The sequence below is a fragment of the Oncorhynchus mykiss genome, chromosome 18, assembly GCF_057628025.1.
Source record: "Oncorhynchus mykiss isolate SJ-2025 chromosome 18, ASM5762802v1, whole genome shotgun sequence".
In the NCBI taxonomy this organism is placed as follows: Eukaryota; Metazoa; Chordata; class Actinopteri; order Salmoniformes; family Salmonidae; genus Oncorhynchus; species Oncorhynchus mykiss.
The window spans coordinates 32,484,105-32,628,283 of record NC_143039.1 but is presented as its reverse complement, the minus strand read 5'-3'; the positions used below and the strand labels follow the sequence as shown (position 1 = coordinate 32,628,283).

The window sequence follows — 144,179 nt, the reverse complement described above, 5'->3', positions numbered from 1 at the left end:
AACACTGTTGTGTCGTCTGCAAACTTAATGATGGTGTTGGAGTCGTGCTTGGCCATGCAGTCAAGGGTGAACAGGGAGTACAGGAGGGGACTGAACACAGACCCCTGCGGGGCCCCCGTGTTGAGGGTCAGCGTGGCAGATGTGTTTTTACCTACCCTTACCACCTGAGGGTGGCCCATCAGGAAGTCCAGGATCCAGTTGCAGAGGGAGGTGTTTAGTCCCAGGGTCCTTAGCTTAGTGATGATCTTTGAGGACACTATGGTGTTTAACGCTGAGCTGTAGTCAATGAATAGCATTCTTACGTAGGTGTTCCTTTGGTCCAGGTGGGAAAGGGCAGTGTGGAGTGCAATAGAGATTGCATCTTTCTGTGGGGCGGTATGCAAATTGGAGTGGGTCTAGGGTTTCTGGGATAATGGTGTTGTGTGAGTCATGACCAGCCTTTCAAAGCACTTCATGGCTACAGACGTGAGTGCTATGGGTCGGTAGTCATTTAGGGAGGTTACCTTGGTGTTCTTTGGCACAGACACTTTGGTGGTCTGCTTGAAAGATGTTGGTATTACAGACTCTGGCAGGGACAGGTTGAAAATGTCAGTGAAGACACACAGTTGGTCAGAGCATGCTTGGAGTATACGTCCTGGTAATCCGTCTGGCCCTGCGGCCTTGTGAATGTTGACCTGTTTAAAGGTAAAGGAATGGGGAATTGGTCTTCCACGGAAAATGACAGTAGCGAAGGATAAATTGTTGTTGACCAATAGACTGTGGGAAATTACTGAACTGAGTAGGGAGAGGCTATACAGACACGCCTGGTGCCCAAATTGATGACGTGTGTCGCGCAGCTGAGAGTTGAGTCGAGACGAATGGATTTGGTTCAGTCAGTTCAATAAATCATCCTGATGATGAGCCCTTCCCAGCTAGATAGTTTATGCTGGCTAGCTGGCAACAACAGCATAATGGCGCTTGCAAAAGAAAGTTATGTTTATTTCGATGGGTGAGAGAGAAATAACTTGTAGTATCACTGTGACATGCCAATTAGCTAACGTAATGACAAGCTGGTGTGAATGACCAGTGCAACAATGTTGTATCGAGGTGCTTCCCAGTTCCCACTAGTGTTGCTTTCCACTGGGCAGCAGTTGTTCACCGGGCAGCTGTATCATGTGTCACTGGTGGTAGCAACGTGGGCAATTTTTTCCATCCCACTCAATTATATTTTGAGTAGGATAGCTGCCTACAAGAAAAACAACTTGTAATATTGGCATTTGGTAGTATAGTAACAATCTAGATGTCACCGTGATACAGTCGACTGCTCATTGGGGAGAGTTTGCGCTACAAGCCGGCAACACAACAACATCCAACAGCGTTGCAGTTTTTCACACTCAATCCGGTGCGCCTGGCACTTTCTACCATATCCTATATGCATATGATAAGTATGTGTGGATAGAAAACACTCTGAAGTCTCTAAAACTGGTTAAATCGGGTCTGTGGCTATAACAGAACGTGTTTAGGAGTAAAAATCCCTGGTAAAACTGTTTACCAAAAACACAAAAAAAATATTTGTCCGCCATTCAATGTATTGTTTAAGGCGACCTAAAATAAATGAGGACCCCCTGTAAACGCCTACAGCTTCCACACGACTTATTTATCCTTGGTTACAACACGAATAAGCCCCTCCTTTCTTGAGGCGCACCACAGTATGTTGTGAAACTGAAAAAATGGACGATGATTTCCAGACTTGCTGCTATCGAATACAGATCGCCCTGTGATCAATTTGATACATCATTAACGTTTATTAATACCTAAAGTTGGTTTAGAAAAGTCGTTTGAAGTGATTTGTAAAAGTTTATAGGCGACTTTTGTAATTTTAAAAAGTGACGTTGCGTCTTGTAAATGGGCTTTTTGCAGCATCAGACTGGCCTTCAGCAAATGACATTTTGGGTATACAATGACGAATTTAAATCGGGAAAAAGACCCAATTGTGATGTTTATGGGACATATAGGAGTGCCAACAAAGAAGCTCGTCCAAGGTAATGAATGTTTTATATTTTATTTCTGCGTTTTGGGTAGCGCCGGCTACCGCAAAATCTGTTGTTTACGTGTCGTGCTGGTATTTTGGGGGGGTGCATGCTATCAGATAATAGCTTCTCATGCTTTCGCCGAAAAGCATTTTACAAATCTGACTTGGTGGCTAGATTCACAACGAGTGTAGCTTTAATTCAGTACCTTGCATGTGTATTTTTATGAAAGTTTGAGATTTATCGAGTACTATACTCGAGTACTATAGGTGGCGCTCTGAAATTTCCGCTGAGCTGTCCCTGTGCAGGGACCACCTCCGTAACAAGTTTAAATATCTTGTCTTGCCTGTTCACCCTCTGAATGGCACACATACACAATCCATGTCTCAATTGTACAAGACTTTAAAATCCCTATTTAACCTGTCTCCTCCCCTTCATCTACACTGATTGAAGTGGATTTCACAGGTGACATCAATAAGGGATTCACCTGGTCAGTGTGTGTCATGTTTTGTACACTCAGAGGAGATCGTCACCAGACTTGTCCGTCTAGCCTCTCCCAACTGAGTAGGATGCATTTGAACATGTAAGGTTGGCAGTTTTCATTTCTGGAAACTCTGGAACAGTACTACGACTTCAATGTTCTCATTGTGATAAGACGTACAGTCTATATACTGAACAAAAATATAAACGCAACATGTAATTTCAAAGATTTTACTGAGTTACAGTTCATACAAGGAAATCAGTCAATTGAAATTCATTAATTGGGCCCTAATCTATGAATTTCACATGACTGGGAATGCAAATGTTAAGGTAGGGGTGTGGATCAGAAAACTAGTCAGTATCTGGTGTGACTACCATTAACCTCATGCAGTGCGAGGTAAATGCAGCACGAGGCATCTATTTCGCATAGAGTTGATCAGGCTGTTGATTGTGGCCTGTGGAATTTTGTTTCACTCCTTTCAATGGCTGTGCAAAGTTGCTGGATATTGGCGGGAACTGGAACAGGCTGTCGTACATGTCGATTTCAGAGCATCCCAAACATGCTCAATGTGTGACATGTCTGGTGAGTATGCAGGCCAGGGAAGAACTGGGAAATTTTCAACTTCCAGGAATTGTGTACAGATCCTTGCGACATGGGGCTATGCATTATCTTCTGAAACATGAGGTATGAATGGCACGACAACGGACCTCAAGATGTCGTCATGGTATTTCTGTGCATTCAGTTTGCCATTGACAAATGCAATTGTGTTTGTTGTCTGTAGCTTATGCTTACCCATACCATAACCCCACCGCCACCGTGGGGCACTCTGCAAACTGCTCACCCACACGACGCCATAGACGTGGTCTGCGTTTGTGAGGCTGGTTGGAAGTACTGCCAAATTCTTAAAAATGACATTGGAGGTGGCCTATGGTAGAGAAATTAACATAAAATTCTCTAGCAAACAGCTCTGGTGGACATTCCTGCAGTCAGCATGCCAATTGCACGCTGCCTCAAAACTTGAGACATCTGTGGCATTGTGTTGTGTGACAAAACAACACATTTTAGAGTGACCCTTTTGTTGTCCCCAGCACAAGGGGCACCTGTGCAATGATCATTCTGTTTGATCAGCTTCTTGATGCCACACCTGTCAGGTGGATGTATTATCTTGGGAAAGGATAAATACTCACTAACCTGGATGTAATCAAATTTGTACACAGAATTTGGAGGCAAGGTGTGTATGGATCATTACTGGGATATTTTTATTTTAGCTCATGAAACATGGGTCCTACACTTTACATGTTGCATTTGTATTTTTGCTCAGTATATATTAAAGTGATGATGAAATTAAGCAAGTCTTGGAGGTCAGTGGATGTTCATTAAAGTGCTTCTTTATTATTCAAAGTTTTATGAATAAATCTACTTTGCAAGCAATTTTGACATTTTCAAGTTTTGACCTAGGTGATCTCAAGGGATCTCAACAGCCATTCTCCAACAGATCATGTTAAGGAAGAAGCATTAAGTATGAGGAAATAATAATAACAATAATTTATTAAACATTTATAGTACTTTTTATTACAGACAGAATCTCAAAGCACTTGTTAAACAAAATAAACAAATAATTTAAAAAAATACATTTTAGTGGACACTCTTATCCAGAGTGACTTACTGTACAGGAGCAATTAGCTTGATCAAGTCTGTTTGAGGGCTTCTTGAAGCATCCAGCAGATGGGTAGCCATGGTCATGAGGGGATCTGGAAGCTCATAGCGCTGGTAGATGGTCAGCCGGAGGTGGTGGTCGGAGGTGGTGGTCATGTCAGCATGTCCAAGGGCAGGCAGGCAGCTTGATGGCATCAGGGTGTGTCCGCTGTCTGCAAGTTCTCTGTATTGAGACTCAGTGATGAAGTTGGAGCTCCCCACAGCCCACTCCTTACTTCAGAAGTATCATCTTGACCAGCAAAAGCTGGCCCATTGCCAACTCAGGGGTCACCATTGGTGGAAAACAACCCAAATTCATTAGGTATAATTCAAATTAAAACACACTCCTGCTAGCTAGCATTAGCTAGCTTGTTGACAATGCTGATTTTCATCACATTACGGCCAGGAATCCAGTTCATGATATCAAGACTTGAATTGCAGTAATTTCTTCAGCTATTTACATAAAACCTATTAAGTATGATTAAATATGTACAATCAGTGCATTCGGAAAGAATTCAGACCCCTTGACTTTTTCCACATTTTGTTGCATAACAGCCTTATTCTAAACTGGAAAATGGATTCTAAACTAGTTATTTTCCCTCATCAATCTACACACAACACCACATAATGGCAAAGCAAAAACAGGTTTTTAGAAATGTTTGCTAAAACGGAAGTTTACAAACACCTTGGCCAATTCCTGACATTTGATCCTAGCAATAATTCCCTGTTTAAATTGGGGGAATTTTGGCCCATTCCTGCTGACAGAGCTGGTATAACTGATCAGGTTTGTAGGCCTCCTGTCACGTTCTGACCTTAGTTCCTTTGTTTTTGTCTTTGTTTTAGTATGGTCAGGGCGTGAGTTGGGTGGGCAGTCTGTTTGTTTTTCTATGTTGGTTTTTGAGTTCGGCTTAGTATGGTTCTCAATCAGAGGCAGCTGTCAATTGTTGTCCCTGATTGAGAATCAATCTGAGGTAGCCTGGGTTTCACTTTTGGATTGTGTGTGCTTGTTTTCCGTGTGAGTGTTTGGTCCACACGGTACTGTTTCGGTTTTCGTTCGTTCACTTTATTGTTTTGTATCTCAGTGTTCAGTTCGTTTCATTAAATATTACATCATGGCAAATATATATGCAAATTGCCATCATACAAACTGAGGCAGCAGAATTTGTGAAAATTAATATTTGTGTCATTCTTAAAACTTTTGGCCACGACTGTAGACTAGCAAGAGGTCATTTATATTTTGAGATGTTTTGTGTTAGTCATTTGATTTCTCTATCTAGCTATCTTTATGCATGGGAGAGAGAATGGAAGATTTATCATGCAGTTTTTCATAGCCTCAACAGTGTATACAACAGATTTTTCTCCTTTTAAAACACATTATCCTACAACAATTTTTCTAGCTCCTGTACATTGAAAATATGTTATCGGTGTTGTACTTTTGAGTGCTTATTCCGCAACCTCCTTATTCCTACCATATCCATCTCTGCCACCAGTTATATTTAATTGAAAACCTGATAACATTTTAAAACCTCCATTTGGTACAATGTAATGTTGGCTTTTTTGAAAGCAACTACCCATGGGACTTTGAAGTTCACATAGCCGAGCTGTATCTGAAAGAGGTCACTAGGTTATCCTTAACTCTATCACCGTGGTCGTGTGAAAGAGGGATAGCTTCTATTAAAAAGAAGAGGATCCCATCAGCTTTCTATAGGATAGGCCTACTACGGTGCATTCAGAAAGTATTCAGACCCCTTGACCTTTTCTACATTTTGTCACGTTAAAGCCTTATTCTAAAATGTATTAAATTGGCTTTTTTTCCGCCTCAATCTTCATTCAATACCCCATAATGACAAAGCAAAAACAGGTTTTTAGAAATATTTGCAAATGTATTTAAAATACAAAACTTAAATATCCCATCTACATAAGTATTCAGACCCTTTACTCAGTACTTTGTTGAAGCACCTTTGGCAGCGATTACAGCCTCAAGTCTTTTTGGGTATCACACCCCAAGCTTGGCACACCTGTATTTGGGGAGTTTCTCCCTTTCTTCTCTGCAGCTCTTCTCATGTTCTGTCAGGTTGGATGGGGAGTGATGCTGCACAGCTATTTTCAGGTCTCTCCAGAGATGTTTGATCGGGTTCAAGTCCGGGATCTGGCTGGGCCACTCAAGGACATTCAGAGACTTCCCCCGAAGCCACTCCTGCGTTGTCTTGGCTGTGTGCTTAGGGTCGTTGTCGTGTTGGAAGGTGAACCTTCGACCCAGTCTGAGGTCATGTGCACTCTGGAGCAGGTTTTCATCAAGGATCTCTCTGTACTTTTCTCCATTCATCTTTCCCTCAATCCTGTCTAGTCTCCCAGTCTCTGCCGCTGAAAAACATCCCCACATTATGTTTCTGCCACTGCCATGCTTCACCGTAGGGATGGTGCCAGGTTTCCTCCAGATGTGAAACTTGGCATTCAGGTCAAATAGTTCAATCTTGGCTTCATCAAATCAACTAATCTTGTTTCTCATGGTCTGAGAGCCCTTTAGGTGCCTTTTGGCAAACTGCAAGCAAACTGAACATATTATTTAGTATAAATTAAGAATACTCTGATGGGTGACAATAGTAGCCTATCACTTATGAATTATATAGAATCACTTGTGAATAATGCCCAGGTTAAGGCAAGAAACAATGCATACCTTTTTTTTGTGACTTTTTCAAATCATAGTTCCGCACCTCATGTAGCCTAGCCCAACTAAAGTGGCCAAATAACTTCTTAAAATTAAGCATGTTAATCTGCTTTACAATGGGTGTAGAGCCTAACTGGCATACATAAGCAGCACGTGAGTTTGTGGAAGATAATTGTCACCATAAAAACGCACCTTTTATAATAAAAGCATTACATGCATATCGCATTTGCTGTCACTTTTGATGGTGTTTTCCGCGAATGGAACATTTGCATTTATAGCATTGTTGCTCATTGAGTAAAAAACTTTTTTTTTTATGCTAGTGGTTGTATTCATTTGGGATCTATCGCATTCCACAACTGTCCCAGACTATGTTTGGAGTATTTCTTTCTCGCAGAGAATAGGTCAACTTTTGTTCTATCGGAGATACTAGATTGACATAGCCTACTGTTTTTACTGTTCATTAGGCCTACTCATATTGTTGGTTGAGGAAAAGTAAATGTGGACAGTTCTTCCAATATCTTCAATATATGCCTCCGAATTAGATAAGGACGCGTGCAGTTGCGTCCCCGATGTGTTGTCTTCACTTGTAGCCTGTGAGAAAGACCTGATCACATGACGGAGAGCCATGTGAATGAGACGTGCTTCGGAGCAAGCAGCACGCAGGGAGAAGCAAGCAGCACACATGGCCTAAAAGGCATGGATGTTTTTAGGGGGCATTATGCCAGACAAAGGGATGCAGCTGGGAAATTTGAGGCATTATTAAGTGCCTGTCAAATTGTGAATGAGAGACTGATGAAGAGTGTATAGCCTGCGTAAAAAAACAAAGCAGAGCTCATGTCTTTCATGCAACTTTTTTGAAATCATCAATATAAAGAATGTATTAAAAATCTAAACATATAGCCCAACGTTTGCATCACAACTAAAGTTACATAAATACCTCTAAATAAAGCATATAGGAGTACCTGTTTATTTGTTAACTGCTCAACACAGAATAGTGCACACTACTTCAAATTGTTTGGTGAAAATATCCTTTCTATTTTATTCAGCTTTGTTCAATTGTACTCTTCGTACTATAAAATACTACAAAATAATGCCACGTTATTCCAAGAAAATCTTGTCTGCTAAATTAACTAGGGTAGCCCACAGCCAAATGGCATAGCCATTTTTTTATTATTTATTTAACCAGGAAAACCCATTGAGAACCAGAGTCTCTTTTTCAAGGGAGACCTGGCCAAGACAGCAACAATCAATACATTACATAATTAAAACATACAAAAATACAATACAACATGATCCAGTCTAAAAAAAAGCATTTACACTCTTCTGTGAGAGGGAGAGTCTCCTATCAATATTTGAAATTCATTCAGTGGCACTAACATATCTAGATGACACATGGAATGTAGATTATTCCATGCATCTGGTGCACAAGCAGAGAAGGCAGTCTTGCCTAATACTGTGAATATAGTGGGGACTTTAAGTAGCAACCACCTAGCAGACTGTGTATGGTAACTGCTGGTGGAGAAGGAGAACAGACTACAGAGGTAAAAAGGGAGTTTACCCAAAAGGGTTTTGTAGATGAACACATACAAGTGTATCTTTCTGCACATATAAAGTGAGGTCCAACCTACCATTTGGTACAATGTGCAATGGTGGGTGAGTGACTTGGCATTTGTAATAAAGTGCAAGGATGCATGATAAACAGAGTCCAGTCTCTGTAAGACGGAGGAGGTTTTATGCATATACAACAAGTCACCATAATCAATTACAGCGAGAAAAGTGGCCTGAACAAGCTTCTTTCTAGCCATAAGCGAGCCTTATTACGAAGCCTTATTATGAAAATAAAAACCCAATTTTAATTTAAGCTTTGTCACAAGATTATCCACATGAACTTTAAAGGACATCTTGTCATCCAACCAAATACCTAGGTATTTGTAGGATGACACTTTTTCAATGGATAAGCCACCTGATGTGACAATGCTAACGTTCTCTGGCAGAGTTCTAGCTCTGGTAAAGGTCATGAATTTCGTTTTTTGTACATTCAAGACCAGTTTGAGACCATAAAGGGAGGCCTGCAGTGACTGAAAAGCCGTCTGGAGCTCTTCAACAGAATGAACCAGACAAGGAGCACATTAATATATGACTGTATCATCTGCATACAGATGTCTTTGCTGGTTGCATCCCATTTCTCAAATCATTAATAAAAATTGAGAACAAGACAGGAGCTAAAATGGAACCCTGAGGCATACCTCTATTCATCTCAAGAAAGCTAGACTTGTGATTGTCTGTATATACACATTGTGTTCTGTCAGAAAGATAGTTCCTAAACCAATTTACTGCCCCTTCACTGAGTCTAGCTAGCAACAATTCATGGTCAACTGAATCAAAGGCCTTTGATAAATCCACATACAGAACAGCACAATGCTGCTTTTCATCAAGTGCATTAATGATGTCGTTTGCCACGGCTGTAGCTGCAGTTGTGGTGCTGTTCCCCGATCTAAAGCCAGACTGAACCCGCTCAGTATGTTCTTTCCAATTAAGACGTTTAGAAAAGAAAGAAAAAAACGTAAGGACAACTCAGAGTATGCTACTATGTTCTTCTGAAATAGACTACATTCTCTTCATATCATGTTTTCCATTTTTTATTTTTTTTAGACATGGCTAAAATAAATAATGGATTTATTGTGAAGGTCTACATGGATTTATTAGACCGTAGATGTTCCAAAGGTCTGCATCAGCGGCTTGCAGGCTATGTGTGGAAGCCAAGGAGAAGCTAAATGTGTTTAAGTTATTTAGCGGGCAATTATCGTGAGACTGGAAGTTATTTGCTTGACAACCGCCGTTTGGCGAAATGACATGACAGCCACAAGCCTACCTGCATATCTGTCATCCATCTAGAGTTTCTACTACTTTGTACAGAATGTGTTGAGAACTGTTCCTTACAGTTAACTTGGCTATTTGGGAACATCCGTATTTCTCTCTCTGCTGCCCACCCAAATGACTATGCTTGAGTCATGTTAAACTGTAAATTGCAGGATATTAGCTCAGAAACAGGCCAAACTGCCCTGTGCCCGCCCAGAAATATCATCCTAGAATCAGCCCGACCTATGACCATTCTGTATGGTCAGTAACAATGCAGAAGAAAAAGTAAGAATGAAATTAAGAGAAGATACTTGAGGGAAATTGTCCCATTTTTAAAACAGAATCACTGAGCGCAATAACACAAAATAGATCTCTGAATAAATAACCCTGCTGTGATGATGTGGAGTAAGGAGGTTAAATCTGGCTGTATATGACACTTTTATAAAGTGGACCATGATGTTCTGAAGTGGATTCTATTGTCCCTTAGTAACGACCACTGATCTCCACACATGTTCAAGGTAGTTACGGGAATCAATAATAAAAGGACAACCACTATTCTGTTTTGACACCAACAGAGAGCCACTGATATAGAGACTAGATACAATATTGGTTGACGTACAGAATAATCTGTGCTATAAAATGTGTGGCCTGGATGGATAGCCTTTGAGAACACTAACGCTGAAAGAGCCAAGGACTGTTGTACAAAACTTTAGTCTCTCTTCTCTCCTTCAAACTCCCGACTTCACGTCACTACTAGGGTTTATTTATTCCATTATTGGTGTGTTTTTTTTTTTTCAATACACAGAAGGAACCGTTGAGTGCGTTTCTGAGGAGACCTATTTTGTGTTTATCACAACCCAATGTTGTCTGCCTGAGCCAATGACTCACTTTCTTATTTCCATTGTTCAACACAAAAAGGACCGTGTCTAACAACTGCTGCTCAGGGCACGTCCATGACAACAGTGACTGTATGGGGCTGTAGCTATGGCTTAGTTTACTCTGCAGACAGTGAAACCCAATGAAAGAGAAAGGACCGCCACTCTTCAGGTTGTTCCAGCTAGCATAAATGCACAATGTGAAGAACATTAATATTTATTTTTTAAACAGACTTTACATTTATACACTTGAACGGAAACTTGACATGAGTGAGCCACTATATGTTCAAGCATATCTTTCCATATATTGAGTGACAAACTGCTGTAGATTGAAAAGCATAGTCCTAACAGAGCTGTAACTAACCTCAGCCAACATCACTAAATAATGTTCCCACGGATGCACAGTATGTTATGTTCTCTCTCTGTTGATATAATTGGTGACAAAAATAACAAAGTCTCCAACTGCACTGTGGTAGCTCTCTGTCTCTGTCCCTGTCCCTCTGGTTTTCTCTCTGCCTCTCTCTGTCTCGGTTTTCTCTCCGCCTCTCTCTGTCTCTCTGTTTTCTCTCCGCCTCTTTCTATCTGTTTTCTCTCCGCCTCTTTCTATCTGTTTTCTCTCCCCCTCTCTCTGTCTCTGTTTTCTCTCTGCCTCTTTCTGTCTCTTTTCTCTCCGCCTCTCTCTGTCTCTCTGTTTTCTGTCTCTCTCTGTCTCTGTTTTCTCTCTGCCTCTTTCTGTCTGTTTTCTCTCTGTCTCTCTCTGCCTCTCTCTTCTCTCTGCCTCTCTCTGTTTTCTCTCTGCCTCTCTCTTTGTTTTCTCTGTTCTCTCTCTGCCTCTCTGTTCTCTCTGCCTCTCTCTTCTCTCTGCCTCTCTCTGTTTTCTCTCTGCCTCTCTCTTTGTTTTCTCTGTTTTCTCTCTGACTCTCTCTGTCTCTCTGTTTTCCCTCTGCCTCTCTCTGTCTCTGTTTTCCCTCTGCCTCGCTCTGTCTCTCTGTTTTCCCTCTGCCTCTCTCTGTCTCTCTGTTTTCCCTCTGCCTCTCTGTCTCTCTGTTTTCCCTCTGCCTCTCTCTGTCTCTGTTTTCCCTCTGCCTCTCTGTCTCTCTGCCTCTCTCTGTCTCTCTGTTTTCCCTCTGTCTCTCTCTGTTTTCTCTCTGCCTCTCTGTCTCTCTCTGTCTCTCTGTTTTCTCTCTGTCTCTCTGTTTTCCCTCTGCCTCTCTCTGTCTCTCTGTTTTCTCTCTGCCTCTCTCTGTCTCTGTTTTCTCTCTGTCTCTGTTTTCTCTCTGCCTCTTTCTGTCTCTCTGTTTTCTCTCTGCCTCGCTCTGTTTTCTCTCGGCCTCGCTCTGTCTCTCTGTTTTCTCTCTGCCTCTCTGTTCTCTGCCTCTATCTCTCTGTCTCTGTTTTCTCTCGGCCTCTCTCTGTCTCTCTGTTTCTCTGTTTTCTCTCTGCCTCTCTCTGTTTTCTCTCTGTCTCTCTGTTTTCCCTCTGCCTCTGTCTCTCTGCCTCTCTCTGTCTCTCTGTTTTCCCTCTGTCTCTCTCTGTTTTCTCTCTGCCTCTCTGTCTCTCTGTTTTCTCTCTGCCTCTCTCTGTCTCTCTGTTTTCTCTCTGCCTCTCTCTGTCTCTCTGTTTTCCCTCTGCCTCTCTCTGTCTCTCTGTTTTCCCTCTGCCTCTCTCTGTCTCTCTGTTTTCTCTCTGCCTCTCTCTGTCTCTGTTTTCTCTCTGCCTCTGTCTTCTCTCTGCCTCTTTCTGTCTCTCTGTTTCTCTGTTTTCTCTCTGCCTCTCTCTGTTTTCTCTCTGTCTCTCTGTTTTCCCTCTGCCTCTCTCTGTCTCCGTTTTCTCTCTGCCTCTGTTCTCTCTGCCTCTCTCTGTCTCTCTGTTTTCTCTCTGCCTCTTTTCTCTCTGCCTCTCTCTGTCTCTCTGTTTTCTCTCTGTCTCTCTGTTTTCTCTCTGCCTCTCTCTGTCTCTCTGTTTTCTCTCTGTCTCTCTGTTTTCCCTCTGCCTCTCTGTTTTCTCTCTGCCTCTGTTCTCTCTGCCTCTCTCTGTCTCTCTGTTTTCTCTCTGCCTCTCTCTGTCTTCTCTCTGCCTCTCTCTGTCTCTGTTTTCTCTCTGCCTCTCTCTGTCTCTGTTTTCTCTCGGTCTCTCTCTGTCTCTCTCTCACACTCTCTCTCTCTCTCTCTCTAATTCAATTACATTTGCTTTATTGGCATGACGCAACAATGTACATATTGCCAAAGCTTACTTTGGAGATTTACAATATGAACAAAATTAAAATTAAAATAATCAATATTGTCATCGGGACAACAGTAACAACAATAATCAAGGGTCAAAATAACCATACAATGAACAATAACAATGGTGTAGAGGACATATGCAGGTTGGTTGGTCTGCCAACCCACAGCTCTCTGAGTCCTCCCCCAACAGGATGGGTAGTCTAAGGGTTTCAAATTTGTGGAAATGACACTCTAATTGTTTTATATTTTTTACATTTTGTCAGGAAATGCATCTCCGTCTCGGGTTCTGCTGTGGTGCAGTGGGTGAGCAGCCTTTCCTCTACAGGGGACCAGGTTTTCCTGTGTCTATTCTTCCCAATTGCAAGGCTGTGCGCACTGAGCCTGTACTTTGTCCAGGATTTTGTTGTTGTTTATTTACCCCCTTTTCATGGTATTCGTAGTATTCAATTGGTAGTTACAGTCTTGTCTCATTGCTACAGGCGAAGCTCGAGAGCCGTGCGTCCTCTGAAAAACAACCCAACCAAGCCACACTGCTTTTTGAAACAATGCCCACTTAACCCGGGAGCCAGGCGCACCAATGTGTCGGAAGAAACACAATACCCCTGGTGATCATGTCAGCGTGTGGGACAAGTACTTCCCTTCCCTCCCCTAACCGGGACAACGCTTGGCCAATTGTGCACCGCCCCATGGGTCTCCCGGTCGCGGCCGGCTGCGACAGATCCTGGAACCCAGAATCTCCAGTGGCACAGCTAGCACTGTGATGCAGTGCCTGAGACCACTGCGCCACTCGGGAGGCCCGTCAAGATCTTTCTAAGGTTTCGATCAGTAACCATGGTCAAATAGTTTGCCAAGGTGTACTGTTGATTTAAGGCCAGATAGCACTGCATTTTGCTTTGTGCTTCCCAATAAGTGATGTAGTTTTGTTTTGACTGTGTTGTAATTTGGTTTATTCTCTCTCTCTCTCTCTCTCTCTCTCATTGTTCAGGCAGCAGCAAGAGAGTAGGCAGTTGTTCTGTGCTAATGCTTAAACCATGTATTGTTAATTGAAGTCTTGAAAGGAGTTCTTTCCAATGGGTTGTGTTCCTTCACGTCACCCACTGCAAAAGTAGCACACTACATAGGGAATAGGTTGCCATTTGGGATGCAGAAGAAAGAAGCCAACCCAGGAACTTGGGTAGCAGAGAGAGTGCATTCATAAATAATGCAGAAATGATCTTTAATTAAAAGTTCTCCCCGTGTGATCCCAGCTCAAGTAGAGCTGGGATCTTCCTTCCTTCCTTCCTTCCTTCCTTCCTTCCTTCCTTCCTTCCTTCCTTCCTTCCTTCCTTCCATCCAATGGCGTGGGTGGGTAATCCAAGGAGAGAGGTTTCATGTTTTAGAAGTGGGGACCAACAAATACTTTTTGCCTTTATCAATGAACAGTTAGGACTGTTTCCCTGGACACAGATTAAGGCGAGTCCTGGACTAAAAAACACTTTCAGTGGAGATTCTCCATTGAGTTTGCAGGACTAGGCCTAATCTGTAACCAGGAAACTGCACCTTTGCTTGTCTTTCTATTAATACGTCTTTTCAAAAAGTGCTTGATATCATGGTGCTTGTTTTTTTTTATTGTTTGACATGGAGTTATCACTTGTTTCAATGAATCATGTCTACATCTACTTTTCCAAACTCAACCTGCGAGTCAGATCGCATATTTTTCCAATGGCACTTTTGGGTAGCAAATGTTTTCTTCCGTTTTGATAGAGACCTTGAGACTTTGTTGGTGTCTGCAGAAGCCATTGGCTTTCAATGTGCAAAACACACAATGCATGTTGTATTCATGACCAAGACCGGATATATTTGAAGCATGGTGGATGTACAAATTGTAAGCAAACTTGATCACTGCAGCCAACAAACACACACAGCCCATCCCCACCTCCTCTTCAAGTTTTAGTCACGTCAATTGCCTTTCACTGTACAGACCGTTCATCAAACGTTCAATTGAATCCAGGCTGTCTAAACCTCCGCCATATGGCATACACTCCGCCAAATCTTGATCTGCTATGAAAAAGCCAATGTTCCATCATGGCTTACAAATGAGTTTTGTGCCATCGGCCAGAGAGCGAGGCTACTGTTCAGATATAGGCTGTGTACCAAATGGCATCCGTAGTGTTGATAGACACTGTCTGCAGTCGCTGCTTCAGCCTCATGCTCTAACTCGGACTGAATTAGACAGGCTTAATGCCGGAGAGCGCTGGATTTGGGGAGGCTTTTCACACTGTTGCAGATCTAGAACAATGCAAAGCGAATGAACAAAACAATGAATAATCTTCTTTCTGAGAGTTTGGAATGGATATTTCAATGAGAATAAAATGGGCCGGCTTAATGAATTATTATTCAGAATCAGAAATACTTCCGTTGGGCTATTCTGTAACTTAGTAGTATAATGAAGCAAATTAATATCCTTGTTTTTTTTTCTCTCATTACAGGCAAAATAAAGTATTGTTGGCTTGTGAGTCATTTGTTGGTCTGAGACTAGGCTAGTTTAGAGACCAGCTGGTGGAACATGGTACCCGAGCCAAATTGAATTATTCTAAAATGTAGACAGCCATGAGATCAATAGCAATTAAATGCCTATTACAATTCACTTTATTCAGGTTGATTAATAATTAGAATACTGCAGGAACGTTTACAAGGTTGAGTCGAGTTTAATGTGATGATGGATGAACTTGATAGTTACTTCAAAATAAAGAATAGAACCCAAAGCACATTAGTCCACACATACTTTTTGTATTGGTGGAAAGAATAGAACCCAAAGCACATTAGTCCACACATACTTTTTGTATTGGTGGAAAGAATTGAACCCAAAGCACATTAGTCCACACATACTTTTTGTATTGGTGGAAAGAATTGAACCCAAAGCACATTAGTCCACACATACTTTTTGTATTGGTGGAAAGAATTGAACCCAAAGCACATTAGTCCACACATACTTTTTGTATTGGTGGAAAGAATTGAACCCAAAGCACATTAGTCCACACATACTTTTTGCATTGGTGGAAAGAATTGAACCCAAAGCACATTAGTCCACACATACTTTTTGCATTGGTGGAAAGAATTGAACCCAAAGCACATTAGTCCACACATACTTTTTGCATTGGTGGAAAGAATTGAACCCAAAGCACATTAGTCCACACATACTTTTTGCATTGGTGGAAAGAATTGAACCCATGATCCTGGCATTGCAAGTGCTATGCTCTACCAACGTAGCCACACAGGTGTAGGATCTGAAGTTGACTTACACTGAGTACAGTATGCCAACATTAGGAACACCTTCCCAATATTGAGTTGCATGCCCGCCATACCCTGTTTCAAGGCACTTCAATATTTTGTCTTGCCCATTTCACACTCTGAATGGCACACAAACACAATCTATGTCTCAAAGCTTAAAAATCCTTCTTTATCCTGTCTCCTGACCTTCATCTACACTGATTGAGGGGGATTTAACATGTGACATCAATAAGGGATAGCATAGCTTTCACCAGAGAGAGAGAGAGAGAAGCATTCCGACTGTGACAGTTAGACTGAGAGAGAGGCAGCTCAGCTCAACAGAGAGAGAGGGAGAGACCAGCTGCAACACTACTGTCAGCCAACAGTCCAGCTCGGAGATATTATTGTCAACCATTCACTACGACTTAATCATGAGGAAAAGCATGGGATCATTTTCAGCACAATTAAAATAAATATTTGATGATTATAACCTGAAGCATCATAATTTAATGGACGGTCTCTTGAATTGTGATGACTAATGTGTCTATTCACTGTAACATAATAACACAAAAAGCATTGAATCATTTTGAGAATAATTCAAAATAAATGATGTGTTGATTATTTAATTGTGTTGTCTGATGTGTCCTTGGCTGTGGGAGACATTTCAGGAAGACGGGGGGAGGCAGCATCTGCCTGTCTGTCTTTTGTAATAACCCTACTTCATGGCTGTCAAATCCAGGACATGTTCTATAATTGTTGACAAATCCGCCTAGCAACTACTATAGTCCAAGCGAGGATTAGTTTTCCACCTGTGATCCAATTACTTATTTGCCCATAGGGTTCTGAGTGAATCTCACTGGAACTCCTGAGCATGGGCAGTTCCAGGCACGGTTGAACCGAGTTCATGTAATATCAGACGTTTCACATAGTAAACTTACAATTGACACATTTTAGACACAGAACTATAAAGCTGATGGAACTTACTCAGTGGCACTCAGGCACGCACATGCGCACACACACACACACACACACACACACACCACACAGAGGTGACTGTTCTAATCTCCACACACAATTTCCACCTTCAAATGAAGACATCATGGGCAGCATCCCCATGGGTTGCACTGCAACCACAGTATTTCTAGATAGATCCAATGACTGACCATTACTGGATTGGAGAGTGTATCTGGGGACACTATGGTCAGCCTCTCCTTACGATCCTGTGGCTAGAGTTGGATAGAGTACTCAGTAATGCCTGTGACGGATTGGGACACACACACAGAGATTGTGATTTATGCAATCGCCAAATGTCTGAAAAGTCTGTTTAGGCCCAGTTAAATGGTTGCTATTAGCCGGAGGCTAGTTCAATACTTAACTGAACCTCCCAGCCCATGGAGTCTACTATGATTAATCAATCAGAACCCTGTTAAGATGTTTCTGATTCATATTGCATGACTTCCACACTCTCCTGTTAAAGTGATGCCTGTTTCCTGATAAAACATGTCAATGAGTGAAGATTTGTTAGTCTGAAGAGATAACAAGTGGCGCTAATTCAGAAGCTTCATTTGGCATGAATGGTTCAATGAAATGTGTCCTTTCGAGTCTAGAAGTCACCAGAACGCCTCCGTCTGAATGGAAGTAATGTGCTGTACTACTGCTTCCCTCAACATAGGCTCCTGTAGCCTATGAAGAGAGTCTGGTAGAGTTGATGGACGGGCCAAGCTAAGGCCCCCTTCCTAGCTCAGCAGAATGGAGACGTTGTATTGGCCAGGTTAGCTCAGAGGGCAAGGCCTCCCTCCCATCACATGGTTCACATATCGGACACCCATTCAAAAGTAGTTAAGTATCTTTGTCTATATGTCACATTTTAAAGAAGCTCATTTCAATAATGGGAGATAAATTATGAAGCATTTTTCTTACTTTATTTCTCCAAGATTGATTATGAACGCACAAGCCCAGAACAACAACAACTACAAAACAGGAACCAGCGTAACGAAGACGCAGGGAGTTAGGAAGCAAGTGCAGTTGGTGAGTTTAATAACAAGAACATGAAGATATAGAAAACAAGAGACGCGTACTGGACATAAAAACAAAACCAATACCGCCTGTAGACTGAGGCCACTGAGGGCCGGTGGTTAGTGGACCGGCGACGTTGAGAGCCGGAGCAGGCGTGACAACCACGTCCAGAGCCATGACTATATATTAAGGCTATATATGGCTCTGACCCCCCCATTGCCCTCTTAGCAGAGGAAGTTGTAACTGCTTGGACAGTGAGCTTTCTCCAGGAGAAGCTGCAGGGTTAGACAGGCGGCACACAGGTGTTAACGTGAGGGATGGAGCCAGCAACACATTACAGATGGGCAGCAGGTGGTGACTGCATCGACCCGAACCAAAACCCATCAAGTCATTCCAAGAAAATGTCCCATGGATCCAACACCCTGTTCATGGCTCGTTCTGGATGTATCCCAATTGGCAATACAATAATACACTACTTTTGACCAGGGGCCATAAGGGGATGAAGGGGCTCTGTTGAAACGTAGTGCCCTATGTAGGGAGTAGGGTGTCATTTGGGAAGCAGCCTCTGATCTGTTGTCCCTTACTGATGTGCACTCTGCTGTACATCATAAAAGGACATAAGCCAAGCTATTCTATCCTTCTTTGATGCGTTTGGTTGAATGATTTTTCTCCTACTTTGATCAGCTTCTGTGATCCTAGAGTAATATCCACAAACATACAGAAGACGACTCTCGTGTACAATATCTAACATCAATATGTCATATTACTGCAGACGCTACATACAATACACTACATAGAATGTACCCAACAGCAGAAATATTCGATACTCTCATTAAATATAGAAACAAATACATGCCAAGTCGTAAAAAAAAACTGTTTTTTTTACACTACAACTCCCAACATGTCCAGCAGCATATCCTTTCCTCTCTTGTTTTATAAGAGGTTTTCTGTGTCAGTGAATTTTCTGCGTCTGTGCCCTCGTCCACACACTAACCTCTGGGGCTCAGCTCAGTCTTGTTTTATGCATGTCCTCTCTCGGCGCGGGCGGGCGCCGAGAGAGGACATGCATAATGCTTTCACAACGGGAGGGAGAAGTGGGGCAGTGCTGCGAGCCAGTTACATGGGGTGTGGAGAGCCATTGGTTGTGGAGGGATGCTGCATGTCAGAGGGAGTGTTGCCCAAAGCAGAGCCTCTGAGTCTGAAGTGAGGGGTGGGCATTCTCTGCCTCTCTCTTTCACGGCCTGGATGGCTCGGAGTCAGTCATGGGCCAATCATGGGCCAGTCATGTCCTCATATCATGTTATGCACAGTATGAGAGCACAAGGTTAGAGACAACAACCAAAATAACAAGAGAAACACAATGAATTCCCAGAGCTAGACAACTACAGTTACATTGTCCCAGACACATGGAAGACCTAAGAGGTTTCAGAGAGTTGATGAATAAAAAAACAGAGAGAGAACCTCAGGGAAAGGTGTATAGGTTGGACCCTGTGCACCTTGGCTGGCCAAGTTCACATTACCAAGCCATGTGGAAGAGCAGTGTACATTGTGTGTGTGTGTCACGTGAGTTGAATCTGTACTCCATGTTAGCTGGTTGTTATGTTTAATTAAACTGACCGTCATCAATTCACTGGTACACTAGGCTACTATTATGCTTTAGCTTTGCTTTAAAGACCAGAACCCATGAGCCCACTAGGTTCTCTACCTTAAAGATCTTCACAGTTGAAGTCTTAAAGATGAATTGTGGGTGATATAACTGGTTTGGTGATGTCATACATGACCAACTATCTGCTCTTTTATAAAAATGCATTTTATAAATAAAAAGTTGGTTCCCTGTGTGTTCGACTGCAGCAAAGAGAGCAGGAATGGTTGAGGCTGTGCTACACAGTATTTGACCAGGTCAGAATGTTCTGCGAGATATGAGAAAGCACAGGTTGCGTCACAAAATGGCACCCTCTCATATGTTGTGCACTACTTTTGAACAGAGCTCTATGGGTTTCCCTAAAGGCTCTGGCCAAAAGTAGTGCACTAAATAGGGGAAATGGTGCCATTTGGGACACAGACACAGTCTATTACACAGGTCTCTGTGACAACATGTATAAAACATGGGAGTGAGATGGACTCCTACAGGAATAGTATACAGTATGGGAATGCCAAACCTTACCATTAACACATTCACTGTAATGACCGTTGGTGGAAGACGGTGAGGACCAAGATGCAGCGTGGTAAGTGTTCATCATTATTTTAATAAGCTGAACACTAAATACAACAAGGAACAAAATAAACAACCGAAACAGCTCCGTCAGATGCAAAACACAGTAAACAGAAAATAACTACCCACAAATCATAGTGGGAAAACAGGCTATCTAAGTATGGTTCTCAATCAGAGACAACGATTGACAGCTGCCTCTGATTGGGAACCATACCAGGACAAACATAGAAATACAAAACCTAGAACAAAAACATAGAATGCCCACCCCAACTCACGCCCTGACCAAACTAAAACAGAGACATAAAAAAGGAACTAAGGTCAGGACGTGCCATTGACAATGTGAAATACATGACAAGAAGGGGTTGAGGGGTGATGGTTCTTTGTCAGACTCTTAGTCCCAATGCAAAAAAACACATGCTGGTGAAGGATTTCATGCTTGGTGCCCATATCTAAATATACTGTAGCTTCAGTGCCATATTTCATGGTATTTCACTGTAAATTGATACAGTCATTGATATAGCAGTAATTGTTTTATGTAATATCTGTCTTTCATAATAAACCATGGGTTTCTTCTCAATGAGTGGAATAGTGTTGCCAAAACAGACAATTACGGCAGATGACAAATTGGAACCATGTATTTAACGGTGTTTGGTGATCATACTGTTTTTTGGTTTTGTCTGAAAAAATACAAGGCCTGCAGCTATGTGTTTAGGAACCCCTTCCCCTGATCCACTTTCAGTGGGAATCTCTTTTTATTCCATATATAAACAGTGGGGAGAACAAGTATTTGATACACTGCCGATTTTGCAGGTTTTCCTACTTACAAAGCATGTAGAGGTCTGTAATTTGTATCATAGGTACACTTCAACAGTAAGAGACAGAATCTAAAACAAAAATCCAGAAAATCACATTGAGTAATTAATTTGCATTTTATTGCATGACTTAAGTATTTGATACATCAGAAAAGCAGAACTTAATATTTGGTACAGAAACCTTTGTTTGCAATTACAGAGATCATACGTTTCCTGTAGTTCTTGACCAGGTTTGCACACACTGCAGCAGGGATTTTGGCCCACTCCTCCATACAGACCTTCTCCAGATCCTTCAGGTTTCGGGGCTGTCGCTGGGCAATACGGACTTTCAGCTCCCTCCAAAGATTTTCTATTGGGTTCAGGTCTGGAGACTGGCTAGGCCACTCCAGGACCTTGAGATGCTTCTTACGGAGCCACTCCCTAGTTGCCCTGGCTGTGTGTTTCGGGTTGTTGTCATGCTGGAAGACCCAGCCACGACCCATCTTCAATGCTCTTACTGAGGGAAGGAGGTTGTTGGCCAAGATCTCGCGATACATGGCCCCATCCATCCTCCCCTCAATACGGTGCAGTCATCCTGTCCCCTTTGCAGAAAAGCATCCCCAAAGAATGATGTTTCCACCTCCATGCTTCATGGTTGGGATGGTGTTCTTGGGGTTGTACTCATCCTTCTTCTTCCTCCAAACATGGTGAGTGTAGTTTAGACCAAAAAGCTCTATTTTTGTCTCATCAGACCACATGACCTTCTCCCATTCCTCCTCTGGATCATCCAGATGGTCATTGGCAAACTTCAGACGGGCCTGGACATGAGCTGGCTTGAGCAGGGGAACCTTGCGTGCGCTGCAGGATTTTAATCCATGACGGCGTAGTGTGTTACTAATGGTTTTCTTTGAGACTGTGGTCCCAGCTCTCTTCAGGTCATTGACCAGGTCCTGCCATGTAGTTCTGGGCTGATCCCTCACCTTCCTCATGATCATTGATGCCCCACGAGGTGAGATCTTACATGGAGCCCCAGACCGAGGATGATTGGGGTCATCTTGAACATTTTCCATTTTCTAATAATTGCGCCAACAGTTGTTGCCTTATCACCAAGCTGCTTGCCTATTGTCCTTTAGCCCATCCCAGCCTTGTGCAGGTCTACAATTTTATCCCTGATGTCCTTACACAGCACTCTGGTCTTGGCCATTGTGGAGAGGTTGGAGTCTGTTTGATTGAGTGTGTGGACAGGTGTCTTTTATACAGGTAACGAGTTCAAACAGGTGCAGTTAATACAGGTAATGAGTGGAGAACAGGAGGGCTTCTTAAAGAAAAACTAGCAGGTCTGTGAGAGCCGGAATTCTTACTGGTTGGTAGGTGATCAAATACTTATGTCAAGCAATAAAATGCAAATTAATTACTTAAAAGTCATTCAATGTGATTTTCTGGACTTTTGTTTTAGATTCCGTCTCTCACGGTTGAAGTGTACCTATGATAAAAAATTACAGACCTCTACATGCTTTGTAAATAGGAAAACCTGCAAAATTGGCAGTGTATCAAATACTTGTTCTCCTCACTGTATATATATGTCTCGCTAAACTTGCCCAGATCTTCTTCCCTGGTGTCCTCTCCCTCGTCTCTCTTTCTGTGACACTTCACGCTGTTTTGAGGAAGAGACATCAACGTGAAGACCATTAGAGTCATTAATAACGAACAAACCAGAAAATCACAGCAACAGTAAAAAACATGTACAAAAGGCAAATTTAACTGTTAAGTGCAATTAAAAGCTATATCGCATTTCTCTGACGTTTATCTGTCACACCCCGATCTGTTTCACCTGTCTTTCTGATTGTCTCCACCCCCTCCAGGTGTCACCCATCTTCCCCATAATCCCCTGTGTATTTATCCCTGTGTTCTCCGTTTGTCTTTGCCAGTTCGTCTTGTTTGTGAAGTCAACCAGCGTTTTTGTACTCAGCTCTTGCTTTTTCCCAGTCTCTCTTTTCTCATCCTCCTGGTTTTTGACCCTTGCCTATCCTGACACTGTACCTGCCTGCCATCCTATACCTTTGCCCCACCTCTGGATTATCGACCTCTGCCTGACCTGACCCTGAGCCTGCCTGCTGTCCTGTACCTTTGCCCCTGTTAATGTAATAAACATTGTTTCTTCGACACGGTCTGCATCTGGGTCTTACCTTGATCCCTTATATTATCGGTGTTCACAAATGTGAAATGAATGAATAAATGAATAGGTATAGCTGTTTTGCTATTTAATTCAGCACCTGCAGCATTTTGACATCCCTAGATAGACACCACCAATAGGCTTCAACAAATTAGCTATCAGATTGCTTAAGGCAAATAAATACATAAAATATAATTGTTTTTCATGGCAGTGGCAATCATAACATGTTTTGCATAGAGCCGAGGGTAAGTACATGAGCATTTCCATGAACAGTCTGTTTTCCCAGGCTACAGCTCGTCAGGAACCACTCCAAGTTGCCATGTTTGTCCCGCTGCCCCTCAATGATCTTGACATCGATGCTACTGATCCAAAATAACACCCTTAAACAAAAACTCTAGGGCCGGTTTGCCAGATACAGATTAAGCCTAATCGTAGACTAAAAAGCACTTTAAATGGCAGAAATCCATTAAATATGCTTCTTGCTAGGCTTACTCTGGGTCTGAGAAACCGTTTCCTAAAACAGTGAAAGACAGGAACTCTGAGGATAAATGTTGAACGAAGCTGTCATCCACTGAGGCCCACTATGTAAGACCTTCTCAGTTTAGCCTTTTAGATCTTAATGAATAAGACTATATTGACAGAGAAGACCTGATCCTAGTTTTATGTATACGGGCTCAGGTGTTCTGCAGACTCCTCATGCAGGCAACAGAACCTGAGGCCTCCTGTGCATTCCACACTCCATAGTCACCTAGGACAAGAGGTGACTTAGGGGCTTAGGTAAGAGCATTGCATGTTATATTAGGTAATCACCGACTGAAGTGGAAGGTACAAGGGTATAGCGCAAACATTACTTTTAGAGGCCGGTTTACACTTTACACTACAGTAATGTTCGAAAAACAAAGTATGAAACCATACAATTAAACAAATCATCACAAAAATATGGATATGGGGAAAGATTGACGGCTACCCCGGTGACAACAGAAGTCATTGCTACTAATGATTTTTCAATGTGTTCCCGAGTCCAGTCAATCATCATAAACCCCATTTAGGAGGGGATTTTGAATCCACATGGTCAACATTCCTCGTCATCTCATTCCCCTTGATTAACAGAGTCCTTTATTGGGCATCCCAGGCCTTTATTCACAGTCCAACCATTGAAGGGGCCTCTCGTTGACAAATTAGCTAGGCTAAAGACTTTCTAATCACCCTCATAATGGAGGAATTTCATACTCCTCCCCACTGTGTTATAGATCAGGGATCAACATAATCTGGCTGAAAGCCATTTTACTGTAGACCAGACATACAGAGAACTTCATTAATTCACCACACTGTGATCCAGTATGTTACTGTAGGATCCAGATTCAGTCATAGAAGAGGGTGTGACTGGAGATGATTTGTGGTGATCATAGCCAAGTTGATTGGGAAATGGTGAGTCAGTAGAAGTCATAGATGGCCAGGATCCAACATGTACACTATAGTCAAGACATCGTAGATGCGGCTAAAGGGGATCAGTGGCGCAATAAATGACGAGAGAGAATCCAGTAAGAAATACCTAACAGCGATAGTCAGAGGACTTTGACCTTTCTTCCTTATTGTGATCGTGGTCTTTTGTTATGTTGGATATCTACCAAACCTATTTCTATCTGAGTGTATAATAAACCATTTGCCTTTCGTGCTCACTTGCTGTGGCAGCTGCCATTTGTGATTTTGATCAAAAGGTCTGGACTTTCCATGGTCAGAGGTGGGGCTGGGGAAACCCTGATGGGCATAAAATCACTCCAAGTTCATGAGGCTCAGAGTCCTCTAGGCAACTCACTCTCCTCATTCAAATACAACGATCACAGTAAGATCAAGGAGGAGACAAGGCCAGAGTCAGGAGAAAAAGAACACAATTGAAAATCCAGAAATAGCTTTGTATTTTAGAGTAAACAGACCACTGACATGCAGGGGCAGATACCAGGCAGTTTACAAAGCCACTTAGCTCCTTACTGTATGTCTACCGGTGTGACCATTGACCTGTGTGTTCCTGTTCATTTTAAAAAGGAAAATGACATGAATATTACATCATTACAGTAGCTTTAGCAACTCTTACCTCCAGTAACTGTTTTATTTAATCATTTGCATAACATTAGAATCCGAAAGAAACCTATAACTGTTGAATAATTTCTTGCATTAAAGAATCCCCTTTAATTTATCTAGGCAGAGCAAGTAATTATGAATTCATTCATATTTAACAGACACATTAACATTCATATAGCAGCTCTGCATTTCTATATTTACTAAGCCAAGTAGATACCCAAACTCAAGGCTGTAAGTAATTCCTGTTTCAATATAACTTAGACTGATGTGCGGCCTGGTGTTCAATGCTCAACCCAAATGATACATCTGTTGCAAGTTTTTTCAAACATTATTGTGGAGATAGAATTGGAGTCTATGTTTTATGTAAATCACTCCTCCGAAATAGGAAAAAAAGGAAAAAGGAAAAAGTTGTTATAATTTACGCACAATGCCGTTGGCAATGCTGCATTTCTTGGAGAAACTCAAACATCCCAAATATTGTATGAGTGAATCTATGTATGGTGGTAGATGCAGTATACACCAGAGGCTGGTGGGTGAAGCTATAGGACGGGCTCATTGTAATGGCTGGAATGAACTCTAGGGAGTCAAACACACTGTTTCTATTTGTTTGATGTGTTTGGTACCATTCCATTCCAGCCATTACAATGAGCCCGTCCTCCTATAGCTCCTCCCATAGATTCTGCAAGAAGGGGAACATTTTTGTTGAGATAAGAACAGTGCATTCAAAGAGTGAAGAGAGAGAATGGTTGTCATCTACAGACTAGGCAAACTTTCAGTTTCCAGCAGGTAATTGGCTAAAAATGATTATCAGAACACATCAGATTTTGTATTAACATTTTTTTTTTTATTATGTCATTGTTAACAAAATGATGTCATTGTTAACAAAATGATGTCATTGTTAACATGTGATGAGAATGATCATGTTTATATTTCTGACTAGAATGTTGGATGGTTCTGCATGACACCTTACGTAGATTGTACAGGTGTGTGTGTGTGTGTGTGTGTGTGTGTGTGTGTGTGTGTGTGTGTGTGTGTGTGTGTGTGTGTGTGTGAGTGTGTAAAGGGATAGTTAGGGATTTTGGCAATAAAGCCAATTATCAACTTCTCCAGAGTCAGATGAACTTTGTGTCCAGTATGAAGGAAATTAGAGCGGTAGAACTATCCCTTTAAGGCTAGCTGTTTCCATAGACTTGGAGTAATTGTGCTAATGCTAGTTGGCAACTTCCTTCAAACTGCACGCAGTGACATTAAAGTGATATCCACAAGTTAATCTGACTCTGAGGAAGTAGATAAAGGACTTCATTGCCAAAATCCCTAACAAAAATAGTGCACTATGTAGAGAATAGTGTGCCATTTGGGACGTGATTCTGTCCACACTGACCTCTGACTGGGACACCCATGTTGTGGTGAGGTGTTGTAGTGATTATGAGGAATTTGGCAACCCAACCCTAGGGGGAAATGGTAAACATGACTTGAAGGCAATTCATTAGCCTACTATAGTGACGTTTCCTTGTTTAGAAAGTTCAGATGTGTAGGCCTGAACATACAAGCAAACAGTGGTGAGAGGTTATTTCAGCACCACGGACAGCGGCAAAATTTGGATCCCGCGATCTAATGTTCAGCTCCAAAGGACGTTGGGCAGTGACCGTAAAGTGCAGTCAGAGGATCCCTGAAGAGAAGCACAGGAAGTATTTACCTTTCATAAACTCATTCAGCACAGGCTACATGCCTTGGTGAATTAGAGACTGACTAACACAAAATTAATTGACATCTAGGCTACTTTGTAGGCTAATCTCTGCCTTAAATAGACAGAAATGTCAAATTATTAGACATAGGTTCGGTGCGCTAGCTAGCTCAGTGGGACTGAGGGAATTGAGGGTTTCCTTATTTCCTTATTGCCGTCTCAATAAAGCTGGGCGATGGGCACGGAATGGGCACGGAAGAGAGAACCGCGTGGGACCAAAGTTGGGGAAAGCTGAACTTTATACAAATACTCCGTGACATCGCGTTGCTTTTGACCAATCGAAGCTCACTATAGTTTCCTGCCCCTACTGGATTGGCTATTGATACCTAGCACTACTTAGCTTGCTTGCTAGCACCAACATGTTGGCAAAGCAAGCTTGGCTGTCCGTATTTACGTTAGTCTGCCCGAGGCGACCGCATTCATCTATGCTGGAAACAAAACTCAGAGGGAGATCTCCTGGTCCCTTTGATCATGTCTTATGTGGTCTGTCTTTCTGCATGTGTGTGATAATCCATACTGTACTTAACTGTGACATGTTTTCTCTGCAATGCAGGATAAAATATGTATAGCGTTGGGCCAGTAACTGAAAGGTTGCTGGTTCGAATCCCAGAGACAACTAGATAAAAAATCTGCCGATGCGCCCTTGAAAAGAGCACATAACCCCAATTGCTCTTCTAAATCGTTCTGTGTTTAGAGCGTCTGCTAAATAACTAAAATGTAAATGTGGGTTTCCGTATAATTGTTTCTTGCGTTTTGGCTCTGTTGGCTTCTCTCTGCTTGTTGAAAATCCCAAATTACTTTTCACTTTGTGTTATTATTCAGTTATTGATAGCTATAGGGCACGGTGTCTCAGCCAGTTTAAGGGCAGATTACCTCCATTTAACCTTAATGAAATATATAAGAAAACACTAACAGTTCAAATAAGAAATGTTAATGCTTGGCTACTGGATCGAAACTTTGCTTAAGCTGAATTCATGTTGCATATCAGGTGTAATGAATTGGCTCATTGTAAAGCTGAATAGTTGGTTAATAGATTTTTGATACACGTTTCATGACAGGTACCTACATGGGTATAACAGCCAGCCTGGGTGAATATGATCAGCAAAACAAAACTACAGTATGCCCTACTACACCTGCTACCCTCCTGTCCTTTTCCTCACGGATGCCAAAACTGGTCCATACTGGCAGCTGGTTAACAGTGATGGAGAGAATGCGGCAATCCATTGGCTGCAGGCTTTGTACATTTCATTTAGTGTAGTCCAATAGCAACTGGAGCTAGAGAGAGGGAGAAAGTGAGAGCGAGAGAGAGAGAGAGAGGGGGGCGCGACTGAACAACCCTGGTCTATCTATCCTTAATCTCTCGTCATTGCTGTCCGATCTCTCCGCGCTTTCTCTCTATTACGGCAATTAGATTCTGCACAATTGACCGTGCTACTACAATGACTCACTGAAATTACCGTATAGGCTATGTGTGTCATTAACAAACGGAAAGCTACATTTTTCTTTTCTGCATAGAACCTGAAGCGGAGTTTGACTGTTTTTATCTGGACCGCACTATCACGTTGGGATTTTCAGAGGAGCGCACACTGTTGAGATTTATTTTTTTCCTGTGTGGTGGTGTATATTTTATTATCACATCCCTTGAAGTCAGGACTACGAGCTAAATTCATACAGTGGGAATAACGCAAAGGTAAGTATTGTTATTAGCGTACAAATAGTCAGTAAACCCATTTTCTCTTTTACACAGTTTAGTTTAATTTAGACCACCTATAATGTGTTTGTTTTCTGGATGTTTTCTGGCGGCTTTCCAGTTATATGGCTTGTACGGACTCGCGCTGCAGACATTTTGAGAAGAGCTTGCTACCACCGGGAATTCATTCTGTCATTTGCTTAAAGTGCGTGGCGCGCAACCAGTTTTTCAGAAATGTGTATGATCATCATTCAATGTAATTATGAAAACAAGCCATGTGTTGAACAAAATCGCCTGGCATTGCAAAGACGATTGATCCATGTTCTACGCACTTTATAGACGTGTTGAGGTGTTTCTTTGCTCAAAGCCAGAATGATCAAATTGGGGTTTATTCGCTTGTTATGTAGAGCCACAGCAACATGCGTTGGATTCGATAATGACAAATTGGTTATGGAGACAAACGCGCAAAAACGCATTATAGCCTAAGGGACATGCCATTCATAAACCTAATCGCCTCTGGCCACATTATTTCACACAAGCCCTAGGAAAGGGCTATCTGTGTTTGAACAGAGAGCAGCACCCATGATGTCCAGTGCTATTTAATCCCTGCAGACGACAAAGCGACTCTTGCCAGCACTGCTATGGAGATGCCATAATTAATGCCATTTAAGAAAATAGGCTGCTATGAGTGCAACTGTAACCATACACTCACCATCAGTGTTGAGGGGCCAGGTCCACTGTCTGTCTGTCTGTCTGTCTGTCTGTCTGTCTGTCTGTCTGTCTGTCTGTCTGTCTGTCTGTCTGTCTGTCTGTCTGTCTGTCTGTCTGTCTGTCTGTCTGTCATCTAGATTCCATACAATAGCAGACTTTTAGAATGGAAGAGGAGCGTCTTGCAGTGAATGTGTGTTTGACCCACCATTCAGCATAATTGGAACTCCTCCGTATACCTATCAAAAGGTGTGAGGTGCATTGTAGACTGCAGATTCCCATCCAGTGAGTTCAGCGGAGAACCACAAGATGGTACTGTGGATATCTGGTGGATATTTGGGGATGAGACAAATTGGGTAAAATGCGCTTTTCCTACTGTTTTGAACATTCACCTTAAAGAATCCTGCTATGTTCTGCTACCTTGCACACTGGAAACCCTTTTATACAATTGTATCTCGGTTGCATTCTAGTGAGCCATTTAAAGATGTTTAATCTTTGGGAAAGCAAGATATCATATTCTCATGTCTATGTAGGCAGCAATCTACAGTATGTAGGTGGGAAAGCATGAGAGAAGGCTGTCACTCTCCTATCAATGATTCGTCAAGCTGTCTTCAAGTCTATTCCACAGTCTTCCGCCAGACTACAAATCGGCGTGCGCTATTCGAATTGACACTGAGAATAATATTATAGACATGGTTATAAATGTAACAGGGTTGAACAGTATTATTTGTAATGAATGAAATGTCAAAATTCTAATATTACGTCAATATAAAGGCAATCACAACCAATACATTCAATAGGTTACACCTGTTCCCTAGTACTACAGTATTGCATGCATGCATTTTGATTCGATGTGATGGTTGACTGAAAGCTTTGGAGAGGCATCCGGGTCTCAACCCAAATACTTATTGTAAATAATTGGTCTAAATTGTCATAACACATTATAAGTGTATTGATGCACAAAATACGTTACAAAGCATCATGGGTATGTTCTTTATGGAAAGTTTGACCAAATACTCCTACTTTTGACATTATTTGAACATTAGGCCTATTTCAAATACACTTGACATATTTGGAGTGACACACTGTTATCATAGCTCTCCCAGTTGGTGACATCATTATAGGCCTATTTGAGTCAGTCAGTCAGGCCTCCCCATCGGAAAATAAGAGATTTCATTCACAATTGGGAGACGTTTTACCTCACTAGTGCAATTCTCATCAGGAATAGGCCTATGGGTGACAGGCCTATGGGTGACATCCTGGTTATAATATGGCATAAGTGTCAAAATAGAGCGTAGGCCTGCCTATCCAAATATTCTGTGCAGCATTTCAATTTGGAATTCAATGTTAGGCATAGTCATTCACTGCAAGACTGCATAAAACAACTGTATTATTATAATATACAATTATACATCCTTTAGCTAACATTTTTCTCCAAAGTGACTATTGTGCCTGCATACATTTTTGTATGGGTGGCCACAGTGGGAATCAAACCGACAACTCTGGCAAGTGCCATGCTCTACCAACTGAGCCACACAGGACCTACACAGTGTTACCCTACCGAAGTAAAGTTCAATAGTTCAACAACTTTGTTCCATATATCCACGTATATTTGGACGTTACTGGAACACACATTTGACCCATGTCTGCTGGCATGGTTACACAGAGCAAGGTTATTACAGTATCACAACGTCATGATCTATCCTTATCAAATCGTTCCTGTTTAAAAAAAACAAGTGTCTGCTCTGACCAAGTTCAACATGAATTGTCAACAAAACTATCATTACAAATGGCGCACGCACGCACACGCACGCACATACACACACACACACACACTTTTTTCGAGTGTGGGCTCAGCGGTTGACAATACCTTTGTGCTCAGTACTGTCACCTTTGATAAATATCAATCCTTTATTGGTTGTCAAGGGGTCTCTGTTGGCCCTCTATCTCGTTTTAGTCAGGGAGGAAGTCTGGCTTCCTTTCTATTGTGCAGTGCTTATCACCATCTTTAAGAGGCCAGTGAAAGATGTCCTGTATGTGCGTCATGAGAAGGTCAAGTAAAGTTCATGTTGAGTTTTGTTTTATGGCTCATGTCCCAAATGGCACCCTATTCCCAATGTGCCCTGGTCAAAAGTAGTGCACTATATACGGAATAGGGTGCCATTTTGGACGTCGCTTATTGATGTTTTATTTTTTGGTCCGTTCAAGGACATTGGCACCTGAAGAGTGTTACAAGATTTTCTACCGGCTACCTACTTCAGTGAGGAGATACATCTCCCTGAACCACATGTTTTGGAATAATTAAAATGCAAATGATGGATTCAGCCTTTATTGAAATTCAAAAGACTTATCTCTTGTAATCTTACCGAGAGTGCGAATAGTATGCCCCATCTCTCCATCTCTTCATATTCCATCTCTCTCCTCTTCTCCTCACTCTCTCTTTCTTGTGTGTTACTGGCAAGGAGGCAGACTGGAATGTATTGCATTTATACAGGAACTGCTGAAATATATGAACATAGTCCATCCCATCTTATTATTTCCTCAATCAACATTAAACTGGACCATATTCTTGGATCACATTCTTTATCCTGTCTTTGTTAAGATTCTGGTTCTGTTTCTCACGTTAAACTTTTACTTATTTATTGAATTATTCCATTTTTGATGTCAAACAGAATATATGAAGTCATCAATGGCAGTTAGGCAACGGATGTAATCCCCCCTGGCAGTGTGAGTACCATTGTCATGCTGTGTTACGAGAGTGGGAAAGTAATTCATCGACGTCCCTGATTTGACTAGCAGACCACCATCGTCTCAGTCTCAACCCCATCCGAGGGCATGCAGGGGAATGAGGCGAGAGAGGAGAGTCTCTTCTTCCTCCTCCGAAATGAAATTACCTGCTGCATGCATAAGCCATCTGCTTCTGACACAAATGTCTGTGAGAGGCTTCTTAACCGGCCAGCTCTCCTATTCATGAGGCTTCACACATAAGCTCCTTGGTGGACTAAAGTACCCTAAGAGAAATAATCTACTCAGTAGACTGGAGTATATTCCCCCCTTGCTTGGCTATGATACTACTAACAGAATACTGATTGGTTGTATTGAAGTGAAGGAGGACCTAGGTTGGCTAGTTTTGTGAATGGGGTGCTCTAGATTTATATGGATAACCACGAGGAAATGTTTCCTACACTATGTAGTGATTAGGCACCTTCTCATATGAAAAAAAATAATACTATAGTGTAAGTACTATGGTAGGAATACAATAGTATTCACTGTAGTGTTTGAGGACTTTACTGTAGTATTCACTGTAGTGTTTTTGCGACTGAAGTCCTCAGTATATAGTATAAATACTGTAGTAAAAAAAGAGTAGTATGTACTATAGTAATTACTATAGTGTTTTTACGGACTATAGTGCGGTATACTGTAATATTTACTCAAGTGTGTTTGGGGACATTACTGTATTATTTAGTATAGTGTTTTTGTTTTATTATATTTTACATAGTAGCGGGGGGCTTTTTCCTAGAGGAAACCTACTGGAGAAATGCTAAACACTGTATGCAAATTTTCCATAACCTGCAGGTAGGTAGAATTGGGTTCTGAACAGAGATTTCAGAGCTTATTCTCCTTTCTATAATCATAGGTTACACAATATATGGTTTATACTTGGCATGTAGGTTTGTCACTTACAGATGGCACAATTTGGGATATGGGAGAGGGGAATGGGTAGGGTATATGCCAATTAAATACTGTCATATTTACTATAGTTTTTTTATAGTGTTTTTGTGGACTGTAGTGTTTTTGCAGACATTTCTGTACTATTTACTACAGTTTTTTTTGTGGATAATACTATTACTAGTATTACTAGTAAGTATTAGTATTATAATACTAAGTACTATAGTACACATGATCAAGGGATACTACAGTGTGTAGTAATGTATTCTACAGTATCCTACAGTTAACTACAGAATTCTATAGTAAGTACTGTAGTATTCTATAGTAAACTGTGTCCTTTTTCTCCCCCCTTTTCCAGAAGTGTGTACTTTCAGACTTCCTGTCATGAATTTGCAAGCATTGGATTGCTGTAATCATTGGCTAGAGAGTTTCCACCATTGTTAACTCCATAATGGCAAGTGTGCAAGTGCACACTTTGGGAAATGGGTTGAGAATCATCGGGATTGGAGTTTTCTTTTATTGAAACTGCTGCTATGTGCAACATTATCCTGACCATAACGATGACGTCACACAACAAAATAAAGCAGTTTGACAATATAGTATCTCTGTTGTTGATTCCACTCGAAACCACACTTTTATGTTGTTGTCTTTTCCAGGCTATTGATTTGTTAGAAAGATACAATTTCATGCCTTGCATCTCTTGCACATTTTGATTATACACAGAGGGGACTTGCAGTGATATATTTGCTATATGCTCAACAAGTGGAAATCTATTGGAAGGGATTTGGAAATCATACTGTATGTAGCCTTTGATGTGTCAAGGATTAATTTACATGTCCCATTCTGTCTTCCCTGCAGGGTAACCAACCAAGCTGGAATTGGGTCGACGAGCAAAGGCATCTGGAGACACATACAGGCACTGCTCCCGACCAACAATCTATAAGTAGACCCACTCTCTTAGGATGGGGGGCACCGAGTTGCACAAAGCTGCTCTGATTGGCTGGAGCTCTGTCTGTCAGTTGTCAATCACAGCCTGAGGAGCAGGTTATTGGTCTGGGAGCTGTGGGGGGGGTGGGAGAGGAGTTCCAGAATTTCCAGGACCACAATCTGCTTGGCTGACCGCAGCAGGAGCATGTTGAGAGGAAGCAGGCCAGTGGGAAGCAGTACCTCTCCATGGAGCTCTGGAGGAGCCAATATGGCCCATGGAATGGGGATGGTCTACCTATCTAAGGTCTATCTTCTCTTATGGATTGGCTTCCTGTTAGAGTCTGTGTGTATGCCGGTCGTGGCTCAGACCCCAGTCCACCCTGTTGTCACCACGAATTACGGGAAGCTGCGGGGGTTAAAGACGACGCTGCCCAATGAGATCCTAGGGCCTGTGGAGCAGTACTTGGGGATCCCGTACGCTTTGGCCCCTACAGGGGAGAGACGATTCCAGCCCCCCGAGCCTCCCATGTCCTGGCCTGGGATCAGGAATGCTACCCAGTTCGCCCCTGTGTGTCCACAGTACCTGGAGGAAAAGTTACTCAACGACATGCTGCCGGTGTGGTTCACAGCCAACTTGGATACAGTGGTAACCTATATGCAGGATCAGAACGAGGACTGCCTGTATTTAAACATATACGTGCCAACTGAGGATGGTATGTCACACCTTGATTAACACAAATATCTTGTTATCATCTGTTTGCCTCTGTGTTTGCTTTGGCATTTCACTTTGCAGGTCCATTTGTTCTGAAGCAGCTCAAAGTGGCTGGGATAACTTCTTGAACCAGAAACGTTGGTGCACTTTTGATTATAGTGCGATACTTTGACCAACGGGCAAAATGCTTTTTTTGACTGAAGGCTTGAAATGAATGTGGTCTAATAGAGAGAGAGAAAATAGATATTTAGACCTCCCTACTGTCTGAGGGCGTAGGATGTCCCACTCCTGTCTATTCTATTCTGTAGCAGTTAGCCTTCTCTCCTGTTGATAAGGTGCAGTGCAGAGTGAGCACTCCTGACTCGGAGTAGTCCTGACACTTACACCACTGATGTAATGCACTTACCCCCTTCAGGCCCCACTATCAGACACCTACAGCAAGATAAAATGAAACGAAGAGTTGGTTAACTTAGCGCAACTGGAACACAGATGTTGAAGGTCGAACATGAACTGTTGCTGGGCTGTCGCTGTCTCTTCTGAAGAGACAGACTCTTCCTGGTCTATGAAGGTCAATGTGAAGAGAATTCTCTAATGTATTCATACAGAACTCTAGACCCCTCTATGCTACATTTAGTCTGAGCTCTTGCTAGATTAAATACCACAGGAGGGGATAGATAATCTGACAATCCCAGTCCGGATGCACAGCCTGGGTCGTTACTCTGACATACTATTCCACAGTCTCCAGAGACTTTTGAAGAAAAGTTACTATAAATCACTGACATGAACTGAAATCCCTGTGTACTTTTTTTTTCATTTACATGTAGGCAATTGGACTCAAATACGTAGGATGTCCAAGTTTATCCATTATATCCAGTCAATTCTGTTGTAGTGTGGCATTAGCAATAATGTGATAGGAAAGCGACGTAGAAGTGGAGTGGATGGAGCAAGGGTTAGAATTCTTGTGGACAGACAGTGCTGCTGTCTATCCATTGGTTTAGCAGAGGCATCTGAACTCCTTGGTCTGTGTATTGGTAGTATTAGACCTTCAGGTGATATAACTAGCCTCAGGTATCTTTCATGTGGATACATTATGCCTTCTAACCTGAATTCATAGATGTCAATTACAGAATGAAGGCAGTTTCAGTATCAGTATATTACGATACGTTTTCTGGCATTAAAATGTATGAATGCAGAACATGAATGTTGATGTATTGAAAATGAACTGACCTAAAGCTACAGTTCTTAGCTTAATGTAATTGGCCTGAAGGAAAAACTCAACAGCTCTTCTTCAGGAGTCAAGACGACATCTCTCTCCATATTCTTTTTTTGTCCTGCATCCCAAATGGCACCCTATTCCCTACACAGTGCACTACTTTTGGCCAGGGCCCTATTCCCTACTACATGGCAAACGTAGTGCACCATTTGGGACACATACTCTGTCTCCTCTTGAGGAGTCAGTCAGTGCTTCATGGAAGACATCTCTCTCTCCCTGTTCTGTTCATCTTCTCCTCCTCCATACTGCCCGGCTGCCCGTCATCCTTACAGACAGTGTTGGCCTTTTCAAATCCCGTGTAACGTGGAGACATCCTGCCAGCCCAGGATCAGAAAAGAGGATTTATAGTTTTATAGTTGTCCTCTTGAAATGGACTGACGGATTAAGAAAAGGCATTCCATTGTGTCGTCTGATTTAAGTACAAAAGACTACGCCATATATGGTTAAGTCTTGTATCACGACACAAGGCGAGACCCAGATGCAGACACAGGAGGCAGATGGTTTGAGCTCTGGTATTTATTATAATCCAAGGGATAGACAAAAGGCAGGTCGGGGACAGGCAAGCGCTCATAGCCAGGGCAGAGTCCAAAACGGTACAGGGCGGCAGGCATGCTCGAGGTCAGGAGCAGGCAGAGTGGTCAGGCAGGCGGGATCAGAGTCAGGACAGGCAAGGGTCAAAACCAGGAGGATGAGAAAAAGAGAGACTGGGAAAACCAGGAGCTGAGAGAAAAATGCTGGTTGACTTGGCAAACAAGACAAACTGGCACAGACAGACAGAAAACACAGGTATAAATACCCAGGGATAAGTGGGGAAGATGGGTGACACCTGGAGGGGGGACAGGTGAAACAGATCAGGGTGTGACATATTGATAACCTGCACAAGTTCTGTTCTTTTGTATCCTTTTTGATTGTGCAGTGTGGGTGGTGAATGACATTTTGTCTAGCAGGGGTTGGCTTGTGAAAAGTGGCACATTTGGGATTGTATTTTAATGCCAGAGCTACTTAATTTTGGATGCTATGTTTGTCTGTGCAGACAAAAAGCTGCAGTGTCTCTGTGTGTGTTTGTGTGTGTGTGCGTGCGTGCTAGCTCCTGGAGCTGTTGCTGGAGCTGGCTCTATCTGCCTCTGCAGTGGCTGCAGACTGGGTACTACTGCGGAGACCCGTGAGGTGATCCTGTTTTATTGTGAATTAATCAGAGTGAATATGGAGCCTCTTGAGGGCTCTTCTGGGTGAGAAGACAATACCACAGCAGGGCCGCGTCCCAAATGGCACCCTTTTCCCCTATGTAATGCACTACTTTTGGCCAGGGCCCATAGGGCTCTGGTCAAAAGTAGTGTACTATGCAGAATGCATGCCAGGCCTCATCTCTTTCTCCCTCCATCTTTAATTATGAACACCGTCCTACATTAGTTCTGTTTTAGTATTCAACACTGGAACAGAAATAGAAAGCAGAAATTACAATAAATCTACTGCTTGTTACCTTCATGTGTGCTCCCAGAGATAATGGCCTCTCTACAATTCAATGGCGAGCTGTGATTTATCAGATCTTTGTTGATTATAGGGGTGTATGGCTGTGGCCCACACCTTTGCTACAGTACATCCAAAATGCCCCCCTGTTCCCTATATACGGTACCGGGCTCTGTTCATGAGGCTCTGGTCAAAGGTAATGCGTTCTATGGGGAATAGGGTGCCGTTTCAGACTCACATCCATCAATGGGATAGTGCAGCAGATAACTTGAATTATTGTATTTCATTATGAATCTAGTTCTCCTTTGCATAGAAACACAGGAGGGAGAAAAGCTACAGTGCATTGAAGAAAGAGAACAAATACATTGACAGGGCTTGAATGACAGCTCAATACAGTATTATAGTAGGTTTACCTTGCTCTAATGCTTTTTCTTGTGTGAGTGGCTTGTGTAAGAGAGAGTCGTGCTCTCTGGGTCCTTCCCAAATGCCACCCTATTCCCTATATAGTGCACTACTGTTACCAGGACCCATAGGGAATGTCCACTAAAAGGGAATGGGGAGCCATTTGGGACGCAGGCCCTTCACTGAGCATAAGTAGCCTGCCAATGCCAGTTGGGTTCACAGCACTGGAGCCTGAGCTATTAGCTTCCAGTCTGTCTGTTGTGAGTGTGTGATTCAGACAGCCAGTCATGTGCATGGAGAGGCAGGCAAGACCAGGCAGGCAGAGAGGGGACAATATCTCCAGGCTAGGTCATGTGGCAGCACAATTGTGCCACAGAGGGCTCTGGTCAAAAGTTAGTACACTATAAGGACTAGAGGTCGACCGATTAATCGGAATGGTCGATTAATTAGGGATTAGGGCTCAAGTTTTCATAACAATCGGTAATCGCATTTTTGGACACCGATCATGGCCAATTACATTGCACTCCACGAGGAGACTGCGTGGCAGGCTGACTACCTGTTATGTGAGTGCAGCAAGGAGCCAAGATAAGGTGCTAGCTAGCATTAAACGTATCTTATAAAAAACTATTAATCTTGACATAATCCCTAGTTAACTACACATGGTTGATGATATTACTAGTTAATCTAGCTTGTCCTGCGTTGCATTTAATCGATGCGGTGCCTGTTAATTTATCATTGAATCATAGCCTACTTCGCCAAACGGGTGATTTAACAAGCACATTCTTGAAAAAAGCACTGTCGTTGCACCAATGTGTACCTAACCACAAATATCTTAAAATCAATACACAAGTATAGATTTTTAAACCTGCATAATTAGTTAATATTGCCTGCTAACATTAATTTCTTAACTAGGGAAACTGTGTCACTTCTCTTGCGTTCTGTGCAACAGAGGCAGGGTATATGCAGCAGTTTGGGCCGGCTGGCTCGTTGCGAACTGTGTGAAGACTATTTTTGCCTAACAAAGACAGCCAACTTCGCCAAACGGGGGATGATTTAACAAAAACGCATTTGCGAAAAAAACACAATCGTTGCACGACTCTACCTAACCATAAGCATCAGTGTCTTTCTTAAATCAATACGCACAATACACAGAAGTATATTTTTTTAAACCTGCATATTTAGTTAAAAGAAATCCAGGTTAGCAGGCAATATTAAACTAGGGAAATTGTGTCACTTCTCTTGCGTTCATTGCACACAGAGTCAGGGTATATGCAACAGTTTGGGCCGCCTGACTCGTTGCGAACTATTTTGCCAGAATTTTTACGTAATTATGACATTGAACATTGAAGGTTGTGCAATGTAACAGGAATATTTAGACTTATGGAAGCCACCAGTTAGATAAAATACGGAACGGTTCCGTATTTCACTGAAAGAATAAACATTTTGTTTTCGAAATTATAGTTTCCGGATTTGACCATATTAACGACCTAAGACTCGTATTTCTGTGTGTTATTATGTTAGAATTAAGTCTAGGATTTGATATTTGATAGAACAGTCTGACTGAGCGGTGGTAGGCAGCAGCATGCTCGTAAGCATTCATTCAAACAGCACTTTTGTGCGTTTGCCAGCAGCTCTTCGCTGTGCTTCAAGCATTGAGCTGTTTATGACTTCAAGCCTATCATCTCCCAAGATTAGGCTGGTGTAACTGATGTGAAATGGCTAGCTAGTTAGCGAGGTGCGCGACAATATAATTTCAATCGGGGACGTCACTCGCTCTGAGACCTTGAAGTAGTTGTCCAACTTGCAGAGCGATGTCTAACAATGCTTCGAGGGTGGCTGTTGTCGATGTGTTCCTGGTTCGATCCCAGGTAGGGGTTAGGAGAGGGACGGAAGCTATACTGTTACACTGGCAATACTAAAGTGCCTATAAGAACATCCAATAGTCAAAGGTATATGAAATACAAATGGTATAGAGAGAAATAGTCCTATAATTCATATAATAACTACAACCTAAAACTTCTTACCTGGGAATATTGAAGACGCATGTTAAAAGAGACCACGAGCTTTCATATGCTCTCATATTCTGAGCAAGGAACTTAAACGTTAGCTTTTTTTACATAGCACATATTGCACTTTTACTTTATTCTCCAACCCTTTGTTTTTGCGTTATTTAAACCAAATTGAACATGTTTCATTATTTATTTGAGGCTAAATAGATTTTATTTATGTATTATATTAAGTTAAAAAATAAGTGTTCATTCAATATTGTTGTAATTGTCATTATTACAAATAAATAAAAAATATATAAAAAAATTGGCCGATTAATCGGTAACGGCTTCTTTTGGTCCTCCAATAATCGGTATCGGTATCGGCGTTGAAAAATCATAATCGGTCGAGCTCTAATAGGGATAGGTGCCTATTTAGGAAAGAGGAAGAGGGCTCTGGTCAAAAGTACTGCACTATATGGAATGCGGTGCCATTTGCGATTCAGCCTTCAAAGACGTGCATCACTACAAACCTTGGACAACTCTGCATGCTCTCAGTTTTCCCTTTGACTTTTACAAGGGAAACCAACAAACTAAGACTCAGTCAAACACAGACTCAATTCTTCTTTCATCTGTTCTGACAGATGTGCTGGGTGTCTGTCTGATGGTCATAAAGTGAGTGTGTGCACGAGTGCATGCATGTGTATGTGCACGTGTGTGGGTGTGTGTATGGACATTCTGTACAGGACAGATGTGGGAGTTTATGCTTTGCTGCGTTAAACTGACATGCCACTTGCCTTTGTTTGTACAGCTTGAGATACCGTTAACTGTGAGATTACAGGCCTGTTCAGTTGTGTGTGTGTGTGTGTGTGTTGTGTTAAGCCTTAGGCCTCATTATGTACCAACCAGCTAGCGATCTAGCGCCTCAGAGACACCAGACCAACATAGTGTCAAAACAAACAGTTATCATAGCAATATTTGCTGCTTTTTTAAAATGAGATAATATTTTAATTGGTACTAGGATGCAATCCAAATGGCATCCGATACCCTGTATAGTTAACTACTTGTCACCAGGGCCTATAGGGCTTTGGTCAAATGTAGTGCACTATATAGAGGATAGACCCTTCTGGAAAGACCACATGAATTTCACATGAACACGTGAAGTGTTCCAAAAACACATGTTTTAATGTGATCACGTGATCTTATGTGAAGTTATTGTTGATAACGTGACAACATGTAAAGCGACACTGTGAAACGACATGTAAAAACTACACGTGAAAACATGTGATCACATCCCAGATGTCAACTCAACGTCTATTCCACACGGGTTGAAATGACACGGAAACAACACTGATTCAACCAGTGTGTGCCCAGTGGGATACAAAGTGTTCCAAAAAAGACGTTTTCACATGACAAATCATGTGGTTTTTTTCTTGAAGGCGGGTGGGATGCAACCGCAGTCTGAGACGAGCAAAGTGGCTACTCAAAGTTACAGGATGCTACTCCTGTCTCAGCTGTCTTAATCTTAACGATCATCGTTATTACTCTGATGGGTCTGTCAGTGAGTCAATCTGTAGTGCTTATCTGAGAATTAAGTCTATTATCAACCAGGTATTCTCACACCACAGCAGGCTAACGGTCCAGTTGAAGATCTAGCAATGGCTAATCACGTCATCTAAATTTAACAACACGCCCACCTCAACACGCCCACCTGTAGATGAAGGGTCTAACACTACCTGCACATGACAGTACAGAAAATATTACAACCCATTCAATCCCTGTATTCATAAATCGCACAGTGTCTCTAAGGCCATGAGGTCATAACACTACTAAATCAAATCAAATATCATGTGTCACATGTGCAGAATACAACAGGTGTACAACAGGATGTACCAGTGACTAGAACCATTCAACGCTGGTCTGACCAATCAGAATCCATGCTTCAAGATTGTTTTGATCACACTGACTGGGATATGTTAAGGTCAGCAACAGAGTACAACATCAATATATATGCTGACTCAGTGAGTGAATTTATAAGGAAGCGCATTGGACATGTTGTACCCACTGTGACTATTAAAACCTACCCTAACCAAAAACTGTGGATGGATGGCATCATTCGCACAAAACTGAAAGTGTGAACCACCTCATTTAACCATGGAAAGAGGTCTGGGAAAATGGCTGAATATAAACAGTGTAGTTATTCCCTCCGCAAGGCATTCAAACAAGCGAAATGCCGGTAAAGGGACAAAGTGGAGACGCAATTCAACGGCTCAGACATGAGACGTATATGCCAAGGTCTACAGGAAATCACGGACTACAAAAAGAAAACCAGCCACGTCACGGACACCGACTTGACGCTTCCAGACAAACTAAACACCTTCCTTGCCCGCTTTAAGGATAATACAGTGCCACCGTCACGGCCCACTAATTAAGGATCGGTGTCCCGCTAGCAGGGCAACTTCCAGTGAAACTGGAGGGCGCGTAATTCAAATATATTCTAATAGTTAGTATGGATTTTAAACATTTAGGTACATTTAAGTGTCTTATATAGGCTGAAAGCTAAACTTTTTGTTAATCTAACTGCACTGTCTGATTTACAGTAGCTATTACAGCGAAAACATGCCATTTGATTGTTTGAGGACGGCGCCCCACATAAAAATATTTTTCCACCTCCACAGGTTTCATACATTCACATATAAAGATGATATATTCACTTACTTTTTGAAAATCTTCCTCTGATTTGTCATCCAAAGCATCCCAGCTATAACACGTAGCGTCGTTTTGTTAGATAAAATCCTTCTTTATATCCCAAAAAGTATGTTTAGTTGGCGCAATCGATTGATTCAACTTGCAGAGAAAGGAATCCAAAAATCTACCCCTAAACTGTGTTTCAGCAAGTCAAAATATGTTTCTATTTATTCCTCAGACACCCTAAAATGAAATCAAACTATAATATTTTTTTCGGAAAGAAGTATGTTCAATAGGAGCTCATCCTCAAGTTGGAGGCCATGGGTCTCAACCACGCCCTGTGCAATTGGGCCCTGGACTTTCTGACGGGCCACCCCCAGGTGGTGAAGGTAGGAAACAACATCTCCACTTTGCTGACCCTCAACACTGGGCCTGCACAAGGTTGCGTGCTTTGCCCCCTCCTGTACTCCCTGTTCACCCACGACTGCGTGACCATGCACACCTTCAACTCAATCATCAAGTTTGCAGACGACACAACAGTAGTGGGCTTGATTACCAACAATGACGAGACAGCCTGCAGGGAGGAGGTGAGGGCACTCTGAGTGTGGTGTCTGGAAAACAACCTCTCACTCAACGTCAACAAAACAAAGGAGATGGTTGTGGACTTCAGGAAACAGCAGAGGGAGCACCCCCCTATCCACATCGAAGGGACAGCAGTGGGAAGGTGGAACATTTTAAGTTCCATGGCGTACACATCACAGACAAACTGAAATGGTCCACCTACACAGACAGTGTGGTGAAGAAGACGCAACAATGCCTCTTCAACCTCAGGAGGCTGAAGAAATGTGTATTGTCACCCAAAACTCTGTCCAATCTTTAAAGATGCACAATCAAGAGCATCCTGTCGGGCTGGTAAGGCAACTGCACCGCCCTCAACTGCAAGGCTCTCCAGAGGGTGGTGAGGTCTGCACAACATATCACAGGGGGCAAACTACCTGCCCTCCATGACACCTACAGCATCCTAAGTTACAGCAAGGCCAAAAAGATAATCAAGAACAACAACCCCCCGAGCCACTAGCTGTTCACACAACTACCATTCAGAAGGCGAAGTCAGTACAGGTGCATCAAAGCTGGGACCAAGAGACTAGAAAACAGCTTTTATCTATCTCAAGGCCATCAGACTGCTAAACAACAACTCAGAGAGGCTGCTGCCCACATTGAGACCCAATCACTGGCCACTTTAATAAATTGATCACTAGTCACTTTCAAACAATGCCACTTTAAATAATGCAATTTGAATAATGTTTACATATTTTACATTACTCATATATTATGTATACAGTCGTGGCCAAAAGTTGTGAGAATGACACAAACATTAATTTCCACAAAGTTTGCTGCTTCAGTGTCTTTAGATATTTTTGTCAGATGTTACTATGGAATACTGAAGTATAATTACAAGCATTTCATAAGTGTCAAAGGCATTTATTGACAATTACATGAAGTTGATGCAAAGAGTTAATATTTGCAGTGTTGACCCTTCTTTTTCAAGACCTCTGCAATACGCCCTGGCATGCTATCAATTAACTTCTGGGCCACATCCTGACTGATGGCAGCCCATTCTTGCATAATCAATGAATGGTCTCAGGATGCTTTACTGTTGGCATGACAGAGGACTGATGGTAGTCCTCACCTTGTCTTCTCCGGACAAGCTTTTTTCTGGATGCCCCAGACAATCGGGAAGGGGATTCATCAGAGAAAAGTCCAATCCCTGTACCTTTTACAGAATATCAGTCTGTCCCTGATGTTTTCCTGGAGAGAAGTGGCTTCTTTGCTGCCCTTCTTGACACCTGGCCATCCTCCAAAAATCTTTGCCTCACTGTGCATGCAGATGCACTCACACCTGCCTGCTGCCATTCCTGATCAAGCTCTGTACTGGTGGTTCCCCGGTCCCGCAGCTGAATCAACTTTAGGAGATGGTCCTGGTGCTTGCTGTACTTTCTTGGGTGCCCTGAAGCCTTTTTCACAACAATTGAACAGCTTTCCTTGAAGTTCTTGATGATCTGACAAATGGTTGATTTAGGTGAAATCTTACTGGCAGCAATATCCTTGCCTGTGAAGCCCTTTTTGTGCAAAGCAATGATGACGTCACGCGTTTCCTTGCAGGTAACCATGGTTGACAGAGGAAGAATAATGATTCCAAGCACCACCCTCTTTTTGTACTTTCCAGTCTGTTATTCGAACTCAATCAGCATGACAGAGTGATCTCCAGCCTTGTCCTCGTCAACATTCACACCTGTGTTAACGAGAGAATCATGATGTCAGCTGGTCCTTTTGTGGCAGGGCTGAAATGCAGTGGAAAAGTTTTTGGGGGATTCAGTTCATTTGCATGGCAAAGAGGAACTTTGCAATTAATTGAAATTCATCTGATCACTCTTCATAACGTTCTGGAGTATATGGAAATTGCCATCATTCAAACTGAGGCAGCAGACTTTGTGAAAATTAATATTTGTGTCATTCTCAAAGGTTTTGGCCACAACTGTATACTGTGTTTTATACCATCTATTGCACCTTGTCTATGCTGCTCGGCCATCGCTCATCCATATATTTATATGTACATATTCTCAGTCACCCCGTTAGATTTGTGTGTATTAGGTAGTTGTTCTGGAATTGTTAGATTACTTGTTATACTTGTTGATATTACTGGACTGTCGGTACTAGAAGCACAAGCATTTCGCTACAATCACATTAACATCTGCTTAACCATGTGTATGTGACCAATAAAATATGATTTGATTTGGTGTGGACCTTACCAGTCTACCACGTCTTATATGAAGACAAGGGACAATACTCACATAGCATATGGTGATTTGGTGATTTTTTAAACATGGAATTTGACCTCTGGATATTTGATGAGTTAGTGATAGAATCTGATTATATTTGATCATTGATCCAATTTAGGAGGAAGATTGGAGTGGACTTGATTAGCCTTGATGCTGTTCTCTACTGTTCTCTATGCAACAATTAAACCATTAATATCCTGGGGCACCACAGAAGCATTCATTTATATAGAGCAGTTATCTCCCGAATCCACTCTCTTAATGATCTGGAGATCTTTAATATCAATAGCAGTCAATTATTAATCGTCGCCTTATTATTCAGTCTCATTCTGATGGTCGTAAAGTACTTGGTACTGCACAAACCCTGACTAACAAGTTGAATCAGCAATACACAAATTGACTTAATTATTTATTTACTAAATACCGAAATAATCACACAGAATTACATATACAATGCCTTGCGAAAGTATTCGGCCCCCTTGAACTTTGCGACCTTTTGCCACATTTCAGGCTTCAAACATAAAGGTATAAAACTGTATTTTTTTGTGAAGAATCAACAGCAAGTGGAACACAATCATGAAGTGGAACGACATTTATTGGATATTTCAAACCTTTTTAACAAATCAAAAACTGAAAAATTGGGCGTGCAAAATTATTCAGCCCCTTTACTTTCAGTGCAGCAAACTCTCTCCAGAAGTTCAGTGAGGATCTCTGAATGATCCAATGTTGACCTAAATGACTAATGATGATAAATACAATCCACCTGTGTGTAATCAAGTCTCCGTATAAATGCGCCTGCACTGTGATAGTCTCAGAGGTCCGTTAAAAGCGCAGAGAGCATCATGAAGAACAAGGAACACACCAGGCAGGTCCGAGATACTGTTGTGAAGAAGTTTAAAGCCGGATTTGGATATAAAAACATTTCCCAAGCTTTAAACATCCCAAGGAGCACTGTGCAAGCGATAATATTGAAATGGAAGGAGTATCAGACCACTGCAAATCTACCAAGACCTGGCCGTCCCTCTAAACTTTCAGCTCATACAAGGAGAAGACTGATCAGAGATGCAGCCAAGAGGCCCATGATCACTCTGGATGAACTGCAGAGATCTACAGCTGAGGTGGAAGACTCTGTCCATAGGACAACAATCAGTCGTATATTGCACAAATCTGGCCTTTATGGAAGAGTGGCAAGAAGAAAGCCATTTCTTAAAGATATCCATAAAAAGTGTCATTTAAAGTTTGCCACAAGCCACCTGGGAGACACACTAAACATGTGGAAGAAGGTGCTCTGGTCAGATGAAACCAAAATTGAACTTTTTGGCAACAATGCAAAACGTTATGTTTGGCGTAAAAGCAACACAGCTCATCACCCTGAACACACCATGCCCACTGTCAAACATGGTGGTGGCAGCATCATGGTTTGGGCCTGCTTTTCTTCAGCAGGGACAGGGAAGATGGTTAAAATTGATGGGAAGATGGATGGAGCCAAATACAGGACCATTCTGGAAGAAAACCTGATGGAGTCTGCAAAAGACCTGAGACTGGGACGGAGATTTGTCTTCCAACAAGACAATGATCCAAAACATAAAGCAAAATCTACATTGGAATGGTTCAAAAATAAACATATCCAGGTGTTAGAATGGCCAAGAATCTGTGGAAAGAACTGAAAACTGCTGTTCACAAATGCTCTCCATCCAACCTCACTGAGCTCGAGCTGTTTTGCAAGGAGGAATGGGAAAAAATGTCAGTCTCTCGATGTGCAAAACTGATAGAGACATACCCCAAGCGACTTACAGCTGTAATCGCAGCAAAAGGTGTCTCTACAAAGTATTAACTTAAGGGGGCTGAATAATTTTGCACGCCCAATTTTACAGTTTTTGATTTGTTAAAAAAGTTTGAAATATCCAATAAATGTCGTTCCACTTCATGATTGTGTCCCACTTGTTGTTGATTCTTCACAAAAAAATACAGTTTTATATCTTTATGTTTGAAGCCTGAAATGTGGCAAAAGGTCGCAAAGTTCAAGGGGGCCGAATACTTTCGCAAGGCATTGTATATTCACAGGATAGATCATACATCGATTGCTAATCATGTCATGAAAAGCCCCTAGTGTCATAACCCGATATGACGGCTGGTTACCCAAAGGAAGGGGGCTGGGTTTGAATGAAAGAGCGGGAAGACTGACGGACAAAGGGATTGGGTCTCTATTGGACCTTTAGAAGCTATAGTACCGTAAATACAGTATCTTATGCATTCAAATAACCGGCCCTTCGGAAAAGAAAAATGCAAGATATATATTTACTCTGAGCTGCGCTTCGATAGATGGGTCGAAGATGAAAGACTGGTTTACCCAGCAGAGATCACCATTGTCCTTTGAATAATCTTTTTGGTCGTAGTGTTGTAGAGCGGATACGTTGAAGTGCCCTGTCGTCCTTAGGAGATTGTCTGTCCTTTCTTAGGCCACATACGTTTACAGCTGAAGCTGATAACTTGACTTCTAGGATGTATCACTTCTTCTTTAGTGAATAATAGTTTAAAGTTCATACCAAGTTGCCATAATCTGCTCGTGCTGTATTCTGGCTGGTCTAGTCAAAGTTCACCATTCCAGCGTGTTGATCGTCACCTCCACGTGATCTGGTCTTATGTACATTTTGTTAGACAGAGTAGTCGTTCGACCATTTGCATCCACAGCTCACACCGGGGTTTGCTTCGTCCAATGTGAATTTAGGTCACGGGGGCTTTTGTACTGGGGAAGAGAAGGGTATGATTCATCCCTCTCCAACCAATGTCTGTTCACTTGGGCGTGACCACGGAATGAGCATAAGTTAACTTATGAAAACAATTCTCTCATTTAGGAGCTAAAATCACATTTAATCTTCTCACAAATAGAGTCATCTTTAAACATTTAAATTGCACAACAATTTCATGTGAATCTGATAACTAGAATGTGTAGACTTTCCAAGATTCAATTTGTCGTCCTATCATCAGATATAATGTCCCAGACAACAACTGATCTGACATCATATTCTTTAAGTACCGACGGACACTTTCAACTGTTTGAGAAAGGGAAATATTGTTCCACTCCCCAACCTTTTGATGTTACCATACTCTCTCTGTGGTAACACAGGGCTTTCCAAGAGTCCATTCTGTAGAGTGGAGAGAAAAGAGGGAAAGGTATTTATGGGGGGGTCATAAATCTCACCCAACAAGGAAACGTCATGACAACAGTGTCCCTAAGGGGCAATTCATTTTAAAAGCTCCTATGCCCTTTAGGGCCACCATATCTATTGTCTAATAGGAAGGAGAGTTGTTCATTAGATATACTTACCTGTACTAAACAGCTGTGTTTTGTGAACAGTTGTTATTAGAATACTGTGTTGGTGCTCCTAATTTTGTGTGTCATGCTATCCAATTGGTTGAACCACTTACTGTTAGAATGAATATGTTTCCACAAAAAAAAAAAATGTTTGGGTTTTTATAAGCCTGTCTCCCCTCATCCCCTCTACTTTTCTCCCTCCTGTTGTTGACAGTAGGAGCCAACTCAAACAGTCAAGGCGGTGATTTCACCAATAATGATGGTGACGAAGACAAAGGTATTTTTCTGTCTTTTTCTATTTTTGACCCCAAAAAAAGAAAAGCCTGATATTCGTGCATGCACAAAACTATTTATAGATACATTTTTTGTGACTTTTTTTGTTGATTTTTCTTCTTCTTTTTAACCCTTGAAGTGCGTATCAATGGGCACCTCTGGGATCTTCCTTTTTTTTTAACAACCTCTTTCCTCTTTGGAGATGCAGATCATAATTTACAGCGAATCAGAAGATCGTGTACCAAGGGTGAAAGAAAGGTCACCTCTAAATGGGGAATGAGGTGTACGCTCCAATAGTCACCACTTACAAGAATGTCCCGCCTCACTCCCCCTTTGCTGCAAAGTGAAAGATGTTAAATTGAAACTCTGCATGTATTTTCTCCGGCCTCCTCGGAGGTGAAGTTATTAAACAGTCTTGTTTTCCCTTTAGTTTATTTTCTTCTTTCTTTTTCTTCATTGCTCGGTGAAGCATGAGCACTACACTAACCCACCTTTGTTCCGTTTTGACATTTGGAAACCTTGTTCATTTGTAACTCTGTCAAAATCTCTGTCACATGTTTTCTGCTCGCTTTCTTGTGCATGATACTATTAACCCAAAATGGTGGTTCGATTGTGTTTCTCTAAAGATCTGGGGATGGCTAGGAGATGAGTGAAAGCACTGGGGAAATGTTTCAGGGATGTTAAGGCACAGGTTGTCTTCATGGTTTTAAAATCAAAGGGCAGAGCGCTGACATTTTTCGATCACTGTGCTACGACGGTTGGCATTCTCCTTCTCAAAAGCTGCAACACTAGAAAGTGTCCTTTTTATCTCCTCAGTACATATCAGACTTTTTTATAGGCATTTTCTACCTCTCAATGATGTACTGTAAAACAAATTAATCCAGATTGCCTTCTTATGTGAAATGGTAATAGGCTTAGATAGGTAGGAGTGAAAGCTGTGAATACGGTTCACCTTAAATCCTTATTAGGGGAGATTACTAAAAGGGCATGTTGTGTGCATTACCTTTTCTTCATAACCTTTTTCTCTTGGCATTATCAGCTACGTTTCTTTCTTCTTTTTGTTCCCCTCAGAAATAGTCAAAGGATTTTTCAGAAAGATATATTGTAACCTTTAGAATCTACTGATCATTACCACGAATGCATTTATAACTGTTTTCTCAATGTGTATTGTCTGATCAGCTGGGTGAGAATCTATCTCTCGGTGTGTACTTGTGTGTACAGCTACACCATTTTGACTAAACGTTCAGACTAACTAAACGTGCCTGGATTTTAAGAACTACTCCCGTGTCGTGTCAAACCCACGCCTGTGCTTTCAGGAGTGCTACGACCAGTGCAGGCGGAGGATCGATGCTCACTGACTGTTTGAACGTCTGCCCTGGTGATGAATTACACCCCCCCCCCTCCAGTTCCCCTGAGGTTATAACTCTGCTGCCATAGAGTACAGTGAGACACCTCGTGTACACATGCACACATTCCCATGCACGCGCGCAAACACACTGGCGCATGGAAAGGACGCACGCGGACAGGCACACTGGCGCACGGAAGGGACACACACATGCACGCATGCACACCTCGCTCACAGAACAGCAATGCAGCTCACTGAGTCCCTCCTTCCTCTAACTCCCATCTCCTCTGCTGCAGTTCCCTCACTAAAAAACCTCACCGCAGGCTTAAATGAGGTAGAGGCGTATTCCTATTCTCTTGGAAGTTTTAAATGGCTGCATTTGAAAAACGTTGTTTTGCTCTGCCCTCAAGGAAACTTTGAAATGAGCGATCAAATATATCCTTATTATTTCATGACTTAGTTTGGAGTAAGACAGAAAGGGTATTATTCGAAATGTCTCTGTAATTGAGACCATGTCTAAGTACATTAGAGGTGTGGAGTGTGTACGTATGTACTTCAATACTCTATAGTGTGGTAGCTAATATAACGCCTTAAAGACATCTGACACTAAGCTTTCTTTTTGGAATTCCTCTTCTGTTTTCCTTGACAGGTCTCGGTATGGCACATGGAGACGTGTGTAGATATTGTGTTAAAGCAAGATCGTATCCATTAGGCACCAAACTGGAAAAAAACGTACTGAAACAGAGAGGGATTACAAGAAACACTAGTTAACGGTTGCGAAACATTTTGCTCCAATGTCCTCTCATGATTACGAACCAGATCTATCAAACAGAAACAGGAAGAGTGACCAGCTACTTCCTGTCTGACTGTGGGGTTGGAGGAGTTCACTGTTCCCCCTGCATGGTCATTAACTGCCATCTTCCAAACCTCCATCCCTTCCTTCCATCTCTCCCTTTCATCCCTCCCTTTCATCCCTCTATCCCATTACTAACACATGGAAAATGCTGAAACCAATGGAAAATTCTGATGACCCCCCCCCCTACTCAATCCCTCCCTTCTCCCCCTTTCTCCCACCTCTCCCTCTCTCCCTACTCTCCCTCTCCCTCCTCTCCCCCACCTCTCCCTCCTTCCCACACCATGTAGAGATGAGTAATGTGTGCGGCGCCGCTGTGCCCGTGGAGGAATATATTATCCCCCCGGCCCGGTGTGGCAGTGATGAATATCTAGGGCATGCTCACTGCAGAGTCACCCAGCCAGGCAGCTCTTAGCTAGGCAGCTCCATGCAGCTCCTCTACAGAAAGAGCACAGAGAGAAGAGAGAGAGAGAGAGAGAGGTGTTCTCTTCTCTCTTCTCTCTCTCTTTCATGGCGCTCTCTCTCTCTCCCTCATCTCTGTCTCCACTCTCTTTTTCCTCTCCCTCTCTCTCTATTTATCTGTTTTAAGTGCTCTGCAGTGACCGGATGGGGACACGCTGGGACAAGGAGACCCTAAGACGACCCGAAAATATAAAAAATAAAAACCATGTTCCTAAAATCTGTCATGGTCTTTTGGAATGGATCAAAGTTGCTTATCTGTCTTAATCTCTTCCAGTTCAACCTCCCCAGAGCAAATCGACATTCGAGATGTAGAGTGACAGCCAATTTGCCTTCTATGTTCGATCGAAGGCCCGCCAAATTCCATCTCAGAACATAGAACTCAGAGCCTAGCTTTAAAGAAGTGCCTGCATCAGATCAGTATCTGTTTTAGACTGGGGCCACTGACCACTTTATGTACTGCCCCTCTTGTTTAATGTGTATCTGGAATTTTCCACTTGGTTTCAGCAGCTCCTATCCTACCAATGAATACAAGTAAGAACCTCAGCGTGGAATGGAGAAAGTGACCCATTAAATAAGTTAGAAGATATGAGTTAGTTACCCTTCCTCCAACTTGTCTCGTCGACCCAGTCTATCTGTAAAGTGCACTGTATTTGGCCGCCTGCCCAAGAGGAGCGTGGCGGAGGTGAAGCGGGGGGGTCCTTCTCAAGACGGCCTCGGCCACGACAGCAGACTGCAGGCTACACACTGCACAGGCTAGGCTGGTGCTAACATGTGAGGAGTTGTGAAATAGATACATTCACATTGTCGTAGCATTAGGCGCCCACTCAGAACACAGCAGAGATTAATTACCACCGTGGGTTGTTTTTCACCCCTCCTTTCTATATATTGGTGTTTGTTTTTTTTGCGGAGGAGGGGAAGCGATATAAACACACGCACGCACACAAGCGTACACATACACACCCACACACACTCAGCTGAGCTCCAATGCAAGGCAGTCGTCTGTCTGCCCATAGGCCCTGCTACTCACTGCCAAGCTTGCGGAGGCAGAAGCAATGTGACCTAGAGGCCAGCCAGGCAGCTGGCCCGCCCCCTTGCCGCAGCAGCCAATGGCGGATGCAACAGAAACCAATAATCGGAGTGTACTGAGGAGGCCTTGGTTGAATACCAATTACATAGTTCGGGTCATGGCTGGGTAAACCCTGACTCATTTAGTCCGCTGCCTGCTTCCATGACCAATAGTTTGGCCCCTGCAACACTAGACCAAGTGGAATCTTATTTATTTGGAATTCTATGATTTGAAATAGCATTGCAGTACACATACATTTACATTGCTGTACACGCTGACTAACATTATCTCACACATACTCACATTGAGGATCATCACACATCCTCAAAAATACATTGGTGAGTCACACATACGCACACTCACATTGAATGTTATCCAATCCTGTGGAGGGGCCGTGCTATGATTTTCCATCGTTGATGTTCTCATCCTTGGTGACATTTTGAAGAATGACATAGAACCCTGATGATATGGTCACGGATGATGCATAACCTCACTTGTTCAGCCAGTGTAGTAGATATTTACGAGATACACTACAAGGTCAAAAGTTTGTGGACACCTGCTTGTCGAACATCTTATTCCAAAATCATGGGCATTAATATGGAGTTGGTCTCCCCTTTTCTGCTATAACAGCCTCTACTATTCTGAAAAGGCTTTCCACTAGATGTTGGAACATTGCTGTGGGGACTTGCTTTCATTCAGCCACAAGAGCATTAGTGAGGCCGGTCACTGATGTTAGGTAATTAGGTCTGGTTGGCAGTCGGCGTTCCAATTCATCCCAAATGTGTTCGATGTTCTTGAGGTCAGGGCTCTTCACACCTTCACTGGAACTAAGGGGCCTAGCTCAAACCACAAAAATAGCCCCAGACCATTATTCCTCCTCCACCAAACTTTACAGTTGGCACTATGCATTCGGGCAGGTAGTGTTCTCCTGGCATCCGCCAAACCCAGATTCGTCCGTTGGACTGCCAGATGATGAAGCATGATTAATTATGACAGAGAACACGTTTCCACTGCTCAAGAGTCCAATGGCGGCGAGCTTTACACCCCTCTAGCTGAAGCTTGGCATTGCACGTGGTGATCTTAGGCTTGTGTGAGGCTGCTCGGCCATGGAGACCCATTTCATGAAGCTCCAGACAAACAGATATTGTGCTGAAGTTGCTTCCAGAGCCAGTTTGGAACTCGGTAGGGAGTGTTGCAACCGAGGACACATGATTTTTACTCACTAGGCGATTCAGCACTCGGTGGTCACGTTCTGTGAGCTTGTGTGGCCTACCAATACAAGGTCATTGTTGCTCCTTGACGTTTCCACTTCACAATGGCAGCACTTACAGTTGACCAGCTCTAGCACGGCATAAATGTTTCAAACTGACTTGTTGATAGGTGGCCCGGTTGAAAGCCACTGAGCTCTTCAGTAATGCCATTCTACTGGCAATGTTTGTCTATGGAGATTGCATAGCTGTGTGCTCGATTTTATACACCTGTCAGCAATGGGTGTGGCTGATATAGCCGAATTCACTAACTTGAGGGGGTATCCACATACTTTCGCATATACAGTGCATTTGGAAAGCATTCAGACCCCTTTCCCTTTTACACATTTTGTTACGTTACAGCTTTATTCTAAGATGTATTAAATCAAATAAAAAACAATCATCAATCTACACACAATGCCCCATAATGACAAAGTGGAAACAGGTTTTTAGAAATGTTTGAAAATGTATTTAAAACAAACAGAAATACCTTATTTACATAAGCATTCAGACCTTTTGCTATGAGTCTCGAAATTGAGCTCAGGTGCATCCTGTTTCCATTGATCATCCTTGAGATGTTTCTACAAATTGACTGGAGTCCACCTGTGGTAAATTCAATTGATTGGACATGATTTGGAAAGGCACATATAAGCAACTTTTATCCGAGACAGGATTGTGTCAAGGCACAGATCTGGGGAAGGGTACCAAAACATTTATGCAGCAATGAAGTTTCCCAAGAACACAGTGGCCATCATTCTTAAATGGAAGAAGTCTGGAACCACCAAGACTCTTCCTAGAGCTGGCTGCCCGGCCAAACTGAGCAATCTGGGGAGATTGGTCTTGGTCAGGGAGGTCACCAAGAACCTGATCGTCACTCTGACAGAGCTCCAGAGTTCCTCTGTGGAGATGAGAGAGCCTTCCAGAAGGACAACCATCTGCAACACTCCACCAATCAGGCCTTTATGGTAGATTGGCCGACGGTCAATGAAAGGCACATGACAGCCCGCTTGGAGTTTGCCAAAAGGCACCTAAAGCACCTATGGTGGTGGCAGCATCATGCTGTGGGGATGTTTTTCAGCGGCAGGGACAGGGAGACTAGTCAGGATCGAGGGAAAGAAGAACAGAGCAAAGTACAGAGAGATCCTTGATGAAAGCGCTCAGGACCTCAAACTAGGGTGAAGGTTCAACTTCCAACAGAACAACGACGCCAAGCACACAGCCAAGACAAAGTAGAAGTGGCTTCGGGGCGTCTTTGAATGTCCTTGAGTGGCCCCCAAAAATTCTAAAAAACAGTTTTACTTTGTCGTTGTGGGGTATTTTGTGTAGATTGATGAGGGGAAAAAACTATTTAATCCATTTTAGAATAAGGCTATAATGTAACAAAATGTGTAAAAAGTCAGGGGGTCTGAGTACTTTCCGAATGCACTGTAAATTGAGGTTTAGATAAAGTTGGTTTGCACTGTATAGTATTTTTACCCAGAGGCTAGAAGAACACCTTTTATTTTTTGTGTTGAAGTAAGGAAATCCTTGAAAATCCCTCCTTCCCCAAATCATTGATTCTAAACTCATTGCTTCTCCACCATGTCCTAAGGAGGTAGAATGTGAAAAGCAGTGGTAGAATGCTGAGCGATGACTTCTGCGATGCTGGACCCCATAGGAATCAACCATAAGTCATTGAACAACACCTTATGGAGGCCCGTGACTGCTGGCTGAACTGAATTGTGATTTATCCTGCTAGCAGGCTGGTTGTTTGTGGAACATGATATCCCTCTCCAATCTTCTCTCATGCTAAGGCTCTACCCTTTTCATTTATAATCAACTCCTACACATGTACTAATCACCAGCTTTAATCAGAACCAGAGTAGGGAGTAGTTCCGAGAGTAGTTCCGTTACAAAGTACTCACCCTGCCTAATTGTACTGTAGCAGTCATGTTTGTACGCATCTCAAATTACACCCTATTCCCAATATACAGACTCTGTTCAAAAGTGGTGCACTATATAGGAAACATTGGTGTAACTCCAAGAACATAGACCCTGATATCTGCAGAATGATGCCGCTATCACATATCAAATATGGCAAGTTTCCCCTCTTACAGTATCTCCAATACCACAGTACTTACAGTGGACCTATCACGTCCAATAGCGTTTACATATGACACCCACTTTGAACTACCGATATTCCATTGGCCTGCTGATTTTTAAAATGTCAAATAAACGTATGCACCCAAAGTAAAGGGTGTGGCTGGCAACCTTCCTAAGCACCCAAATTACACCATATTCCCTGCGTAGGAGCCTACACTACGTTGGACAAAGGTCCATAAGGCAATGGTCAAAAGTAGTGCACTATATACAGAACCGGGTGCCATTTGGGACGTACCACCAGACTCAGTGTTATCTACAGGCACTCATGCTCGTTGCTCTTCTTTCCAGACATCCATGATGAGAACGGGCTGAAGCCGGTCATGGTGTACATCCATGGTGGATCCTACATGGAGGGAACGGGGAACATGATCGATGGGAGTATCCTGGCGAGCTACGGAAACGTCATCGTAATCACCATAAACTACAGGCTCGGGGTGTTAGGTAAGTCACAGCATAACATTTGGGTATTCTTGGCGCTTTGTGTTGTGATTTCTATGGATTGATGGATTCATCCATGTTGTGCGTATGATGTGTGTTTTGGTTGGCTGTAGTTCTGTAAATGCTGGCGTTTAAAATTGTGAGGTTTATGTGGTACAATTAGTATTTTTCAAAATGTGTGTTCTTTGTAAAATGATGTTGGATTTCAGTATTTTCTCAACTGATGGCACAGCAGGAAATAAACCCATACAAATTGAATGGGGAGTAAATATGTTTTGTTTTTACTTCTACCTGATTTGGTAGAAGTTGACATCTCATATAAGATTGCTCTAATAGTACAAGAGAGGAGAATGTGATGGCAGGAGATAATATTTATCATAGGAGAGTTTTCTGGTAAAACAACGTTAAATGTTCCGACATGGAATTAAGCTATTTTACCCCAGCATATCAAGTCCTGTAACTCCAGTCTGAACTCTGGGGATGATGGTGTCGGAGAGGTTACCAAGCTGATAGGCTTTGTCATCCCAGTCCATAGTGATACTGTGCATGTTTTACCAAATTATACCAGATCTACGAATTGGAAGATAACCAAACACTCAAGCTATACTGTCTTGATTATACTATGTGGGCCCACATTATGCTTTGTTCATAGATCTATTTTTACCAACAGCTATATAAGTCAAAAGCATCTGCAAAATGTATCCATGTTTATTTTCTAAATCCACTGTACAGTACATTTCACAGTTCTTTCTGCAGTGTTCGGATAAACTCCTAATCTCGTCCACCAGCCGGCTCTGTCTCTGTCACACCTCTCTGTCTATGAGTACTACACCTCACTGTCTATATACGGTAATAATTGAGCCTGGGGACGAGCCGAGACTAAACCTGGTAGTTTCATGGAGGCCAAGATGCTGAAGTGTTGTTAAGCCCATAAGAAAACCAAAGCTACATCCAGGGTGTTCAATTCATATTCACACCCCGGGATCCACTGCTGCTCTGCTTTCCATTTGCTATAAAGCTGAGCTGTCTGCACTGCTCGCTATATTTAGTTTCGCGATTGAGAGCCAGGGGGAAAAGGTGTTCTGGAAAAGTATGCACTGCGGAAGAAAGAAGAAAAAAAATGTGGAGAGAGGAGAAAGAAGGCCCTTGTTAAGTCTGTCTCTCTGCTTCTTTGATAGACTGGGTGAGGAGAGAGATGAGGGGTGTGTGTGTGTGTGTGCGTGTGTGTGTGTGTGTGTGTGTGTGTGTGTGTGTGTGCGTGTGCGTACATTTTTGTGGGTACCTATAAATGCACACGTGTTTGTGTGTCTCTCAGAGTAGAGGTTCATGCTAGAGCATCCCTCAGCTACATGGTCTCTATTCTGCCATATAAATAGAAATGTATTCATCCCAGATAAAGGTAAGGACCAGAATGTAAATTCTCCTCAGACACTCAGACACCTTCCTCTCCCAGAACATTGGGCAGTCTCTTGCTAGATAGTCTGACGTCTGAATAGTGTGTTCAGGTAGTCTGATGTCTGAATAGTGTGTTCAGGTAGTCTGATGTCTGAATAGTGTGTTCAGGTAGTCTGATGTCTGAATAGTGTGTTCAGGTAGTCTGACCTCTGAATAGTGTGTTCAGGTAGTCTGACGTCTGAATAGTGTGTCCAGGTAGTCTGATGTCTGAATAGTGTGTCCAGGTAGTCTGATGTCTGAATAGTGTGTCCAGGTAGTCTGATGTCTGAATAGTGTGTTCATTTATTTCAAACTAACTCTAAGACTCTGCTTGGTTTGAAGAAGCAATTCATTTTATTAACAAGATAAGTGTTGTATTATGTAACCAACCAGTGCTATATTATGTAACCAACTATCATGGTGACGGATGGTATCTTTAGCCTCTTAATCTCACAAACACGCAGCAGGATTGCATGGTGTCCGTGCAGCAGAGTGTGTGTGAGATGGAATCAAGAGCAGTAGGGGGGTCATCTGTGCTGTGTGCTGTGTGCTGTGTGTGTGTGTGTGTGTGTGTGTGTGTGTGTGTGTATAGCATCTCCGGCTCTGTATCCAGTGGCTGGCCCTGGCTGTGACCGCGTTGGTACCATGCCATGCTGCCACGCTGTTTTCGTAACACTGCACCATCTGTGTCCAAGCTCCACATGGGCCGATCTGTTTGACGAGCTCTCCCTGAGCTCCATTACTCTGAGCTGGGATGTGTCAGAGCCACATGGCACTTCGCTCCTCTCCTCCTCTCTCCATCCCATTATGGCGAGACGTGAGGGGCCTGCTGATGTCTCCCTGATTCAGACGCATGTGTCTTGGCTGCCTACACTTAACCCTCTCTATCCTTACCTTCCCCCACACCTTCTCTGCCTATCTCTCTCAGTCTCTATTTCTGTCTCTCGTTCTCTCTCTCTATCTGTCTCTCTCTCTCTCTCTCTCGCTCTCTCTCTCTCTGCCTGGTAAACACAGGTTCTGAGTATTTGGCATCCAGGTCTTAAAATACAATTAAATACTGACTTAATCCAGTCCAGATATAGGTCCAGACGAGGGCTTTTACACCCTTACAAGGTCTGGAAACATAACGGGGGATTTACCAATAGTTTGTTCTACTGGTGAATCTGTAATGGAATGGACATATTGTTTTGGGAACACAATATGTCCAAGATTCTAGGCCTATTCAGTCGGACGAGGAGAACAATTTTAGCACAATATTATTTTAGCTGATTGATCTCGATACAGTGTCCATATTAGGATAGCCTCTGCCTCAGCAGGACTTGTCAGTCTCTGTAGATCTAATACAGCCTGAAGCCTCTTTTCCTCCTTGCCCCTGCTGATTGTGTCAGATGACACATATTTAACTGCAGTTTCTTGCACTGTGAAGAGTGTTACGAGAGAGAGCATTACATTTATTCAATGCTATTATAAGCAAAGAAAATGTCATGTAAAATTGTGTGTCTATCGTAGTTTTGTGTTATATATATATATACATATATATATTATGGTATACAGTGCATTCGGAAAGTATTCAGAACCCTTGACTTTTTCCACATTTTGTTACAGCCATATTCTAAAATTGATTCATTTGTATTTTTTCCTCATCAATCTACACACATTACCCAATGATGACAAAACCAAAACAGGTTTAGACATTTTTGCAAATGTAATAAAATATACTTTTTCCTTTGGCAGTGATTACGGCCTCAAGTCTTCTTTATGACGCTACAAGTTTGGCACACGTGACTTGCCCCGAAGCCACCCCTGCGTTGTCTTGGCTGGGTGCTTAGGGTCATTGTCCTGTTGGAAGATTAACCACTCTGAGGTCCTGAGCGCTCTGGAACAGGTTTTCATCAGGGATCTCTCTATACTTTGCTCCGTTCATCTTTCCCTCGATCCTGACTAGTCTTCCAGTCCCTGTCGCTGAAAACATCCCCACAGCATGATGCTGCCACCACCATGCTCATGTTTCCTCCAAACATGATGCTTGGCACACAGGCCAAAGAGGTCTAAGAGTCCTTTAGGTAACTTTTGGCAAACTCCAAGCAGGCTGTCATGTGCCTTTCATTGACCGTCTGGCCAATCTACCATAAAAGCCTGATTGGAGGAGTGCTGCAGAGATGGTTGTCCTTCTGGGAGGTTCTTCCATGTCCACAGAGTAACTCTGGACCTCTGTCAGAGTGACCATCGGGTTCTTTGTCAACTCCCTGACCAAGGCCCTTCTCCCCAGATTGCTCAGTTTTTCCAGGCAGCCAGCTCTAGGAAGAGTCTTGGTGGTTACAAACTTCTTCCATTTAAGAATGATGGCCACTGTGTTCTTGGGGACCTTCAATGCTGCAGAAATGTTTTGGAACCCTTCCCCAGATCTGTGCCTCGCCACAATCCTGTCTCAGAGCTCTACAGACAATACCTTCGACCTCATGGCTTGGTTTTTGCTCTGACATGCACTGTCATCTGTGGGACCTTATATAGACAGGTGCGTGCCTTTCCAAATCATGACCAATCATTTGAATTTACCACAGGTGGACTCCAATCAAGTTGTAGAAACATCTCAAGGATGATCAATGGAAACAGCATACACCTGAGCTCAATTTCGAGTCTCATAGCAAAGGTTCTGAATACTTACGTAGATATTTTTATACACTTGCCAAAATTTCTAAAAACCTGCATTCACTTTGTCATAATGTGGTATTGTGTGGAGATTGATGAAGAACATTTTTTATTTAATCAATTTTAGTATAAGGCTATAATTTAACAAAATGTGGGGTTCTAAATACTTTCCGAAGGCACTGTAAGTCTGTAATGTCTATGTCAACAACTGAGAGAGACAGTGAATGATGTCTCATAGTATTTATGTTTCCACTATCTACAGATATACTGCTGTGTTTTTTATGGTTTCTCTATGCTGATGTGATTTATTAGGGCTGTTGTTGGTCTTTGGTTGTGGCCCTAGGGGCCCCCCCAGAGGGCCTAAAGGGGGCCCCCCAGAGGGCCTAAAGGGGGCCCCCCAGGGGGCCTAAAGGGGTCCCTGCTTGACTTCACTCACACTGGGTCAAGGACAGCTAGTGCCAGGAGAAGATCTGAACCCCCTGTTGATTTCCCCCAGCTAGTGAGGGTTGAAGACATGTCGGCCATATCACCCTTGTTTGGGAAGAGAATATGTGTGTGGCTGGGAGGCTGTTCATGACATATATTGTACAATAAACACACTAATTCTGAGTCACGGAAAGGAGAGAGGAGAGGCCGCTTTGACGTGACAGAGAAGAGAACAGAGAGGCAGCCCACTGCCCCAGTGTTGATGCCTGGTCAGCTCTCTTTCAGCAGCCACAGCTCATTTAAAAAGGAGAAAACAAACAAACACACATACATTTCCTTTAGGCCTGCACACGCAAGGAACGGGCCGGGCCAGGAAAACGAGGGCAAAGCATTCGTTAGCATGACAAATGGTCCTCTCTCACTACGCTCCTATTGAAAATGTGCACCGGTCTCATGCCTACTCCTTCAAAAGCTTTTACATCAGATTCAGCTCTGATGTGTCTCAGGGACGATGACGGTGTGTGATAGATAGAAAGAGAAATTGACGTGCTCAGCTCAAAAGTTTGTAGCAACAAGTCTTCGGGTGCCGGGTTCAAAAGGCACATCCTGGAAGAAAGTGAAAACATATTCTTTACGTTGCCATGTATTGTTTTAGCAGCATAGGTCAGAACATACTGAAACCATTAAAATGTCATATTTCAATGAGTGAGTTTTTCCTTTCTTATGGTGTGTTATGAACCACATTGAGCTACTGTTTGTTTGACTTAGTGCTCCACTAGGCTAGTTCGTTCTTTATTTCACACTAGTTGATTTGGACTTAAACTGTAGTAATGGTAAATAACTGTAAAAGAGAATACATTCTCAGTCAACTTACCTGGTAAAATAAAGTGTATATAAAAATGGCATTGGGGTCATGTTGACTGTTTGTTTATTATGTAATGGTTCATTCAGATCCATGTACAACAATTAACTATCACTATTTTTTTTGGAACTGTTACCTTTTAGATAAGAATGAATAAAGCGTATGTGTCATACTCTGACCATTACTTGAGTTGTTTGTTTCAATGTTTTGTTTGGTCAGGGTGTGATATGAGAGGGCATTCTATGTTGCATGTCTAGTTGGTCTGTCTCTATGTGTGTTGGCCTGATATGGTTCTCAATCAGTGGCAGGTGTTTGTCGTTGTTTCTGTATTTTTGTATTTATTTTACCTTTATTTAACCAGGTAGGCAAGTTGAGAACAAGTTCTCATTTACAATTGCGACCTGGCCAAGATAAAGCAAAGCAGTTCGACAGATACAACGACACAGAGTTACACATGGAGTAAAACAAACATACAGTCAATAATACAGTATAAACAAGTCTATATACAATGTGAGCAAATGAGGTGAGAAGGGAGGTAAAGGCAAAAAAGGCCATGGTGGCAAAATAAATACAATATAGCAAGTAAAACACTGGAATGGTAGTTTTGCAATGGAAGAATGTGCAAATTAGAAATAAAAATAATGGGGTGCAAAGGAGCAAAATCAATAAATAAATGAAATACAGTTGGGAAAGAGGTAGTTGTTTGGGCTAAATTATAGGTGGGCTATGTACAGGTGCAGTAATCTGTGAGCTGCTCTGACAGTTGGTGCTTAAAGCTAGTGAGGGAGATAAGTGTTTCCAGTTTCAGAGATTTTTGTAGTTCGTTCCAGTCATTGGCAGCAGAGAACTGGAAGGAGAGGCGGCCAAAGAAAGAATTGGTTTTGGGGGTGACTAGAGAGATATACCTGCTGGAGCGTGTGCTACAGGTGGGAGATGCTATGGTGACCAGCGAGCTGAGATAAGGGGGGACTTTACCTAGCAGGGTCTTGTAGATGACATGGAGCCAGTGGGTTTGGCGACGAGTATGAAGCGAGGGCCAGCCAACGAGAGCGTACAGGTCGCAATGGTGGGTAGTATATGGGGCTTTGGTAACAAAACGGATTGCACTGTGATAGACTGCATCCAATTTGTTGAGTAGGGTATTGGAGGCTATTTTGTAAATGACATCGCCAAAGTCGAGGATTGGTAGGATGGTCAGTTTTACAAGGGTATGTTTGGCAGCATGAGTGAAGGATGCTTTGTTGCGAAATAGGAAGCCAATTCTAGATTTAACTTTGGATTGGAGATGTTTGATATGGGTCTGGAAGGAGAGTTTACAGTCTAACCAGACACCTAAGTACTTGTAGTTGTCCACGTATTCTAAGTCAGAGCCGTCCAGAGTAGTGATGCTGGACGGGCGAGCAGGTGCGGGCAGCGATCGATTGAAAAGCATGCATTTAGTTTTACTTGCATTTAAGAGCAGTTGGAGGCCACGGAAGGAGAGTTGTATGGCATTGAAGCTTGCCTGGAGGGTTGTTAACACAGTGTCCAAAGAAGGGCCGGAAGTATACAGAATGGTGTCGTCTGCGTAGAGGTGGATCAGAGACTCACCAGCAGCAAGAGCGACCTCATTGATGTATACAGAGAAGATTGCGGTTGGTGGGTTATTGTCTATGTTATGTTGCTTGTTAGCACATTGTTTCTGTAGCAGTCACGGTCGTCTAGTTAGTTAGTTAGTTAGTTAGTTAGTTAGTTAGTTAGTTAGTTAGTTAGTTAGTTAGTTTTTAGTGTACTTTGTGTTTTTTTCCGTCTTTTCATTAAATCATGCTTTCACACCAGGCTGCGCTTTGGTCTACTCAATACGACAATCGTGACAATATGACTGCGTACCACTGCTGGCTTGCTTCGGAAGCTAAGCAGGGTTGGTCCTGGTCAGTCCTTGGATGGGAGACCAGATGCTGCTGGAAGTGGTGTTGGAGGGCCAGTAGGAGGCACTCTTTCCACTGGTCTAAAAAATATCCCAATGCCCCAGGGCAGTGATTGGGGACACTGCCCTGTGTAGGGTGCCGTCTCTCGGATGGGACGTTAAACGGGTGTCCTGACTCTCTGAGGTCATTATCGTAAGAGTAGGGGTGTTAACCCTGGTGTCCTGGCTAAATTCCCAATCTGACCCTCAAACCATCACGGTCACCTAATAATCCCCAGTTTACAATTGGCTCATTCATCCCCCTCCTCTCCCCTGTAACTATTCCCCAGGTCGTTGCTGCAAATGAGAATGTGTTCTCAGTCAACTTACTTGGTAAAATAACGGATAAATAAAAAAATAAAAAAATGAAATAAATTTAAAAAACAACAAAGGAGTTGTTAAAAAATGACTTTGCAAATCAGAAATGAAACAAGTCAACAGTTACTTCTGAGTAATTGTCAGATCATTATGGATTACGGTTGGCTTTTTATCGTGAATATGAATAGATTGTTTTTGTTCGGAAGACCTTTAGAGGAGGGAGGTGATTGAGCTTTTCACGTCCTGCTTTTTGTAACAATATTTAGCAAAACAAGGCTGATCGCAGACAGGTTCACTTTTAAAGGTCATTACCGTCATGATGGTTCGGTAGAAGAGCGCCCATTGTAATTGTAAACAAAACACTGAAATCTATTGATATTGATATCTTCTGTCTCTTCTCTATGGTCTGTAAATGTTCTTTTCATGGGGATTTTTTTTTTACTTTGCCAAAAATAGTGGCCATTATTTTCATGTCCTCATAAAGCACATAAATATAAAAAATAGGCAGTAGCTCAACACACAAGCCAGCTATGTTTTTCTGGAAGTGGGCATGCAGGCTCTCTCCAAGACCGCCATACAGAGATACTTTATCACATTCACATTCATTCACCTTAAGTGTTTTTCTTAGCTTTTGAGCTGACACAGTTGTGTCATGCAAAGCAACAGTACACCAGATGCACTGGAGAGATTTGGGTAGTGCCACACAGGCCCAGATGGAGAGATGGGACATGGACATCATCAGTGTGTGGATCAACACACACACGCACGCACGCACAAACGAACGCATGTACACACACACACACACACACACACCACACCACACCACACCACACATGACATACACATACAGATACACACATTACACACATTACACACACAAACAGACACACACATACACACACACACACATACACACACACACACACACACACACACACACACACACATACACACACACACACACACACACACACACACACACACACACACACACACACACACACACACACTCACACAGACAAAAATAGTTGCACTGAGGACAGCAAATACTGAATCTCAGAAGAGTAGAAAGATTGAGGGATAATAAAAAGAAAAAGTTGGGTGGTATTTTAAATTGATTTGGTCAGTGGCTCAGTAAATCTCCATGTTCTCTGAAAGCATCCTTTTTTTGTTACGCCAGAGGATGAGTGCATGGCCGATGCCCTCCTCTCTCACCCTCTCTGTCTTCCTTTCCTCTCCCTAATGCATTGTTTATCCTGTACAGTTTGTTTTAAGTAAGTGGTCTGGTACACAGAGTATAGTGAATGGAATTGCACGCTGCATTGACTTTTGGCAATTACAATCGGTTGATATGACCGGGCATCGCTCGCTCATCTCCCTCCATGGTTTAAAAAAGCCTCAGCCGCCGCTATCCAGTCTGGTGGATAATGAGGCCGGATGGAAAATGCCACGGTAAACATTTTTAAATGAGACTCAGACTGCCGAAAAATGACTGATTTGCAAATGGCTAAGTGGAATGGCAGGTTGGCCGTAATAGCTGTTTAGTTTTGACAGTCACAACACAATGGGGGAGTTGATTTGGTTCTGCTGGGGGCTAGTAAACGGGTAAGGATGGTGGCAATGTTTCCACCTCTGGGTTAACCACTATGGCGGACTGTGCGGCTGAACAACACCAGGTCATCACAGTCTATTTCTCCCTGTGACTCCTTCCGTGTTTGGAGGTCGCACATTTCGCGACCCACACGTTCCAGGTTCAATTGCTATTATACCAGCTGTAATGTGAAGCAGTAGAAGCCTAGGAGAGTGTGGGTGGGTGGGTGTGCCTGCATGTTTCTTGTGGATACTGTTTTCTATAGTTGCAAATATATATCATGTGTCTCTTTTACAGTTTTATGTATGAAGGTAATTGTCAGAGAGTAACAAAAAGAGCCTAAAACCATAAGACGGGTTTAACATAGCAAACGCGCCATCAGTTGATGAGCACGGTCATTCTGAGATTACAGTGAGTCCGTTGACCTTAGAAGACGTCAAGAGACAGATTAAATCAAAACCCACCCAGCCAAGCAACAATAAACGTATATCGCTCAATGTTATGGTTCCACAGAATGGGACTTCACTGTAGAGTGGCTCTGAATTGAATATGCATACAGATTCAAAATATCTGTGACGTTACAGCTATATTAAGCCACATGAGTTGCAACCCAAATATGATTTCCTGTTGCAGTTTACTGAAATATGGCCATACACGTGTATATGTAGAGGAATAGTGAAGAAAGGTTGTCATATTATTGTTATTTTATATTATGATGACGATGATCATCATCATTATTATTAATATTATTATTATTCTGATTATTATTATTATACTAGTACTGATGCGGTTCATTCCTGGTCAGCTGTGCTGTAGTCTTATTGTAAAAGCTAAGAAATGAGAGAAAATGTTTTGTGTTTGACCTTCTCTTAAGCATTATTCCATTTTTAAAGGTTTTGGGAGCCTCTAAGCATCACAATTTAGCAGTGTAAAATGTTTTGCATATTCATGTTCAGAGTTTGTTTATTTGCAAAGCTCAAGGTGTTCAAATGCTTCAGTTCCTGAGGTGGCGATGAAGACTCAATTTAACAGTAACAGACTGGCAATGTCTAACATTGAGGAAAGGAATTGAGTAAGACTAGATAATGTAATTTTACACAAAATTACACTAATTACACTGCATTATGTATACTGTAGGAGGCATGATTTCAATCCTATTCTAGATTTTCTGCTACATTTAGCTATTGACACGACCAACATCTACATATTTTAATTGTTAGATGCCTTTTTATCATCCTCTTTTCTTCCCTACATGATTGACGAACGGGCAGTGTGAAACATCCCATATCTCACTTGGTTGGATACTATTCCTTCAAATAGTCTACTTCGCCCTTAACATCCAGGGGTGCAACTTTCACTGGGGACGGGGGGGACATGTCCCCCCCACCCCACCCCCCACAGCAGCAGGGCAGCAGCGTAGCCTAGTGGTTAGAGCGTTGGACTAGTAACCGAATGGTTGCAAGATCGAATCCCCGAGCTGACAAGGTACAAATCTGTCGTTCTGCCCCTGAACAAGGCAGTGTTATGGCAAGGCAATCCCCAAGGGGAACTCCACCCCCCCATTCAGCTGAAAAGGTGGTGCAGGGAATTCAAAAATATTCTTTAGAAATATTTAACTTTTACACATTAACAAGTCCAATACCTCAAATGAAAGATAAACATCTTGTTCATCTACCCATCATGTCCGATTTTTTAAATGTTTTACAGCGAAAACACAACATATATTTATGTTAGACCACCACCAAATCAAAGGAAAAACGCAACCATTTTTTCCAGCCAAAGATAGAGTCACAAAAGCAGGATTAGAGATAAAATGAATCACTAACCTTTTGAAAATCTTCATCAGATGACACTCATATGACATGTTACACAATACATTTATGTTTTGTTCGATAATATGCATATTTATATCCACAAATCTCAGTTTACATTGACGCCATGTTCAGAAATGCCTCCAAAATATCCGGAGGAATTATAGAAAGCTACGCCAGATAACAGAACTACTCATCATAAACTTTGACTAAAGATACACATTCTACATATAATTAAAGATACACTGGTTCTTAATGTAACCACTGTGTCAGATTTTTTAAAAACGTTACGGAAAAAGCCTACCATGCAGCGCTCAGACGTAAAAGTACTCCTCCGCCATGTTGGAGTCAACAGAAATACAAAATTACATCATAAATATCCCCTTACCTTTGATGATCTTTCATCAGAATGCAGTGCAAGGAGTCCTAGTTCCCTCAATAAATCGTTGTTTTGTTCCATAATGTCCAATACTAGTGTCCAATTAGCTGCATTTGCTACCACTTTCAGCTCACGTGCCCAAATGCTGACGCTGGTCCAGGACAACTCGCACGAAAACTTCAAAAATATATATTCCAGGTCGAATAAACTGGTCAAGCTAAGTAGAGAATCAATCTTCAGGATGTTATTTTCATATATATCCAATAACGTTCCAACCGGATCATACGTTTTCAGCTGCAGCCAAATGGAACGACGGTGGCACCCACAGAGAAATGCACCACAGGGAAATTGCATTCTGTCGGGACAGTGACTATTTCCCCTCCCATTCGGTCAAAGTTCACACCAGAAGATCCATTCCACATTCTACTGAATGAGGACATCTAGTGGAAGGCGTAGGAAGTGCTACCAGATCCATATCTTATTTGGAAGTGGATAGGCGATGACTTGAAATTAGACATGTATTCAGAATTTCACTTCAGGTTTGGAAGATTGCCTGCCCTATGAGTTCTGTTATACTCACAGACATAATTCAAACAGTTTTAGAAACTTCAGAGTGTTTTCTATCCAATAGTAATAATAATATGCATATATTAGCAATCTAGGACAGAGTAGGATGCAGTTCACAATGGGCACGCAATTCATCCAAAGTGAAAATACTGCCCCCTATCCTCAACAAGTTTTAACCCACTGTTCCTAGGCTCTCGTTGAAAATAAGAATTTGTTCTGAACTGACTTGCCTAGTAAAATAAAATGATGAGATGTCATTTTTGTCCCCCATCAGTTTTATAATTGGAATGTGATAGAAAACTAGGAAACGTGTGCTTTAGGACCATGTGGACGCCTCCGAGTGGACGGGTAGGCTGTTTGGAGTGTTTATCCGACTAGATAAGAACAATTTAAATGATGTCCCGTCCCCCGCCACTTGCGCTCCTGGTAACAGTAGAGACACTGCGCTTCATCCAGTGTAGACTTCTTAAGCTTCTTTTAGAGGATATTACGAAAATGCTCTTATCTGTTCACGCTTATTCCTACACTCAGGTGAAAGTGGTATGGAAATGAGAAAAGGGATATTTCCTGCCATAGCCATATAGCCACAGGGATTATTTGATCAGGTTGTGAACTGTACATGTACCCGTGGGGACAGCCAAAGAACCCTTTAAGGTTCTTGATAGCAATGTTTTTCTAAAAGTGTTGTCAACATTGCTGTGATGTTCTACACAAGTAAGGGATGAAGACATTTTGAATTATGACAGTACAACAGCACCTAGATGAGCACTTTAATGACAGAAAAGCCACACGCAGTATGGCCTGGCTGTATAACTCTGGAAATGAGGAGAGAATTGATTATTCTTGATATCTGAAACATTATGGCACTTAAGTACCAGGGAGACGCAACAGGTACTTCCCGCTTTGTGTCAAAACAATTCACTGTTTTGCAGATGATGGATTTTTCCAGATCGTGCTTGGTTAAAGATGTGTTTGATTTGTTGATGAGCAGTGGTATTCCCATGTCAGGGGATTATAGTTGATGTGCCTTATGTGTTCTCATAACACATATCGATGTAGGACGTGTATGGTACTCGGATTAAAATGAAGTCTGTAGTGCTATTCGGTTTGTGTAGGATGTTCATGATTAAAGTAAAGTCAATGTTTAAGTATTCAGTTAACAGACATATAAAAGAAAGTTAATAGCTTGACACTAATTACAGCCTGATCCCTGCTGAGTCATTTTAATTTCATGAGCTTGAATCCGATTAGCACTTCTCCTGGATGCGTGCTGGAAAATATTGATCCTGCCGGGCTTTTAAGTATTGTTCAAAGAAGCTACTTGTTGAGAAAAAAAAAAAACGCAATGAAAAGATTATTTAAAGACAAAGTTTAAGAATGTGGATTTATGCCTGGTTGTTAAATGGCCGCGATACATTGCTAATTAAGGACACTTGAGATATTCTCTTTGCACGCTTTAAAAGTCTTCTAAAATGCTATGTTCTTTACTTCGGGTGACAAGAGTTTATTATAGCAGTTGGGTACTAAGTCAATGCTATACTGCAGACGTTTTAGATATGCCCACTTAAATATATATTTTTTTAAATTATTTTTAACTTATTTTGAAAAATGTTGCTACTGAATATAACGTTTAGCAGTTCTCACTTGGAAACACCAAGCAACAACATTTGAACCCCAGTAAGGAACAAACTGTATTCAGTGTTACAAACTAAATACAGTGTTATCTCTGCTAGTCTGTTCCTTCCTTTCCCACTGTGTTCAATGAGTAAAATGTGATCATGAGCTGGGCACATACAGTACAAGACGTGTATAACTCTAACGGTCGTCGTGGGAAGAATAAGGTGAGGACCAATGCGCAGCGTGGTGCGTGTTCATCTTTTTAATATAGTAAACTGAACACTGAATAACAAAACAAAGCAACAACTGGAACAGTTCTGTCTGGTGTAGACACACAAAGACTGAAAAAAAAACACCCACCAAACACAATCGAAAACAGGCTACCTAAATATGGTTCTCAATCAGGGAAAACGATTGACAGCTGCCTCTGATTGAGAACCATACCAGGCCAAACACAAACATAGAAAATCATAGAAAAACTAACATAGACAACCCACCCAACTCAGGCCCTGACCATACTAAAACAAAAGACAAAACAAAGGAACTATGGTCAGAACGTGACAATAACCTGAAAGAAAAGTCTTAAAAATGTTTAAATACAGCCCCAAAATACATCTTTGAATCCATTTTAAGATGCTATCTAATGGTTCACTCTGTCCTCCGCAGTTAAACAAACATTGGCGACACAATTATCTTTGCCCTCATACTGCTCTGACATTTCAGGGCCATTTTGTTTTATAATATCTTCAGAGAGGACATGATATTGTGTTTCTTCAGGCTCTTCCTATACGGATAGGAACATCTAGGAGGTCATGGCTTTATTCTGTCTGGAGCATTTGCCAGTACATTCTGCTGGGGCTTGCTATTGTTGGCCATCGACACACCACTAAGACTTGATAGACAAGGGGGAGGCACAACAAGCCAATGCAAGCGTGCTCACTGACCCAGGTGGCCACCCACACTGTGTGTGTGTGTGTGTGTGTGTGTGTATGTGTGTGTGTGTGTGTGTGTGTGTGAGAGTGAGTGAGTGTGTGAGTGAGTGAGTGAGTGAGCGTGCGTGTCCACCCGCCAGACACCTCTCTGGAGAGGAGCGTCGGATCACTTTCGCTCCATCCAGCTGGAAGCTCAAACAGGCCACCCCACTATGCCCAGAGCTAAATTGGTGGTTAAGGGGTACATTTCTGTTCCTCTAAGGCTGGGGAATAACAGAGGAACCGTCTTATTGGTCAAACTTAACCTGTGCAACCAACCTATGATATTATGTCCTCGCACAGCTGGATACAGTATATACAGTATGTATATTTAACAATACTTTCTGACAAAGACATAACGTGAAACTTTGAGTACCAATTAACTACAGTCTTTGCCACAGTGATTCCTCAGATTAAGAAGTCAATGAAGCAAAGAGTTTTGGGTTGGGTTCATTTGCATCAGAATTCTTCAGGGTAGAATTCTCCTCCCCAAATGAAAAGCTTATTAAAATGTAATGTCGTTCAAAAACTGGAGGGAAGATGGGGAGAGAGAGAGAGAGAGAGAGAGAGAGAGACAGAGAGAGACAGAGAGACAGAGAGAGACAGAGAGAGACAGAGAGAGACAGAGAGAGACAGAGAGAGAGAGAGAGAGAGAGAGAGAGACAGAGAGGGAGAGAGAGAGAGAGAGAGAGAGAGAGAGAGAGAGAGAGAGAGAGAGAGAGAGAGAGAGAGAGAGAGAGAGAGAGAGAGAGAGAGACCACCTAACGCAGAGTCTTGGATGTTCAGAGACTGTTTGTACTTTCCCTAATTAACCAGACTGAATCCAAATGAATGCGCATACATACATACAGTACATTCTCACCAGATTGCTTTTCCTCTCTGATAGATATTAATTTGGTTAGGAACTCATGTAAATGTTCTCTTTTACAAATAATGCATATTTCTAAAATTGTATTTATCCTTTCACTGTAGTGGGGTCACACAGAGGGATTATTGGTAGACTTAAACAAATCAACTTTTAAACAAAAGTGTACACCTCACACACATGGTTACACACCATGTCAGATATAGAGTTGAAATGTATTCCATTTTGAATATGCATGCCAACATTACACTTTATATACATCACAGAAGACTGAAACATAACAAAGCCGTTTGACAAAGAAACACCAGATTTTCAGTGTTTAAAAAAAGAGAATGTTTATTAATTATGAAACCCATGAGGACACGAGAGGGTCATTTGGTCATGTGACTGCAGGAAAGGCCTATGCTCACTCAAACAGATTTGATCTAGCTTATCTAGCTACTGTTGTAGCATATATATATATTTATTTTTAAATTGTCAATTGTTGTTTATGTTGCTTAACAAGCGCTTTGAGATTGTCTGTAATGAAAAAAGCGCTATAAAAGTTTAAGAAATTATTATTATTATTATTATACTCAACGTAATAACATGTTCTTATTCACAGACAGCGACAAGTGAGCCTAGCATTCGTCAGTTGTCATATACAAAGAAAAGGCTGTCAAAAGCAACAGTCTTTGTCAATCACATCAAAACAGTGCAAAGGTTGTGTGGAGGAGAGTATGAGGTGTTCCAAGAAAATGATCTGTGCTTCACCATGACAATGTCACCATGAAAACATAAACTCAGCAAAAAAATAAACATCCTCTCACTGTCAACTGCATTTATTTTCAGCAAACTTAAAATGTGTAAATATTTGTATGAACATAGCAAGATTCAACAAGAGACATGAACTGAACAAGTTCCACAGACATGTGACTAATCATTTGTCCCTGAACAAATGGGGGGTCAAAATCAAAAGTAACAGTCAGTAGCTGGTGTGGCCACCAGCTGCATTAAGTACTGCAGTGCATCTCCTTTTGCCAGTCCAGTCTGGTCCAGCGACGGTGGGTTTGTGCCCATAGGCTACGTTGTTGCCGGTGATGTCTGGTGAGGACCTGCCTTACAACAGGTTACAAGTTACAAGCCCTCAGTCCAGCCTCTCTCAGCCTATTACGGACAGTCTGAGCACTGATGGAGGGATTGTGCGTTCCTGGTGTAACTGGGCAGTTGTTGTTACCATCCTGTACCTGTCCCGCAGGTGTGATGTTCAGATGTACCGATCCTGTGCAGGTGTTGTTACATGCGGTCAGCCACTGCGACGATCAGCTGTCCATCCTGTCTCCCTGTAGCGCTGTCTTAGGCATTTCACAGTATGAACATTGCAATTTATTGACCTGGTCACATCTGTAGTTCTCATGCCTCCTTGCAGCATGCCTAAAGCACGTTCACGCAGATGAGCAGGGAACCTGGGCATCTTTCTTTTGGTATTTTTCAGAGTCAGTAGAAAGGCCTCTTTAGTGTCCTAGGTTTTCATAACTGTGACCTTAATTGCCTACGGTCTGTAAGATGTTAGTGTCTTCACGACCGTTCCACAGGTGTATGTTCATTAATTGTTCATTGAACAAGCATGGGAAACAGTGTTTAAACCCTTTACAATGAAGATCTGTGAAGTTATTTGGATTTTTACGAATTTTCTTATAAAGAGTTTATAACTAACAGCAAGAGAAGACAGGGTGTTTTTACAGATTTGTGTTTTTACAAATTACAGTTTGATTATGGAAGGGCAAGTATTTTTTTAACATGTCGTAAGGGGAAACCAAGGACAAACAACAAAATAAACAAATAACCATCTATGCAATTATTGTATGACAGGCTTTTTTATCACTCAATTAGAGCACTGTGGCACATTGATTTTCTAGAGAGGGTTTTTGGAAGCCTCCTCTTCACCTCATTTACACACAGCGCTCGTTCCATTCCAAATGGCACCCTAGTCCCTAGTGCACTACTTATTACTAGGTTCAATAGGGCTCTGGTCAAAAGTAATGCACTTCGTAGGGAATAGGGTGCCATTTGGGATGCAGACAGCCATCAGACAGTGTTGTTGTTGGATTGAGTCACTGTAAGAGCTGTGTCTCTTGTAGACAAAAAGGATTATCCACTTCTTGACATGGTTATGTATTTGCTTAGTATCGATTCCTTGTGTAATGTGTTCTCTGCCTCGATCCCAGGCACCTACTTCTGTTGACTAAATATCGGTGGAGAGGATGTGTGGAGTTGCACCCTATGTACTGCCAGGCAAGCCAATTAAAAAAATACTGCAACAACCAATGACACGTGCACTTCTTCGATCAGTGTCACTTTGGGGTCCTTTAACCCCAACGATTCACATTTTAGATAAAGAGTTTGGTCGTATTCCTTTATGTTTTGCAGACAGTTGCTTGATGTTTTTTATTGTTTAAACTATTTGGGGTAAATCATTCTCAGTGTGGGTCTTGGAGAACCACTCTGAAGGTGCTATAATGGTGCTATAACCCATTATCTGGCAGCATGCTGCTTGGGGCCTCGCATCTACAGTACTTGGGCCAATGCCTGGTTGAGGAAAAACAGATGCATTTCTGTGTTAAGGGTTTGGATGGATGGACCAGTCACAGCTAACTGGTAGTACACCATTGTCAAACAGCATTTTATGTACAGCAAATGTATAATTTGGTTGCAGACAATACTGTGTCGTCTTATAGTCTTGTCTGTATAGAAAAGATAGTGATTACTGCTGTTTCATGTTTTCTAAAAACTCGCTCCCCTCATCCTGACTGGAACAAATAGATGTATAACTGCTGTACCCCAAATACACCATTTCTCAATTCCAAAGGAAGGACATTTGGAGTCCCTTATCTCTCTTTGAGCTGTGCCGGGGTGACAATCCGTGGGAGTTCCTCCTCCGACGTGTTTATGTGCCGCTAAACCATTAACTATCTTACTCTGCTGGCTGGCTTGCAAACCTGTTTGCTTTGAAGGTGACAGAGACACTGAACTCCCCCATGCGGTTGAGCTTGAGCTGCAAGATAATGAGGCTGTGCTGGTTCTCCTTATTATGCTGGGGGGGAAAAAACATTACGCAAGTTGTACATTTAAGTTAGCTTTTTGCAATGCTTTTTGAGTGTGAACTTACTGTATTTTTGTATTTCTGGATTAAATGGTTTAGTCTAAACCAACTAAGAGAGGTCCTATGTACAAGCCTGGGAGAGTGTGATGGTTTCCACTATGTAGATATTGATCTATTTAGGACTCCAGTTATAAACGGAAAGCAATAGCATGGCTAACAGAGGTGTGGATTATCCTTATGATGCCCTTTAATTTGTTTTCTTCAAAAGCCAGTGGGTGTATATCATATATATCATTGAAATGACTATTGTACCGCTATAAATATTGCTAATTGTACCTATAACTGGGAAAGTGGACTATTTTGGCCTTGCATATTGTAGCATGGCTAACAGAGGGGTCAGGGTAGTTTTAGCTGTAGCATGGCTAACAGAAGGGTCAGGGTAGTTTTAGCTGTAGCATGGCTAACAGAAGGGTCAGGGTAGTTTTAGCTGTAGCGTGGTTAACAGAGGGGTCAGGGTAGTTTTAGCTGTAGCATGGCTAACAGAAGGGTCAGGGTAGTTTTAGCTGTAGCGTGGTTAACAGAGGGGTCAGGGTAGTTTTAGCTGTAGCATGGCTAACAGAAGGGTCAGGGTAGTTTTAGCTGTAGCATGGCTAACAGAAGGGTCAGGGTAGTTTTAGCTGTAGCGTGGTTAACAGAGGGGTCAGGGTAGTTTTAGCTGTAGCATGGCTAACCGGTGGTGTAATGGAGGGTATACGCAGGTATATGACTTATATACACTTTTTTTGTGGGCATTGTGTATACTCACATCCCCCCAATGTGTATCAAAGTAGTGTAGTGGAGGTATACGCCATATCAATTAATAAAGGCTGATGGAGCATATCAGAATGTTTAGAATGTTGGTAAACTATTATCTATTCACATTTTAAGAGCAGCAATGTGCTAATGGACACATGCGTGAATGTTCCAAAATGTAATTTGTGGGAAAACACCATTCTAAAATGTACACTGCACATGAGAGCATTTTCATGGACAGCGATGGAAATTTAAAAATAGGGGAGATCTAAAGATGCAACAACTATCATGGGTTGCTAATGTGACTAGGATAATGGCTTTGGCAGCTTGAACAACAATTTTTCTAAAGGCTACTTTGAAGCAAGGTCAGACATGGCAGAATGATATCATGATTATTTGCACCAATCCAGTGGCCATTTGTTTTGCAAACTCCATTTTATGTATGCTACAGAAACACCACTAACCAAACAACAGTGCTAGATGTCTTGGTAGTTGAATTAAAGAGTAACTACAAAGAAATAAGTCAATTTCTTGGATTTTTCCAAGACCTCAAAAGTGGTCCCCTGATGTGGTTTAAGCATTGTTGTGTACTTAGAACATCCATTTGTGTTGTTTTTCTATTAGAAAGTGTGACTTTCTAATCAGAAACCTGTGAATTTCTGACAGACTCATTTATGTTTCGATAGTAGGCCTACTATTAGCCTACTTGCAAAGTACAGCTAGGGTTGGCCTGTCTGTGAAAGACCAATATGTGGGATTTATTTCCAAATTAGAGTATACCCACTTCTCCAGGAACCACTGCACCACTGCGTCTAACAGATAGTTCAGAGTAGTTCTGGCCATAGCATGGCTACCAGAGAGCCCAGGGTGTCTATCAGATGGCTGGTTCATGAGTTCTGTTCCTGCAGAGGGAGAGAGACCTGTCTGTGATGCCGCATTCACGTCATGTTGGAAACCTAGGACTTCCGAGTTCAAATTAAAGTAGGTAATTTGCATAGAGCTTCCTATTGGTTGATTCTGATACTTCTTAAGTGGGAAACATGGTATCATCTTTCTTTCTACAATGTCCAAGTTTCCGAAATGTCGTGAACGCTGCATGAGGCCCTAATGGATTTTGTAGCCCAGCTTTGGAGGACAGATGGTGTGCATTGAGGTGATGGGCTGTGGCTGTGGTTGTGGTGTGTGTGTGTGTGGAGGAAGGGGATTTAATGCTCCATGACCCAGATCCGCACTGAGCAGTGATGTTTCCCCAGCATATGTGTGTGTGTGTGTGTGTGTGTGTGTGTGTGTGTGTGTGTGTGTGTGTGTGTGTGGTGACACTCAAATAAAGTGAAGGAAGAGTGACATAGACATTGTGTGTGTGCATGAAATGGTGAAGCTGAAGGGAGGAGTGACTGGGACAGCTGTGAGTGTGTTTATATGTGTATTTGGGTGTGTGACTTCTGGGACGTGTGGCCTAGTGTGTGTGTGCTTGAGCTGCTCTGTATCCCTCCTCCTCCATCACTGTCACACAGCTGTCCCCTTCCTGGACGACCTGTCACTCCACAGAGTCTTTCATCATATATATATATATATATATATATATACAGTATCTCTCTCTCTCTCTCTCTCTCAAATCAAAGTTTATTTTTCACGTGCGCCGGACGCAACAGGTGAAATGCATACTTACAGGCTCTAAACTAAAAAGTGCAAAAAAGGTATTAGGTGAACAATATGTAGGTAAAGAAATACAACAACAGTAAAAAGACAGGCTATATACAGTAGCGAGGCCATATACAGTAGCGAGGCTATATACAGTAGCGAGGCTATAAAAGTAACAAGGCTACATACAGACACCGGTTAGTCAGGCTGATTGAGGTAGTGTGGACATGTAGATATGGTTAAAGTGACTATGCATATAGGATGAACAGAGAGTAGCAGTAGTGTAAAAGAGGGCTTGGCGGGGGGTGGGTGGGACACAATGCAGATAGCCCGGTTAGCCAATGTGCGGGAGCACTGGTTGGTCGGCCCTACTGAGGTAGTATGTACATGTCATACTACAATACTGTTTTGTCATACAGTACATGCCGTCTGTAGTTACAGCCTCAGACAACATGTACTGAGCATGTGGAGAAGCTGTGTTCAGTCACAGAGTGTGTGGATGCAGCGCATCACCTGGCCAGAATGGTTGATAACCTCTCTTTATCGTGTCACAATGACAAGCACAATAAACTAAACAAAACAGAAGCAAATGGAAATGTATTTTGTAAACCCTTTACATTTGTCCTGCATGTCATTAACTATTAATTATCTACCACCATCTACGTATACGATTTTTAAAATGACACTAAGTATTGAGATCTGTTTGGGATTTTTTTAACAGCTAGATAGGGATTATCATTTTATTCGACTTTGGGTCCATTACTCATGCAAAACTCACAGAACAGATATGCATGACACCGTCCAAATCATCACAATCATCTCTGTGTCCTTGTGGAAAGTCCAAAGGGTAATTCTGTCTCTATGACTAACCGGCTCGCATCATACCCCCGATGTTATGGAAAAGGAACAGGGCTAGCATGTTAGAGGGCCAGGGCTTCCGAAGCAGGGTAGAGTCAGTCAGACAAGTGGGTGGGTGAAGGAGGCCATTCCTTCCTCTTCAGTGATTGTGTTTGGAAGTATGGAGGTTTGTCAGAGATACAACATACTTCATGTTCTCAGTCTCTTGGCAGAATATCATCAGTCACGTGGAGTTCTGTTCTGAGACTGATGATTCCACAAGACTCGATATCATGTGAGAGTCAAAATTAGAGGAGAGCAAACAGCCCTGCCTCAGGCTAAGGCGTAACGGATGTGTCATAGGTGCCATGCAGGCACAGAATGACAATAAATAAGTAGGAAGTGGCATTGACTCAGGCATGGAGACGCGAGGTTGTCAATACTTGATTTACATGGCTATTTTTAGAGTAGGGCAACACTTGAGAAGTCATAACTTGTAAACAGACAGACGTGTCAAACTGTCAGGGGTGGAATTTAGTATACCGTTATTTTACTTATATTGATTTGTCTTTGGTTATTATTTTATACATTCCCAGTAGGCATACATAAATTAGGCTTACAAGCTGTTGAACACACTATACTTGTGTTGTACCTCATACTGCAGCATTTCCTGTAAAACAGTTGCTATTGTAAAGCAGTTCAGAGCTGTGCGGCCTGGGGAATGTTTGTGCAGTTCTGAACTCTGCAAGCAGTGCAAATGTCTCTGGTCTGGTGTCCGATAGATTCTAATTACCTCTGCACAATTTAATGAACATACGCTGGTGGATCGTAGGGGTTGTCCCCTAACTCCGTGGATGTAACCAATTGCACTCTTCACGGTTGGGAGAAACATACTGCTCTCTCTCTCTCTCGCTCTCTCTCTCTCTCTCTCTCGGAGTGCATGCTGGGAGTGAGTCGTCAAGCAGGAGTGATTGTGAGAACGAATGGAATTTCTTTTCACTCTATTGGGTTTTGGTATGTACATATATATATATTGATTAGTTTAGTTGTTTTAAGGGTATATTGTTTAACTATCACTAAGCACGTATAGGGGTGGTGGGATCTTTGAGGTTGGTTTTTCGCGAGGGCACAACCAGCGGGTGGGGCTGGTTGCAATGGCCACTCGCGGAAATGTAGAGTTTGAAAAACTTAGTCGGAGGCATGGAGTAAAAATTCCTGCTGCGGCTGGGTGTTCAGTGGAAGAATGTAGCTTGGCTGTGGGTGCTATCATTGGGTATGATAGCATTAAATCAGCCTCAAGGATGAATAGCGCTGTAGTGATATTCTTAGATTCAATTGAAAAGGTGAATAAGATAGTTGAGAGGGGTGTTGTGTTGCGGGAGACACAGACGCCGGTATTTCCGCTTATGAATCCTGCGAAGAAAGTTATGCTTTCTAACGTGCCACCATTTGTTAGAGATGAAGTGTTAGAGCGAGAGTTATCTCGCCATGGTCAAATCGTATCTACAATAAAGAAGGTTCTTTTTGGATGCAAATCTCCGTTGTTGAAACATGTCGTGTCTCATAGGAGACAAGTGCATATGATTTTAAAAAAGGAAGGAGATGAACTGAATTTAGCGTTTAGTTTTAAGATTGATGGATTTGATTATGTCTTTTATGCATCTACTGAATCAATGAAATGTTTTGGATGTGGAAGAGAGGGGCATTTGGTGCGTAATTGTCCCGAGAATGAACGCGCTGAGCCTGGTAGTAGCTTTAGTGCGGGTGCAACTAACGTACCACAGCGAAGGGATGAAAATACTACAGGTGTAGGGGAAGAGAGAAGGTGGGCAGATGTGGTTGGAAAAGTAGGAGAGGAAGGCATTGTGGATACGGGGGCAATTGTGGTAGATCAGAACAAAGAGGGAGGGGAAACACTAGGTGAGATTGCGACTGCCGTCGCTGAGGTGGTGCTGGAAAATGAAATTGGAGGTCAAGAGGAGATTGAAATAACGGAAAAAGAAGCGGATGTTTTCAAAATACCGAGGAGTAAAAGGAAGAATTTAAGGGGTGGTGAAGGGTCTAATTCTAAGACAAAGGTAGAGATGGATAAATCAGGTGAAGATGAACAGGTTGTAGAGATGGGGTTTTCTTCTGGGGAGGATAGCGAGAGTGAGTCATCTGACGCGTCACAACAATATAGTGAGATAGATGGGGTGGAAGGGAGGTATGGGATCGAGAAGATACGTCAATTTCTGAAGTTGACAAAAGGGAAGAAATATATGCAGGATTACAATGTAACTGATTTTTTCCCTGAACGTGAATTGTTTATTGAATCAGCAAAGTTTCTGATGTCAAAAATTACAGGGGGAGGTTTGAAAAGCCCTGAAATTGCTAGACTCAAGAAAGTGGTCACGAGAGTAATAAGTGATGCAAATTCTAAAGAAAATGAAAGAGTTCAGTTGCAGTTTTAACTCTGTAAAGAGATGTGGTGGCTGTATCTTCCTCTGTATTTTTTTCTTATCCATGAGCAGTTTTAAGATCTCTTCTTTAAACGTAAATGGGGCAAGAGATGTTAAAAAAAGAGCCATGGTGTATGAGTTAATGAGGGGAAAGGGAAGTGACATAATTTTTCTACAAGAAACGCATAGTAATTTGGAAAATGAAGTTATGTGGCAACAGGAGTGGGGGGGGACAGTGGTGTGTAGTCATAAAAACTCAAAAAGTGGGGGTGTGGTTATCTTGTTCTCAAAAGGGTTTTTGCCTTTGTCATATGAGGTTGAAGAGGTAGTTGAGGGGAGGTTATTAAAAGTTAGAGCAAGGTATGAAAACATCAATATGTGTCTGATAAATGTATATGCCCCAGTGGTGACAGTTGAGAGGGTATGTTTTTTAGAGACATTATCAAATACCATTGAGAAATGTAACAAAGAAGATTATTTGTTTATTGCTGGGGATTTTAACTGCACAGTTAGCGATTTAGATAGAAATCACCAAGAACCTCATATAGCCTCAAGGACGTTTTTAAAACGCCTTATTGTAACAAATGAACTGTGTGATATTTGGCGGAGTCAACATGAAGGAACAAGGCAGTACACCTGGGCGCATGTGAGAGAGAACATCATCTCTATGGCCAGGTTAGATAGGTTTTATGTTTTTGAGCATCAATCTCAGGTCTGTAAATCAAGTGTGATAACTCCAGTGGGATTTTCTGATCATTGTTTAATAACAGAGGTGGTGTTCATTAACGATGTAAAACCTAAAAGCGCATATTGGCATTTTAATATAACTTTATTGAGTGATGCTCACTTCAGGAAATGTTTCAGTATTTTTTGGGAGAGGTGGAGGGCTCAAAAGGCCAGTTTTGTATCCCTTCAACAATGGTGGGATATAGGGAAAATACAGATTCAACAATTTTGTAATCAATACACGAGGAATGTCACCAAGGATATCACCAGATCAATGAAAGCCCTAGAGATTGAAATAGTGGAACTCATGACGTTGGTTGAGACCACAGGAGATCGAGGCCATACTCAGGCCCTCAAGAGGAGAAAAGCTGCATTGGCAGATCTGCTGGGTATCAGAGCACAGGGGGCACTGGTGAGAAGTAAATTTCAGGGCATATCTGAAATGGATGCCTCATCCAAATTTTTCTTTGGTTTAGAGAAAAAGAATGGACAAAGAAAAATTATTCATTGTCTCAAATCAGCTGTTGGACAAGAGCTCACTAGCCCTAGTGAAAACAGAAAGAGGGCAGTAGAGTTCTATGCTGAGCTCTACAAGTGTGAGTACAAAGAGGACAAAACAGTGACACAGCAGTTCTTTGATGGGCTCCCAAAGGTGCCTGCAGAAGCTCGGGTTGAGCTTGAGCAACCATTGTCTTTGCAGGATTTATACACTGCATTAAAAGGCATGGAAAATGGAAGGGCACCAGGCATTGATGGGCTTCCCGTTGACTTTTTTAAGTCTTTTTGGGCTATGTTGGGAGAGGATTGGTTAGAAGTAGCTAATGATAGTTTAACCGGAGGGTTACTACCAATAAGCTGCAGAAGGGCTGTCCTCACCCTACTGCCCAAAAAGGGTGACCCGAGGGAGGTGAAGAACTGGAGGCCGGTGGCTTTATTGTGTACTGATTATAAGATATTGTCAAAGGCTTTGTCCAACAGGCTGAGGGAGGTGATGGGGCAAATCATACATACGGATCAGTCCTACTGTGTTCCTGGCAGGCAGATAGGGGATAACATTTCTCTGATTCGTGATTTTTTGGACGTCTCTAGGGCTATTGGGTTGGATGCTGGTCTAATTTCAATTGATCAGGAAAAGGCATTTGACCGAGTTGAACATCAATATTTATGGCACACGTTTGAGGCGTTTGGGTTCAGCTCTGGTTTTATTGCCATGATAAAGGTGATATATGGTGACATTGAAAGTGTATTGAAAGTTAACGGTGGTTTGAGTGCTCCTTTTAAAGTGTGTAGAGCACATATGTCAGAGTCAAGGCCCGCGGGCCACATCCGGCCCGCAAGAAGGTTTTTTACGGCCCCTGGGATGATCTTGATTTATTATTAGAACCGGCCCGCAGCAAGCCGGCAGCCCGCAGATCTTTTACACGCACCAATACTACATTTCCCACAATGCAAAGGTGACGCACCGAGCAGTAGGCTGCTTCATTTCAATATTTATTGGCACAGCAGTCGTCAGCATCACAGTAAAATTAACTTTCAGATACCCATCAAAAATGGCAAAACGGAAGGTGGATACTGAGAACCGGGGGTTTCAAACAAGGTGGGAGTCGGAGTATATGTTCACGAAGGTAGCTGGAAAACCTGTGTGTCTTCTGTGTGGAGAAAGTGTGGCGGTACTGAAAGAGTATAATCTGAGACGACATTATGAAACGAAACACGCGGACAAAAACAAGAATATGGACATGGAACAAAGGCTACAAAAGGCAGAGGAATTAAAACGAGGCCTCAAATCTCGACAGGCTCTGTTCAAAAAAGCCAAATCACAAGGCCAGGCTGCTGTCAAGGCCAGTTTTATTTTGGCAGAAGAGATCGCTAAATCAGCCCGGCCATTTACGGAGGGGGATTTCATCAAAAACTGCATGATTAAAGTTTGTGACGAAGTTTGCCCAGAAAAAAGGCAACTCTTTTTAAATGTGAGTCTGAGCAGAAACACCATTGCCGAGAGAGTAGACCAGTTGTCCATCAATCTAAAAGAGCAGCTTGTGAAAAAGGGAAAAGATTTTATTGCATATTCCTTGGCTGTGGATGAGAGCACCGACATTTCTGACATTGCCCAGTTGTCAATTTTCATCCGCGGAGTGGACTCCAACCTAAGCGTGACAGAGGAGTTTTTGGCTTTACGTCCTATGCATGGCACAACTACGGGGCATGATTTGTATGAAGAGGTGTCAAGATGTGTAAATGAGATGGAGCTGCCTTGGGAAAAACTCGTGGGTTTGACAACCGACGGAGCACCTGCGATGTGTGGACACAGGAGCGGACTGGTGGCGAAGATACGGGAAAAGATGCAAGAGGAAAACGCGACAGGTGAGCTGACAGCTTATCATTGTATCATACACCAGGAAGCGTTGTGCGGTAAAGCCTTGAAAATGGAGCATGTAATGAGCATCATCACGCGCACAGTTAACTTTATCAGAGCCAAAGGTTTGAATCACCGCCAGTTCAAGGCATTTCTGACGGAGTTAGAAACGGAGCATGGTGATTTGCCTTATCACACAGAGGTGCGATGGCTAAGCCAGGGAAAGGTGCTTCAAAGATGTTTCGAGCTTCGTGAGGAGATTTGTCTGTTCTTGGACAGCAAAGGGAAAGACACAACACAACTCCGAGACGAAATGTTTCTGTGTGAAATGGCTTTTCTGTGTGACATTACGAGTCATCTGAATGCAATAAACTTGCAGCTGCAGGGTCGGGATCGTGTCATCTCTGATATGTACAGTACAGTGAAGGCATTTAAAACCAAACTGACTCTGTGGGAGACGCAGATGCGGAAAGAAAATTTGAGCCACTTTCCCAGCTGCCAGACCATGAAAGAGAAGCTCTCTACCAGTGCGTTCCCGAGCACACAGTTGGCTGATAAAATAGGTATGCTTGCCGCTGACTTTCGACGCCGATTTGCTGACTTTGAAGCACAAAAAAGCAGGTTGGAACTGCTCGGTAACCCATTTGCTGTTGACGTGGAAAGCTCACCACCAAACCTCCAAATGGAGTTGATTGACCTCCAATGCAATGATGCACTGAGGGCAAAATATGCGGCAGTGGGTGCTGCGGAGTTCGCCCGTTTCCTCCCCGGCACAATGCCCCAGCTGCGCATCCAGGCTGCTCAAACGTTGTCTATGTTTGGCAGCACATACCTGTGTGAACAACTGTTTTCTTTGATGAACCTGAACAAAACATCACACAGAAGTCGACTTACTGCTGAACACCTCCACTCAATTCTGAGGATTTCTTCAGCTCAGAGCCTTACCCCGAACATTGATGAACTTGTGGAAAAGATGGGACACCACCAAGTATCACCCTCAACCTCAAACAAGTGAACATTACTGTGCAATCACATATTTAGAGTTTTTACTCAGTTCAAGTTTAAAAGTTAAAATTTAATATTTGTTTTCACTGCATGTTACTTCTCCTTAAACAAAGTGTTGTTTTTGATTAATAGATTTTTGCACTTTATTTTTTTGTATTTCAATCCAATTATATTTTAAAAATATTTCAGTTGAGTGGATGATAGAAAATTGCTATTATTGTTTTTTCTTTGAAGTAAATTTAGCCCACTTTTGCTAAAATAGAAAATATAGTCTACTGATGGTGCCTTGAATACCGGTTTCTTTCATTTAATGTTCATGTTATGGGGATATTTATATAAAGGAAATTTGTCTTTTGTGTCTGTTGAAAATTAAAGATTACTGACAGAGCCATAAGAAAATATTGCTTTATTTATCTGATCATATTGTAATATATTTGTTAGGTTTTCAGTAGGTTCAATTAGGTTCACTAGACTATATGCGTCATTTAAAAATTTTTCAATGAACATTCGAACAGTCCGGCCCTCGTCTTGTAGCTGATTTTTTTATTTGGCCCTCCGTCCATTTGACTTTGACACCCCTGGTGTAGAGGTATTAGGCAGGGATGTTCTATGTCTGGGATGTTATATGCTATTGCTATAGAGCCACTACTAAATAGCATTAGAAGTCGCATTGCAGGGGTGTGCCTTTCAGAGGATATTCCTCCTATTCGTCTTTCAGCCTATGCTGATGATGTAGTTGTGTTAGTGAAAAATCAAGCGGAGGTGGATAGCTTGAGTCTAATGGTTGATCGTTTTAGGGGAATATCCTCTGCAAAGGTAAATTGGGAAAAGAGTTGTGCTTTACAGATTGGAGAATGGTCTGGAGGGATCATGGCTTTGCCAGGGGGGCTGGAATGGTGTAAGGGAGGTTTTAAGTATCTTGGAGTGTATCTAGGAGATGAGGGGACTATGGAAAAAAATTGGAGTGGGGTGGTTGAAATGGTGGAAGGGAGGATGAGGAGATGGCGTTGGTTACTATCTCGTATGTCATATAGAGGGCGCACTATTATAGTTAACAATGTGATTGCCTCTGCACTGTGGCATCGGTTGTCAGTTTTAGAACCACCATCTGGCCTTCTGGCTAAGATACAGGCAATTATTGTGGATTTCTTTTGGGATAAATATCACTGGGTTCCACAAAGTGTTTTGTATTTGTCAAAAGAGGAGGGGGGACAAGGTCTTGTACATCTTGCTAGTAGGGCTGCTGCTTTCCGGTTTCAGTTCATTCAAAGGCTGCTTTATGGACCGGAAAATGTGGTGTGGAGAGGGGTGGCAGGTCTTATATTACAGAGGGTTGGAGGATTAGGTTTAAAGAAGGCTTTATTTCTGGTTGATAGTAGCCAGATTTCTAGGGAGGGAGTACCTTCGTTTTATAGAGGCCTTCTCAGAGTGTGGAGCATAATGAAGGTGTCCAGAAGAACTTCAGCGGAGTCAGTGCATTGGCTGTTGGAGGAACCTCTGGTGTATGGGGCGAGACTGGACTGTACAACTGCAGCTGTTCCACATTTCTCCAAGATTCTGGTGAAGGGGAAAATCATCACCTTAAGACAGTTAATGGCCATGGCTGGGCCCGCCTTAATGGATGGAAGAAGGGTGGCAGAACATTTGGGGATGAGGTCGGAAAGGATTGTCGGACAAATGCTGGGGAGCTGTAGGAAGGCTCTGTCAGCGGAAGAATGGGATATGCTTAGTAGCCACAAGAAGAAGGTGCAAGATGAAGACGTCTCATTTCCAAAACTAGGGATTACACCAAATATCCCAGAGTCAGAAAGAAAGGCGTTATTGCTGGATTTGAGAGGGTTGGAGGAGGTGGGTTTGGATGAGGTGAATGGGAAGGAATTGTATAGGGGGTGTGTCAAGGTGTTGAATAAAGATAAATTGAAAAATAGAAAAGATACTCCATGGAGGGTAAAATTGGGCATTGATGACAAGGTAAAGCCAGCATGGAGAGCACTGTACAAACCACCGTTACAAAAGGGTACTGGTGATATGCAATGGAGGGTTTTACATGGCATCATTGCAGTTAATGCTTTTGTATCTGTTATTAACTCAGATGTTAGAGATGGATGTCCTTTTTGTAATATAAGAGAAACCATTTTTCACTGTTTTATGGAGTGTGAGAGGATAAAACCGCTATTGGAAATGTTGGAATCTTTGTTTAAAGCTGTAGGGGAGTTTTTCAATAACACTGTTTTTATTTTGGGGTTTCAATATAGTAAACAACAGAAAAGAAAATGTCAAATGTTAAATTTTATTTTGGGACAAGCTAAGATGTCAATTTTTCTGAGTAGGAAACATAAGATAGAAACGGGATATGGGCAGGATGTAAGATGTGTTTTTAAAGGTTTAGTGAAAGCAAGAATAAAAGTAGATTTTGAGTTCTTTTCAGCTGTAAAAGATCTCCTATTATTTGAGGAGAAGTGGGCCTACGAAGGAGCACTTTGTTTTGTAGAGGAGGGGAAATTATTTTTTGCTGCTGAAATAAGTTGAATGTATATGTTATGTATTTATTTTTGTTTAGGAATTACATTTTGTTATTTCATTTTTGAAAAGGCAGTGTGTCATTATTTATGTTAACACTTGAGTAAAAAATAAAGGTTTTATAAAAACTCAAACTCTCTCTCTCTTTCTCTCTCTCTCTTTCTCTCTCTCTCTCTCTCCCTCTCTCTCCCTCTCTCTCTCTCTGTATTACGTAACTTAATTGATTTTTAGCGGGAGGAAAAGTGCTCAGATTTCATGCACATTCTAAGGTATTTGAAATGAGCTGTTCTAATGGTACATACGTAGGATCTTAATTTGAGCCAGTTTGCTACAGCAGCAATATATTCCTGCAGCAACAGGAAATGTTAATTATTATGTGGATTATAATTAATGGACAATTTTTGTAGGATTCGACACATTTTTCATTAGGGCAAATAAAGTCGTACATTTTAAAGTGGAAATTAGACATTTTAGACACCTTTTTAAACCTTGAATACACTACAAGTTTTAAACCTTAGAGAGAGAGAGAGAGAGAGAGAGAGAGAGAGAGAGAGAGAGAGAGAGAGAGAGAGAGAGAGAGAGAGAGAGAGAGAGAGAGAGAGAGAGAGAGAGAGAGAGAGAGAGAGAGAGAGAGAGAGAGAGAGAGAGAGAGAGAGAGAGAGAGAGAGAGAGAGAGAGAGAGAGAGAGAGAGAGAGAGAGAGAGAGAGAGAGAGAGAGAGAGAGAGAGAGAGAGAGAGAGAGAGAGAGAGAGAGAGAGAGAGAGAGAGAGAGAGAGAGAGAGAGAGAGAGAGAGGTTATTGTCACATTATTTGAATGAATGTTATTCATTAAAAAGCACAAATGAATGAATATTATTACATCTGTCAAAAAGCCAATCAAAATGTTAATTTCCTCTTGAACCTAATGTTGCCAAATCCATATATTTTCATGAAGGTAACAGAAATGCTGCCGTTTTGACCAGTGAGACATTTGGCTTCATACTGTGAGAGAAGTCAGCTCTCATTGAAAGATGTGTCTTCAAAAACCCATATCAAGTATGCATTGTTCAGCGACATCAAATTGCTTCCAGGAAATAACCACATCTACATGTCACAATAATAATGTAACTCTTAGGAAGAGAGTTTTCCAGGTTAATGAATCAGTCATCAATCCCAACTTTCCATTAAAGCAGAACACGATGACAGGATGTTTTTTTTTTCTTCATTTATTGTTACTATTATGAATTGTTTACTCCTGATTTGACAACCCAGAGTGACCTGTAATCTTTCCCCTCATCACAAACCTCTAATATGGCGGCTTTAATCCAAATGATTCTGTTTAGCCCCTGGCCTGCCTGCTTGCGCAAACTGAACACACACACACACAAACGCGCAGCAACAGCAGCAACCACATTAGGGCACAGCCTACTGAATGTGTAAACGATGACGGCCGGGGAGGAGAAGAGAAAAAAGAACTGGGAGGAAAATGTCCACATTTGTCTTTTTCACTCATAATTATAATGCCATTTGGAGTGTGAATAATCGCTCTGCTGTTATTTTAAATCCGCCAACACTAATATGGCCAAATTTACCAGCATCAGTGAATGCACTTTGACAGCTGCTATGTTTTGCTTCCCCGGGTCGCTGTCTGTCAATCACTGGGGATTATGGGTAAATACAACCAGCCCACCTGCCTCTGGTGTACTCTAATTCTGTACCATGATTATAGATTCAAACTGAACAAGATAGATAGAAGGACAAGGCCTGTTTCCTTTGTATGGATTATCTATTACGTTCCCATTTTGCACATTTCCACATTTTCACACACATTATTCCATTGCTATATTAAACAAACAGATACAGGCTCTAACATAGCCACTTGACAAGATAGACAAATATAGTGTACGCTGGATGCAATGTCTTTCATTGTGATGGGGTTATTTAGTGGCTTGCAGATGTACATCTATAAAGGATTCTAAACCACTATACATACATTTGCGTAATGAGGGTTGATATGACAGACTGGCCAGTGATGGCAATGTTGTGAGAGTTCCCAATTCCCTGGAACTCGCCAGAGAGATTCATTTTTGACAGGCATACAGACAGAGGTTGGTTTGTAGATATTCACCTCTTTGTGTCCCTAATGGCACCCTATTCCCTATATTCCCTACTACTTTTCACCAGAGCCCTATGGGATAAAGGGAATAGGGTGCCATTTGGGATGCTAGCCAATCACTGGCTTTCACTGAGCTAGCTATAGCTGTGACCTGACCTCCTTGAGCAGCTAATTCCAAACATTCCCTGTCACATCTCTCCCTTTGATAATTACCACTTCATCTGGGAGCCACAGGGTGGATTATTCTCTGGACAGAGAGCACAATTAGACACTATTTCCGCCACAATGAATGTCTGGATAGATGGTTAGACGCCGGTCAGAGCTTTTTTCTTCCTTGCTCCCATGTGTTCTGTTGATACAAAGAAAGTCAGGCTTGTCAATTCAATACCAACTATGTTTTTTTTGTCTTGGTGAAAGACTAGGCTTGTGAAAATGAAAAGACTTGTCTCTCTCTATTAATAAGAGAGGTGTACAATAGGAATGGCCAGTGCTATTAACTGGTCAGATCAAGGTGTAGGTACAGGCTATGAGCACCAGCTGAAGGCTTGGCAAAAGGCTTGAAAAAACACTCATGTTTGGAGTCAAATCGAAATATATTGCTCCAGAAATATAGCAACTTCATATTCTCTGTGCATTGACTTCCATGCAGTTACAGACGTGATCCAGCAGTGAACTATACATTGAGTGTACAAAACATTAAGAACACCTTCCTAATATTGCGTTGCACCCCCTTTTACCCTCAGAACAGCCTCAATTCATCAGGGCATAGACTCTGCAAGGTGTTGAAAGCGTTCCACATGGATACTGGCCCATGTTGACGCCAATGCTTCCCACAGTTGTGTAAAGTTGGCTGAATGTCCTTTGGGTGAGGGACCATTCTTGATGCACACAGGAAACTGTTGAGCGTGAAAAACCCAGCAGCGTTACAGTTACATCTTTGTTATTGTCCATTCACCCTCTGAATGGCACACATTCAGTGGCTTGTGAAAGTATTCACCCCCTTGGCATTTTTCCTATTTTGTTGCCTTACAACCTGGAATTAAAGTAGATTTTTTGGGAGGTTTGTATAATTTAATTTACACAACATGCCTACCACCTTGAAGATGCATTTTATTTATTTATTGTGAAACAAACAAGAAATAAGACAAAAAAACTGAAAACCTGAGTGTGCATAACTATTGACCCCCCCAAAGTCAATACTTTGTAGAGCCACCTTTTGCAGCAATTACAGCTGCAAGTCTCTTGGGGTATGGCTCAATATGCTTGGCACATGTAGCCACTGGGATTTTTGCCCATTCTTCAAGGCAAAAACTGCTCCAGCTCCTTCAAGTTGGATGGGTTCCGCTGGTGTATTCCCCTTAAACCACCCAAGTGTTGTTTTAGCAGGATGCTTAGGGTCGTTGTCCTGCTGGAAGGTTAACCTCTGTCCCAGTCGCAAATCTCTGGAAGACTGACACAGGTTTCCCTCAAGAATTTCCCTGTATTTAGCTCCATCCATCATTCCTTAAATTCTGACCAGTTTCCCAGTCCCTGCCGATGAAAAACATCCCCACAGCATGATGCTGACCACCATGCTTCACTGTGGGGATGGTGTCCTCAGGGTGATGAGAGGTGTTTGACTTGCGCCAGACATAGCTTTTTCCTTGATGACTAAAAAGCTACATTTTAGTCTTGTCTGACCAGAGTACCTTCTTCCATATGTTTGTGGAGTATGTTTGTGGAGTCTCCCACATGCCTTTTGGCAAACACCAAATGTGTTTGCTTATTTTTTTCTTTAAGCAATGGCTTTTTTTCTGGACACTCTTCTGTAAAGCCCAGCTCTGTGAAGTGTACGGCTTAAAGTGGCCCGGTTTAAAGCGGCCCTCTCTTGGCAGGTTTATGGACGGATACTCCAATCTCTGTTGTGGAGCTTTGCAGCTCCTTCATGGTTATCTTTGGTCTCTTTGTTGCCTCTCTGATTAATGCCCTCCTTGCCTGGTCTGTGAGTTTTGGTTGGTGGCCCTCTCTTGGCATGTTTGCAGTGGTGCCATATTCTTTCCATTATTTAATAATGGATTTAATGGTGCTCTGTGGGATGTTAAAAGTTTCAGATATTTTTTTTTATAACCCAAACCTGATCTGTATTTCTCCACAACTTTGTCCCTGACCTGTTTCGAGAGCTCCTTGGTCTTCATGGTGCCGCTTGCTTGGTGGTGTCCCTTGCTTAGTGGTGTTGCAGACTCTGGGGCCTTTCAGAGCAGGTGTATATATACTGAGATTATGTTACAGATCATGTGACAGTTAGATTGCATACAGGTGGACTTTATTGAACTAATTATGTGACATCTGAAGGTATTTGGTTGCACCAGATCATATTTAGGGGCTTCATAGCAAAGGGGTGAATACATACACACACACCACTTTTCTGTTGTTGTTTTTTCTGAATTATCTGATACAAGTAATTTTTTTTCCCATTTCACTTCACCAATTTGGACTATTTTGTGTATGTCTATTACATGAAATCCAAATAAAAATCCATTTAAATTACAGGTTGTAATTGAACAAAATAGGAAAAATGCCAAGGGGTATGAATACTTTTGCAAGGCACTGTACACAATCGATGTCTCAATTGTCTCAAGGCTTACAAATCCTTCTTTAACCTGTCTCTTTCCGTTCATCTACATCTACACTGATTGAAGTGGATTTAACAAGTGGCATCAATGAGCAATCATAACTTTCACCTGGATTCATCTGGTCACACTAAGCCATGGTTTTTAATGTTCTGTACACTCAGTGTGCTCTTAGCCTACATTGCATCTGGCCAATAGGCTAGCACAGTACATGGAAAATATGCAGACCCATGGTGTGTAATCGGTGCAATCGTCCTGTCAATGCACAGCATGGCTCCACAGGATCAATACCATTTAGGTAAAGTGTCCAACACAGGAGGTTGGTGGCATCTTAATTGGAGAGGACTGGCTTGTGGTAATGGCTGGAGCAGAATGAGTGGAATGATGTCGAATACATAAAACACATGGTTTGATGCCACTCCATTCGCTCCGTTCCAGCCATTATTACAAGCCGTTCCCCCCTCAGCAGCTTCCACTGGTGTCTAAACATATCCAATAGACAGCAGCACCAAATGGCCTGAACATGGAAAGGATGTGTGTGTGACTACAGTATCTTGACATTTCAATGAGAGTACATGCATTTGTCATAGTCCTGTATTATACTGTAGGCCTTTGGCACACACAGTACCAAGAAAAACAACTGCATGAAGATTGCAGCTTGTAATTCATTTTAATGCTTCACTCACCTTCATACTCACAATAATTCTATGTCTACACAAAGCACAGGAAATGCATTCTGGAATAAATACCCCTCCCCCAAAAAAACTCCTTAGGCAATGCATGTGTCACCCAGTATCATGCAGGGGATAATGAATGCTTTATTGTCCCAAAGAGACATTTGCTTGGTAACATCACATTTTACCAGTGGCTCTTATCCAGCGCAACTAGGGTAAAGTGCCTTGCTCAAGGGCATATCGACAGATTTCTCAACTAGTTGGCTTGGGGATTCAAACCAGCGATCTTTACCTGCCCAACACTCTTAACCGTTAGGCTACCTGCCGCTGCATGCTTGGTAACATGGATGGAGCCCTTTACTTGCCTTTCAAAGTGACAGTGTGGCCAAGCAGACCTCTTATGTCACTGCTGCCATTCAAACCCAGATCTGTCCGAGCTGTACTGTGGTGAGGCTGAATGATGGCTGTCCGACTTCCATTAAGCTTGCAGCCCCTTGCCCTGCCGCAGCATCAGCATTAGTACAAGGCTGGCTGAGAGAAAGAGCGAGAGAGAGAGAGATTAGTCTGATGGTGCAATCTCCCTCTAAAGGAGTCGGCATGCTTCAGTTCGGCTGACTGCTAGCCGAAGTCGGCTAGGCGAACCAAACTAGTGTGCTCGCAAACTCTTCTAAAAGACCTTCGCTTGAAAAAAAAAAAATGTCAATAGTACTGTTTAGCCATTTTTAGACACCGTAGCCAGTATACACTTTCTCAAAGAATGATCATGGACTCCATCCACATCGACGGGACAGTAGTTCCTCGGCGTACACATCACGGACAAACTGAAACGGTCCACCCACACAGACAGTGTGGTGAAGAAGGCACAACAGTGCTTCTTCAACCTCAGGAGGCTGAAGAAATTTGGCTTGTCATCTAAAACACTCACAAGCTTTTACAGATGCACAATCGAGAGCATCCTGTCGGGCTGTATCACCGCCTGGTACGGTAACTGCTCTGCCCACAACCGTAAGGCTCTCCAGAGGGTAGTGAGGTCTGCACAACGCATCACCGGGGGCAAACTACCTGCCCTCCAGGACACCTACACCACCCGATGTCACAGGAAGGCCAAAAAGAACATCAATGACAACAACCACCCGAGCCACTGCCTGTTCACCCCGATATCATCCAGAAGGCGAGGTCAGTACAGGTGCATCAAAGCTGGGACCGAGAGACTGAAAAATAGCTTCAATCTCAAGGCCATCACTGTTAAACAGCCATCACTAACATAGAGAGGATGTTGCCAACATACAGACTCAAATCTCTGGCCACTTAAATAAATGTACTTAATAGAGGTATCGCTAGTCACTTTAAATAACGCCGCTTTAATAATGGTTACATGGTGGTATCACAAGTCACTTTCAATAACGCCGCTTTAATAATGGTTACATGGTGGTATCACAAGTCACTTTAAATAACGCCGCTTTAATAATGGTTACATGGTGGTATCACAAGTCACTTTAAATAACGCCGCTTTAATAATGGTTACATGGTGGTATCACAAGTCACTTTAAATAACGCCGCTTTAATAATGGTTACATGGTGGTATCACAAGTCACTTTAAATAACGCCGCTTTAATAATGGTTACATGGTGGTATCACAAGTCACTTTAAATAACGCCGCTTTAATAATGGTTACATGGTGGTATCACAAGTCACTTTAAATAACGCCGCTTTAATAATGGTTACATGGTGGTATCACAAGTCACTTTAAATAACGCCGCTTTAATAATGGTTACATGGTGGTATCACAAGTCACTTTAAATAACGCTGCTTTAATAATGGTTACATGGTGGTATCACAAGTCACTTTAAATAACGCCGCTTTAATAATGGTTACATGGTGGTATCACAAGTCACTTTAAATAACGCCGCTTTAATAATGGTTACATGGTGGTATCACAAGTCACTTTAAATAACGCCGCTTTAATAATGGTTACATGGTGGTATCAAAAGTCACTTTAAATAACGCCACTTTAATAATGGTTACATGGTGGTATCACAAGTCACTTTAAATAACGCCACTTTAATAATGGTTACATGGTGGTATCACAAGTCACTTTAAATAACGCCGCTTTAATAATGGTTACATGGTGGTATCACAAGTCACTTTAAATAACGCCGCTTTAATAATGGTTACATGGTGGTATCACAAGTCACTTTAAATAACGCCACTTTAATAATGGTTACATGGTGGTATCACAAGTCACTTTAAATAACGCCGCTTTAATAATGGTTACATGGTGGTATCACAAGTCACTTTAAATAACGCCGCTTTAATAATGGTTACATGGTGGTATCACAAGTCACTTTAAATAACGCCGCTTTAATAATGGTTACATGGTGGTATCACAAGTCACTTTAAATAACGCCGCTTTAATAATGGTTACATGGTGGTATCACAAGTCACTTTAAATAACGCCGCTTTAATAATGGTTACATGGTGGTATCACAAGTCACTTTAAATAACGCCACTTTAGTCATGTTTACATACCCTACATTACTCATCTCATATGTATATACTGTATTCTACACCATCTACTGTATCTTGCCTATGCCGCATGCCATCACTCATCCATATATATTTATATGTACATATTCTTATTCATCCCTTTACATTTGTGTGTAGTTGTTGTGAATTTGTTAGATTACTTGTTAGATATTACTGCATAGTCGGAACTAGAAGCACAAGCATTTCGCTACACTCGCATTAACATCTGCTAACCATGTGTATGTGACCCGATAAAATTTGATTTGATTTGAGACTTCGGTTCCCAAACTTCGGCTGGCCCTCGAGATAAAATGTTGTGTGCCTGAACAGCCGAAAAAAAACCATACCAAAGTTCAAAACTAACAAAAACGTCACAAAATGTCTGGGATGCCTTAAGCCAGAGACGTGACAAATGCATTGGAAAGACATTGTCGACCCTGTGATATTGTTGTTACAATATTAACACATTCTGCACATTGTGAGGCCAACCCTGCAAATAACATTTTACTCAGATGCATTCCCAGGCAGAGTAAGATCAATACTAATATATTATTGCTCAAGGAATATTTTATTTCTGAAGAGCATGTTTGATTAGCTCCATTTTTATGGAGGTTTAAGCTGTGTTGTCTGTGACAGTGAATTTAATCAGGCATTGTGTTGCACTTCTTTTGACACAGGTGAAGATAGGCTCTTCCATGCAAAACATTGATATTGATGTTAAATATACTAGCATAGCGTATTTTTACAAGCTTTGTAATATCAGTTATAGCAGTTATCAATATCAGTTCAAATAGTAGAAAATAGCTTCAAAGCTCATGTCCATAAATACATCTTAATGCAATGTTCCCCGTAATATCCGCAGCAACTTCTTGAAATGGAAGCTTTCAGTAATCTTTTCACACACCCTGAGGAGTTACTGGTGGGCTATCCTCTCTGCTCACCTTCTCCCCGGCTCCTCTTCTCAGACAGGGGTGGTGAGTGGAGACTGAGGAGAGAGAGAGAGAGAGAGAGGGAGTAGGGGAGAGAGAGGACCAAGCTGAGGCCTGGAGGTCATACACCCAGGAGTGTGAGTCCTGCCAGGGGCCTTGTAATCCCACAACACCCTCTGCTGCTTTCCCCTCCACCACCCGTCTGTCCTCTCCCTGTATCCCCCTATCCCTCCTGCATCCCCCTACCCCCACCTCCATCCCTTCTACTCGCCCCTCCATCTCTCTATCCCCTCCACCTCTCATCCAGCCCCTCCACCCCTCCATCTCCTCCACCTCTCCTCCATCCCTTCCACCCTTCCTCATCCCTCCATCCCTCTATCCTCTCCACCTCACAGCCAGACCATGACTAACTGGATCTGCTCCCTATCACAGGGCCACAGGACGTCTTTCCTCTTCTCCCTTCTCCTCCTTTTCCTCCTTCTCTCCATCCTTTCATCCGATTTGTCCTGTAGCCTGTAGACTGCTCTGTCTAGGCTCTCCCCCCTGGGATGGAGGCCGAGAGCTGAGCCTGAGTCCCAAAGGGAACCCTATTCCCTACATTACCAGTGCTCTGGTCAAAGTAGTGCACTATGTAGGGAATCGGGAACCATTTGGGACACTGCCTGGGGGCTGTCTGTGCCAGGGACTCGGCTAAGACATCCAAGGCCTGGCGCTTGCGAGGAACAGACACCCCGGTGGCCGTCTCTCGCAGACTCTAAAGGCCCACCACCTAATGGGTTTAGACTAATCAGCTAATTTGTCAACAAGTTTCTGATTTCGACAAGCATATCAACAAGCTTGTCTGTCTGGCCTGACACTCGGCTGTATAGAGTCAAATCCAAGTCAAAGCCGTGTGGTTGAATTCAGACTATGAAAAGGGAACTTTCCTTCTCTCTCTGTCTGTCTCTCTATCTGCACATTCGACTGTATAGTCGAAGCCAAACCAAGTGAATGTTGACTATGAAGGAGCTTTGCCTCGCTCTGTCTGTCTCTCTGTCTTCTCTTCCGCTACTCTCAGTATAATGGTGGTTCGGTTAGAATCACTCCTGCCAGCTCAGGTTGAATGACTGAGGGAGTACAATCTTACATTATCCTACATTATTATCTTGATCTAAACAGCAAGGGATGATTCCCAGGTCATTAGGAACCACTGTGACTTACTGAAGAGTTTTGCTATTTGACTGGATAATAAGACTAGAAGCACGCGGGTGTTGCTGACTCGCTGAGTGCTTAAATTCTTATAGAACAGTGACAATTGGTTCCATAAGAATGCCAGGTAACTCCCTTTGTGTTGTGTTTTGCAGGCCATTTATCCCCGGGGGGGGGGGGGGGGGGGGGGGTCATCCATTATTTCACTGATCTTTGGAACTTCAATGTATTCACATGCAGTCACATTTACCTCCATTCGTTGTGGTGATAAATTTAGTCTAAGACGGGCTATTACTGTATGTAGTGAGACACCCCCTAGCGATGTAAGTACTGTTCTTTGTGTGTGACTCTAACTGTACTGTGTTTCCTTGTCCCATGTTCCCAAAGACGACAATATCTACATTGAAAAGTGTTAGCAGGTGCAATAATGTATTCATTTAAATTCAATTTCATTGCATTTACACTTTATGCTTTATTTATTTCATTTGCTTTATGATACATTTGTAAATCACCACCAGGTACAGAATATTGTCCAATAAGAATTGTCCCTCTGTCTCCCCTCTGTTTCAATGACAAGCTGTTTTTTAGAGGGAGATCAAGAAGGAGGTGATCAATGAGTTTGTTCCCGTCTCTTGTTGTTCACACAGGCTTCCTAAGCACAGGGGACCAGGCAGCCAAGGGGAACTATGGACTGCTGGACCAGATCCAAGCCCTGAGGTGGATCAAAGAGAACATTCAGGCCTTCAAAGGAGATCCAAAGAGAGTGACAATCTTCGGCTCTGGTGCAGGGGCATCGTGTGTTAGCTTGCTCACGCTCTCTCACTACTCAGAAGGTACGTATGGTCCCCAAAAATATTCCCTTACCTCCTTGGAAATCATTGAGATGATATACTATTTTTTATATAAGTCAGTGACTTATGAATCAGAAACTGAATGATTCTCGGCGTCCACTGTGAGATTTATACACTGGACTGAATGATTATTAATTCAATTCATATGGTCATATGAACTTCAGTAATCATTTTAGATTATGGTAATTAAATAAATACCTGTGCCAACATGTTTTATTATATGCATTGCTTTATTTGATAGATATCTACAGAGGGATTTTGTTTCAAACAGGAATATCTCTCTCGCTGGGAGGGTATTTTTGTGTCCAAAATGGCACCCTATTCCCTACATGGCGCCTGATCAAACATACTGCATTACATAGGGAAAACAGTTCCATTTGGGACGCATACTATGCGTTATTTAAACAGTCAGGATGCACCATCATGACTGTTCAGAGAACGTAGCGTCACATTTGATGGCCACATAGCAGAGATAACAACTAGAGTGTGTTCACAGGTTCACTCAAGTGTACAATATTGCCTACCTCAGTCACTAGATATTTGTGCGACCAGCCAGAGAAAAGTGGTAGGTGGATATCAAGAATATTAGAATGGCTCACCGCCGTAACATTACAGTACGTTTACATCTCACTGTTTTTTTAAAATTATCATTAGAAAATAGTATCCTAGAAATGTAAGTGTCATTAAGTGTCATTGTTGTTCTCCTCAGCCCAGTGCACAGCACATTGTAGAGAGGCAAACAAAGTTAGCGTCCCAAATGGTATCATATTCCCTATAGTGGTCAGAAGTAGTGCACTATTTAGGGAATAGGATATCATTTGGGACGTAAACGGAGATAGACAATTGAATAGCTAGCTGTGCTTTCTCGCTCTCTTTCTCTGCAGCTGAATCTCACCAGGAGCTATTTGAGTAAATGACTGTGAAAACAGCATTACCTACTCAGTCTCCACAGGGCAAAGCCCCAGATGGATCTTAACCCGGCACATCTCGCAACTTCAGGCTTTATTTCCGTCAATATAAATCAATATCAGTTATGGCAGGAAATGGACATGTCTTGCACTCGTCAATGGACTTTAATTTCTCTCCATGCCCGCTGCTGCTAAAAAAAACATAAATCCTCTGCTTAGTAAAACCTGGGGTGGCTCTCGCTGTCTTATTTGATCGCCACAGAGTTATAGCTGAGTCGGTTCAAACATAGGTTAATGATACTCTTTGCTTACTTTAGACACACACACACCATTCTTCCACAATGGCTATCATTTCCAATTACCCCTTATCCATGCTACATAACCTCTTTCTTAGGAACTAACATTATTATTATTATTAATAACTAAGATTATTATTATTATTATTTATTTGTACTTTTTACATTTTTTTACCCCGTTTTCTCCCCAATTTCGTGGTATCCAATTGCTTAGTAGCTACTATCTTGTCCCAGTTACGACAGAGCCTGGGCGTAAACCCAGAGTCTGGTGGCACAGCTGGCGCTGCAGCACAGCACCCTTAACCACTGCGCCACCCGGGAGGCTCCAGGAACTAACATTATTAATCAGATATTGTAAAACAGGGTAGAGTTTAATTAGTTATAGTTCTGGCTACATTGAAGACTCTCAAATATAAAATATATTTTGATTGGTTTAACACTTTTTTGGTTACTACATGATTCCATATGTGTTATTTCATAGTTGTGATTATCTTCACTGTTATTCTACAGAAAATAGTCTAAATAAAAACCCTTGAATGAGTAGGTTTTTGGGACTGTATCAAAAGTGGACTAATGAAACAAATGATTCCTTTAAGGAGAGACAACTACTGGGCTAAAAGGGACAAGAGAGTTTTTGAGTTGATTATTTCTTTAACATCCGCCAGCCTGGTTCCATCACTCACACTAGGCCAAACATTTTACCAATGGATTTGCTAGGGCTGTTGTTAGTCAGACAGCTATGTTCCTGCATCGCTCCCTTTAGCCAGACCCAGGTGGCATGGGAGCCGTAGCCCCTCGTCGCTGCTCCCTTTGTCGGACATGATATGTTTCTGTTTCACGGCTCCACCGGCACGCCTCAGCAAGCAGAATGAGGTAAACACAGGAGGCAGATGCAACATATTTAAATTAACTTCTGGTGAGTCAGGCTTTAACTGATATTCTTTAACCAGAGGAAATGGGGGGGGGGGGCTAAATAAACCTCTGTTGCAAACTAGGCCTTGAGGGAGACTTTGTCTTCTGCGGCTCGGAAACATACTTTTCAAGTCGTCCTTGTTGAGTCACCATCAAAAGGATATAAATAGAACTTAGAAAATACTGGGGGAAAAATGTAACATACAAGAAGTGTTCCTAGTGCGTTGTGGCCTATTTGCAGAGTGGCAGTGGTAGACAGATCGTGAAGCTACATGCAGCTCCAACATAATTCAGGATGAATAATTGGCCCGAGGCCTCATTTCAGAATAAACAAATGTGTCTTTTTATTTTCAGTCTGATTCATTTATTATGACCAGGGTTGACAAGATGTGGAGTCCCTGTCCATGTCCTTAATCATCCTTTTATTGCATATTTTGTCAGTACTGGAGGATATGCAGTAAACATGTATCTATGTCTGACCATAACTTCCGTGACGACAGAGATGGCCGCCTCGCTTCGCGTTCCTAGGAAACTATGCAGTATTTTGTTTTTTTTTACGTGTTATTTCTCACATTGGTACCCCAGGTAATCTTAGGTTTCATTACATAGTCGGGAGGAACTACTGAATATAAGAGCAATGTCAACTCACCATCATTACGACCAGCCGGCGAACCTAAACAACGTCGCCGTAAAAGGGGCAAACGAAGCGGTCTTCTGGTCAGGCTCCATAGACGGGCACCACTCCCTAGCATTCTTCACGCCAATGTCCAGTCTCTTGACAACAAGGTTGATGAGGGTTGATGAAGGTTGATGAAATCCGAGCAAGGGTAGCATTCCAGAGAGACATCAGAGACTGTAACGTTCTTTGCTTCACGGAAACAGGGCTCACTTGAGAGACGCTATCGGAGTCGGTAAAGCCAGCTAGTTTCTTCACGCATCGCGCCGACAGAAACAAGCATCTTTCTGGTAAGAAGAGGGGCGGGGAGGTAAGCCTTATGATTAACGAGATGTGGTGTGATCACAACAACATACAGGAACTTAAGTCCTTCTGTTGACCTGACTTTCCTCACAATCAAATGTCGACCGCATTATCTACCAAGGGAATTCTCTTTGATTATAATCACAGCCGTATATATTCCCCCCGAAACAGACACATCGATGGCCCTGAACAAACTATATTTGTCTCTATGTAAACTGGAAAGCACATATACTGAGGCTGCATTCATTGTAGCTGGGGAGATTAACAAGGCTAATCTGAAATCAAGACTCCCTAAAATCTATCAGCATATCGATTATGCAACCAGAGCTGGTAAAACCCTGGATCATTGTTATTCTAACTTCCACGACGCATATAAGGCCCTCCCCCACCCTCCTTTCAGAAAAGCTGACCACGACTCCATTTTGTTGGAGTCTCCCATACTCATAAGAAGCTCCCATACTCAGGTCTGTTCAACGCTGGTCCGACCAGTCTGATTCCACGCTTCAAGACTGCTTCGATCATGTGGATTGGGATATGTTCCGCATTGCTTCCAACAACAACATTGACGAATATGCTGATTTGGTGAGCGAGTTCATTAGAAAGTGCATCGGCGATGTCATACCCACAGCAACTATTAAAACATTCCCAAACCAGAAACCGTGGATTGATGGCAGCATTCGCGCAAAACTGAAAGCGCAAGCCACTACTTTTAACCATGGCAAGGTGACCGGAAACATGACCGAATACAAACAGTGTAGCTATTCCCTCCGCAAGGCAATCAAACAAGCTAAGTGTCAGTATAGAGACAAAGTAGAGTTGCAATTCAACGGCTCAGACACAAGAGGTATGTGGCAGGGTCTTACCATCAATCACGGATTACAAAAAGAAAACCATCCCCGTCGCGGACCAGGATGTCTTGCTCCCAGACAGACTAAATAACTTCTTTGCTCGCTTTGAGGACAATACAGTGCCACTGACACGGCCCACTACCAAAACCTGCGGACTCTTCTTCACTGCATCCGACGTGAGTAAAATATTTAAACGTGTTAACCCTCGCAAGGCTGCAGGCCCAGACGGCATCCCCAGCCGCGTCCTTAGAGCATGCGCAGACCAGCTGGCTGGTGTGTTTACGGACATATTCAATCAATCCTTATCCCAGTCTGCTGTTCCCACATGCTTCAAGAGGGCCACCATTGTTCCTGTTCCCAAGAAAGCTAAGGTAACTGAGCTAAACAACTACCACCCCGTAGCACTCACTTCCGTCATCATGAAGTGCTTTGAGAGACTAGTCAAGGACCATTTCACCTCCACCCTACCTGACACCCTAGACCCACTCCAATTTGCTTACCTCCCCAATAGGTCCACAGACGACGCAGTCGCAACCACACTGCACACTGCCCTAACCCATCTGGACAAGAGGAATACCTATGTGAGAATGCTGTTCATCGACTACAGCTCAGCATTTAACCAGGAACCCTGGGTCTCGACCCCGCCCTGTGCAACTGAGTACTGTACTTCCTGACGGGCCGCCCCAGGGGGTGAGGGTAGGTAACAACATCTCCACCCCGCTGATCCTCAACACTGGAGCCCCACAAGGGTGCGTTCTGAGCCCTCTCCTGTACTCCCTGTTCACCCACGACTGCGTGGCCATGCACGCCTCCAAAACTTCCTTCCATCAGCAAGGGCATTGAAGATGAAACGTGGCTGGGTCTTTCAGCATGACAATGATCCCAAACGCAACGAAGGAGTGGCTTCGTAAGAAGCATTTCAAGGTCCTGGAGTGGCCTAGCCAGTTTCCAGATCTCAACCCCATAGAAAATCTTTGGAGGGAGTTGAAAGTCTGTGTTGCCCAGCAACAGCCCCAAAACATCACTGCTCTAGAGGAGATCTGAATGGAGGAATGGGCCAAAATACCAGCAACAGTGTGTGAAAACCTTGTGAAGACTTACAGAAAACGTTTGACCTCTGTCATTGCCAACAAAGGGTATATAACAAAGTATTGAGATAAACTTTTGTTATTGACCAAATACTTATTTTCCACCATCATTTGCAAATAAATTAATAAAAAATCCTACAATGTGATTTTCTGGATTTTTTTCTCATTTTGTCTGTCATAGTTGAAGTGTGCCTATGATGAAAATTACAGGCCACCTCATATTTTTAAGTGGGAGAACTTGCACAATTGGTGGCTGACTAAATACTTTTTTGCCCCACTGTATATATATATATATATACTGTACTCTATATCATCTACTGCATCTTGCCATCTTTATGTAATACATATATCACTAGCCACTTTAAACTATGCCACTTTCATGTTTACATACCCTACATTACTCATCTCATATGTATATACTGTACTCGATACCATCTACTGCATCTTGCCTATGCCGTTCTGTACCATCACTCATTCATATATCTTTATGTACATATTCTTTATCCCTTTACACTTGTGTGTATAAGGTAGTAGGTGTGGAATTGTTAGGTTAGATTACTTGTTGGTTATTACTGCATTGTCGGAACTAGAAGCACAAGCATTTCGCTACACTCGCATTAACATCTGCTAACCATGTGAATGTGACAAATACAATTTGATTTGATTCTATGGATATGTGTGGATGTTACAGGAGTAATCATGCAAAACATTTTTTACTGACTATAGCACTCACCGAAGATGTTACATCAGAATTACTTAAATAATACTGAATTAATACTGAATTTAATTACATTTTACTTTTGCGTCAGATCGCCAATTGGCAACCCATCACCTAATCACCTTAATTGACACATTAACATACATTACAATAATTCACTATGGTAATTACATGTTAATTCTTCTTGTGGCATTCTCTGCATTGAGCATCACATAGAATGAAAAGAATACAATACATAATAGTATGGATAGTAAGTTATCCAAACAATATTTACATCCCTAGAGCAGTACAATGATATACACATACACACTGCATACATACATACATACATACATACACACGGCATATATACACATATCTACCATAAACAGAACAGAAAATACAAATGATTAATATACTGAGTAAATACCAATGTGTCTGTTCCAGGTGTGTGTATTTTCTTTTAGTAGTTTTATTGCAAAAAATGTTTTACATTTGTGAAAAACACCAAACACCATGTGTGAGATTTGTTGTGCCTAACATCAGTTTTCTCCCTTTCAGATCTCTTCCAGAAAGCCATCATCCAGAGTGGTACAGCTCTGTCCAGCTGGGCAGTTAACTACCAGCCTGCCAAGTACACACGAATGCTGGCTGAGAAGGTGGGCTGCAACATGCTGGACACCATCGACCTGGTGGAGTGTCTCCAGAGCAAGAACTACAAGGAGCTGATCGAACAGAACATCTTACCCGCAAAGTACCACATCGCCTTCGGCCCCGTCATTGACGGCGATGTCATCCCGGACGACCCCCAGATCCTCATGGAGCAGGGCGAGTTCCTCAACTACGACATCATGCTGGGGGTCAACCAAGGCGAAGGGTTCAAGTTTGTGGAGGGCAGCGTGGACAGCGAGGACGGCGTCTCGGCCAACGACTTCGACTTTGCCGTGTCGGACTTTGTGGATCACCTCTACGGCTACCCGGAGGGCAAGGACACACTAAGGGAGACCATTAAGTTCATGTACACTGACTGGGCCGACAAGGAGAACCCCGAGACAAGGAGGAAGACGTTAGTCGCACTCTTCACCGACCACCAGTGGGTGGCGCCGGCCGTAGCCACAGCGGACCTCCATGCCCAGTATGGTTCACCGACGTATTTTTACGCCTTCTACCACCACTGCCAGAGTGACATGAAGCCTAGCTGGGCTGACTCGGCACATGGAGACGAGGTTCCCTATGTGTTCGGGATCCCCATGATCGGACCCACGGACCTGTTCAACTGCAACTTTTCCAAGAACGACGTCATGCTCAGCGCGGTTGTTATGACTTACTGGACTAATTTCGCCAAGACAGGGTAGGTTGTCCAATTCTGTTTTTACTACTGTCTGTCAGTTTGTTTATTTGAAGTGGATAAATGTCCATCGTGGATCGAGAAGACGCGTAGAAAGTTATGGGAGCATAGCTTCAACTAAACGGAACAAATCAGTGCTCCTACAAGTCTTATAGAGGCTTTGGTTTTCATTAAGGCTGTGCCGTTTGCAGATATCACTTGATATTTGGATCACGTCTTTGTTTCCTGAACCCTGGGATTAGCCAGGTAGCAGGATGTTTGCGACCCAGTCACACTGAAAATTAATTTTAAGGTGAATAAATAAATTCTTGAACAGCTTCATAGGCTGTACCATTCCCTCCCCCAGCTCTCCGGCTTGGCTAGCGTCCAACTGATCCCAGTTCAGCAGGGGATAGATTGGCAACGTTATTGACACGGGGAGGCTCTTTTACTCAGAGTGCTTTTTGCTTTCCCATAGTGCTGCTTCAAACAAAGCAGGAACCCAAAGCAAATTCATGTCATTCGAGAGTGTCCGTTTTTCACAAGAGTCTCTCCAACTGCAGGCAAATGCTCCCGTTGCGATCCTCAATTTCCTCGCTCGATTGAGGGTTTTCCAGAAAAACGGCTCCCAACAACAGACAGGGGATTCGGAGGGATGAGAGGCATATCATTAACTACTCATCTCAGTGCTTTGAAATGGGGTGATGTACAAAATAGAAAAGTACAATACACAGGGAAGCCTTCTTCTTATTCGTAGTGGATAGAGGACTGAACAATGAGTGAGGCTTGTGTGTATGTGTATCCGTGCGTGTTTCTTAGTATACACTGCACATGCAGGCTATAGTCAACTAAAAATGAAGACAGCTGGGAACACATGGCAGACTGGAAAAGCAGATGTTTTATTTCACCTGCAAAGAGAGGCTCTGTGTCAAACAGAGGGAGATAGGATTGGATACATTTGTGAGCATCTGAGCTTGCTATACATGTAAGTAGTATGTGCAAGCCCCCTGGCGAAAAAGCAGAGGCTGGGTAGACTGACATGCGGTTTATTTATATCTATGACTTTGCTATTTCCATAAACCTGCGACGACGAAGTCTCTTAGGAGGTGTAGACTAGCCCTCCATCTGAATGTACTTCTGTTATCACACAAAACAGACTGACAGCATGGTGAAAGCATATGTTTTATGGACCTTCTGAGATACATGTGAATAGCTTGCTAAGTATTTATCAGTCCGATGGGCATGGGATGCCTGGAGCGTTGTCTTTATTCCAAGTCTTTGGTGTCGGCATATTGTTACAGCAGACGCTTCCATATGCTACTATTAGGGCTTAAGTGATATTGTACTGGGATTCACATGCTAGCTGGAACATGTGCACATACACTATGTATGTAGCTATTGCTAGACAGTCACTGAATCCATTTCAGGAAGATTAGCTTAATTTACCAAGAGGTGACATTTTGACAGTGTAAAACATGTCAATGGGAAGATGTTACTAACAAAGACTGTAGTGAAATATTCAGCAAGGCACTAGGGTTTGACACAAAGTACTGCGAGCAATATACCCATTTTGGAAACGTCTTTGCAATTGTGGAATAGTGCATGTGGCCCATGACGTTCAGAGTGATGCAAACAAATATACAAGTTCTCTCGAATAGAATGACATAGCAAAATGTCACAAGATTAGCTTTGTATTGAATAATAGCATATTGAATCAGATCTAATTGAATCCTACTCTCCAGGGATGCACAGACATAATTTCCTATTTTTTCTCTCTCTGTCCATCCTTCCATTTACAAATGAATGACATACTTAGATCCTGCTGTGATCGGTAAGGACAGGATTAAACAGTGATCCATCAGCCGTAGATACTGTCATGCTGGATTAGCCAGTTAAATGTATCCTGATCCCCTGAGACCACTGTTATCTAGTAGGCCACCTGATGGGACGGATGGAGCTGTGATAAAAGCAGCCTTCTCCCAGTCTCCCAGTCTCTCTGTACTCGAAGAGCTCGTTTCGTAAGCAGAGCAGACCTCTGGGTACATACCTATTTTGACGTCTATCAAATGTATTTTAGCATTGGCTCTAGTCTGCCTGGAGTGCCAGGTGGGGGGAGTTGCTGTTTTCCTCCTAATCAATCAGTTTTATTGGATCGGGCAAGCAAAATCAAACCCAGCTAAAGTATTTTAGATGATCTCAAATAGTATTTGAACCCAGGTCTACATCCGAGGTCATCTTGAATGGTCTGATGGGTCCTGAGTGTCCCCTGGTGCCTGAGTGCAGTGTATGACTCAAGATAAGGCCTTTTTTTCTGTTCAGCATTCAGCTGGACATTCCCCCTTCCCATTCCATTCCTTTTACGCTTCCACTCACTCAACAGTATCAGGCTCCAAGGTTGTCGTCTCGATTGTGCTCCTTGCCTCTGCCTCCCTTTGAAAGTTAATGAAATCACAGTCACAATGTCACAGGAAAGTTGCTCGATTCCAACTCTGAGGCAGTCCACTATAATATCTACTTTAAAATGTCAATGGGAGAATAAAAAGGCTATGCTACAGTAAAATGTTAACATGATCTAGGATATTGGGACATTTCATACTATTGCAGATTTGTTCTATGAATAACAGAGGTGTTTGTTATGAACGTTTAACATGGGGGCACAGGATATGCTTTGAATTAATCAATAATATGAGTCTTGTAACTGTACAGTAGGATGACTCAGCTCTAAAGTGAATCTAATGGGTAGTTTTAGTGGCCATTTGTGACTTCATCTTCTTTTTACTTTAATGAAGATTCCCTTCAGTGGGCTTAAAGAAAAAAAAAAATATATATATATATTACAGAGGTAATAATGACCACATTGACTCACTTGGGAGGAATATAACATAACATGTCTTTCTAGTATATTTTAATATTTTGGGTCAATAATTTTCTATTTCACGAGCATTGACCTCACAAGCCTAGAGATAAAATAATGCTTAGGTGGCCATTATTCAGAATGCTGTCCTTTTTCTCTACATTTTTAAAAACATTTTGTAGAACACTGTCCTGGAAAGGACAATTGTATAATCATTTCACAATGACTCATGTTTTTTTATCTTCTCTATTTCAGAGATCCAAACCAGCCCGTTCCTCAGGACACCAAGTTCATCCATACAAAACCCAACCGCTTTGAAGAGGTTGCCTGGTCGAAGTACAACCCCAAGGACCAGCTCTACCTGCACATCGGCCTGAAACCCAGGGTCAGGGACCACTACCGGGCCACTAAGGTAGCCTTCTGGCTGGAACTAGTTCCACACCTCCACAACATAAATGAGTTGTTCCAATATGTATCCACAACGACCAAGATACCGCCGCAGGACACCACCCCGTTTCCTTACACCAAGCGTTTCCCGGGGAATCGGCCTTCTACCACCCGTCACCCTGGGGTTCCCTCCGCTAACACCAAGCAGACCACCGACCAGCGGAAAGGTGAGGACCTCACCGACGAATCAGCCGTGGTTATCGAGACTAAACGGGACTATTCCACGGAGCTGAGCGTCACCATCGCCGTGGGAGCCTCGCTGCTCTTCCTCAACATCCTGGCGTTCGCCGCGCTCTATTACAAGAAGGACAAGCGGCGGCACGAGTCAAACCGGCGCGGGCCAAGCCCACAGCGTATCTCCGCCGGGCCGGCCAACGCGGCGGCCAACACCAATGACATCGCCCACCTGCAGAGCGAGGAGCTGATGTCCCTGCAGATGAAGCAGCAGCAGCAGATGGATCACGAGCACCACCACGAGTGTGAGTCGCTCCAGGCCCACGACACGCTGCGTCTCACCTGCCCGCCCGACTACACCCTCACGCTGCGTAGGTCGCCAGACGACATCCCCCTCATGACGCCCAGCACCATAACCATGATCCCCAACTCGCTGGCCGCCATGCAGCCGCTTCACAACTTCAACACGTTTGGCGGCAGTCAGAACAGTACCAACCTGCCCCATGGACACTCCACCACCAGGGTATAGCTCTTTGTGGAGAAGTCAAACGTCCATGTTGCCTGGCCTATGTTGGACAAACACTAAGGAAAGAGAGCAGAGTGACTGACTGTGTTTCACACAGAACTCGTCTCCGTGGACGAGATGTTATTTTGCTACCATGCCTTCTTGAACAGTATATATCAAAGTCAAATATGAACTTCTAATGACGTGTTTGAAAAGTGACTGTTACCATAGTAACGCCGTTTTCGGAGTGAAGCTTCTCGAATGAATCGAAGAGAGTTTTACCAAAAGAGCAACACCTGAAGACAAGTGGAATAATCTGCTGTAGAATGCTTGAATAGACAATACGAAACATGAAGGGTTACAGTGATGATAAGGAGTTCTCCAAAAGCTTTTTGTGCCATCAAGTACATCATAGGACAACAACACACAACTGTACAGTGAATTGCCACTCTACTGCATTGGTAAAGTGTGACAGACTAGTCATGGGCACTGAATTTAAAACTCCCCCCAGCCTAACATGTATTTATGAAAACTTTGTAAAAAAAAAAAACAGTATATAGTTGTGAGTAAAAATAAACAACAAAAAAATAGACATTTAAAGAGCTTCTATTGTTGTTTGAGTTTAACTATGGCTTTTCCAAGCGTGTTCTTTCTGTTGAGGTGCATGTAAATAAACAGTATCAGTCATTATCCATTGTTTTTGTATTCAAATCTGTGTTTCATTGTTTTCACAGCCAGCAGATAAAAAAGTGCAAACACTATCCATTTTGGGAGCATACTGTGCATCGTCTAGACAACCATGACATTGTCCTGTGTGTCCTTGGTATCCATTTCTGACACAACGCATGTCCGGGAACTGCTTTATAATCTACATTTTCAGACAGCATTCTGATTCTGTCTCAAAATGAGGTTCGATAGCGTGAGTCCATGTTTTGTCACCCGAATTCGACTTGTTCTGCTTTTAATAATTTTGTTTGTAGGCTATTTATGTCTAGAGGCAATCTCACCACTGTCTGAGCTTCAAATGTGACCAGCAATGTATTACTTAGAAAAAAGGCAGTGGATTTTGTTATCAATATTAGTTGGATATGTTTGTAAAGAAGTATATGTTAGATATTTCAAATTGTCATATGCTAGCAATATGTAAAGTATTGTGCCAGGCTTTTGATATGTTGGGTTACTACAACACAAGTGAATGAGTGTAAATAATAATACATGCTATTATTAATAATAACAATTATATGAACAATAAAAAGTCAACATTAACCCAGATTATTTCCGTTCCGCATCCTATTACAGAAAAAAACGAAAGCAAGTCCATATAAAAAGGTTTATAATAATGCTACATTTGTAAATTCAATGAAAGATATATCCTTACCATTGGTCCATCAACTGTCAAGATACCAAGGGTTTTGATGTAGGATTTGAAATGATTTAGTTTTGTCTGATATTGTTTGCAGTTTTGCCTTCAGTGATAGATGATATTTCTGGCTGGACACCTGTATAAAGATTTTCTGCAGCATTTTTAATAAAATATCACAGTATTTTCTAAAGAAAAGCTTCATGGACATTTTTGAAACGTGTGTGTGCCAGTCTGTGTAAGAAATGTTGGATGATATGCAGGATTTGGAACACGTGCCTTTGAATAAGACTCCTTCATTTGCTATCTAACACAATGAAGACATGTATTTCCATATAAATGGATATACTGTGTCGTGTTGCAATTCCGTCCTCTACTCCTATTCACTTTGTGCAGATGCACTCTTCATGAACCTCATGAAGTTAACAATTTAGAGTTTATCAACACTGGCAATTTAAATTGAACAACCAAAACTTTAACTTGGAATTCGTAAATAGTTTAGCCAAGAAAAAAACACTGACTTACAGACTTGATAAATTGCCACTTTGCTCAGGAAGGGGAAAGAAAAAACAGACCCACTTATGAGCTGAATAGCCAAGTGTGTAGCTGCATTGGATTTGCAGGCTCTCTAGTGGTATTTGCATACAAGGGTTTGCATCCTGTATGGTGTAAAATTGCTGTGCAATGCTGTCCCTCCTTCCTACGGGTCAATGTATGATCTCTCTTCAAACTAACTTGACAGAAGGAAAAATCTACATTTGTAATCTTTTTTTTATGCAGTTACTGGTGCGAAGTAGATCTCTCTATACAATCTCGTTGACATTTGTAGACCTACAGTGTATAAGGCCCTGATGCAAGAGATTGGGGGCAAAGAAAATTGTTATTGTGAGGCAACAAAAAAAACTTTGCCAAAGTGCCAAGATAATTTAATATGTTGTCTTCATTATCTACAATATCTGTCTAGTCTGGTTATGTCTCAAACTGCATGTTAAAATATGTATCTTATAAGACAACCAGTGAAAACACACGACCATGCATGTCTGTAGAGTAGACCAGGGTTCCGTCCCAAATTGGACCCTATTCCCTTTACAGTGCACTACTTTTGAAGAGCCCTATGGCCCTATAAAGTGAGTAGGGTATCATTTAGGACGCGCAAACAGCTCTTCTTCTTAATTGGTAGGTTGTTTATGCTAGGGGTAATGGGGTGGGGTTCACTGAGCATGAATACTCCAGACTCGACTGGAAGTTAATTAAGCCAGCTACAGCGTTCCATCACTCAGCTCAGAGTCAGGCAGCTCAGCCTGGGACATGCTCAGCTCGGTCCCACCACTGTCCGTCATTCAAGTCCCTCAGCTCTTCCAAGGAGCCATTACCGAGTGGTATCGATTGCCACGGTGACAAGGTAGAGAACCAAATAAAGAGTGGGCAGGAATGAGGGACGAGTCTGACTCAATACCATTGGGGAAGGGCCCATGATGGCATAAAGTCAAGCCCACTGTGACCAGCCCATAGCTCGCTAGTACACAGCCATTGCTACTACTACACCCCCCCCCCCCCCCCCCCCCCTTCACAATATTGCTGTGTGTGGTGTTTTTCTTACAACCATGAATTAAGATGCAGGTAAATACCTCTTGCATCGAAGTCAGTTGATTGCATTCCCTCCCTAGGTGGCAGGACCCTAATAGATGAATATGAAATCTTCTGAGCCAATATATATGCTGAACAGTTAAGTGGAGAGGAACTCTCATCTGTGTGTGGTGAAGACCTGACCGGCTGCCAAGGTAATGATAATGGCCTAGAGAAAATTCCTTTTAATGGTTTTTATGATTTTTGCTTGGAGAAAAATATTGTCCTCTTTTCACATTCTCAGTACTTGTCAATAGTTTTCAAATCAGTTGTGCAGAGAGAATGAGAGAGATATGGAGCTGTTTCAGTGCCAACTAAAATTGTATTTGAATTCCATAACGTCGATTTTATATTAGGATGTTAAATAGAAATCCACAATTTACTATTTGTATTAGGATATCGAATTATAATTCCATAATTTTGAATTTGTATTAGGATATTGCATTTGAATTTAAAACCTTTTAATTTGTAATGCCCAAATCGAATCATTGAATTCATAAATCAAGCTTGAATGAACATTGCAATTGGTTTTAAAATTACATGTGTCCCGTTTTAAGAAGCTAGGCGTATGTCGCACGTATTCACAGGAGAGCCATTTGAAAGTACACTATCATTCAAAGGTTTAAGGTCACTTAGAAATGTCCTTGTTTTTGAAAGAAAAGCAATTTTTTGTCCATTAGAATAACATCAAAATGATCATAAATACATTGTAGACATTGTTAATGTTGTAAATGACTATTGTAGCTGGAAACTTTTTCTATTTAATCCATTTTTAATGGAATATCTATGTAGGTGTACAGAGGCCCATTATCAGCAACCATCACTCCTGTGTTCCAATGGCACATTGTGTTAGCTAATCCCCAATTTTATCATTTTAAAAGGCTAATTGATCATTAGAAAACCCTTTTGCAATTATGTTAGCACAGCTGAAAACTGTTGTGCTGATTAAAACCTGTTGAACCTATAGGGGCGCTGTGTCATTATTGGATAAAAAAACGTGCCCGTTTTAAGCACAATATATTTTGTCACGAAAAGATGCTTGACTATGCATGGAATTGACAGCCTTGGAAAGACACAACTCTGACGTCTCCAAAACTGCAAAGATATTATCTGTGCGTGCCCCAGAACTAATGCAACAGGCGAAACCAAGATGAAGTTTCATACAGGAAATGCCCCGGATTCTGAAGGCGCTGTGTTCCAATGTCTACTTATATGGCTGTGAATGCGCCAGGAATGAGCCTGCGCTTTCTGTCTATTCCCCAAGGTGTCTGCAGCATTGTGACTTGTTTGTAGGCATATCATTGGAAGATTGACCATAAGAGACTACATTTACCTGGTGTCCCGCCCGGTGTCCTGTTTGCGTAATCTGTAGGTCCATGCGCATTCCATTTCTTCAGAATTGAAAGTAAACTGCCACGATGGATTTTATCGTCGATAGATATGTGAAAAACACCTTGAGGATTGATTCTAAACATTGTTTGCCATGTTTCTGTCGATATTATGGAGTTAATTTGGAAAAAAGTTCGCGTTTTAATGACTTTTTTTTTTTTTTTTCTTACCCAAACGTGATGAACAAAACGGAGCGGTTTCTCACACACAAATAATATTTTTTGTAAAAACGGAACATTTGCTATCTAACAGTCTCCTCATTGAAAACATCTGAAGTTCTTCAAAGGTAAATTATTTTATTTGAATGCTTTTATGGTTTTTGTGGAAAATGTTGCATGCTAAATGCTAGGCTTAATGCAATGCTTGGCTATAAATACTCTTACACAAATGCTTGTTTAGCTATGGTTCAAAAGCATATTTTGAAAATCTGAGATGACAGTGTTGTTAACAAAAGGCTAAGCTTGAGAGCAAATAGATTAATTTCATTTCATTTGCCATTTTCATGAATAGTTAACATTGTGTTATGCTAATGAGCTTGCTGATAGATTTACACAATCCTGGATACAGGGGTTTTTTCGTAGCTAAACGTGACGCAGAAAACGGAGCGATTTGTCCTAAACAAATAATCTTTCAGGAAAAACTGAACATTTGCTATCTGAGTCTCCTCATTGAAAACATCTGAAGTTCTTCAAAGGTAAATTATTTTATTTGAATGCTTTTCTGTTTTTTTGTGTAAATGTTACCTGCTGAATGCTAACGCTAAATGCTACGCTAAATGCTACGTTAGCCATCAATACTGTTACACAAATGCTTGTTTTGCAATGGTTGAGAAGCATATTTTGAAAATCTGAGATGACAGTGTTGTTAACAAAAGGCTAAGCTTGAGAGCAAATAGATTAATTTCATTTCATTTGCGATTTTCATGAATAGTTAACGTTGCGTTATGGTAATGAGCTTGAGTCTGTATTCACGATCCCGGATCCGGGATGGGGAGATCAGAGACAATCAAACTGGCCTTCTTTAGACTATCTGGAGCATCAGCATTTGTGGGTTTGATTATAGGCTCAAAATGGCCAGAAACAAATAATTTTCTTCTGAAATGTGTCAGTCTATTCTTGTTCTGATAAATGAAGGCTATTCCATGTGAGAAATTGCCAAGGAACTGAAGATCTCATACAACGCTGTGTACTACTCCCTTCACAGAACAGCGCAAACTGGCTCTAACCAGAATAGAAAGAGGATTGGGAGGCCCCGGTGCACAACTGAGCAAGAGGACAAGTACATTAGAGTGTCTACTTTGAGAAACAGATGCCTCACAAGTCCTCAACTGGCCAATAAAAATAAAATATTAAGATGGGCAAAATAACACAGACACTGGACAGAGGAACTCTGCCTAGAAAGCCAGCATCCTGGAGTCACCTCTTCACTGTTGACGATGAGACTAGTGTTTTGTGGGTACTACTTTATGAAGATGCCAGTTTCTCAAACTAGACACTCTAATGTACTTGTCCCAATGCTCAGTGAAAGTTTCAAAACCCACATTTATTCCAATTATTTTTTTCCTGCCAAGAAGTTTCCTTTTCTTTGTTCTGACACTGCCAAGAAGCATTATGACCAACCATCCTGTGTCATTTTACCTGGACTAAGAAAATACACTTCATGACACTGTCAAGAAGCATTATGACCATGTTAATGTTAGTGATAGGCCTATCACGTGCATGCCCTTATATCAGTCATCAGTCAAAAAGAGGGTGACTTGTCATGCTCCTGAAATCTGCTCCTCCATTCATCCCAGCCATCAGAAATATAGATAGGCACATGTCTGACATCAATGTGTGAGCAATTACAATTATCATTTAAAACGGTCAATTTACATCCTGTTGACATGTAGGTTATGGTGTAATGGAATGTTTTGCCTTGTGTGGTAGGTTTTGTGGGTTTTAACACTCTTTTGTAGGTGTCATAACCAGTCATAAAATAATTACCGTATTAGGTTTTGTGGGTTTTTACTCTCTTATGTAGGTGTCATAACCAGCCATATAATAACACAATATATGTAACAACAGGTCTAAATGCACTACCAGTCAAAAGTTTTAGAACACCTACTCATTCAAGGGTTTCTCTTTATGTTTTACTAGTTTCTACATTATAGAATAATAGTGAAGACATCACAACTACGAAATAACACATATGGAATCATGTAGTAACCAAAAAAGTGTTAAACAAATCAAAATATATTTTGTATTTGAGATTCTTCAAATAGCCACACTTTAACTTGATGACAGCTTTGCACACACTTGGCATTCTCTAAAACACTTCATGAGGTAGTCACCTGGAATGCATTTAAATTAACAGGTGTGCCTTCATAAAAGTTAATTTGTGGAATTTCTTTCCTTCTTATTGCTTTTGAGCCAGTCAGTTGTGTTGTGACAAGCCCAGGTCCATATTATGGCAAGAACAGCTCAAATAAGCAAAGAGAAACGGCAGTCCTTCATTACTTTAAGACATGAAGGTCATTCAATACGGAACATTTCAAGAACTTTTAAAAATTCTTTAAGTACAGTCGCAAAAACCATCAAGCACTATGATGAAACTGGCTCTCATGAGGACCGCCGCAGGAATGGAAGACCCAGAGTTACCTCTGCTGCAGAGGATACATTTATTAGAGTTACCAGCCTCAGAAATTGCAGCCCAAATAAATGCTTCATGGAGTTCAAGTTGCAGACACATCTCAACGTCAACTGTTCAGTGGAGACTGTGTGAATCAGGCCTTCATGGTCGATTTGCTGCAAAGAAACCACTACTAAAGCACACCAATAATAAGCAGAGACTTGCTTGGTCTGGAGTCCAAGTTTGAGATTTTTGGTTCCAACCAGCGAGTCTTTGTTAGACGCGGTGTGGGTGAACGGATATTCTCTACATATGTGTTTCCCACCGTAAAGCATGGAGGAGGCGGTGTTATGGTGTGGGGGTGCTTTGCTGGTGACACTGTCTGTGATTGATTTAGAATTCAAGGCACACTTAACAAGCATGGCTACCACTGCATTCTGCAGCAAAACGCCATCCCATCTGATTTGGGCTTAGTGGAACCATCATTGTTTTTCAACAGGACAACAACCCAACACACCCCCAGGCTGTGTAAGGGCTATTTTATCAAGAAGTAGAGTGATGGAGTGCTGCATCAGATGACCTGGCCTCCACAATCCCCCAACCTCAACCAAATGGAGACGGTTAGGGATGAGTCGGACAGCAGAGTGAAGGAAAAGCATGTGCTCAGCATAGTATGTGGGAAATCCTTCAAGACGGTTGGAAAAGCAGTCCAGGTGAAGCTGTTTGAGAGAATGCCAAGAGTGTGCAAAGCTGTCATCAAGACAAAGGGTGGCTATCTGAATAATTTAAAGTATAAACGTATTTTGATTTGTTTAACACTTTTTTGGATACTAGATGATTCCATATGTGTTATTTCATGTTTTGAAGTCTTCACTATTATTCTACAATGTAAATAAATAAGAAAAAAATAAGACAAACCCTTAAATGAGTAGGTGTGTCCAAAATGTTGACTGGTACTGTATATGTGTCATGACAGTGTTAATACCATGTTATATATATATTTTTTATATTTCACCTTTATTTAACCAGGTAGGCTAGTTGAGAACAAGTTATCATTTGCAACTGCGACCTGGTGAAGATAAAGTGTAGAAATTCGACACATACAACAACACAGAGTTACACTTGGAATAAACAAAACATACAGTCAATAATACAGTGGAACAAAAGAAAACAAAAAGTCTATAAACAATGAGTGCAAATGAGGTAAGTTAAGGAAATAAATTGGCCATGGTGGCGAAGTAATTACAATATAGCAATTAAACACTGGAATGGTAGATGTGCAGAAGATGAATGTGCAGGTAGAGATACTGGGGTGCAAAGGAGCAAAATAAATAAATAAATACCAGTATGGGGACGAGGTAGGTAGATAGATCGGCTGTTTACAGATAGGCTAAGTACAGGTGCAGTGATCTGTAAAATGCTCTGACAGCTGGTGATTAAAGCTAGTGAGGGAGGTGTGAGTCTCCAGCTTCAGAGATTTTTGCAATTCGTTCCAGTCATGGGCAGCAGAGAACTGGAAGGAAAGACGACCAAAGGAGGAATTGGCTTTGGGGGTGACCAGTGAGATATACCTGCTGGAGCGCGTGCTACGAGTGAGTGCTGCTATGGTGACCAGTGAGCTGAGATAAGGCGGGGCTTTACCTAGCAGAGACTTGGAGATAACCTGTAGCCAGTGGGTTTGACAACGAGTATGAAGCGAGGGCCAACCAACGAGAGCGTACAGGTCGCAATGGTGGGTAGTGTATGGGGCTTTGGTGACAAAACGGATGGCACTATAATAGACTGCATCCAGTTTGTTGAGTAGAGTGTTGGAGGCTATTTTATAGATGACATCACCGAAGTCGAGGATCGGTAGGATGGTCAGTTTTACGAGGGTATGTTTGGCAGCATGAGTGAAGGATGCTTTGTTGCGACATAGGAAGCCGATTCTAGATTTAATTTTGGATTGGAGATGCTTAATGTGAGTCTGGAAGGAGAGTTTACAGTTTAACCAGACACCCAGGTATTTGTAGTTGTCCACGTATTCTAAGTCAGAGCCGTCCAGAGTAGTGATGCTGGACGGGCGAGCAGGTGCGGGCAGCGATCGATTGAAAAGCATGCATTTAGTTTTACTTGCATTTAAGAGCAGTTGGAGGCCACGGAAGGAGAGTTGTAATGGCATTGAAGCTCGTCTGGAGGTTAGTTAACACAGTGTCCAAGGAGGGGCCAGAAGTATACAGAATGGTGTCGTCTGCGTAAAGGTGGATCAGAGAATCACCAGCAGCAAGAGCAACATCATTGATGTATACAGAAAAGAGAGTCGGCCCGAGAATTGAACCCGGTGGCACACCCATAGAAGTGTCAGAGGTCCAGACAACAGGCCCTCTGATTTGACACACTGAACTCTATCAGAGAAGAGGTTATAACAGGTTATATAACAAGTTATGTCAGCTGTTGTGACATATTATAACTTGGTTAAGACCATGTCATCACGTGTTATGACACTGGGTGTCAAGTAAATTGTTACCAATTTCTTTCCTTATGTAAATTGATTTTTCTTTATTCTATCAGTGCAGCTTCTGTCATAACAAACACATTCACACCCCCACAGAATAACCATTAGCCGACTGCCTGCTGTTTGATGACTCAGATAGTAATAAATCAGGTGTATGTGTATATGTGTGTGTGTATGTGTGTGTGTGGGTGTGCTTGTGCATGTGTAAGTGTGTGTATGTGTATGTGTGTGTGTGTGTGTGTGTATGTGTGTACGTGTGTGTGTGTGTGTGTGTGTGTATGCATGCATGTGTGTGGTGGTGTGCACAATTTTCATTGACATTTGCAAGTGTTTCTGACTGGTATGTTGTCTTAATGAAATAATCTGCAGCATTGCAAACTAATGACACTCCCTGAAAGCTTTGTCTGTCTCATCGAGGCCTCCCAGCTTTGTCTGTTGTTGTCTTCCTAGCTGACAGGCTTCTGAGGAACACAGAAAGCGCTAAAGTGATGTAGATGTTGATGTAACTGGATGTGGTTTCATACCAAGTGATATCGAAGGATCTAAAGGCCTTTCATGTTCTCTCTTTGGTTTGCCGTCATTCACCATTATACAGTGCATTCGGAAAGTATTCAGACCCCTTGACTCTTTTCACATTTTGTTGTCTCATTTACCTTATTCTAAAATGTATTAAATTACATTTTTTTTCCTCATCAATCTACACACAATACCCAATAATGACAAAGTGAAAACAGGTTATTAGACATTTTGAAAATGTATTGTAAAAAAAAAACAGGAATACCTTATATACATAAGTATTCAGACCCTTTGCTATGACACTTCAAATTGAGCTGAGGTGCATCCTGTTTCCATTGATCATCCTTGAGATGTTTCTACAACTTGATTGGAGTCCACCTGTGCTAAATTCAATTGATTGGACATGATTTGAAAAGGCACACAACTGCCTATATGTAGTCCCACAGTTGACAGTGCATGGCAGAGCAGCAAAATCAAGGCATGAGGTTGAAGGAATTGTCCGTAGAGCTCAGAGACAGGATTGTGTCGAGGCACAGATCTGGGGAAGGGTACCAAAAAATGTCTGCAGGATTGAAGATCCCCAAGAACACAGTGACCTCCATCATTCTTAAATGGAATAAGTTTGGAACCACCAAGAACCTAAAGCTGTCTGCCAGGCCAAACTGAGCAATCTGGGGAGAAGGACCTTGGTCAGGGAGGTGACCAAGAACCTGATGGTCAGTGTGACAGAGCTCCAGAGTTGCTCTGTGGAGATGAAAAAACCTTTCAGAAGGACAACCATCCCTGCAGCACTCCACCAATCAGGCCTTTGTGGTAGAGTGGTCAGACAGAAGCCACTCCTCAGGCAGCTAAAGGACTCTCAGACCATGAGAAACAAGATTCCCTGGTCTGATGAATCCAAGATTCAACTCTTTGGCCTGAATGCCAAGTGTCACGTCTGGAGGAAACCTGGCACCATCCCTACGGTGAAGCATGGTGGTGGCAGCATCATGCTGTGGGGATGTTTTTCAGCGGCAGGGACTGGGAGACTAGTCAGGATCAAGGGAAAGATGAACACAGAGAATGAAAACTTGTTCCTGAGCGCTCAGGACCTTAGACTGGGGCGAAGGTTCACCTTCCAGCAGGACAACAACCTTAAGCACACAGCCAAGACAACGCAGGAGCGGCTTCAGGACAAGTCTCTGAATGTCCTTGAGTGACCCAGCCATCTGGAGAGACCTGAAAATAGCTGTGCAGCAATGCTCCCCATCCAACATGATAGAGGTTGAGAGGATCTCCAGAGAAGAATGGGAGAAACTCCCCAAATACAGGAGTGCCAAGCTTATAGCGTCATACCCAAGAAGACTCGAGGCTGTAATCACTGCCAAAGGTGTGTTTATACATTTGCAAAAATGTCTAAAAAACTTGTTTTGCTCTGTAATGTGAAAAAGGTCAAGTTGTCTGAATACTTTTGAAATGCAGTAGTGTGAGTGTACACTCACAAGTGGATAAAACAAGTCTTGTTTGTGTCTAGTACAGTATTTTCTTTATAAACAATATATTTGAGCCTTGGCTCAGGGATTTCGCTTGTTATTCACAGCATTGTTACTGAAAGGATACTATCATGACTACACAGTAGCTTCGGATTTCCTGTTGTAATGATTTGCTTGGTATTAAGTAGTGAGGCTGAGCAAATACTTTTTGCAGGACATTCTGCTGAAAAATGTTGAGATTGACCATGCATCCCAAACGGTATCCTATTCCCTATATATTGCACTACTTTTGATGAGAGCCTTGTGGGTCCTGTTTAAAAGGAGTGGTAATATGGTACCATTTGGAACGTATAGCTCTGGGCATATGGACAGACAGCAGTGCCTCCTTAATGTAGCTCGCTCCTCTCAATGTTTTACTTTCCCACCGTCTCATCATAGCAACATTCGACTAATACCAGTCAATTAAATAATGTATAGCATACATAGCAAATGCGGAGAGAGAGAGAGAGACAGATGGATACAGAGAGAGGGAGAAAATGAATGAGAAACGTTTTTTCAGGGGAGATGAAATATAATTATGTAATTGGAAGGGTGTGACTTCACAGCACAGATGCAGTGCCATCTTGTGTGCTAAGCAGCTCTGTCATGGATCTGATCCAACTTTTTGCTTTAGCGGATGGCAGACATGTGTGAGGCGTTAAAGAGAGATAGACTGTATTATTATGGTTTGCTCTTCCATTTCTATAGTTGTCAGAAGAATTGCATCTGCTTTTGAGGATATCTGTCTGAGCAGCCTGGTCTCATAGACTAGACGTAACATAGTAAACTAAATCCGAGTCGCTTAAATTGTACTGAATAAAACTATAAACGCATATTTTCATGAGCTGAAATAAAAAATCCCACACATTTTCCGTACAAAAAGCTTATTTATGTGTACACAAATTTGTTTACATCCCTGTTAGTGAGCAGTTCTCCTTTGCCAAGACAATCCAACAACCTGACAAGTTTGGCATGTCAAGAAGCTGATTCAACAGCAAGATCATTACACAGGTGCACCTTGTGCTGGGGACAATAAAAGGCCACCCTAAACTGTGCAATTTTGTCACGAAGATGTCTCAAGTTTTGAGGGAGTGCGCAATTTGGCATGCTGACTGTAGGAATATCCATCAGAGCTGTTGCCAGAGAATTGAATGTTAATTTCTCTACTATAAGCTGCCTCCAACGTTGTTTTAGAAAATTTGGCAGTACGTTCAGCGGCCTCACAACCGCAGACCTCGTGTAACCACGCCAGCCAAGGACCTCCACATCCGGATTCTTCACCTGCGGGATTGTCTGAGACCAGCCACCCGGACAGCTGATGAAACTGTGGGTTTGCACAACCAAAGAGTTTCTGCACAATCTGTCAGAAACCGTCTCATGGAAACTCATCTGCGTGCTTGTCGTCCTCACCAGGGTCACCAGGGTCTTGACCTGACTACAGTCTGGCGTTGTAACCAACTACAGTGGGAAAATGCTCACCTTCGATGGCCACTGGCATGCTGGAGAAGTGTGCTCTTCACAGACAAATCCCAGTTTCAACTGTACCGGGCAGATGGCTTTGTGTGGGCGAGTGGTTTGCTGATGTCAATGTTGTAAATAGAGTGCCCCATGCACAGAGATACCGTGACGAGATCTTGAGGCCCATTGTCATGCCATTCATCCGCTGCCATCACCTCATGGTTTCAGCACGATAATGACCCCTGTCGCAAATGATCTGTACAAAACAAGCTGAAAATGTCAAAGTTCTTCCACGGCCTGCATACTCACCAGACATGTCACCCATTGAGCGGGTTTGGGATGCTCAGGACCGACGTGTATGACAGCGTATTCCATATCTAGCACAGCCGTTGAAGAGGAGTGGGACAACATTCCACTGGCCACAATCAACCGCCTGATCAACTCAATGCGAAGGAGATGTGTCGTGCTGCATGAGGCAAATGGTAATCACAACAGATGCTGATTGGCTATCTGATCCACTCCACTAATTTTTTTGTAAAGGTATATGTGACCAACAGAGGAATATCTACAGTATATTCCCAGTCATGTGAAATTCATAGATTAGGGCCTAATTCATTTGTTTCTATTGACTGATTTCCTTCTATGAACTGCAACTCAGGAAAATCTTTTAAACGACTGCATGTTATGTTTATATTTGTTATGTTATGTTACGTTTGGTTACGTTATGTTACGTTTGGTATGTTACATAAGACAGAAGGTTACTTATGGCAAAATTGAAAGTAGGGTGGTTGGTCGGGGTGGATGGGTGGCAGTATAATGAAGACGTTGTTCGAATCTCATCGTGGACAACTTTAGCATTTGAGCTAATTAGCAACTTTTCAATGGCTTACTACTTTTTTAGCTACTTGGTATGTTAGCGAACCCCTCCTCTAACCCTACTCCTAACCCTTTTAGATAATTCAACAAATCATACTGAATTGGGTGTTTCGGATTTACGTATTGAATAATATGAAATGCTCTGAGACTAAGTTGGTCTGAGACCAAGAATGTCATTCATTAGATAAGCTCTTGTTGTTGTTTTGTGTGTCCCATTTGATTCTTAGACACAGCAGGGTTTTTTTATACAGATTATGCTTAGCCATTTAAACAATAACCATTTAACGTTACACATCAGTCAAATGTGTCTTAATATAGTTTTAATTGTGATGGAAACATTCAAATGAATTCTGATGTGATCAAAATCAAGTACCTGTATAAGTGCACTTAAAATGCACACACTGAATGACAAAAGGGTCGCCAGGGATTATTTTTGTCCTGTCACTTTCCACAGTGAGATAAAATGGCGGCTATGATTTATGTTGTATCTCAGGATGACAAGAGCACGGCGAACAACTTTGCAGTGGCCTAGCAGATGCAACAGAAAATTGGGTTACTCACAAAATGCAAAGGGTTCTGTCTCAGGCTAACAAATTCAATCAGTCATTCCTTCCCGCGAGGTCATTTTAATATTGCGGGATGACAGGGAGCTCTCTGGCCACACAAAATGTAATCTTTCCTCTGCCTCTTTCGGGAATTCAAAAACATGATTTTTTTGTTGTTGCCCTAGCTGGTGTGTGATCTGTGGATGTTTGTTGGGTGTTGGTGTGTCTTTCACATATTGAAAAACATATCACGACAATGACGAGCGTATTAATTCAAATCTTCACTTATAGTATCCTCTCCATACAAATATTAAGTCATAGGTATTTCTTGTACTATTATCTCCATTCAAATGTCAGTATCTGTTCATTTTGCTCAAATGGACATGGAATTGAGCAAATGCAAGACAGTTAGTGATCATCTGTCTAAGCTTATCTCACAGATCAAACATTCCAAACAGCCCTACGATACTGGTCTTGATGAGCGATCTAATTAATACATTTTTCACTACTTTGCAACTACCTAGCACTAACCTTAACCCTTTAATCTAACTCCAAAAATGAACACTAACCTCTTGTGTAATTTAGAATTCTGGCCACTTCAACATTTGCTTAATGTCGCAAGGGACAGCTCTTTCACAGAAACTCAGAATCAACCCTGGTAGGTTACTGTTGTAGTCAAATGCCTGTAGTGGATTAACCTCATTGCAGGTATTACAAAATTGCAGGTATTACAATGATATTTGTCAGGCTAACAAATCTCTCCTCTCTATATGTAAGGCTTGGGTGTGAATGAATGATATGGCACTTATTTTCACTCCATATTTGCTATATTTTTTTTATTAAATCGGATAAACCGTGCTCTCTCTCAGTGACTGACTTCAATTTGCAGGATCAGAATACTGTAATTACCTGGCTTTGATCGTCTCAGGGATCGTAAAGATCGCCCATACTACACATAGCAGTCTCTCTCTCTCTCTCTCTCTCTCTCCCTCTCTCCCTCTCCATAGAGGGAGTAGTGAGTAGTGTGTTTGTGAGATTAGAATACTTTTCTTTCATTTCAAAGGGCCAATTCTATCGTTATAAAATAGGCTTTTGGAAATAAGAGGCTGTATCATGCAAGTTCCATTCGCTACAGTTGTTCCATTCTATTCTATTATATTTAGGGGATTGGAGTATTTTCTAGGGCCGGGTGTCAACCTCATTCCATGGAGGGCCTAGTGTCTGCAGGTTTTAGTTTTTTTCCTTTCAGTTAATAAGCCCTAAACAACCAGGTGTGGGGAGTTCCTTACTAATTAGTCACCTTAATTCATCAATCAAGTACAAGGGAGGAGTGGAACCCACAGAAACTTGGCCTTCCCGTGGAATGAGTTTGATACCTGTGTTCTAGGGCTTCCATTCAAGTTCTAAGTTATATCACAGTAATTGAAAGCTACTGTACATGTCAACATGTTTACAGCTATTGCTTGGCTTATGGATAGTCTATGTAAAATGCAATTGGTATTGTAATCGCAGAGTGCTGAGTAAGGCCTCGGACCCTGTCAATAGACCGACGGCATGGTCACATGTAACAAGTAATAAGGAGAACAACTTTTAAAAAAGGAAGGATTCACATATGACCAAAAGAGGTATTATCCGTTCTCGTTTATTTTTTGGGACATTTAAAAATATATATATTTGGCAGACATACTGCATATTCCATTGAATCGCAAAGAAATTGATATTTTGTATACCCAACTGATATTTCAGCATTCCAATTGCCAGAGTATATGCAGACCGATATATTTTCTGGACACTAAGTTGGTTTTAATATTGATACTGAACAAAGATTAGGATTGAGGGAAACATTTTGCATTGCTATGTCAAAGGTGGAGGAATACATGCATTATTAAATCCCCACAAAATGTTAATTTCCTCTCCTTTTCATTACGAATGAAACTTTAAGAGTTTTAGGATGGATTAATGAGTGCAGTGAAAACCCCTAGAAAGGACATTATCATCTAGAGCTTTTCTTCTCTCCCATAGAACTACCCTGTGGTTAATGGGGTCACCCGCAATTATCATGCCAATAATGTAACGCCGTGCCCCTTCCTGTATCTCCAGATGAAGAGAGAAGAGGGAAGCAAGCAGCAATCCAACAAAACGATTTGAAAGGTTCTTAACAGAGGACAAAGTTGTTGTCCTTCTCTTTCTCACTTGCTCTCTTTCTTTCTCGCTCTCTCTTCACCTGAGGCCCCTGTTCGCTCTTCGAGATGGACAACATTATCATGTACGCGAGCCTCGCCCTTAGGATGCCAAGGGATCTAATCAGGGCCAGGTAAAGACCTGTCAAAGCGGGAGGAAGACAGGGAGGTAGTGACAGCCGGAGGAGATTGTATTGATTTTCAGTTCACCACCTCCCTCTACGTGTTTAATGTACACAAAGCTCCTGTATATGCAGAAGAAAACAAACGGCAGTGAAGAGGCGCGAGGAGGAAATGAACAACACTGTCTCACAGGTGTACCCAATAAATGAAAAGTGCTAACCCCAACATGAATTGAAGGTAGTTAGATGTGTGGATGTGTGCCACGAATCTATCCCCAGCACCATCTTCACCATCCCCATCAAATGTAACTAAATGCAAAGTTGAATTTTCACACCCCGTGCGAGATACACCTCGTGTATCTGCGTATAGAAAAATGATAGCACCAGGACGTTTACAATCATGTGGTTTCTCTCCATGGGTAACGTGTAAATATGTATGACCTGGTTTGGATGTAGCCGTACCCAGTTGTTTAAACAAATGGGAGATGCTCCATTGATATGATCACTTACGATCATCTCATTATCTACATTTTTTTTTAATGAATTTGTTTTTGTCTTTTGCAGTTCATCTCCATTATTCCTACATTCATTTGTCAAACGCTCTATTTTATGGCACGGGAAGGATACTTATGGGTTGTATATGCTAGATACTGTATAATTGCACAATATTTTACTGTACTATATTAATATACAGTAGGGAGAACAAGTATTTGATACACTGACAATTTTGCAGGCTTTCCCACTTACAAAGCATGTAGAGGTCTGTAATTTTTATCATAGGTACACTTCAACTGTGAGAGACGGAATCTAAAACAAAAATCCAGAAAATCACATTGCATGATTTTTAAGTAATTAATTGGCATTTTATTGCATGACATAAGTATTTGATACATCAGAAAATAATAACCTAATCTTTGGTACAGAAACCTTTGTTTGCATTTACAGAGATCATACGTTTCCTGTAGTTCTTGACTAGGTTTGCACACACTGCAGCAGGGATTTTGGCCCACTCCTTCATACAGACCTTCTCCAGATCCTTCAGGTTTCGGGGCTGTCACTGGGCAATATGGACTTTCAGCTCCCTCCAAAGATTTTCTATTGGGTTCAGGTCTGGAGACTGGCTAGGCCACTCCAGGACCATGAGATGCTTCTTACGGCGCCACTACTTAGTTGCCCTGGCTGTGTGTTTCGGGTCGTTGTCATGCTGGAAGACCCAGCCACGACCCATCTTCAATGCTCTTACTGAGGGAAGGAGGTTGTTGGCCACATCCTTCCTCCCCTCAATACTGTGCAGTCGTCCTGTCCCCTTTGCAGAAAAACATCCCCAAAGAATGATGTTTCCACCTCCATGCTTCACAGTTGGGATGGTGTTCTTGTGGTTGTACTCATCCTTCTTCTTCCTCCAAACAAGGCGAGTGGAGTTTAGACCAAAAAGCTCTATTTTTGTCTCATCAGACCACATGACCTTCTCCCATTCCTCCACTGGATCATCCAGATGGTCATTGGCAAACTTCAGGTGGGCCTGGACATGCGCTCGGTTGAGTTGGGGGACCTTGCGTGCGCTGCAGGATTTTAATCCATGACGGCGTAGTGTGTTACTGATGGTTTTCTTTGAGACTGTGGTCCCAGCTCTCTTCAGGTCATTGACCAGGTCCTGCCGTGTAGTTCTGGGCTGATCCCTCACCTTCCTCATGATGATTGATGCCCCACAAGGTGGTATTTTGCATGGAGCCCCAGACCGAGGCTGATTGACCGTCATCTTGAACTTCCATTTTCTAATAATTGTGCCAACAGTTGTTGCCTTCTCACCAAGCTGCTTGCCTATTGTCCTGTAGCCCATCCCAACCTTGTGCAGGTCTACAATTTTATCCCTGATGTCCTTACACAGCTCCCTGGTCTTGGCCATTGTGGAAAGGTTGGAGTCTGTTTGATTGAGTGTGTGGAAAGGTGTCTTTGATACAGGTAAACGAGTTCAAACAGGTGCAGTTAATACAGGTAATGAGTGGAGAACAGGAGGGCTTCTTAAAGAAAAACTAACAGGTCTCTGAGAGCCGGAATTCTTACTGGTTGGTAGGTGATCAAATACTTATGTCATGCAATAACATGCAAATTAATTACTTAAAAATCATAGAATGTGATTTTCTGGATTTTTGTTTTAGATTCCGTCTCTAACAGTTGAAGTGTACCTATGATAAAAATTACAGACTCAAATCAAATCAAATCAAATGTATTTATATAGCCCTTCGTACATCAGCTGATATCTCAAAGTGCTGTACAGAAACCCAGCCTAAAACCCCAAACAGCAAGCAATGCAGGTGTAGAAGCACAGACCTCTACATGCTTTGTAAGTAGGAACTCCTGCAAAATCGGCAGTGTATCAAATACTTGTTCTCCCCACTGTATATGATTTACAACTCTCCTGATTTGGTTGACAAACTGTAATGTCTCTGACTCTAGTAGTAGTATAACGTTTAACCAATCATTGTACAACACACAATTCCCAGGAAGGATCTCTCTTTAGCACAGCGCCTGCTTTTCTCGCAAGAGAACCCATCGAGGAGCAGTGTAGCAGAATAAACGGCTGTTACTCCATCTAATGTCCTTGAGCTGCTCAGAGAGAGACCTCTGGTCTTTAAACATGGGATCCACTGCAGCTCACAAGCAAAGCAAGCCGCAGTACGAAGGAAACCTGTCAACTAAAATCAAGACATTGCATTCCCAGGTCCTGTTCCAGCTGTGTAGCTCCACAGAATGGAAGGCCCTGTACATTTCCACCGAGATTCTGTTGATTGGGAAAGTAAGAAGGGAATATTACATGCTATGATGTCAGGCCATATCAGTGAATATGATTTCAATTTGTTAAATCATGATTTAATAAAATGTTAAATATCAGATATCTTGTTTAGCCGATTTGAAGTTAGTAGTCTTGGTTGAGCATGGCAATTGCAATGCCAGGGTTGTGGGTTCAATTCCCACGAGAACCAGTATGAAAATGTATGCGCTCTGGATAAGAGCGTCTGCTAAACGACGTAAATGTCAAATGTAGTACATGAATGTTACTCTTAAGCCTACGATTGATTGAGAGATAGGTGTGTGAGTACCCTCACCAAGGCAAGCTCCGGTTGGCCTCCTTCAACCACTCCCTGTTCCTCACCACCCCTGGTCCCATGTATCCCTTTACTTCGTTACCCTCCATCAGATGGCAACACCACTATCCTTATGGTGGTGGATAGGTTTTCCAAAGCCGCCCATTTCATTCCCCTGCCCAAGTTACTCTTAGCCAAGGAGATTCTTAGCCCCTCTTCTGTTTGTCTTCTGTTGCCTCACACCCTCCGTATACATCCCAATTTTCTTGTGTCTAGGATTAAGCCTATGCCTCACAGCCCTTTGTCTCCTTCTCCCGCATCTCATCAAAGGCCATGGTGAGGCGCCTCCGGAGTGCTCGACCTTGGGGCAGGGGATTCCAGTACCTGGACGACTGGGAGGGTTATGACCCAGAGGACAGGTGCTGGGTCCCTGCTAGGAACATCCTGGACCCAACCCTCATCGCTGTGTTCCACCCCTGTCAACTAGATATATGCCCGGGTAGGGGGGGTGTACTGTCACACCCTGATTTGATTCACCTGTCTTATGCTTGTTTCCACCCCCCCACCAAGTGTCTCCCATTTTTCCCCTGTGTACTTATACCTGCATTTTCTGTTGGTCTGTTGCCAGTTCGTCTTATCTTGTCAAGCCTTACCAATGTGTTTTCAGTATCTCTAGTTTCTGTTTTCTAGTCTTCCCGGTTCTGACCGTTCGGCCTACCCTGAATCTGCCTGCCGTTCTGCCCCTGATTGACGTTGCCTTCGATTACTGACCTCTGCCTGCACTTGACCTGCCATTTCACTGCCCCTGTTTTGTAATAAACATCTGAGATTCAAACTGTCTGCCTCCTGTGGCTGCATCTGGGTCTTATCACGGTTCGCGTTACATGTATGAAACAGGACAAATATAAGCACCCCCTATTTGACCTTTGACTAAAGGAGAACTGTATGTCATGTAATGTCATAAAGTTAATTATATTTCCTTGTATTGTAGGTAAATGCTCTGTGCTTTCTCGATAATTCAAAGCAGAGGAAAATGTTTCATTTACTGACTTAGATTACCGCCATAATGTTATCATTTAGGGATATTCATCAAAAACCATAGCAACAGTGGCAGAAAACATTTAGGGTAGAGAGGTAACTCACAGTATGAGTTTGGATTCCTGAAACAGTTTTCAGTACCCGAGATTAAAATAATGTTCCTTTCTTAAAAAAATATAATTCCGTTGAGTCATGACCTGACAAATAAAATTCAAAACAAAGATTTCAGGAATTGTATGTTTTTTTGTGGCCAATTTCTTTTGCCTTGCGTTCTTGGATGTCCTTGCCAGGCTTTTCAAGAACACAAGCTAATGCCACCATATTGCCCAGTAAACACATTACTTCGGACAAAAAACAGAATGAGAGCAAGAGCAAGTGAGCAAGAGAGAGAGAGGAGAGAGAGTGAGAGTAAAACAGACTAATTAGCAATTTGGAGTATGTGTTAATTGCTACAGAGACACAGTGTGAGTCCTAATCAACACTTTACTTGCCTGAGCTACTCATCTGAAAACACGTACAGGCTTGCACACACACTCACTTGCATGCACACATTCACGCATGTACGCACACATTCACGCATGTACGCGCGCACACACTCACAAACACACAACGCACACAGCCACACACAGGCAGGCACAAATACACACATGTACACAAAAAACACAAACAAAGTAGGACAGAGCATCTTTCATCTGTGTCTACACTGTACCCCACCCTCACAACAGGGGGTAGCTTTTGTTAAATTAAGGCTTAGTACTGAGGCTGGGTTCTAAACACACACACACACATATACACACACACACCAAATCAATTACAACAACACTGTGTGTGAGAATTTGTTGACAATCTGCCAATATTATCACAGATGTGGATGTTGAGGGGGACAATAATATGTGACACAGGGCTGCTAGAAAGATATTACTCTTATTTTAACATTTTGCAAATTTTTTTGTTGTTTGTACTTAATATGCACAAAGACCAGAACTATGTGTTTTTACTGCCTGGCAATCATCCAGCCAGCTCCAGAATGAGGATAATTGGGTGAGTGTCAGACCATGCTGTCCACTGGCTGAGGGGAGGCTAGCAGGGGGCACACATAATCTATGATAGGTTGAATCGAGGTCACTCAGAAGGTCAACTCTAGCTTGACAGCTGAGTTATTAGTCTGGGTATGGGAAGGTAGGCCTGCTGTACTTTTTCCACATTTTGTTATGTTACAGCCTTATTAAGTATTTTAAGTATTTCATTTTTTCCCCCCTCATCAATCTACATACAATACCCCATATTGACAAAGCAAAAAATTTTTTGCAAATGTATATAAAATAAAAAAAATTGAGGATATCACATTTACCTAAGTATTCATACCCTTTACTCAGTAATTTGTTGAAGCACCTTTGGCAGCATTTACAGTCTCGAGTCTTCTTGGGAAGGACGCTACAAGCTTGGCACAGCTTTATTTTGGGAGTTTCTCAGAGTATTCTCTGCAAATCCTTGCAAGCTCTGTGAGGATGGATGGGGAGCGTCGCTGCACAGCTATTTTCAGGTCTCTCCAGAGATGTTCGATCAGGTTCAAGTCCGGGCTTTGGCTGGGCCACTCAAGGACATACAGAGACTTGTTCAAAAACCACTCCTGCATTGTCTTGTCTGTGTGCGTAGGGTCGTTGTCTGTTTGGAAGGTGAACCTTCACCCCAGGTTTTCATCAAAGAACTCTGTACTTTGCTCAGATCTGCTTTCCCTCGATCTTGACTAGTCTCCCAGGCCCTGCCGCTGAAAAACATCCCCACAGCATGATGATGCCATCACCATGCTTCACTGTAGGGATGGTGCCAGGATTCCTCGAGACGTGATGCTTGGCATTTAGGCCTCTGTGTTCTTGGGGACCTTCAATGCTGCAGAAATGTTTTGGTACCCTTCCCCAGATCTGTGCCTCGACACAATCTTGTCTTGGAGCTCTACGAACAATTCCTTCACACTCATGGCTTGTTTTTTGCTTTGACATGCACTCTCATCTGTGGGACCTTATATAGACAGGTGTGTGCCTTTCCAAATCATGTCCAATCAATTGAATTTATCACAGGTGGACTCCAATCAAGTTGTTAAAACATCTCAAGGATGATCAATGGAAACAGGATGCACCTGAGCTCAATTTCGAGTCTCATAGGAAAGGGTCTGAATTCTAATGTAAATAAGATATCTGTTTTTTATTTTTTTAGAAAAGTGCAAAATGTTTTTAAAAAATCGTTTTTTGCTTCATCATTATGGGCTATTGTGTGTTGATGTATGAGGATTATTACTATTTTTGAATCAATCTTAGAATACGGGTGTAATGTAACAAAATGTGCAATAAGGGAAGGGGTGCACTGTATGTATGGTTAGACAGGCAGCCTTAGAGATGACCAAACTGAAGCTGTACTCAATTCCTCTGGCATCTGGTCCAGTTTGTAAACTGGCGCTTTGTGTTACTTGTTTCACGCGGTTGAGAACAACAGAACAGACTGAAGGATGACCAAAGCGTATTGATTTGAGTAACCTCGGTTCTCTGAAGGAGAGAATGATATGTCAGCCCTGATGTCCTTACATCCAATTCAATTACAGTTTTTCTCAATTGCTTAGGCACAATTCTTGAAACAACTCACCATTTGCTCAAATCTTCACACACAATTTTAAAACTCACACACAACAGTACAAACATGTAACTTCTGCGTCCCAATTCAAACGTTGCCCTCAGACAACACACACAAGCTGTCAAAAACAGACTACATGACTGTTTGTTACACACTGGAGGGATTCATTCAAAACACTGCCACCAAAATGTTTAGAATAGGTTTTCAGATAAAGAATTTGGAACTTTGTCAAATCACAGCACTGAATATCCAGAAAATCCTTTCAGGAACACCCTGGCGAGAGACATTCAAAACAGTACTGTAATAAATACCTCTTACATTAGTGCATTTGGGAATACTACTGTATATGCTGTTTTGGCCAAAAATCTGACCTTTGAAATGTCACACTGACAAAACATGTAAGGAAGAGTCCAAAAGCTATATTTCCAAATACAGCAAATGTTAAGGTTACTCAGCATCAGCATCAGCATGATCTCATCTCAGGTCTGGGTCAGGCCATAATATCTCATCAAAGTCACACATTATGTTTGCTCTTGCCAGGCAGCATGGGAAAAATGCCCTTGTGTGCCTTAGAAAACCCTGGATAGACTCCAGACATCACCACAGGCGTCCACCAATGTCTCCAGGAGGTTTTGCTGTGCGTAGGGGTTGCTATCATACACTCTTTACCGCCATGCTGAATTATATGTTTTTTGGGGGGGAATATGCTGGCAAAAAAAGAAGGGTGAACCTGGGGTGGTCATTGAACCAGGCGCGAACCAGAGCAGCCAAATGGAAACTCGCATGATCCCAAATGACAACATATTGGGCTTGGTCTGGTTGCCCTGGCTCCCCTTCCTGTTGAATAAGGTTGTGCAGCTGATCTAGAAATTGAAGGAGTTGTGCCGTGTTGTATGGACCCTCTTTGACACGGTGGAGGAGGACGCCACGATTGCTGCACATAGGGTGACGTGGCCTCCCCTCTGGCCAGGAACTTGTATGATGGCACGGTGACCAATGTTGCGCCCCCTTTTGCACATTTTTATTAGGTTGAACCCTGCCTCGTTGAAGAACATGTACTCCTGTGGGTCAGCCATAGCATCCAGCTCAAAGATTCTCTACAGAAGTCCAAAAACACACATTTTACTGTACTACAAATACAGTACTGTAGTGTGCTACTGTACTGGAATGAAAGATTGTGTACTGATTGTGTACTGTAACACATTACTATACAGTACAGTATTGATATGCTGGAGAGATGGGCCATACTCTACATACTGTCAAAATTCTGTACAGAATAGCAATTACCTGGACATCGTTGCTCTTTAACTCTGTTTGAATTCCTTTCAAAAGGCACACGTTACAGCTGCTTTGTCCTTATGTGGTTCTTTTGAACGATCCAGTCAATGGTGGAAATGATGATGGTGTCAATTCCCTGGAAGACTACCTGGTCTTCAACTATTTGGGTTTGAATTCCCCTCAAAAGGATGGCATTATTGTCAGTCACCAGGGCAGTCTCCTGCTCAGCTGTGATATGTCTCCGCCTGACCATTACTGACCTATCATCCATTACTGTGGTAAAAGCTACACTGAGAACAAAGTGGAGATTCAGTCTATATGCACTACAACATTACATGTATCCCAGTAACAACAAGGTAAACGACCTGTTTTCCCTTCTGAAAGTATCGACAATGGATGCAACCTAGTAATGGCTTAGGTTGGGTTGCACTAGCTGTCCAGCTTTTCTCATAGTCCTCCCATGTACGAGCACATGATGAACTAGGGTGGCACGGATTTCATCTGAGATGAATTATCTTTGTTGTTGTTGTTGTTGTCGTCCTCTTCCTCTCTGTTGTCTTGCAACTTCGGCATTGTTAGGATCCATTGTTCCAAAGCACATTGACATGCATCTAGGCCATATTTACTGATCCTGCAATTCTGATTGGTGTGTTAACAATTTTGAGGCTTAGTGTTTGCACCTGGAGAAAGGTGTGCTCTTTGAGTTTAGTTTGTGATGACTTGAGTTAATTATATTGAGAGCATGTGGCTGCTGAATGAATATATTGTGCAATGAATGATTTCTGAAGCCACTTTTGTGTAAGGTTTTGCAGAAAGAGTTGAATATTAAAACGTGTGGAAACAGGTGAATCGTGTTTACGGTTATGGGAAATGTGTGTGTTTTTGGGAATGGCGTAAAGGTTTTTGTGCTTCAGGAACCAGTTTTTGCGTTTAAGCAAATGACAAAAACTGTATAAACATCTCAGGTAGCATGTGCACCACCCTCAGCAGGTTGGCAGAGACGGGATGCAACCGGTTTTCAGGGAAAATGTAAAGAGAGCCTGTGACATCACATCCACTTTTGGACAGTAACAAGGTCGACACTCCATCTTAACTCTTCATCCATATTTACTGAATTGGTTGAACAGTGCAGAAGAGAACCTCCCTGGACAGTTATTTTTTGCTCATCGGGAAAAGAAGGAAAGAAACGCCGCTATGTTAGGTTAAATAAACACTTGAAACAAGCCTTCATCACAAGGTCCACGATCTCTTGAATGTAATCCTGAAAGATAAAGTCTAAGGTTTTTTTCTTCATTCAAGGACTTGTGAATAATGATGGCCACTTGTGATTTAGCAATACAACTTGGTTTTAGCTTGCAGACAGAGGAAAGGTCATTGTCTTACAGCTCCTCTTGAATGGTAATGAGCAGCTTCTTTGCTCTCATGTTCTTAATTCGTGTGATTCTTCTGTCTGTAGTTGCATCCCAAATGGCACCCTATTCCCCTGATAGCACACTACTTTTGACCAGGGCCGATGGGGTTAAGGTCAGGGAGTAGGGTGCCATTTGGGACACAGCCCATATCTCATTAATAGTCCGTCACACATGATTGCCTTCTAGGCTGGAGATCTAGAGGTTATTTGATTCAATCTTTCATGTCACGATGTCAACTACCTGTGAGTAGTGTGATGCAAATTATATATACAAAACAAAAGAAACACTAACATCGTGTATTGGCATGGATATTCGTGATGTTATGAGCATTGTTTTGTAAATGTTGTGTTATTTTTGTCATTTGGTTTACAGAGCAGCTGCAATGTGTCCAGTCCTAGTGCAGGTTATCATACTATGTGATTTTACTCTGGACTTGGGTGATTGATCTCTCAAAATAACGCAATCCTTCTCATCTATGACATGGTACTTATTTCAGTCAGTGGCAGTGCTGCTGGTGATATCGCACCATGGTCACAGTATCACACATGCCAGTGAGACTTAGAGTGAGTAAAATGGCCCCTGGGAGAAGCATTGTTCTCTAATGGTGCAGAAGGAACAGACAGACAGGCAACCTGTCGCTGCCCTCTGGCAGCTTCTGACACTTCCTGTGTGGAAACTAACGGCCATGTTGGCTTTGCCTGGAGAGCTGCAGAGCCAGAATGGCTGGTCATGGAGTCGATCTTGTCTGGGGTCTTCCCATGAAATGTAAATGCTCCCTGACGTATCCGTTGGTGCGGCAACACAATTCAACTTGAACAGAAAGTAAACCCGCTCAAGGCTCAGTGGTAGTTGTAGTAACTGTGGCACACTTGAAAGAAATCAGATCAGAGGAGACATTTGGGAATACTGTATTTCCAGCAAACTGGGAACATTCCTGGATAATTTGCAAAGATTCCCATTAAGTTCAAGTTAGGGTTTTATCTAACATTAGGATGATAACATCCTAAAAACATTAAAATAATGTTTTTGGATTCAAAATAATTACATCTGGAAATGTTATGAATGAAATATCCTTGGAATATTGTCCTAACATTCACTAAAATGTTGTGCACAACATCTGTAGCAACCACCACAGATCAACCACCATTCTCCAAACGTTCTCATTGGGTATCCAGGTAGTGAACGTAGTGAAAGTATGAATGTGTTCGGAGAACGTTCTTGCAACATCAGGCAAATGTTTAATACAAACATTGTATAATCATCAGCACAGTTGGACAGTTTTTTTTTCATGAGAATATTTGCCGCTGTAACAATGTGTGTTGAGAGTCGGGAAGCAAGTTCAGGGAGTGAGTGTTTTAATAAATCAACGTAACATAATCCAACGCACGAAAACACGAACAACGCACAGACAAGACACAGGAACCGAAACGATGACGCCTGGGGAAGGAACCAAAGGGAGTGACATATATATGGCAGGTAATCAGGGAGGTGATGGAGTCCAGGTGAGTGTCATAATTTGCTGTTGTGCGTAACGATGGTGACAGGTGTGTGCCATAACGAGCAGCCTGGTGACCTAGAGGCTGGAGAGGGAGCACACGTGACAGCCGCAACCTAACGAATGTTCTGAGAACTTTCACAGAACCAATTTTGGTTTGCTGGGTTACCTCTGACATACAGGTACAATAACTGCCAAAATAAAGGAAACGCCAACATAAAGTGTCTTTAATAGGGCGTTGGGCCACCATGAGCCAAAACAGTTACAATGCACCTTGGCATAGATTCTACAATGTGGAACTCTATTGGTGGGATTCTCACTTTAATATTCTTCCACAAGAAATTCTATAATTTGGTGTTCTGTTGATGGTGGTGGAAAACAATGTCTCAGGCGTCTCTCCAGAATCTCCCATAAATGTTAAATTAGGTTGAGATCTGGTGACTGAGACGGCCATGGCATATGGTTTACATAGTGTTCCTAATCATCAAACCATTCAGAGACCACTCGTGCCCTGTGGCTCAGGGTATTGTCATCCTATGGGGGCAAAGCCATGGTAGCTAAAATAATGGTCTAAATTAACTCATGAACCACACCTGCTTTCAATATACATTGTATCCCTCATGTACTCAAGTGTTTCCATTATTTTGGCAGTTATCTGTAAACCTCCAGTGATCATTACATAACTACAGTGTTCTACAAGGGAGACATGCCCAAAGAAGACACCGCTATTTACTATAATCAGTGAGGTTTTAAACAAACATCACAAATATTTCAGGTGTGAAAGCTGTAAAGAATAGGGGTTGGTAGAGAGGTAGTTGAAATGTTACTGATAGTTTGTAGAACATCTACAGATGGACTATCCACATTTTTATTTGACCTTTATTTCACTAGGCAAGTTAGTTAAGAACAAATTCTTATTTCTTATCAAATTCTTATTTTACATTCTTATTTTATGGACGGCCTATCCTGGCCAAACCCTCCCCTAATCCGGACGACGCTGTGCCAATTGTGCATCGTCCTATAGGACTCCCAATCACGGCCAGTTGTGATGCATCCCAGGATCGAACCAGGGTCTGTAATGATGCCTCTAGCACTAAGATGCAGCGCCTTAGACCGCTGCGCCTCTCGGAAGCCCCAAATAAAGTCTTACCTTATTTTGTAGTAAGACTGTTTATAAGGTGAACATCCTGTAGTGAGAAGAATTCAGTGCCTTCTGAGGCATTCTGGTTCTAGATACTAGATTGTAAGGTTCATTACTGTAGGCTTCCTGCATTTAACGGTGACCTTGACGCTCCATTTACTGGTTGACATGCTTGGCGCATACATAATGTCCAGAGGGAGTGGGGAAAAAACACAAACAGGGGTATCGCGAGAGAGACCCGAGACAAGAGAAGGAAAAACGAATGTGCTAAAATAATTCAAAACGGCCTTTTATCGTGCCGTGTTAACAAATGTCTGCAGGCTTTACGTATGGAAGCTCAACAGGGAAACGGTAAAGTAAAACAAAATGGGATTTCGACCGACAGCAGAATACAGTCTGTCCCTCCAGGTGAAACAGCACAGGATCATGTGTGTGCGTGTGCGTGTGTCAATAAGTGTGTGTTTGGCATGTGCAGGAGTGCGTGAAGTGGTAAATGTGTGTGTGTGTGTGTGTGTGTGTGTGGAAATCTCAAGTCAGGGGTTTGCCTTTAGTGTTGAAGAGGTGAACACATGTATTACTACCCAGATGAATTACTACACGTTGGTATAGTAGTCAGATCTTAATTAAGTTGACCACCAACTCTATGGACCTCATTATGACTGACACGTTACATTCACTTCCATTCAATCAACTCAGTCAATTTAAAGGACGGGTTTGAAATTCAAATAATTGCATAAAAATCGACCAACACTTTCACTCTCAGACAGTTTTTTAGTCACTGAAAAAATAAACTGCAAAAAGCTCTAGGGTTACGGGCGCTGTCTGAAGAATAAGACACAAAGAAATATCAATATACATCACCGCCAGAGAAAAGAGATAGTTGGAGCACTGAGGGGGTACAATAATGAATCTATTTCAGATAAAGTTCACTCTGACAATTAAAGATGGGTAGATTACACTAAAGGTCAGATATCAGGAAAGTACAGCTGTCTGGGGAGGCATCGAGCTCCTCTAACCGACAGATCTGTCTGACATTATCAACACGTACTCTCTGACTGATCATATCCACCTTTAATGTTCAGTACCACTGCTAGATGGTCAGATAAACAGGAGCCATTTTTTGTTTCACGAGACCAGGCAGCTGAAACTTTTGTCCTAACATTTGATGGCTGTCTGGAGATGGCTTTCACCAACCCAATCTTAAATATTTGCGTGGTTTATTTGTGTATTGGAAAAAAGTGCGCACACAATATTCATCCACGTGGAACACATTTATGATTGACTAGGTATTAATGTCGCATGCTACAGAAAACTGCCAAAGAATGGACATTTGGATACTAGGATCCATTACATTTTATACGTGACTCGTCCAGAAAGATGGGTGCTGTGGTGGAGTGACTGAAGACTGATGCACACAGGCCTTAAAACACAAAGCCACTTTACCCTGATGTCCCTCTAATATAAACAAATGAGCTGCCAGCGTCGGGAGAGACACTCCGGGTGAACGTTGCCGACTGATGAATGAATCATAATCAATCAACCCGCTGATCAATCATCAATTCCAACCAACGCCACTCCACTCCCGGCTGGCGTAACGGAACACAGATGCCGCCGCTGTGCGTCTCTGCGCTTTGCTGTTTATGTTGGGTGGGTTGGGTGGTGTATAATCTGGGGGAGTCGTGTCTGTAAAAGGCACAGTGGTAAATTAGGCACCAGAGCACGCTATGCATTTACCCCAGCAGGCATAACAAGCCTACAGTCAGACACCTAATTCAGCCGTCCTTCAGCACGCCAAGGGAGGGAGAGATGGGGCAGCACTAGTTATGTGTTCTAAAGCACAGAAACAGAAGGGGAAGAGTGCATCTCTTTCCTCTCTCCAACCAGTAATCTTGCTGTCATCCTGCGTGACAGACTTGTGTCTAACAGGACTGTGGATAGCATTTTAATATTCTTGTTTGGAAATCGCAGCATGATGACGGTTATGAGGGAACTGGCAATGAATAAAACCAAGGCCTTAAAAGTATTGGTATGTATCATGTCAAATATTTTTTATTCTATGGTTAACTAAAATAACAACATAGCTTTTGGTTCCACAAAATATTTATTTGAGTTGTTATGATGATTAGCACAGCATGTCACGACACAAGTTACGACACAACCCGCCCACAAAAAATTATCAAAACACTCTTAGCCCACTGTAAAGTTATAGAACAACTCAAAGAGGACTTTGAAAAGGTTACTAGAAAAATAGAAGCAGATTGCATGATTCATCTTTAGAAATAATCTTTGTGTTTCTAATTCCTCCAGCTGGGGCCAGACTGCAGTCTGACATGTGTACCTGACAGGGGCTTTTTATGAGAACCAATTTCACTGTCTGTGCCTGTCAAAATGCCAGACACCAACAGGTGGCTAATATAATCTCATAAACGAACACGCAACGTATTTGTGTATGTGTGTTGCAATCCTTTTTGTTTTGTACAACAAATTCTAAGGCAGTTAAAACTGAATTACGCGGACTACGTTTAAAACGGAGTAGGGCCAGAATCCAGGGTTTTACGAAAGCTGCACTTTTACAGTTCTCCTTATTTTCATAGCCTAAAAAAGGAATAACAATAACCTTGTCTTTCTCTACACTTTAGTTTGATTAGCATCCTAACTTCCATACTCTATTCCCTGGGAGAAAAAAACAACAGGTGCAGAGAGGGTTCTTCAATCTGGCCCTTGTAACACTTATCTTTCTTCTATGGATGCTCATCCCTCTTGTGTGCAAATTCTTCTTGTGTTGCCTTGACGACAGTGAGGTGTTTCAGGCTGTGCTTCCACTGCCAGATCATAAATGTAGATGTGACATTCTCTCTCTCTCTCCAGTCAAAGCTGTTGCTTTACTCAGAGGACCCATCCCTTTAACTGTGTTTTTCTCACAGGACATACAGCTAATGCAAAACGGAGAAAAACTCCTTAAGATGAACAGGTACAGATGTGTATTTAGCCCGGTAGATCATTCTTTTGGTTATATTATATTTTGGCTATATTTGGTTATATTTCATTTTTGGTCACAATAGTACTAAATACATTTTTAGGTTGTGTGGAAACGTATTTTGTTACTTGCCATGGGCTTGTTCAGCAGGACTCAATGTTTTGGAACGTTCAGATGGAAATATGTTACATGGAACAAACATGCCTCTATGACAGACCAAGGAATCATGTTGGCTCTAATCATGGCATTTCTCTCTTCAATGTTCGACAACTGAATGTGGCCTTGCATTCTGCCCGGGACTGAAATTGACTTATAACAGCAGGCAGCACTGGATCAGACAACCCTAACATGGTATCTCTATCCTCTCTCCTCTCTCTACTGCAGGGTAAGTGGGTGTAATGGTGGATGGAATGGGCTAGTGTGATTGACAGGTATTGGTGAAGGCCCAGTCAGCATATCTGACAATTGCCCATTGATGAAAGGGAGCGAAAGGGAGATTCTTGTCAGTGACAGGAGAGAACCCTCTCGATTCCATAGCCTTTATCGTCATCTACCATGACCTTTCTTTGGGACATGTAGCTTCCCCAGCCCAGACACACCGTCATGTGTGTGGTGTGGGGTGTTTGTGTGTGTACTGGCACGCATGTGTGTGTGTGTGTGTATGTGCACGCGTGTGTCCACGGCGCGCACGTGTATGTGTGTATGGCGTGAGCGACTCATACCCTCATTAGTTTGAATGAAGTCAGCTGGGTAACAGGGTGTACTGGGAATCTTGCCCTTGAATCTTGCCCACTGCCATAACCTCTCAACAACAGTACTGCCAAAGTCTACCATACTTCAGCAATTAATACAGCATATAACCCTTTTCCCTCCAGTAACATAAACAAAAGGATTACTGGGTTATATTGATATCATTACTACTAGAACAAATGAGTGGGATTGCCCTGTCTAACAGTCGGCTGTCTAGCATGTCAGTGTTTAACTGTGTCTGTCTGTCACTGAAAAAGCGAGATAGGAACAAATCCATCTCCATCTCTCTCTGTCTGTCTGTTCACCCACTATTTACGTTGGCATTAGTATTGTGGGCCTCTCCCTACCTTGAGGTGGGTGTCGCCGCCCACGCACGAGTCCCGCTGCCGACCACTTTCTCCCTCTTTCGCTCTCGCTCTCTCTCTCTATCTCTGCTCACTTTACCTCTCCTCTCTGTCTGAGTGTGTGAGATGACATGCACTAATGACAGGGCCCTTGTTTCCTACTCAAATTACCATGCAAAGGAGGCTGCTGCATCAGCCCGCAGCCCTTGGCTCCCCTCTCCTCCACTCTCCTCTCGACGAGGATGGGATGCCATTTCTGTATCAGAGATGCAGCCCCGAAGATGGCTCTTCAGTGTGTGAAACTCTAACACCAGGGTCGAGTGACACGGTGAAGAGGAACCCTCTCGCTCCCTCTCTCTCTTCCTCTTTTACCCTCTTTCTCTCCCTGTCTCTCTCCTTTGTCTCTATTTCTGTCTCTCTCCCCTTCTGCCTCTCTCCCCCTTGCCTTCTCTCCTATCTCCTCCCACCTCTCCTTCTCTCTCCCCCTTTCCCCCTCTCCTTCTCTATCGCTCCCTCTCTTTCTCTCTCCCCCTCTCTCTCCCACTCTTCTTCGAGAGGCTCATTTCAAGGAAATTATTCATGAACCAGCCGATGTACAGTAATCACTTGCTCAGTCCCTCAAAATATCAATTTGTTGTAAGTGGCTGTAAATGAATTTCTTAGATGGGTGCTATGAAGTGGCAATATTCGCAAGGAAATTCATATGCAGAGTAATCTGGCCACGATGCCTCTTTGCGCACAGTGTAGACATGGTCTGGGGGGGGGAGGGGGGGGCACGATCCTCGTCTTGTTCCATTGAAGCATTTGATTTGGTTCTATTTCTGGCATTGAAATTATCCCTAGTGCACTGTTTGATTATAAAATATGGGGCTTAGGAGCTCATTTGTGTCTTGACATTTTAATTCCAGTGATGGGCATTTTGCGTCGAAAGGGAACTGCAGAGTCTATATTCATAAGATCCAAAGGACAGTCCAGATTTATTTTAACATTTCATACTACCATGGGGCAGTTTTTGTAGTGCAAACGAGTAGTGTGATCTGTGATGCTTGTTGTTTCTAAGGGTTGTGAATGCAAACATGAAGCACACACATACACACACTACAAAAAAAATACTTCACAGTAATTGAAAATGATTTAATAGATTAGAGCAACTGTTGACTCAAGCAGCTGACTCACTGGGCTTCTTATCCTACTCGCAATAGCAGTAGCCTCATCTTCATCTCACCATCAGACTCTGATCAGAGTGTGGGATGTTGCTGCTTCTTCGGATAAAATCATGAAGCTGTCTTTTGAAAAAAGGGAGAGAGAGAGAGAGAGGGAGAGAGAGAGAGAGGGAGAGAGAGAGAGCGAAAGAGAGAGAGAGCGAAAGAGAGAGAGCGAAAAAGAGAGAGAGAGAGAGAGAGCGAAAGAGAGAGAGAGAGCGAGAGAGCGAAAGAGAGCGAGCATTATTTATCACACCGAGAAGAGGGGGATCTGTGGGTGAGAACTAATGACCTTTAAATGAACAAGAGCAGGAATAGAAGCAAGGGAATTTGAAAATAAGAGATGTCTCTGATAGAGAACAAGGTAAAAGAGTCTATTCCCAAAAGGAAACACAAAAGGAAGACCTTACTCAGGTCCCTATGGTATTATGTGTTCCAGACATATCAGGAAAACTATGCTAACAGAAAAGCACTTTGAGTTCAAAGCCTTTTTTTTTTTTGATTTAACTAGGCAAGTCAGTTAAGAACAAATTCCTATTTTCATTGACGGCCTAGGAACAGTGGGTTAACTGCCTTGTTCAGGGGCAGCACGACAGATGTTTACCTTGTCAGCACAGGAATTTGATGTTGCAACCTTCCAGTTACTAGTCCAACGCTGTAACCACCAGGGTACCTGCCACCCCATACATACATACATACAGAAATTGCATTTTTTAAGATTCGTCTGATGGGTGCACTTGAGGTTGACACACAACCATGTATGAACTCTGCTAGCCAACATGTTCATCTAAACTGACTAAACTGTAGTGGGTACACCTAAACTGTA

The 144,179-nt window shown here is 42.2% G+C and overlaps 1 protein-coding gene across 2 annotated transcripts; it reads left to right on the top strand.

Annotated features, from left to right (window-relative positions):
• Nucleotides 1-27,443: 27,443 nt before the first annotated feature.
• nlgn4xa (neuroligin 4 X-linked a) lies at nucleotides 27,444-110,876 on the top strand. 2 transcript variants are annotated; one of them, XM_090208223.1, is made up of 7 exons: nucleotides 27,444-28,766; nucleotides 34,002-34,783; nucleotides 48,968-49,027; nucleotides 56,427-56,579; nucleotides 98,080-98,265; nucleotides 104,573-105,362; nucleotides 108,448-110,871. In XM_090208223.1, the coding sequence occupies exons 2-7, from the start codon at nucleotides 34,276-34,278 to the stop codon at nucleotides 109,340-109,342; spliced, it is 2,592 nt and encodes an 863-aa protein (XP_090064349.1). In that variant the 5' UTR covers nucleotides 27,444-28,766; nucleotides 34,002-34,275; the 3' UTR covers nucleotides 109,343-110,871. The 2 variants fall into 2 exon arrangements, with proteins under 2 accessions (XP_090064349.1, XP_036808299.1); XM_036952404.2 differs by lacking the exon at nucleotides 48,968-49,027 and having other exon boundaries at nucleotides 108,448-110,876.
• The last annotated feature ends 33,303 nt before the right edge of the window (nucleotides 110,877-144,179 follow it).

What these genes read in the sequence shown, in the direction of transcription:
- nlgn4xa (XM_090208223.1), top strand. Translation starts at nt 34,276, where the DNA reads ATGTTGAGAGGAAGCAGGCCAGTGGGAAGCAGTACCTCTCCATGGAGC. An exon ending in ATACGTGCCAACTGAGGATG is followed by an intron (nt 34,784 to 48,967) that starts GTATGTCACACC and finishes TGTTGACAGTAG; the next exon opens with GAGCCAACTCAAACAGTCAA. An exon ending in CTACAGGCTCGGGGTGTTAG is followed by an intron (nt 56,580 to 98,079) that starts GTAAGTCACAGC and finishes TTGTTCACACAG; the next exon opens with GCTTCCTAAGCACAGGGGAC.